Consider the following 144,179-nt stretch of genomic DNA (forward strand, 5'->3'; position numbering starts at 1 on the left):
TAGGGGGGGAAATGGCAAAATAGATCTGTAAATAACAGTGTGGTCAAGTCCCATTTTTAAAATGAATTTTAAGCAGATCTCGCTGAACTTTCTCTCTTGCCTTTGACACACAGGTGCACTAATACACCATTCACTTGGATGCTACAATGAGGAGCAAACTGGACTTGATTATTTCATATAGTTATGTTTCAATATATTTATATTTTCTACTATGCTCAGATTTTTGATCTGGGTGGTTGAAGCGCCCCCTCCCCCTCCGGAATAGTGTGGTTTTGCTTCTTGTTGTTGCTTGTGCCATCTTTTGTTCCTTGTTTTTACAATTGTAATGTTTTCTGTATCTATGGACCACACAGTCGATGAAAGTTGGGTAATGCAAATATTACATACACACGTATATACATACATACATACATACATACGTGTATGTGTGTGCATATATGAAATGTTTTTCCCCTTAAACATATATATATATATATATATATATATATATATATATATATATATATATATATATATATATATATATGTATGTATGTATGTATGTATGTGTATTTTAAGCCCACGCTTGAAGATGGCAGGTGAGATCCTGCCGAAACGTTGCAAAGACAATCTCAACCTTACACGGGAAAAGACCCGAATACAACAACACCAGCATATATATATATGCTGGTGTTGTTGTATTCGGGTCTTTTCCCGTGTAAGGTTGAGATTGTCTTTGCAACATTTCGGCATACATATATATGGTTTAAGAAAAAAAAAACTTTCATTAGCTGGAGACAGATAGACTGTTAATTATTTTAAGCACTACCACATTAATAGTAGTTCTATTTTAGTTACAAGAAATATCCCATGATCCCAGTGAATCATTCCACTATGCACAAAAGGAGCCTGGAATTTCTTATCCTTTGTTTTCTGAGGATTCTCAACAGGGCATGTACCATAATGAAAGAAATGGGATGTCCTTTCCACATACAAACTACAGCTCCTATGTAAAAGATTGACAGTGCAACATGCAAGCTTTTTTACTCTTTATGTGAAGTGATTTTTTTTTTGTCCTATGATGATCACAATGTTCTAGAGATGTTTAAGTAACCAAGACTTTATGTATCATAAAGTGCTTTTAATGGGTAAGATTTAAAGATTTTTCAGACTATAAGACACCCTTCCCCCCTTAAAAGAGGATGAAAATTTGGCATCTTATACACCAAATTTAGCCCCACCTGCCCACCAGCACCCACCCTTTGACCTCTGCCTCCCAGCAATTTACCTCCTTGCAGCAAATGGGAAAATGGGGTTTGCGGAGGTGGCAATATGTTATGGCAATCCCTGCAGCCTGGAACAGCTGATTATCGGGAGGACCATGCTGAAACTGAAATTGAAAGGGACTGTTTGCTGTTTGCTGTAAGGAGGCAAATTGCTGGGAGGCAGAGGCAGACTTCTAATTCTTCTTCTAATCAGGCTCAACCAAAATAGGCTGTTTGCTGTCTGCTGCAAGAAGGTAAGTCAATAATTATAAATGCCTATATAATGTTCAAATTATTAGACTTATTTTTTAAGACAGCTTTATTATTGTTCTACACTACTTAAAATGAAGAAGCTTTTAAAAATAAATGCTTGATCTGAAGAGGCCCAGTGCTATTGTATCGTCTTTTAAATAGTAGAGAACAATGTTCCCTCTAATTTTTTTTTCAATGTGAGCAGAAAAGTATAGTGTTTGAGCGGCACATTTTCATGCCTGAGCACCTGAATTTTTTTCACAGGTGTCATCTAAGACAACAACGAAATCTGTATTATTTGAAACTCAAAGTTATGTTTCTTCAAGGTACCTGCTTAATTAAAAGTGTTATATAATATCAGTATCACTTAACAACGCTCCTGCTTAGCAACCAAAATGTTGGCTCAGAAACTCTGGCATTTGAAGCACGTAAGTCTTAAAAGCTGTCAAGTTACAAGACCCTTGCACCCCTAACCCTTTAGAAAAAAACGCAGAGGTCTTCAAACCTGACAGCTTTAAGACTTGTGGACTTCAACTCCCAGAATTCCTCCTCCAGTCATGTTGGCTCAGGAACTCTGGCATTGAAGCATGCAAGTCTTAAAGCTGTCAAGTTACAAGACTCTTGCACCCCTAACCCTTTAGGGAAAAAAACCCCCAGGGGTCTTCAAACCTGACAGCTTTAAGACTTGTGGACTTCAACTCTCAGAATTCCTCCTCCAGTCATGTTGCCTCAGAAACTCTGGCATTTGAAGCACGCAAGTCTTAAAACCTGTCAAGTTACAAGACCCTTGCACCCCTAACCCTTTAGAAAAAAACGCAGAGGTCTTCAAATCTGACAGCTTTAAGACTTGTGGACTTCAACTCCCAGAATTCCTCCTCCAGTCATGTTGCAGTGATGTCATCTGCGTGGATCTGCTCCATCTTCGGTTTTTTTCACAGGGGGAAGGGCTGCCGCTGAAGATGCTGACGAGCCCCTGCCACCACCAGAATAACAGCTGCCTCCTCCTCCTCCTCCAACAGTACCACCACATTTGCACCTGAGCTCAGCACCGCGTTACCCCTGCCCCCTTCTCCGCCACCATGCTTTTGAGGATCCATGAGGCTTTTTTCCCCCTGCTCCCCCCCGCCTTCCTACTGGTTCCCGCAGCCTCATGGCTCCTCAAAAGCACGGTGGTGGAGGAGGAGGGGGCAGGGGTAATGCGGCGCTGAGCTCAGGTGCTCCGAGCGAAGGGGAGGCGCCGCTGCCACGCACGGGGATGCCGGCAGGAGCTTTGGCAGCTTCACATCAGCTGCAGCGCCGGGCGGCAAATCCGGCAGTGCTGTTAGAGGAGGAGGTGGCAGCAGTTATTCCGGTGGCAGCGGAAGTTCTAGGACATTATTAGAAGGGATTAAAGCTCAAGATTGTTAAAACTAGAAAGAAGAAATATAGAAGTTGGTCAAAATAGACATGCCATTTCTTGTAACCTTTAATTGACTTCTGCTGACCAGGTTTGAATCATGAGGCTTTAAGGATTTTTATAGATAAAAAATAAGACATGAGAACAAGAAATCATTTATCACCCAGAGAGTGATAAATACTTGTTTATTGTCATGATGCTTTTTTGCTTTTTTCTTAACTGTAGTCTTATTTTTTCCTATTTTTTCCTATTTTTTGCTTCTTTTCTGCATTACTTTTTCTTGGAAAAAGTTTTCCTGTTTTCCTGTATTTTTTAGTTTGTTTTAGTTTATTTTTTTCAACTGTAATGTTTAATAAAAATTATTTTAAAAAGACAGGGTTAGGGTAGGAAGGGACAGAAACAGTAAGGTGGATATGGGACAGGGTGGGTTCCTGCCAATTCTAACCTCTTCTATAGAAGAGGTTCCACAAAACTACCGTGCCATTTAGAACCGGTTCCAGCTCCCTCCCCCGCCCATCTGCACCATGCTTGCCCCGCCCACCGCTCACTGATTGGCTGGATCACCAATCGCCCCACCTGCCTCTAAGAGTCCTATCTAAACCTTAAAGTCTTAAAGCTGTCAAGTTTGAACATCCCTGGAGTTTTTTTCTAAATGGTTAGGGGTGCAAGGGTCTTGTAACTTGACAGCTTTAAGACTTGCGTGCTTCAAATGCCAGAGTTTCTGAGCCAACATTTTGGTTGCTAAGCAAGAGCGTTGTTAAGTGAGTTTCACCACATTTTACAAGTTGGCCACACCCACCCAGTCACATGACTGCCAAGCCACTCCCACCCGGTCACATGGCTGGCAAGCCACTGCCACAAACCAGGCCACACCTACAGAAGAGGTTCTAAAATAATTTGAAACCCACCACTGATATGGGAGTAGTTATGGATTTAAAGATTCCAGGACTAACTTAACTCCCAGGTGCCAAATTGGGGATAGTTTAGATTTAGTGTTTAACTTGTTAGTGGAAAGATTTTTTTAAAAAAAAAACCTAACAACATACCTACAGAAGAAAATAGAAATCTGCTTTTAACAATGGAGCACTACAAGAAATGGTCGGAAAATGAATTTTACATAACTTCAATGCTTAGTTTCTATATACATACTACAGTAATAGTATACCAACTGTCACTTTATTTGTTCATGCACCAATGTAGGGTTTTTTCCATTGTTTGTTGAGGACACTTTCCCTGATATTCTTGCTTATCTTATACAGTGCAAGAATACGCACACAAATATTTGAAGTTGATGTTCATTTCCTCAGTAAAATTTACACTGATTATTGGGAAGTGCATGAAGAGACCAGCTAATCAAATAATTTTAATTTGATGGTTATGTTTTACATTTATTTAAACCTATTATTTGAATTTCGTTTGGGGGAGGGAAATGCAAATGTTGCTGTTATACAGTATAGTGCTGAATCTTATGTTCCTGGGTGTCTATAATTTGGCAAAAAAGATGACAGCTAAAGCAAAAGGTGATAAAATAATCATTCTTAGGTGTAATAAAATGAAAATCATGCAGGTGGTGCTATGGGAATTACTTTTGAAGGATAGCATAAAATATTTAATTATGAAGAAAGTATAAGTTAAATGAGGCAGAGATGAAATAAAGCAGAAATAAAACTCTTTGGAATACATAAGCTATGTGTTTTCTAACACAAACCAAGAATGCTAATAAATACAAACTGCATCAGGAACTGTTTATCTATCACCACTTAAAAGATAAAAACTTTCCCTTATTAAATAATCAATTGTTATAGTGTGTAATTCATTAGAAGTCTGGAGCCTAAATTTTGTCTCAAACACACATCATAAAATAAATACATTTTAAACAGGAATTTTGGGAGCCAAAATTTCATTATTCCCTCAGAAAGCCATGGACTATTTTCAATTGATACTGGAGAGATCGGGAATAATAAGCATCAAATTGTTTCATTTAAAACAGAAGCAAAACAGGGGATTAAAATACTATATTATAATTATACACAAAATACAATAATATCTGCACTTAAATATTCATTCAATAAAACTGAATTTCTAATAAACTTCATAGATGCAAACAGCCTTGTTTATATATGTTTTTGTGCCTATTACTATTTTCATTTATAGGGAGCAAACTAAGAATATCTTTTATAGAACAAACATATTATTTCTAATAGTACCTTCCAAATATTTCCTGTACCTCTGGGGAATTTTCTAGCCTGTTCCTCTTAATTTATGAGTTTTGACTTCCTCTTTTTTTCCCATAAGTATCATAATGACTTTTTTAATGAATATTTTGATGACACCGTAAATATTTCATAACACATTTTATATTGGGTGATGTTTCTTGCATGAGTATTAATATATTAAAACACAAATTAACATTTAGAATATTGGTGAGTCTTTCTCATTTACTTTTAGAAAAAGTCTTGACCCTTAATCAACTGAAGAGTACAGGATATTTGTTCTAACAAACCAGAAACTTGTGCAATGTCTAGAATTCCTGTTAGGTTTCTAGTTAAGCTAAAATAACTAAACATTGCTATCTACCATTCCTAATTAGCCTCACATTTGGATAGCTGAATCACCTGCAAATGCATTGTTAAAATGTTTTTGCTTGTTACTTTCTGATAGAAGAGGACACCAGGCAACAGAGCGCATCTCTGAATTTCTTTTTCATAAGTTAAAATTTTTTGGAAGTACATTAGATTTTGGAAGAAGTTAAGAGTTTTGAATTTAAGAGATATCTTTGTGAGAAGAGGCAATTATTTTTTAAAGGATGGGAATAATATTGGCCTTTATCTCTGGATGCATTCATGTGTGAATATTTATAGATAAATTGCTTTTATATAGTACATCTTCAGAGTCTTTCTGAAAAATATCTATTCTGAATCTCTACTGAGAAACTGTTCCACCAATATAAAGCCCTTCCTCCTATGCCTTTACATATCTGGGGAAATTTCTACCTATTCACTTGGGATGATTGTGCAGGATAAGTTAGTTCCATATGAAGAACGTGGTCTTGAAGATACCTGACAGCCAAACCATGGGAATCTTTAAAAATTAAAACCAGCGTATTGAATTGTGCCCAGAAAACTACTATAAATCAATAAAGTACCTATAACTTTTGTATTATGTGGATGCAACTGCTTTGATCTGCCAGTTTGGTAGTAAATCTGATGTAAAGCACATTTCATTTCTGTAGTACAACATGGATTACTGTTGCCGAGTAAGACTATAAATGGGAGAGCAACTGACACTGAGCAAAGACTGCAAACCATGCAGTAGCCACCAGATTAGTCACAGTCACCCAGAGTTAAAATTGGTGCAAATAACCAAGTGCTTTTTGGATTCAATGTCCACCTGTTCCAACCTATATTGATTTCTACAGCTTCCAGAAACTGAGTCAAGACCTCTTAGAACAGGATGGGGATACACAACTGGGTATCATCATCATACTGCTAACAAATTGATGAATAACATCTCCCAGCAGTTTTGCTATTAAAAGGTAAGTGTGAGATGGCTGGACACTTGACCCACAAGAGAATGCCCACTAGCAGACCTCTGTTCCTCTACCAATCATTGGAAGCACTCAGTGGTGTCTCCTAGTTCCAACCCTCTCAGAAAATTGACAAAGTTCCTATAGTTTATTGTATCAAGCACAAATTCCCATGCAATGGTTGATATAATCCACTAGAGGAATTTTTTTCATGCTTGGACTTGAACCCAGACTGGATGAAATCCAGATAATCTGCTTCCTATAAATCATTCTACAGCAGAAAACTTACATCTGAAAAAGATGTAAGCTTTGAACCATGACTTTTCTAGTACTTGTAATAAAACTAGCTTATCAAACAAGCATTTTGGAATCTCTAATTACTAACCTGCAAGTCCAGGTGAATAATAAAACTTGGAGTCTTGTTTTTGTGACCCTAGCATCTCTGGATAAGTAAATACAAAAATCACTGGAGGTGTTACAAAGATCCCTCTTTATGATAGTATGACACCATTGGGCCCCCCAAATTCCCTGATCTCAGGGTAAAAACCAGAACATAATAAAAAAAATTTTTTTTAAAGAAGAGCCATGTTTTGCTTAATAATTATGAACAAATCACTAAATAAATTATTTAAGTTCTATTAATCTATCTGACCAAGTGTATGAAATAAGGAAGCTGTAGAATAGTTTGACAATAAAATCGTATTCATGTATCCTAGAAATTAAGTCTTCTTCTCTTAGTCATGAGTAAGTGTGATGTTGTTGCTGTATGTTTGTTTAGATATCATTATTAGATACCACTAACAATTTCTCAGTATTTTGATTGTATTTTTAACATGTCTCTGTTAAATACGAATTCTGATTATACATAAGCCTTCATTTTCTCACTGAGTATGACCTCTATATACCAAATACAGATGGACACTGATCACACAGGAAGCCTGGAAGAGATTGTTACTTATTGTCTGGGGAACAAAATAATATATTTTTTAAATTGGCAGCAAAAATAATTATATTTCCTGGTGAGAGCTAGTCACCATTTCAGAACGTGATAAATAATAAGGCTCTTGGACAGGATTTTTCTTCTTATTTTTTATTTTGGTACCCTCACAGCTGTAATCATGCTTCTTGTCAGGTACTGCAAAGATAAAGACAAATGACCTCCATAGCTATACTGTCAATGCATTTTGATATAAATTGAAGAATAGCATGCTTTTTTGGAGGGAGTAATACACTGATTGTCCTATTGTAGCCAGAAAAGAAAGTGCATCTTGTTACAACAAGGTCCCCAGGGCAGAAAACTTATATATTGGACACTGTTTGGAGATTGTGCTATTTCTATTCATTTTCATATTCACTGTATATGAAAGTACTGCAAGTAGGACTGTATCAGGAATCAACTTCCAATGTCCATCCATACTGTTTGCTTTAGAATTATAGTATGTATGAATTGGAAGTGACCTATAGGTCATCTGGCTTCATTTCCTTCTCTTAAATAGGCAGTCTTTCATTCCTAGCCTGAAATTCTCTAAGTCAAGGAAGATTTGTTTGTGTTTTAGAGATACCATTCCTCTGCTTAACCATCCTCACCGTCTTGGAATACTTCCAGATATAAATCCTGAATCTGTTTTCTTTTTATTTCAAATATTTGGGCACAGAATGTAACAGTTGGAAATGACCTTAAAATTTGAATTTTCATCCTATTCCAACTGCCACTCAGTATGGAAATACACGAACTGCCCTCTGTTTAACATGTCCTGCAAAGAAGTGTCCACCACCTCATAAGGCAATCCTGTGACACAATGGAATGTCTTCCTACAGGTAGTCCTCTACTTACAACCACAATTAAGCCCAAAATTTATTTTGCTAAGCGAGACAGTTTTTGATTTTCCCCCCATCTTGTCTTTCTTGCCACCATTGTTAAGCAAATCACTGCAATTGTTAAATTAGTAACAAGTTGTTAAGTGAATTTGACTTTCCGATGGACTTTGCTTGTCAGAGGTTTGCAAAAGGTAATCAGTGACCCCAGGACACTGCAACCATCATAAATGTGACTTGGTTGCCAAGTGACTGAATTTTGATTATATGACCATGGGATGGTGCAATGGCCATCAATATGAAAAATGGTCATAAGTCATTTTTAAATGCAATTTTAACTATGAATGGTCATTAAATAAACTGTTGAATGTCATAGATTATCTGTATTAGAATGTTTTCCCGTGTTCCTGACCAAATAGGCCATCTTGTAATTTAAATCCTCTGTTTCTTGTTTTGTACTTTGGACTAACTTGAAACATTACTGCCCATTTTCTGCCCGACAGCTCTTCACATTATTGAAGTCAACCATCATGTTTTCCCATAATGTCAGGCACAAGCAACTAGATTCCCTTTTGAAAGGTCAAAGTCAGCTACTTTATTGTGTTCTACCTATATTACAAGAACCTCTCCAGTCTGCTTGCCTTCCCTTGAGAACCAGCAGAAAAAGTCCCATGGAACTTGAAGGGAGGGGTCAGGCTTATGCCTCTTGCAGCTGTGCAAGGCTCAAAGGTAGTTTTCCATTTGACCATTCTCTTGCCTGGATGGGAGATTCCCAACCCATAATCATGTATTCTTCAGCTACATTTAGCCAGTGCCTTCACTAGTTCCTCACTCAGGTTTTCCTTCCTCGCTCTTTATCATATTGGCTATTCTCCTCTTGGTCTAATTTATTAAGGTCCTTCCTAAATGTTGTGCTGCAACTGCAATATTCTATCAGTTGTCTGACCAATAAAGAATAGGCAGAATGTTTGACTTTTCTTAATCCCAACTGCTTGCTTTTGTTTGTTTGTTTGTTCATCACAATGGTGATTCATATTCAATGGTGACACTCCACTCATATTCCTGGATTCTTCTGACATGCACTTCCAAAGCTGAGTCACTCCATTCAGAACGTAGATATTTGCTACCTAGTTGCTTAATCTTCTGCTTGTCACACTTCAACACCATTCTGTTGGATTTGTTTCATTATTCATTCTGGCAAGTTCATTTTGAATTGTGATGTTTTTCTCTGCTTTATTAGCCAATTCCCTTAACTTCATGCTATCTTCAGCTTGACACTCCCAATTGATACTTCCCTCCAGGTGATGCAGAATAATTTATGAGGATTGACTCAGCATAAATTTGCTGGACTGAAAATGATAATCACGTTATTGTTGCTACTGGAAAATGGAACTAGATTTTTTACCATGTTTAATTAATGGGGTCTGGTGCCAAAAGCATTTGGTGTGGATGTAGGAAGCTCGAGTTTAAATTCCAATACAGCAGCGGCATGACAGAGAAATCCCTGAATGATTTTTGTATAGTTTGGGTATGAAAAGTACCATAGTTTAAATTGCAAAATTATTACTGTTTGAGAATCATAGACAATTGAAAAGTCAATTTTCTGCAGTTAACATGAGGGAAGTATTTTGATCTTTCTTTCCTGTTTGCCCAATTATATTTTTATTACATTGAAATGTACTTTTACCATTTGAAGTTCATGAAGCTATATAGAAACTTTGCCATTTAAGACTTTTTACTTTTCATATTCCATTTTTGAAATGTTAATTGTGAGGTACTGAACAGGTTTGAATAAAGTACTATTTTAACCTGTATTGCATGAATCTTATGAAAATAAGTTGTCACTCTGAGTTTTTCCGCACATAAACAAGTCAGTTAAATCAGCCAGTGGAGAAGATAGCATGCTAAGTCTGTCACTCTCCCAAGTTATTTGGCAGATTTCATTCTTCCAATTTAGCCAAACTCCTGCTTTGGAAGACCAAACAGGAGAAAAATGTCAAGAAAAGAAGCCTTATGTAAAGGCAAAAGAATTACAGACTATCTCAAAGAATCATAAATATGTGAATCTTAGAACTCCACAACAAAGAAGAACAAATCAACAGTGAAGGTATGGAAAGTGAGGCACCTTAGGTTTTTGTGACTCTTGATTCAATCAAGTGTTTAATCAGATAACTCAAGTAAGAATTTAAAATGAAAAGAGAGAAGTCCACAACATTTTAAAGAGAGGACTTAGCAAGCATGTCTGACAAATCTTAAAAAGCAGTTTAAGGAAAATTTAAAGTAAATGTGTGGAAATGTGTTATAGCTCAAAAAGCTATAACAAAACACTTCATCACCAGCAATCCACATCCAGATAAGCAGAGATTAACACCAAGATTAACAGCAAACAAACAATCAAGCAGTAAACAATAGCCTATTCCAAGGAACCACCAACTCAAATAATCAAACGGTAACTAACAGTGTAATCAATGAATTACCAAAAATAAAACAACACTCACACCAACAATGCCAGGGCAAGCCATTGCATATAAACAGAGCAAAGCCCACTTCCTTTTTGCACTGAAGATATTACCTAGTTGGGTAAAAAACTAGAAAACAACCAAGCTCAAGGAGTACCAAGATACATGGAAATTATAATTATAATACAATTTGCAAAAGAGGACAACATTTTGATGCTAAATGGATAAATTGATAATCAAACTGTAATGTTATTGCTTAAAATAAACTGCTTAAAATAATTTAAGTAAAAATTGAATCTATGCTTTCTGTACTTTCTGAGGTCACTGACAGTGCAATGACTGTAAATGCTAAAGTCACAATTCTCTGAATTTGGGATATTATTAACATTTTGCAGAGAGGTTTACTGTACCTCATGATGGCCATCATATTTTTCTTCCATCTAGAAGTAAACAGATCAATTATCATAAACTTTAATGATTTTTCCAATCTTTTTTCTAGAGAAGCAGATGAGAATGATGTCAGTTGTTAAATTAAATTGCCACATGGATATGAAATAACACAAAGCCAATTAGTTAACATTAATTTTAATAGGTTTCATCTTGTTATCACTACAATAGTTGTCTTGATCATCTGCTTGATCATCCTGCTTTCAAGAAAAGTCTAGTCGAGCATACCACTGGTAACATATGGGATAAAAATAGACTTTGCTACCTGATTTTAAAAGCTTCTGCAAAAAACCAAAAACTCCAAAACCTTGTAATATTATCACTTTACTGCTTGAATCCAGTGCTGGGCACTTAACAAGAGGTAGAAATAGGTTTTCTTTCCCTTCCATGAGACATATCAAGAACCTTATTCCTAGCAGAACCAGTAATGGAATAGTGTCCCTACATCCCACCATGTTGATCAGAATAAGGCACCAGAATGACCGTATACCTACTGTGCTAGTTGTGTTTCTATGTATGCACCAATAGGATCTGCAACCATACAATTGTAAAGTCCTGCTTTTAAGTCATTCAGACCTCTTCCTGGAGAAACAGTGAGGGAAGGTATTTAAAAGCTGGGAGTAGGAGAAAAAGAAATCTAAATCCAGTTTTTAGCAAGGCAAATCACAGTATCTCTCCATAACTTTTTTCTTTGTTGTCCATTCTTGCCTTCACAAGCCCCAATGGTAATTTCTTCACACATTTCCCATTTTCAATGAACATTCTACCAAGATACACAGATTCATCTCTTTTCTAATTTTCCACCATTTATGTATAATTTATCATCACTCCTTTTTCCCCTGTCAAAATACAAGGCCTTAATTTCAAAACATTAATTTATATTTTAATAGAGTTCATTGCGTCATACAATCTTAGTCAGTTTATTAATAGACCAGTACAAAAATTGCATCCATGAGTGATCTGTGAATACTTAAAAATCTATCTAAAGAAATCAGAAAATAACATTTGAGACAAAATTAAAGAACATATATAAAACAACTTTATTTGAACTCACGACTAAGGTCCAACATTACATAATCTAATACTTGCAGCACCTCAATAGGAACTGTGCCAATAACACAACATTATCTGCATACAAAAAACCCCCACACGTTTTCATATCTCTGACCAAGATATTTGTGTATCAGTTCATTCATAAATTAAATAAGCAAGGAGATATCATAGATCCTTGACTTACTTCTGCTGAATGTTGAACCATTTTTAAGCATTCAATTTTTTTCCTTATCCCTCTACATATAAGCCCGTATGGCAAAATGAATCATACATACTAATTTTTAAAAATATATTTCTTTGATTGAATGGAATTGCAATAAACTAGAAGACAATCAATTACAGCATTTGTTTCAATTCTATTATCTGACTTCTCAATATAATTCTCATAAAAACATATCTAAAATACCCTATCCATCATTCTCTCACTTTAATTCATCCCAAGTCTTTTCATCACTTTTATTTTTCATTGCATTCACTCTGTTGGAGGCTCCTTGTTTAGCCCCTTTCACTCACTTTGAAAATAGACTTGAGTCAATATAGATCTCATTTCTACCTCTCGTAGGGGAAGGTTCTTTCAGCTGAAATTTGTTGCAATACGTAAACTCTGCTTCTGAGTTCTTTTGTGAGACTTTCATTTGCCGACTCTTAGCCCACATAGTTGTGTAACCTTTTTCCTTTTGATAGAATGTGATATGCTTTGTTTCTTCATCTATTTATCTAGGTGGATAATGTGCAGAACTTCCTATTTGGGTATATATACACCTTGTAGCATGTGGAAAAAGCTCTTGAATATATCAACAGTTATAAAAGAAAGATGTTCACCCTGCAACTTAAATACTTTCACAAAACAAAAACAGAAAAAAATGAAATAAGTAGAGTTTAGAAAAGGAAAACCACAGCAATATATTTCATTAAAAATTGAGATATAAATTTACATGCTTGGAAATGCAAAGGCACAGTTGTCACTTTTGCTGACACTATGGGGTCTGACATAATGTCAGTCTTAACTTTGAATTACTGGCTTTGGTTGGCTCATGTTCTCACCGTGAGGCACAATTTAAATGTACTTTTTGTCTGCAAATATAACCATAGCTCTTATATTGTCAATAATAATAGGCTTCTTTTTGCCCCCCTTAGGGCAAACACTCGAACAAATGGCATGTGAATCAATAAATACCTTAGACGGCTATATTTATTCATGAGATGTGTATCTCTTTGCAAATTCCTTGGGGTGGAAAAAAAATCCTTAATTCTTAATCTCATCATATCGGATTGACTGTTTATCAATTTTAAATGAGACCTGATTTCTTACCTGAAAATGAACCTGGAGAGAAGGGGTATTGTTTAGTCTTTCTGTGTCTCATTTGATTCCTGCTTTCCCCTCTTTTTTGTTTTCTTAACAGCAGCATTACAGGTAAAAGAGCACATGATAAGCATAAGGCATTGGAATACCTATTGAAAAAAAGAAGAAGCTTGCATATATCAATTTGCTTGCATTTGGATATTCTGTAAGCCGAACTGCTATCTGCATAAGAAAGGCTGTTCTGTAAGCCCACCAATGCTTGGCTTCTCATCTGATTGCCTTTGTTTCCTTCCACCTCTCTCTTTTGTTTTATTGCTGGCTCATTGGCAGCTGCTCAGGGTGTAGAACGGGCTGGTTGAACTGAAGACAATTATTTTTCTAGGGCAACAAAGGTACTTATGAACCCTTAAGCATAACCAATGAACCTGATGCCATTGATGCCCTTCTTATAGCTTCCATCCTAGAAAATTCATGAATAATATTTTGCTTGGGGCTCATTTGAATAGTCTCCCCATTCATTAACTACAGCTTGTAAGGCAAGGAATGACAGAGTTCAAAAAGCAAACCAAGGGAATATATTAGTAATAAAATTATCTCACGGCCTTCAGGCATCTTCTCAATCTCTCTTTTCTCTTCACCTAAATTCATAGCATCATTAGTTAAAACAGCAGCCTTTGTCATTTGCAAGTACTAGAGGTTCTGAATAAATATTTCTTCTGTCCAGGAAATGCGTAAGTGCATGCAATATCTGCATCCCACATCTCTTAAAATGAACAAGGAATAAAACTGAAATGTCTTGGATATGTTTCACCGTGAAATGTATTGCTACTGCTGAACGGTCACCCCAGATAGTGTCTGTAAATCTAACAAAGTGTTTGTTTTTCCTGGACGTTTAACACCGATACCTGTATATTTCTGCAGACAACGAACAGTGTGAAAATGAAGCATTCAGTGATGCAAATGAGCCTACCCTTTGCCCACTTCTTCCTATTAAAACCTAACGAAGCACATTTGCATTTGCTATGCAAATGACAATCATTTGCCCATTAAAAATGTATCCTTTGTCACACAGGTGACTTGGTCTGAAAACCCATCTGCTAATATGAATTAAAGCAAGCAGTTAGCATAGGGGTACATTGTTGTGTTTGGGTTGTACAGTGTGAGCCTGCCAAAGTGCTTCAGGGTTAACAAAGTGTTGACATGTTTAGTATAATTTTCATCCCTGTCTTTGCTAAATAAAATAAACTATCTAACAAGGCTCTGGGGATGGAAATACTGGCCACCCTTCTCTACAAATCAAGAGTATTTTTATTCTTTAATATTTATCAGCTACATCCAGAATGAAATATATAATCTTTTTTTCACTGCTACAATATGCATTTTACCCTCAATTCAGAAGACAGCTGATTTCTTGAACAAGCAGTTATTTATTTCCTACATTGATATCTTTACATGGGTAATACAAAGAATTTGGGGATTATGGAAATAAAAAATATTACACAAATTGCAACAATATGAAACTGAAACGTTTTCAACAAAGAGCTGGTCCCAAGCATTTAAGAATGGGCTATTGCTGATGAATATACAATAACTAAGATATGGACCAGGTTATTTATATGAGATCACACTTGGAATACTGCATTCAGTTCTGGTCGCCACGATGTAAAAAAGATGTGGAGACTCTAGAAAGAGTGCAGAGAAGAGCAACAAAGATGATTAGGGGACTGGAGACTAAAACATATGAAGAACGGTTGCAGGAACTGGGTATGTTTAGCTTAAGAGAAAGAAGGACTAGGGGAGACATGATAGCAGTGTTCCAATATCTCAGGGGTTGCCACAAAGAAGAGGGAGTCAAGCTATTCTCCAAGGCACCTGAGGACAGAACAAGAAGCAATGGGTGGAAACTAATCAAGGAGAGAAGCAAATTAGAACTGAGGAGAAACTTCCTGACAGTTAGAACAATTGATCAGTGGAACAGCTTGCCTCCAGAAGTTGTGAATGCCCCAATACTGGAAGTCCTTAAGAAGATGTTGGATAGCCATCTGTCTGAAGTGGTATAGGGTTTCCTGCCTAGGCAGGGGGTTGGACTAGAAGACCTCCAAGGTCCCTTCCAACTCTACTATTGTATTGTATTGTATTGCATATAGCTTATCATCTTTTCCAGCAAACAAAATATGCTAAAAAAATATTCACGCTTCTTTCTTCAGCAGCAGGTACAAAGATTGAACATATCACTTATCACTTTTAACTATAATAAAGTTAGAAAGGAATTTTAAAAATGTAGTCAGTATCATTGATACTAGAGGCCCAATATTTCTGCAAATCATCCTATGTGCATGGTTATCCAACATTTTGACTTGCTGGGGCCACATTTTGTGCAGAGGAATTGTCTTGGGTCACATGTAAAATATATGATATAATATATATAACAAACTTCCTTTTAAATTTTTATTATTATCTTGTGGGTCTGGATTACTAGTTGTTGAGGGTCGTATGTGCCATGCAGGCCACGAGTTAAACACACTTGGAAAAGGGCAATGTGAACTAATATGACTAGGTAAAAAATGGAAATTGTATATTAACATCATTGAATACTATATAATTTTACATTCAGATACACTGTACCATTTGCAATATTGCTTTTGCAGCAGTTGGCTTGGAATCATTCTCCACTGGAATAACCTAACAATATAAAACAAAAAAATTGAGTTGCACAGGTCGAACCGCCTGACATTAAAGTTCCAGGGAAACATTTCACCTTTTGCTTTTATGAGCACCTTCTCAATCCTTATAAATCTCTCATCACGAGGTATAACATTCTGTTCATAGTTCCAGGCCTCACAGTTCTTACTATATATTAGAGTTTGAAAGGGATCTGCATGTTATGCAGCAGCCATATCTAATGAAGGTCTCCCTAAAAGGCAAAATGTTCCCCCTCACACATATGTGCTAGTCGTTCCCGACTCTAGGGGGTGGTGCTCATCTCTATTTCAAAAGCTGATGAGCCAGCACTGTCTGAAGGTGCATGGAATGCTGTTACCTTCTCATCAAACTGGCCCCTATTTTTCTACTTGCATTTTTACATGCTTTCAAACTGCTAGGTTGGCAGAAGGTGGGACAAGTATTGGGAGCTAACTCCGCTACACGGCACTAGGGATTCGAACTGCCAAACTGCTGACCTTTCTGATCGACAAGCTCAGCATCTTAGCCACTGAACCACCGCGTCCCCTTAATTATGTTTTGAAAAGCTACTTGATCCCGGGTAACTTCTTGAATTCATTGTAATTAACTGAGTAGTTGAAGTTAATAGGCTTATTGGGTCCAAATTGGATTATATTAAAATGAACACTAACATACAGAAATTGCATAAATGAGAGTCCATTTGTAGGTACAATTTCCCCTGTTATCACAGTACTTTACATGGCAGAATTGGACAGCTATATGAGGTTACAAATGCAATTTGTCCTGAAAGAAGAGTTGAAGTGTGGTCAAACTTGCACCTGATAAAAAATAAAAGCAACAGAGGTAGTCAATGAATTTTTACAATAATTGTAATAACAGGGATTGTATCTACCCAAACTAGAAGTGGTAGTAGATTGGGATTAGTATTAGTAAATCAATGTCATAATCCTAGTGCTAAGTATATTTCACCTCTAAATGTAATGTAGCATCTATGGCCTACCTAGCACAAAATAGTCTAGCCAGTCTTAACATATTCTAGTAAAATATGTAATTAACTAATGTTTTTAAAGGGGACACAATGGCTCAGTGGTTAAAGAAGCTGAACTTGTTAGAGACTGGGTTTAAGACCTGAACGCCGCATGACACGGTGAGCTCCCATTACTTGCCCCGTTCCTGCCAACCTAGCAGTTCAAAAGCATGCAAATTCAAGTAGATAAATAGATATCACTTCGGTGGAATGTAACAGCATTATATGCACCTTGATATATAGTCATTTTGCCCACATGACAATGATGTCTTCAGTTAACACTGAACTGACTTAATTGAACAGGGTAAACCTTTATCTTTATAATGTTTTAAAGCTGTTGAAAGTCATATAGAATTTCAGTCCATCTTTTGTCCTATTTCCATTTGTCATGGAATTGCTGACATAAATGTTAGGGAAATCTGCTTTGGTGAAAAAGTTATTAAAGCTTATTTGGCTGTAAAATTCTGGAAATGACTGAATGCATGTACAGAATTTGGTTATAATCTTACTTTTCCATTTTATGCTCACAGGTAAATAATTCCCATAATAATTATGTTCTTTCCATTTATCTTGCAAGCTTGTTTGTAGTGGTGCTTTCAGTTCCATGTTTATATCATAGCAAACAAACTACTCATTGAGTTGGAATGGTAAAAGGTTTAATACTGAGGCAATATCCTCTGAGAACTCCATTTGATCGTTTTCCTAAAAATCTGGGAGAAAGAGGATTCTGGAACCAATCCTAAAATCTTTATAGGTAATAGAGTTAGTATATATAGTATATTAGTTTACCACAGCTCTTCCTTGCAGAATTCTCTATATTTTTACTTTTTAGAAGACTGCTGATAATTGAGAATAGATATCTGCCTCTTTGAGGGTTTCAAGAAAATAGAACAATCACATGAATATTATTTCTTGGTTTTTCTTCAGATCCACTAATACATACTATTTTTCCTCATAGCAGCAAACAGATTGTTTAACAAGTATTTGATTAGAGGAGATATAAACATGCTACATATCAGGTACATAACAGCAAAAAGCCAACTGTGCTTGAGATCATGCAAATATAGTTGGTACACACAAAACTATTTTGAGTCCATTAAAAAAGTGACAGATGTGTTAGTGTCTGAGAATGCAGGGAAAGCTATATACAAGTAGTCAAACAAAAACATTCCAAGCAGATTAATATTAATAAATAAAAATATACTGTAATTAATTGATTCTGCTGAAATAAGCACACTGCCACGAACTGTAAGATTAACAAAGTAACCTTTAAAACTTAAAGACACAGAATTCTAATTATAGTGGTGTAATTAATACTCATAAAATTTGGATTAGACTCTCACTGATTTTTAGAAGCTGGTTTTGAAATTGTTAGCTCATGAGATGAATCTCATCTAGGATTTTTTTCTTTCTTTCAATCTTAGTGAATTTCTTTTATATAACTCCAAACAGTTTGTGCTATTACATGTGGGGAAGAAAAGGTAAGAAAAAAAAAAAGATTTGTTTCAGAGGGCATTAAATCCATTGAAAGCCATGACATGATCTCACTACAGTATAGAATTGGGCTATTTTTCAGCATTTTGTATTTAGTCCACCTATTTATATTTAATGTAGCTGCAAATAGAAAGCAAGAATATTGGACTGCTAGAGAAATGATTCATTAGAACTGTCAAAAACATCCCAAGGTTTTGCTAACCTGTCATCTTTAGAGCTCAGATGCTGGGTTCAGAATTCTGCAGTGAAATGAAATCTCTTCACTCTCTATTCCTCATCTATTAAAAATATTTAACTGTTAGGTGGAATGGAATGATAACTACTAAAGAAGGGTTGCAAAAGCATGTTTTTTCCTGTAGCCATTTTAAGCTATATATATAAAATCAATTTCCTATCAGCTTGCTGTAAATTCTAATTTAAGTTTATACTTGGGTTTACGCAGGCTCAACTTTTCCACCAATGTCCAGGTATTGCTTTTGCCTTTTTATCTACCAGCATTCCATGTTGAACTAAGATGAACCTCAAAAATCATGGTTGACAGACTTGCCTACCATACTGCTAGGAAACTCTCCAAGAATCTTTCCTTACACCTTACAGATTAATCAGATTCCCAGGGTGGACTATTCCAGAAGATGTTACAAGTCTGTGTAAGTCCTAGATGGTTTGAGGTGGCAATCAGTTTAATGGGACCAAGACGTGATCTTACTATAGCAAAGGGTTTGATATATGTAGAGGGTTCTCCATTATTTTCTTATCACAGTAGAGGTGCTTGAAGCAAAAAATGAGATCCGGTGTATATCTATTGACATGTGTTGGGCCAAAGTACTTGTTGGCCATGAATTTTATAAACTTTCCTGACCCATACTCCAGAATATTAAAGTCCAAATCTACATAAGCACCAATGATGAGAACATTAGATTAAGGAGCCTGGTGAAAGGAACTCTTTGGAAAGCAGAGCAGGCAGTTGATCAGATGAGCTGAAAATGGGCTTGGTGGAGCTATTGCTGGTGAAGCTAATGCACAGAGCTATTGCTGCTTGCAGAATTTGCCTACAACAATTTAGTACATTTCTTTATTGGCATATCTTTGTTTTGAGGCAACTAATTGCTACTATCCCACATGTTGCCTTTGAAATCCCTGAATCTGCAATTCCCTGTGTGTTTCTGCAGAAGAGAAAATGACTCTGTCTCTATTAAAGAAGCAACTGGTTCTGGCAAAAGCAAGAGCAACAGACACACATAGACTGATCGGTCCTTTTTGTAAAGTTCAGCTCAGCACTTAGTGCCATCATTCCAAAAATTCTTCACTCAAAACTGATTTAGCTCACTGTGCCTCTTTATACTTGTAGGCGGTCATCAACTTTTTGACAAATAGAAAGCAAGAGGTGAAGCTAGGGAAAATTACATCCAGTACCCGGGCAATTACCATTGGCGCCCCTCATGGCTCTGTGCTCTCTCTGTTTCTGTTCTCTCTCAAAATACCAATGACTGCATTTCAAGGGAACTCACCGTTAAAGTACTGAAGTTTGCAGATGATACAATGGTCATTGGCCTCACTCAAGATGGTGATGGGTCTGAATATAGATGACTTTGTGGTGCAGCCAGAACAATCTGGAACTGAAAATACTCAAGACATGTAGAGATGAGAGTGGATTTTAGGAGAAGCCCTTCTATTTGACCACCTCTTGCTATATTTTGATAGCACAGCAGTTGGGTTCTTCAGGTTTTGGGGTTCTATAATCTCCCAGGACTTGAAATGAATACTTAATATTACAACCATCATTAAAAAGGCGAAGAATGTTCTTCCTGCATCAACTCAGGCAGTTCAGAGTGCCCCAGGGGCTGTTGATACAGTTTTACAGAAGAATTATTGAGTCTGTCATTTGTACTTCTATAACTGCCTGGTTACAGCAACCAAGCAGGACAGTTACAGACTCCAATGGGTAGTTAAGACTGCATAAAGAACAATTGCAAGCATCCTGTCTTCCATAGAAGACATGTATGTTACTCAGGTCAGAAGGAGGCCTGAGAAGATATCTGCAGACCGCTCACATCCTGGACATAAATTGTTTCAACTCTTATCTCTCAAGACTGCACTACAGGGCATTGCATGCCAAAAACAGGGGATAGGTTTTTTTCCTTCATACCATCAATCTGCTGAACATCTAATTCTCACAGTGCTGTCTAATTCTATGAATGCTTACCCATGTAGTATCACTGCAGTATTATCATTTATCCTTATTAACTTTTTTACTCCCCCCTCTTACTGAGAGGATGATGGTGATGATGATGATGATTCTGTTGCTTCATATGTATAGTGAGAACTTCTGCACCAGAGATAAATTCTCTTGAGTGAATTTGTCCCTTGAGAATTCTCTTCTCTTCTATTTATCATATTCATTTGCCAACTTTGACAATGACCACATTGATAAATTTTATCTATGACAATCTGTCCCTAATCTGGTCCTTCAGTTCTTTTGATAGCACCCTCATCACCACTGTGAGTTTACCCACCATGCTGTTGATCATCCTCTTCTCTTTCCTTCACTTTTCCTAACATTAAGGCTTTCTCCATAGAGTTAGGTCTCGAAAGGTAAAGCAGATTACAGGTCACATTTCAGTAGTTATTCCATCAGTTCCTATAGCTCTTCAGCTAGGTAATGAGTGGAATGCTGATCTAAATTCATCTCTTAATTTTTTTTATCTCAGCTTCCTCTATGGATTGACAACATCACTCAAGATTCAGCATCAATGAAGATTCATCCTCTTTTCCATTGGTCATTGCTTATGTGAAAGTGTCCCCACCACTCACAACTATACCAACCAAAACCCTCTCTCTGCATGTTAATCCATCCCAAATTGAAACTATTTAGTGTTTAGTTACTTTTGTTGTTGTTGTTTTTCTATAATGTGTTCGCTGATGGATTTTGAAGGTTTAATGAAATTGCAAACAGCAAAAGAAGTAAAAGGAAAATTCACTGAATGTATGTTATTTAATTTTTCTAATATTGATTAGTATGACACTGTTCCTTGGAGGAGAGGGTAGTTTTGCCCTAAACAGCCATGGAACTATGTTATGCAAAATACTTTCTTGATCCATTTAGATTTCTCATGTGGAAAGAAGAAGAATAACATGTTACATTTGAGAGAAAACAACAGTAGCTGTCTCTCAGATATATTTGATTGTCCTCTGCAGAGGATTACACCTCACTGAATCTTGTCTTTAGTACCAACTTCATAATCACTTTCGTAGCACCTGATCCAACTTTTCATTATTTAAACACATTATGGTTCTATAGAATATAGAATAGTATAAGAATATCAATTGGATGTGTGAAGAAAGCAACTATAATTCTCCATCAAAAAATCATATTCATAGGTGTGTAAGTAAGAGATGCATATGTGTATTTTAAGAAATCATACAAATAAAACTTAGTATTTAAAATAACATAAAGTCACCAACATTTACTATATCATAGCAGATGAAAAAGCTAATTCAATAAATAGAAATTAATAAACATCGGGAAATTCTTAAAACACTTTTTTCCACTTCTTAGTAGTGCAGCCAATCAAATTATTTCATAAATATGACCTAGTGCTTGAAATCCTGAAGACAAGGAGAAATACTTTTGCAATAAACAATATCATTATCATAAAGTAAACTTGATTAGGCTGGCTCTAGAGAAAATCAAAGCTGGTTAGGAAGGCTTTCAACAAAGGATCCATTTAATGACAACTGTCAGTTTAATAAAAATCTTCTTTTCCAGTTAATGAGCTACAAGGTCAAAAAATAAAATCTGAAATATCAAATAGAGGGATGAAATAAATGCTGATTTATGTATTATATTATTAAAATATATGAATATGAATTCTTATCTACATAAATGCTAGATAAAATAGACAAATGCTATATAAAGTATTCAGGTTTTTTAGCTAAATAATGACACATGCTACTGTATATTGAAGAGCTCTAATGGAAGTCCAAGACCATATAGTCTACACCAGTGTTTCTCAAACTTGGCGACTTTAAGTCCTGTGGACTTCAACTCCCAGAATTCCCAGCCAGCATAGCTTCTGGGATTCTGGGAGTTGAAGTCCACAGGACTTAAAGTCGCCAAGTTTGAGAAACACTGGTCTACACTATAGAATGTGCTTTATGCAGTTGTGAAAGTTATCTAGTACATGTCCCATTATAAACCCATTATTTTAAACCTATTTTTTTTTCAGATAAATTGTCATAATTGGAAATTCTTCAATTAAAGCAAAATGACAACCTTAGTTTAAAATGGTATTCTGATCTGTATCTCATTTACTAAATCTCCCAAGTGTTTTGTAAGCAGCGAGAGGTGGATGGATGAATGTCAAATTTATATTATATCATTTAAAAACTGCCTTTTTATGACCTTGTAATCCCTTAATTCGGGGTAGAGTTGGGGCGACTGAATGTAGATAAGTGTTTGCTGGCCAGCTGCCTTTCTTGAGGCCACATGGAGATCACAGCAGTTATTTTTTCTATGCACTCTAGAAGAACATCTACCATTAGCTAGGATTGAACACTCAACTTTCCAAGTGGGAGGCGCGTCTCAGCACTAGGCCACCCTGGCACTCTAATATACTAATCATAATGGTTTATTGTACCATTAAAAAATACATAAAATCCTATGTTCTAAGCCAGGCACAAGATACACCATGGTCTGCTAAGCAATCTTGTGTAACCCAGCAAGCAGTATTTTTAAAAAATAATTCATTGCTGCCAAGCACCACTGCCACCAGGAAGAATCTGCTGCCACCACCTAGGTTGTTGCCACCAACTCCACCCCAGAAAACACAAGTGTCACAAACACCACCAACTCCATTGCTGTCACTGTGATACCAGCTGTTGAACAGCTGATTGGCATGCCACCTATTTCTTTGTGGCTCATGGTTCTTTAAAAGGTATTAAACTGTCTCTTTCCCATCTATGAGTTGTGCTGGCCTTCTCTAAACTCTTCCTTCTGGATGAATCAGGAAAACAATGAACAAAGTCTGTGTGTGACTGATGGAACCATGTTAAAAATGGGTTACTGTCTCCATACTAGGATAACTTAATAATAAATTACAGAAAGCTAGACCAGAGAAGCAAGCAAATATTGACTATATATTTAGATCCTTCTGGATATTTTCCAGAATCTAAGTACATGTTGTATCAAACACATTACAGAAATAGTGATAGTGATAGACACTATTTGGTACAGATATATTCTTGAAGGCAGAGGCTTTCAATCCTTCTTAGTCTTGGTATTACCTTCAGTACCAGAAAGCATTTACCTCCTATTACTTCTTGCTAGTAAACATAAGCCAGGAGCATTTATTTGCCTGTCTGTCCATTGCTGTTCTTGCTAGAGAAATTGCTATTAAGAAATATCTCAAATCAAAGCACTGAATTAGTCTGCACCAAATTAGCTTCGGTCTAAATCATGCTTGACTTGTATGTTCTGCCAATTTTCCTTTTGCCCCAGTTGCATATATTTGAAGGATTTCTTAAGGGACCAGTGGGGGAGGAGGGTGGATGTTTTGCTTATATAATACCATGGGCTATCAACTGGAAACTGCTAAATCTCTGTGTACACAGTGCATGAAATTCATAAGGGATCCTTGCTTATATAAGTAACACTCTTACGTCACTTGAAATGATAAACAAATACAAATGCACCACCTTAAATTACTAGTGAATGATAAGAGTATGTAAAATGATACAATACATAGAATACACACACAATTGTTAATTTTTAATGGTTATCATTATAATATCCTTAGTAGATTTACCATTTCCTTCAATAGTTTACCATTTGGTATTTTTTTTCCTGCTTGTATCAAGCAAACGATGCTATTTCTCACCTCAACACAGCTAAGTTGTTTTGTCCTGTTAGATGATAAACCAAGAAAGGGCCAGTTCAGAGATACTTCGATATCTTGCTTTTCCTCAGTGAGGTGTCCAGATTGTCAGGCAAGTAATCTATAGTTATATTTCTTTTTAATTGTGTAATAGTAAATAGATACTCACATTTATCAATTTAATATAATGTGAATATGGAAGTTTCTATCAGCAAAAGTTGGTTTTGATCAGAACATAGCAGGAACATCTATCCAAAGCTTCTTTTTCTTTTTTCTGCATCAAAAGGAGTAGTTAGTTGATCACCAGTCATGGAGAACTTATGCCTCTCCAAATTTCCTTCACTGCAATTTCTAGCATCCCTGAGACGGGGCTGCTGGAATATATAAAGGGTTACAGCTTCCCCATAAAGACAGGCAGTTTTGCAAGCACCACGGACCCGATATCTGTTAGAATAGCAATTTAAAGGGGCTATTATCTTATTCAGCAGGAACTCACTGAAAAAGAATTCTCAATCTGATAAGCCAAGCAAAGCCATTTCTACAGCTTTAGAACAACACCACACCTGTGTGTAGAGGTCTGCTACATCCTGCTGTCTCTGAATCTCCAGACCATGGTGACACCACAGTTGAAAAAGGCATTAAAAGAATGGAAGCAACTAAAAGCTGCAGCCAGCTATCATGCAGAGCATAGAGCTTTGTAACAGGAAAAAAAAACGGAGAGAAAGTAATGAAAATAGAAAGAAAATGGAACAATGGGTTATTTATCAAATCCCTTCAGAACTGTGATTAGATGATTCTAAAATCTGAAATTTAAAGAAGAATTCAACAGAGGGGATTTTCTAGTTTTTTTGTCATTAGATCCCATGTGGTTTATGCATCAGATCGTTGATATTATCCCATAGAAATACGTGCAAAACAACATTGTGATAGCAACTGATGCTGCCCTTTAAAAACTTGCATTTAGAGTGAACACTGACCAAGAAGTTCTATACCCAAAGCTTTCTTGATTAAATAAATAACCATTGTCACCGTCTAATCCCCTTTTTTTTTCAGAGAATGGTCAGAGAGATTAGCCAATTCTTTCACTTTTTCCTCTCTTATCATTACCCCCAAGTGAGTGATGGACTTACACACTTTAATGCCTTTTTATTGTAGAACTTTTAAACATATTTGTGGTGCAATGGCTTATTGGTGAAGATGCTGGGCTTATCAGCTAAAAAGCTAACAGCCTAGATTTGAGACAAAGTGTTGTGTAACAGGATAAACACCGAAAGTTCTAAAGCATGAACATGCGAGTAGATAAATAGAGATGCACCACTTCAATAGGGAGGAAACAGTGCGCCATGATGCCATGCTGGCCACATAACCAACCACAGAAACATCTTTAGACAGTGATGGCTCAATGGCTTTGAAATGGAGACGAGTAATTCCTCCTATCATTGGCAATGACTAGCGGAGTAAAATTCACAGGGACTTCTTTCATTTCTGCTTTCTTTTTAACATTTACTATGATTTTCCATGGAAGGGGTACAAGGTACTCCTTTCTTTGATAATGAAACCAAATTGATTTTTGTATCGGCAACATTAACGTGAATGGTTATATTGCAGAAAAGTGTTTAGCTACCTCAGATGATGAGCCAAGAATTATTTATTTATTTAGCATATGGCAAAAATGTTAAGCAAACACATCACAATTACATTCTCAATGAGCAAATATGAAACCATTTGCTCTGTTTACATATTTAAAGGCAGATTATTTATATAGTCAATACATGATGGTATTGCATACAGACAAGAGTTCCCTTGGTAGGCGCTCAGAGGGCATTGCTTCACAGGGTGACATGCTATCTTCTTTGGAACATGTTCCAGAGTTTTTCCCATTTACAAAGGAGGCTAGCACACCAGTGGTGGGATTCAGCCAGTTCGCACCACTTAGGGAGAACCGGTTGTTAACTTTCTGAGCAGTTTAGTGAACTGGTTGTTGGAAGAAATCATTAGGGCAATTTAACCGGTTGTTAAATTATTTGAATCCCACCTCTGTAGCACACCTGCCATGTTGAGTCCTAATCCTATTAAGGATTGACTAGGTCTGATGGAGTAGATTGAATCCTTTGGTTCAGCTGTGAAGCAGGGAATGTTGTACACTCTGAAGGAGCAATAGAGGACCATGCTTGCATCCTGGCTTGAAGCTGATTGAAGTTGCTATTTAGCAAGTTTCTGGCTGTCCTAAAAGGTGGATGTCTGGAATGAAGCCTTTTGTTAATAGCATGAGTAATATCTGCATTGATTGGCAGATACTATACTCGCATAGTAGAGTGGTATTATTAAAATATAGAATAATGTTTAGATTTACATGATTAAGCCAAGAATGAAAATATGGGAAAGAATGCATTGTCCAATTACTTACACATTTCTGTTTCCCAATCAAAACCATACAGAGTGACTGCTGAAAAACTCTAAAACTTTGAGCCCAAGACACTGCTTCAGCAAGTAATAACTTTTGTACTCACTAAATAAAAATGTTTGTTTCACCAATTATTGTTTTGCCTACACTAGTCATGGCTATACTGCTAATGACTTGCAACTTCTGAAACTGAGCTTGATCTAAACTGAAATGTGGCATTTAAACTGTATTTTGAAGCATAGTATTCCTTTTGGAACCTGGAAAGTTTCAGGAAAAAAACCAAAAAATTGATGGAGACTTAATCCTTTATACCCATGATACTTACAAAAAAGCTATTAAAAAGCAAGAAAACAATACATTATACCAATCTCAAAACAGCAATATAGCATTTTGTACAATAATAACTTCTATAACGCATGCACTCTCAATTTAACTTATATCTTTTTCAGAACATGAGAAAACTAGAACATGAATTATATTACAGAGATTTTATTTCTAGCCTTTTATTATTTTACATTTTAGTACAATGAAATCCCAGTAACTTTTTAAATTGGAGAAACAGTACATACTCTCTGGAAATCAGTAGCAAAACTTCAATTATTATCATATTATTCATTGGGATAGTTTAGTATACAAATACAAATACACACACTCAGACACAGATACAGACATATGCACACACACACACACACACACACACACAAAAATATAATTCTTTAAAATATTTGTCCGCAACTTCATTCAAGTTATGAATATTCAATTAATGTTGAAAACCATAATGGTTATTTTCTCTTAAAATAAAATTACTACATTTTAATAATTTTAACAACCTACAATTTGCTAACATTTCATTCAAAATTAATATTTGACTTGAATTATTTTCTCTTGATAGTCAACAACCAAAAAGATGAAATAATACAACTGCTTACTATCCCACAAAAAGTCCTACAAAATATTTTTATACATTATCCACATGCTGTAGAGATCACTTGTCCAAGAAATGGGTCATAAAACTCAGAAAATTGCTTTCTTCTCAGTACCATCGTTTTTCTTTGGCTAAAGAACTACACGAACTTTAAAGCAGATCCCAAAATATGGAGGATTAAAGGATTCATTGGATTTCAAAGAAAATATGTGTGGTTGACGTAAGTTAGCTACATGTCTTTTCAGTTGTTGTTCTATAAACACACCCGACTTTTTTTGACCTGATGGACATCATGTTGCCAGGACTGAGACTATCAATAAATGCTTTCTTATTATAAGCTCATGCTATATCATCAAGGATCATATCTGACTGCCTTCTGTCAGTCTCTTTTTGAAGTGTCTTTTATTTTTCTCCAGGGTCTTTACAAATGACTCATTCTTTCACATGAATGCGACCAATGTATTTAAGCTACACTTTATTTCCACTGAGATCGGTGGGAAAATTAATTATAACTAACTTGGAGGTGGTTAATTTACTCCAGTGTTTGATGGTCAGGATTGAGAAAAATGCCAACAGTGAATTTATCAGGAATCTCCACAGAGTGGGCATCAGTCAATCAATATGATGACCACAACATGTGACCAAAGAGCTGCTCTTTTTACTCAAGTTGTCTTGGGTATGGATTCACATAGTTGTGTTTGCCACCCCGACTTTTTTCTTTTTAATTCCTGCCTGGTGCAAACCTTGCAAATTAACTCTGCCTAATGAAAGCAATATGCACCTGAATCCAGCATTTGCAGTTGTTTCCATTTCTTAAGAGTTGGTTGTATATCTAGTTAAGAGGTACAGAGACTATACTTGCAACATAATAGGTAGCTATGATAATACGAGGCAGAATTACCTGGGCAATTAGGCTCTTCTGGTATCCAACTTGGAGATGAATGCACATTTTCAATCTTCCTTGCCTCACTCGCACACAGTTCTTTGTGCCAGTTCAGCAGGCTGCTAGAACATAAATTGCAAGCTATAAATCATTCACAGCCAGAGATAAGCATGCTCAGGTTGTTTCATGGTTAGTATAAAACATGCAGCCTTGGAACATATCCTTTCAGAGTATCTTGAGGCTAGAATATGTTCAGGTTCAACAGGTCAGGCATGGATCAAGACTGGTAAACCAACTATCAGATGATGAATCTGGAGGAAAAGCAAGAGACATGGTGACGCAAAGATGTGGTAAATCAATGTACATGGAGGCCACCGCTGAAGTTTGAAAAGGGAGATAACAGATAAGCCACAGTAAATCTCTGCTTAGCGCATAGGTGAACTGCAGTAATTATGAATTGCCAAATCTGCTGTCCTTTTAATTAGACTCTCTGTCTATGCCTAGGATTGAAGAGTTGAACCTCTGAATCTGAGAGACTGTCAATTGGGAACAGTGACGTGCGGTGAGGTTTATGGCTGGTGAGGCTGGTGACGTCATCAGGAAGGCAGGGAATTCTTAACAAGGCGCAGGCCACGACTCGGTTTCCAGGGTCCTTTTGCAAGCAAGCTGGCAGGGAAACGGTAGCCAATGGTCCGAAAAGTCCATCACACTTTCTGCTTTCGCGAGCAACTTCCCGTAAACCTGCCGTTGCTCAGTGCGAGGAAGGGAGCCTCTCGTGCATGCGCATTCACCCTGGAGCATGAGCTCCGGTGTCAGAACCCGACAGAAGGTGGGGAATGGGACCACGTGTGCAGGAGGGAGGCTGAGGCTAGAGGAGCCTCCTGCACCTCCCTCTGTCCTGTACACGTGGTCCCACTCCCCGCCTTCCTGAGTCAACATGAGGGGAACCGCGGCTCGCGCAGTCCCATTCCCCAAGGCTCCTAAGCACCTTTTCCCTTTCCCCTTTTTTTTTCATGATGAGAGCGGTGAGGCTCTGCCTCCCCTGACTCCCCTGACCGCACGTCCCTGGTTGGGAACTATCTGGATCTGCCAAAGATGGAGTGGGGACAATTGGCTCTAGTACTGCTGCATGTCCAACAACAGGACTGTTACTCTAAGATACTTGGGTTCCAGCCCAACCTTCTGTCTTCCAATAATGATTATGCTAACCCATTGGTAGAGTAGATCACACTCTGAGAACATCTTTCTGCTTTAATTGTGTGATAACCTGTCAGAAGGCCATACTGTTTCATATTTACTAGTGATTTTAATCAATGGTCCACGCTCTGAGATCACTCCAATTAGATACTCATATTTAGCAGCTGAAATTGTTAGTTAGTCCTTCACCCCAAAAAACTCATCTGTGAATTTATTTTTGTGTTATTTCAATCATCCATTCAATTTTCTGATTTGTAACCATATTATAAATATGTAAAATATTCCACTTTTCTTTTTATCTTCATCTGAGTGTAATGTTTAAGAGTCAGACCAAGTGAAATTGTTTTGCTTTTTAAAAACTTAGTTAAATAAGAGGTTTCAATTAAGTGTGGGAACTTGATACACATTACAAAAGTCATTATCTTAATCTAAAGCTGAAGAATGGGAAGATAAGTAGGAAGGAAAAAGGAAGACAGGAATAAGGAAAGGTTGTTGGAAATCTTCCAAAGAGACTTTAGGTACAACAGTGTTTTTCTTGATTTTTGATATATATATTTTTAGGACAAAACTGGATCAAGAAATTATGCTGGTAGAACAGGAACCAATAGACTAACCAAGTTTCAGAGATTATTGCTTTTTTCTGGTATAGCTCTCTTTAAAATGTTTAGAATATGTTGTCATCTTTCTAGATCAGGGATCCACAATCCCCAGACTGTGGCCTGTTCAGAAGTGGGTCGTGCGAATAGCTGGCCAGCACACATGCACAAGTGCCCAGCTTGACTTGAGGGAGTGGCAATCCGGCACACCTGCATGCAACTTGACATGCAAGAGCAGTGGGCCTGCGTGTATGTGTGCATGTATGCTGGCCTGCCACATGCACAGACCAGTTCTTCTCTCCCTGCCTGGCCAGTAAGCCGTAAAGGTTGGTGACCACTGTTCTAGATAACTTGCTCTACTTTATCTTTCACCATTTCTTATACAGATCATTCTGATAATTTTCCTTTGCTCTCTTCAGCTGTTCCATGAATGTGTGACTGCCACTGGCTGTCTTTATTAGCATCTTAGTTTTGCATCTTTCCCCTGCTGGCAGTTAATGGTTGATTGCAATTTTCTGCTTGCCTAGCTTCTGAGTTTTATGCTAACTTTCTACACATATTATTGTATGTGATTAGCTATCAAATTCTTGCAGAACATTATTTCTCCTGCTAAGTCTAAGGAAAGAAATAGGGGAGTACAAGAAAGACAAAATAGGAAGTTCTGCTACCTAAAAATAAAGGACAAAAAAGCTTCATGTTTAATATATGAGAATAAGCAAGAGTTCTAGTACATTGTATCATTCTCCAAACAATGGAAATTTTTAAATCTTGGAACATTATTATTTATGACCTAGAGAAGATTTTCTCAACTTGATATCCTATAGATAGGTTGGATTCTAGACTGGAGAATCTTGATCCTGGAGAAGTTTCACTCACGTAAGACATTCATATCCACAAGAGTTATTTCATCAGAACTTCGTTTTGAGAGTTGACAAGATTGCTCCTTGTTGATAACTCTTAAAAGTCAGTCATTAGTAATATTGCATATTTTACAAGTTGTTACCTCAAGGTAACTTAATAATTTCATTTCAACTGAAACCATAATATGTGAAGTGAATATTAAGTTAAAATACTAATTTTTAACGTGTGAATATGGAGATTCATTGTATTTTTTATCCTTATCCATATTTTAGCTAAATGATTCAACCTTCCTTCCTTCCTTCCTTCCTTCCTTCCTTCCTTCCTTCCTTCCTTCCTTCCTTCCTTCCTTCCTTCGATAGGGCTGTAAAAGCACTATAAAGCGGTATTTAAGTGTAAGTGCTATTGCTATTCCTTCCTTCCTTTATGCCTGTTATTTTTATAAATAATTCAAGGTGGCAAACATACCTACTATTCCTTCCTCCATTTATTTTCCTGTCTATTGCCACACACTCAGCCCTGTCCTGCTCTTGAAGGCTACAATGATCCATATTCGTGTAGCTCACATACGGATATGGGCATATCTTAACTACCTATTGATACTAATTTTGAGAAGTATAATTTGAGTGGAATTTAAGGTGTTGTTGTCATCTTTAAAACCTTTCATGAGTATCTGTAAAACAGCCTAATGCTATTAGTATCTGCCTATCCATTTGGCAGAATCTCCTTTCATATCTTTAGAGCCTGCCATCTTCAGGGTTCTCAATTGCTGTTTCCCTTTTGTAGACCAACATTTCCTCTAATACCTTCTCTACTAGACTATGTGGTCATCCTAGCAGGTCTTGGAAATTGCAATGTTTTGGTATTGTTCCTTCTGAGAGTAGAACATTATATATATGCCAGGTGACAGATTATCTCCATGTTATACTATTGTTGTATTTGATGCTGGTAGTTTGATTTGTATTTTATTTTTTTTATACTGGTTGTACTCAGTCATGGTAAGATTGGAGTGGCCTATAAGCCCAGGAAATATGAAAGTAAGTAAATATTAAGCCAAAAATGAAATACTTGTATTCTATTTCTCCAGACACTTCCTTTCAGAATGCTTGAAAGAGCTAACTGAAAATGTCTTCTCCTATCTAAATGCAAGTGCATCTCAGTCCTTTCCACTTGTAAACATGTTTGATGTTCTATTATTAATTATTGAAACAGAAAAGAACAAACTATGTATTTTTCTATATCATATTCTGATTGCAATTCAGGATTTTTCCTGGGACTTTTAAAAAAAAATCTGGAATTAAAAACTCAGCGCTTTTATTCCATGAAAGCAATTCATATAAACAGGCAATATAACATAATATGTGAATATAACAATGCATGTAGAAACTAATCCAAGAATGCAATGGTTTTCATCAGTTATTCCCTCTGCTTCTCCCTGCCACCCACCATACAACAGCATGTGTTCTGCCAGAGCACAAATTAATTTTATGGCTTTTGTGAAGTGATTTATTCTAGCTGAAAGAAATAGCAGTAATTTATCATGAAATTCAACAGTGTAGCTTATAGAGAGAAGAATACCCTTAATGTTTTTATTTCTATTGTTTTTATGCTATCTATTACCAGAGTGTGCAGCAAAACTATATTAATGTTACTACATATTTTTTTCTAACCTGATTATATCAGAAGTTAGACTTATCTTGAAATAGACAAATAAAGAAGCCTTTTAAATTTAGAATTCATCCATATTGGCAAATTGACCAAGGAAGTTACACCCAAGATATTCAAATAATGGATATTCTGGGCAAGCTATGGCAAACTGAAGACAACTCAGTAGAGAACAGAGTTAATGACTGTAGCAGAATGAGATACTGGCAAATGGGTTACTCCTCAGAATCCATCTCTGGATAAAGGAGAGGCTCTGGGATCAACCATAAGCATACCATGTAATGGCTCCCCAAGAAGAAATAATAAGACAGTGGGTTTCAGTGGCTTTTACAGCTTCATAGCCAAGGCCACAGTTTGCAGCCTTCAAAAGGAACTGGAATTGCATACGTCCTTTCTTAATCACGTCTGGAAATTTCCTAACAGCTTTTTTGATATTAAGAACTTTAGGAAAGTCATCCCAATGGTGCTTTTTGAAGAAGCAACTGGATTTTCTTCGTTTTTCCTTGAAGACATTTTGCTTCTCATCCAAGAAGCTTCTTCAGAAAAACAAAGAAAGTCCAGCTGCCTCTTGAAAAAGCACCATTGGGACAACCATGATCGGGATGACTGAGAATCTCCATAGACACTTAGTGAAGTCAAGTTTCAGTTCACTGAATGAGACTCCTTCAATCCTTAATGGAAGATTTATTGTGCAAATTTAAGGATTTAAGGACTTATTTGGGAACAAACAACAGAAAGATGCTTAGAAATTTGATTTTGAAACATTAGAAAAGAACTAAGATGAATTTGAAATAAGAATTTGAAATTAATTATAAGAATCCTTCTTTGCTTAAAAGGATTATTTAACAATATATTAATATTTTGAAGTGTACGTTTTCATAGAAAACTGTTGTGCATTAGAGAAAACTATAAGATAAAACTTTGAATAATGGATACTAGAGAGAACAAAAAAGCTAAAGATTATAGTTAAATGAGAAGAGACCCACTAATATAAAATAAAGCAAAAATATTTTAACTTTGGAAGAATTGCAAGATATTTGGAAACAATGCACTCAGAAATTTCTCTGGAGATTGTCTACTACTATAATAATGGTTTTAGAAGTGGAGATAGGAGATAATAAGACTGAGCTAAGACTCTTTTGACTATGAGTATAGAAATCACAAGTTACAAGAATTATATGGAAAGAGTTGTTGCACTGGATTTACAAATGAAACTGATTAATATCTTGATAACTAAAAGGGATACACAAATAGTAAACCATAAGAGTGATTTGGACAACTTGCTTATCTTAGATATATAAAAGAGATAATTTTTTGTTAAGGAGTTCCTGAGAAAAGACAAAGAGAAAATGAAACCAAGTTTTCAAAGCAAATATAAAGTTAGTTTTTTTTTCCTGAAAGCTCTTAATAGATATTTTATAACCAGGACCAAATGACGACTTTGAATACTTGTTTATAGATAAGAGCAAGATATGGGAATATTTTTAGTTGTATTTCTAGAGAAAGTGATAAATTGTGGTATTGAAAGTAAAGAAATATAAAGTTGGTTTATTTGATTAATAGGCAATGTTATTTCTAGTAATTTATAGTAAATTTTTACTGATGTGATGGATTATAGCAGGTGTCAAACTGGCGGCCCGCAGGCCAGATGTATCACATGCAGGCATGTTCACCCCAGCTCCACAAAGGCAAAAAACATCACGATAGGTCACGTGACATCACATGATGCAATCGAGTTTGACACCTATGGATTATAGTAATGCTGTAGGTTCCCAGGGAGGAAGGAGCACATTCCAAAGAAATGAGTGAGAGAAGAGGTAGCACAGATAGGAATTTAATAATGAAAAGAGGAAGAAATTTAGTATAGTTTCTCCCTAAAAACTCCCAAGGTTTATGCATTAGGTTAGGGTAGAGGCATTTAATTTGGCAAGATTCTGTCTATAAGGCATGAGCACATAAATAACTGAATTTTGGCTGGATTGTTTTAGTTGTTCTTGGGCTAGGTCTGACAGCTAATTAGGATAAAATGATGAAGCTTTAAAATGTGGAGAGAGGAGATACAGGAAGAAAAAAAGACCTTAAAATATCTGAAAAGGTGATCAATTCTGAAATTGTACTTGTCTTTCAGAAGAAAAAAGTCATTCTTATATTTCTTTTTTTACTATTTTATATTTTTATTCTATATTTCATTAGTTTGTACTAGTTTTTTATCTTTTAATAAAAATATTGCTTAACAAGAAACTCAAATACAATTATCTCAGTGGGCACATTCACATGTATAAACAATGAAGAATAATTAGCTTAGACAGGTGTTGTCATTCAAATAGATGAAAAGATAATTTTATACACACAGGAAAACAGGAAAGCATGGAGAATGATCTTTCAATTATAAAGAAAAAATGACTTCCTAGCCTGAGAACTTGCATAACAATTCTGTGCATCCTAAACTGAAACAAGTAAATATGCCAAATATGGTCATTATCAAACTCTGCATGGCAATATAGACTAGAGATAGGGGAAATCATTGAAGGAATAGGGGAAAATATTCCAAGAAACAAAATAGATGAAACAGAGTGAACATAGGTTTGAAATTATCTTTGCTGGAGAAGACGGAAAGTAAAAGGATGAAAGAATAATTTTGAAAGAATTATTGCAATCAAGCTACATATCAGAATTTTAAATCAAGCAATTTAATGAAATGCAAAGATACTAGCCCTAGAAACATAAACTAACTCTCAGAATAAAAGGAGATGATGCTAGGTAAGAATAATAAAGACCTTAATGAGCCATTGATCCATTTCTTCAGCTCACGTTCTGGACATGAAATGAGTCTGAAAAGGAAAGGAGTAGTATTCCAGGATGACTATACTTTCTGGATAAAGAATTCAAATGTAATAATTATTATGGATATTTCTTATATCTGCAAGAAACAGGAACAGAATAAAGAATCTGACAAGATTAATCCTTGGAGACCCACGGTCCAGTTTAGAAGTCTAGTTGAATCCATTTCTACTGTCTCTCATTGTGCAAGTTTACATTTAGACTCAGAAACATGTACAGTCACAAGGTGTGTGAGAAGATTACTTTCACCATGTTGAGCTCCTATGAATAGAGTTGAGGAACTACCAGATTGCTGGGAAGAGTGCTTTTAGTAGCAGACTATTCAGAAATATACAATTATCCCTAAGTAGCTCAGCTACTTCATTTCAGTCCAAGCAGCAAAAGCAGTACTTGGATCAAGTCAAGGAATCCCCCCCCCCGACTAATTCAAATCCCAAAACAAGAGTTATGATAGCTTGGCTTATCTTATTTTATTCCTTGTGACGCTTCTTCTAGCTGTAAAACATGGTCAAAAGTTTGCAAGAATTCTTCAATGCTTCCTAGGTAAACCTCTGAATAAACACATAGTGGAACCTTTGGCTCTAAACTAGATCCTCATTTTATCCCAACCTTCTTCTTCTTCTTTTTTCTTCTTTTTTTGCTTTTAAATATATATTTTATTCTATAATGAAAAAAGAAGTTCATAGTCAGAAAGATACATGTCAGTGATGATGCTTCTGCTTAAACTGAAGTCCACAGTAACCACATGTTCCTGTTTTTGTATCTTTGTCCAAATTTATATACACTTTAGGATGGCCAAAAGCTCCTCTACCACCATCACACCATACAACGCTAGTTTCAACTTCACTCACAGGTTGTTCAGCAATTAAATCAATTGCAAAGTTTCATTCACCTCTTTTTGTCGCCCAACAAATCGAACCCTCCTGTAGTCTTTTAAAAATATGGAACGCTTCACGAATTTGCGTGTCATCCTTGCGCAGGGGCCATGCTAATCTTCTCTGTATCGTTCCAATTTTAGTATATGTGCTGCTGAAGCAAGCACATCCCAACCTTCATCTTTGTGGTAAGGTGAAGCATGAGGTATGTAGACTTTCCAACACTAAAATCAGAATTTGATACGATGCATATGACAATCTTAAGTAGATCAAATTCTTAAGCATTTGATTGTAATAACTTAAAATGGGTCCCACAATCCATTGAGTTATTTGGTACTGGAAGGTCCATCAGTTTAAGAAACTTTGACTAGAAGCTCAAGTCTAGAAAAGATTACTGATGGAAAGTAGAGGCTGTGCTGCTGAACAAGTCTGTGCCATAGAACTCATTAATTTCTTCATAAATGTTTTATAAGTCCCCCCCTCCAAGTTTCGTACCTCTTTGCATGTGAATAGTTAAAGAATGGCTTTCAAACCTGACTAGCCAAGTTTCACACCCATTTAGGTTGGCACCAAAAGCCAGATTTCGCTTGGTCCTACAAAGAACTAAACATAAAAGAAAGAAGATAGAAACTCATTAATGCCTATAAAACATTCCAAGTAATTACAGGAAGGTACAAAAAAGATCCCTGGGTGGATAAAGCAATATTCTACACCCCCCTCCCAAATTAATCTAGCTGAATTTCCAATGATGCAAATCCTCAATCATCATCTCCACTGCAGAAGAATTGGACTAGGAGCGATCTTTCAGTTGCGATTTGGGAATCATTTTTCAGTAAACAAATCTGAAGTAAACAAATGGTCTCTTGCCTGCCCAACATTTATGACCATCTGTTTGGAAATCATCACATATTTTCAAAGAAAGACCAGAATCTTTCCACCCAAAATTCATTCCATGACATGAAGATTTGCTGTGGCATTTAGCCAAATGCAGAATTGTCCCTCATCCAACAAGGAGAATCTTCTTGTTATGAAGAACTAAAAGTCAATTCTCCTTTAAAAAAAAATTGCAGTTTAACCCTCAACAAACACAAAAATAGTGTGATAAAGAAAGATGTATCCTTAGGTACTGTTAGATACATGCTCTAACTACAGTGGTTTCCACCAAGGTCCTCTGTTCCGGCTGTAACAGAGGTTTAATCCTATTGGTCAAAGGGTCTGACAGCTCCCTATAAATGGGTTGCTGTCAGACTCAACCTTTTCTGGATTGTTCTTTATTATCAGACGCTGAGGACCCACTTTGCACCCAAGCCGTCCAAACACGTTCGCCGGCATGAATTTAACATCAGAAACCAGAAGGAGGGCAAGTCAATTAACGAATACCTTGTGGTACTCCACAAGACCGCAGCATACTGTAATTTCTGAGACCTGGACGAGCTGATTCTGGACCACATAATTTGCGGCATACGGGACATTAACCTACAGAGAAGGTTACTTGCTAAATCTAACCTCACTCTGCAGATCACCTTGGATGAAGCCAGGGCGTCCAAATCAGCCGTCAAATCTACTGAGACTCTGCACCGCCAAAGCGCTCCACAAGATGCGCAAAAGAGTACATGCGTACATCGCAAGGCTGCAGAGCCCGAGAGCTCAGAAGGCGAAGAAGATGACAGCTGCCGCATGCGCAGTAGCCGCTCCCAGCCGACGCGCAAATTCAAACTGTGTCTCCCACCTTGCACTAGCTGTGGAGAATACCATGCCAGATCGGCTTGCCGTTTCCACAACGCAACCTGCCAGCACAAAGGGGCACATTGCCAAGGTGTGCCGGAGTGAATTCCCTGCCACTGCCTGGCAGCCTAGAAGCACACCAAACCACCAACAGAGGCCCAGGCAAGGGGCCTGGCAGAAGCCACCATGGCGCTCAGAGGACGACAATAGAGTCACCTACCACACATCAATTGGCCAAGTCCGCACCAGGCAGCCAAAAAAAGCTGAAGGTCACAGTCCTCATCGAGGACTCTCCATGTGAGATGGAGATCAACACTGGGTCATCACTGACCATCATACCATGGTCTATCATTAAGCAGGCTATCCCTAGCCTAAAGAAGCAGCATCTTCGCACCCCTAACATCTGCCTATGCGATTACCAGGAAAACCGGATCCACATCATGGGCCAAGGCACCTTCCAGGTGAAGTTCAAGCAGTTCAGCGGGAAACTCCCAGTGACAGTGGTCAGCGGTAACCTGCAGAGCCTCCTAGGGCTAGATTGGTTCCAAGAACTGGGCCTAGAGGAGACCGGTATCGATGCCTTGAAAGACGACGGTGCTGAAGCCACCTTTAAGGAATTCGAGGACGTCTTCAGTACCGGTCTGGGTAAGTATGTGGGCACTCCAATTTCCTTTAGTTTGGACCCCAACATAGCCCCAATAAGGCTAAAACCCAGGAGAGTACCTTTTGCACTCCACCCCAAAATTGACAGGGAAATTGACAAGCTGCGGAGAATACCATGCCAGATCGGCTTGCCGTTTCCACAACGCAACCTGCCAGCGCTGCCAGGCAGTTTCCACAACGCAACCTGCCAGACCCAAAGGGGCACATTGCCAAGGTGTGCCGGAGCGAATTCCCTGCCACTGCCTGGCAGCCTAGAAGCACACCAAACCACCAACAGAGGCCCAGGCAAGGGGCCTGGCAGAAGCCACCATGGCGCTCAGAGGACGACAATAGAGTCACCTACCACACATCAATTGGCCAAGTCCGCACCAGGCAGCCAAAAAAAGCTGAAGGTCACAGTCCTCATCGAGGACTCTCCATGTGAGATGGAGATCGACACTGGGTCATCACTGACCATCATACCATGGTCTATCATTAAGCAGGCTATCCCTAGCCTAAAGAAGCAGCATCTTCGCACCCCTAACATCTGCCTATGCGATTACCAGGAAAACCGGGTCCCCATCATGGGCCAAGGCACCTTCCAGGTGAAGTTCAAGCAGTTCAGCGGGAAACTCCCAGTGACAGTGGTCAGCGGTAACCTGCAGAGCCTCCTAGGACTAGATTGGTTCCAAGTCCTGGCCCTAGAGGAGACCGGTATCAATGCCTTGAAAGACGACGGTGCTGAAGCCATCTTTAAGGAATTCGAGGACGTCTTCAGCACCGGTCTGGGTAAGTATGTGGGCACTCCAATTTCCTTTAGTTTGGACCCCAACATAGCCCCAATAAGGCTAAAACCCAGGAGAGTACCTTTTGCTCTCCACCCCAAAATTGACAGGGAAATTGACAAGCTCGTAGGCCAGGGAATCCTAGAGCCGGTCGATCACGCACACTGGGAGACCCCTATAGTGACACCTGTCAAATCTGACGGGTCTGTCCGCATCTGTGCAGACTACAAGTGCACAATAAATAAAGTGCTACAACAAAGTGCCTATCCCAGCGATGGCGAACCTTTTTTGGCTCGTGTACCACAAGTGGGGGGAGCGCAGGGGGGTTGTGTGCAGGCATGCCACACCCATAATGCAATGCGCGACCCCAGTGACTTCCAGTTTGCTCGGAGGGTCATTTTAAGCATTCCAAAGGCTTCAGGAAAGCCTCCAGACAGTCCCTGAAGCCTCCGGAGGGCCTCCGGGGTGGCGGGGAGGCTCTTTTCGCCCTCCCCAGGCTCCTATAAAGCCTCTGGAGCCTGGGGAGGGAGAAAAATGGTTTTTAAAAAGGGTGAACTCAGCTGGCCAACACACGCATGCGCACTGGCCAACTGACAGGGCAGCGCCTCGCGTGCCCTGACAAATGGCTCTGCGTGCCACCTGTGGCACGCGTGCCATAGGTTCGCCATCACTGGCCTATCCTATATCTATTGTACAGCACCTTCTTCATTCATTAGGTCAATTTGGAAACCACCAACGTCCTCTGTTCCGGCGGGAACAGAGATTTAATCCTATTGGTCAAAGGGTCTGACAGTTCCCTATAAAAGGGCTGCTGTCAGACTCAACCTTCGCTGGATTGTTCTCACTTGTTGTACTTAATAAAGAGCTATTGTTACCGTTAAGCTTGTGTGTCCCTATCCATTACCCAATCGAAAAGGTACTTTATATTGTTCAATTAATAAATGTTGAGATCGCTAGTGAAGATGTAAGTTTTTAATAATCTGGGTTATGATTCTTTTCTGTGAGCAAAATGTGATTAAAAATGGCAATGGTGGATCAAAATAATATCAAGTCTATCACCATCAAGCAGTTTAGAGATTTTAAAAATACGATGCAGTAGCAATATACTTTTTTCTTGAAGATAGTTCACAGCATCTATGACCCAATTATAAACTCTCCCTGAAAATGGACATATACATATTTGTTTTGATGGATAGCAGTTACAAAGACTTCTACTGTATGGCTTTGATTTAACTATATCTAAATGCAATAGTTGGAATAGGGATCCTGTTTGTTTCCAGGATGTATCACTTGGTAAATGTCAGAAGATCTACTTCTCTCAAGTGTAATTCTCTGAAATTATCTTCTCATTTAAAATATCTTTACATTCTCTTTAATCATACTCAGAACTATGGACATTTGTGTTTTCATGTCATCATTTAACAGGTTTAGTTTTGTTCAGCAGAATTAAAAAGGGCAAGGTTATCCCCTTCTCTTTGGAAGGGCAATAACCAGGAAGCTAAGATTTTTGAAAGTTATTGTCTTGGTTGTGGAATTTTCCTTTTGGGTGGAATTGGGATGGAGAGATTTTTGTTGTTCCAAACCCATCTCACTACCACCCTCACTATTCTTCAGTGTCCTGTTCAGGGAGCTGTTTGATTGCTTAACTTTTGTCCTGACCTTATGAAAAGGAAATAATTTGTGGGAAATGAAACTGGAATAACAAAATAGAGATAAGTTACATATCATTGGGGATTTTTGTTCCAAACTTCACTGAACCATTATTTCTTGCAGTCCCCATTACTTTCAGTAGGGCTTATTCAGGAGACACTGCCAATGAATAAAAACTTTAGGTTTCTTTATTTAGAGCTTCCTTTAATCCTTCATCTACAATTAATAAGAATTACTATTTTAAAAAGTTAGCAAGAATCCTTAGTTGTTACTGAAACAAAAGAAAACATCTGGCCTTTCATCATCTGAAACATGTATATAAGACTTTGGAAATCAAAGTTTCTTTTTCTTCAAATCAAAGGAGACAGCTTTGGAAGAAAAAAACCTAGCTGTAGCTATTTGCCTATGGTGAAAAAAGAAAGAGGAAAAGTAAAGCTGACACCCAGCATTGTTTGAGACAAGACAAGAAGTTCAGGGCTGCCGGTTTGTGAACACTCCACTAGACTGTGCAAAATGAACAGAGATATGTTCTTTTCCCTATCTTTGTGAAGGGTTGAGAAATTCTTTGTGTCTCTTAAAATGTAATTTTAGAATATTTTAACACTAAGCCTTAGGATTTGAACACTTATCCATCTTGCTGTTGCTCTACCTAAGCCAGGGGTGTCCAAACCTGGGAACTTTTAAGACTTGTGGACTTCAACTCCCAGAATTGCTGGCTGGGGAATTCTGGGAGTTGAAGTCCACAAGTCTTAAAGTTCCCAAGTTTGGACACCCCTGACCTAAGCCGATAAGTTGGCTTCTTCTATGAAGACTTTCCTCTTAGTCTGCTGGTTTTTGATGGTCAAAAGTGAATGCTGTTGCTTTGAGCTACTATATTCAGTTGCAAGAGATGCCATTTGCTTGTTCAACATAACAATCACCATAAATGTTTCATTGGGGTTCATATTCGAGTAGACCCTGTTTATTATCATGATCCTTCATTTTGGGATGATATACATTTTTCTCTCATTTCACCAACAGCTTTCTCCAAACCAAATCTTTTTCTTTTTTTCTTAATGTAAGCAGCAATAACATGTATAGTTCTGAGGAATAAATGAAGGCCTAAAAGAGTGGCTGCAGGTTTTGAAAACTGAAATCATTAATATATTTTTTAAAACTGTATTTATTGAAACGATACAATGAGTGATCTCATGATGAAATGTAATATGAGAAGTCTTGGCTTCTATTGGATTTCATACCTAAATCAAATGTATTCATTTATCCACTGCCCATATAATACTACTATTTCAAAAGGTTTACCAATTTTCAGATATGAAAAGAATGATTTTAGAACATGGGATTCCTTTCCTGACAGGTCATCTAAATTAATGTGAGCTGGTGTATGGCGCTAGAAAATATCCAATTTGATTTTTTTAAAAAATAGGAACCTTACTGGAGAAAAGTTACATACATTCTTTTGAATCTAGCATCACAAATATCATTATAAAACAGTAGCTAATCTTCAATGAAGAAGAATTCCTTGAAATTATTTAAATATTCTGTCAAAGTCAATAAAAGCAAAATTAATGGGGGGGGGTACCTTTTAGGGACAAAACTATATCACTGGTGTCAAACTCAATTGCATCATGTGACGTATCATGACATTTTTTGCCTTTGTGGAGCCAGGGCGGGCGTGGCCTGTGCGTGATACATCTGGCCCATGGGCCACCTCTTTGACAAGACTGGTCTCTATTGAGCATTGTAAATAAAAGTTAGTCATAGGTGGATTTTAAAGAGGCAGTTAGGAAGTATAAATTAATAGCTATCCAAAAACTCTTTTCTGTCTATCTCTTACTAGGACAGGTTGAAAGCCAGTCATTTCCCACACTCAGTTTTCTTTCTTTCCTTCCTTTAACCATAAAAAATGTTAAAATATTTTAATCCCTTATCAATTATTTCGAAAGGGATTATTATAACAGTTCATACACACAACTGTATATTAATCCCATTGGAGGCTTTATAATTTATTTTGGGCTGATAATTTTTGTCTCTTATAGAAATGGGAATCTAATACTCTTTTATTAGTATTATTAAATCCTCTGTTCTAAGGGTCATCTTCAATTCTATACAAAATACCAAATGAATACAACTGTAACTAACCAAACTATTTGCTTACACATTGGTTACCACAATGTGGTACAATCCAATGTTGTATTCTCACTGTATCCTTCTTTCATTTTTCATTTTATTGTTCTATTATTTTACTTCTGTTCAATTCACACTCCTTTTATTTTCTTCCTTTTTATTATTGTAAGCTGCCTAGAGTAACCCACAGCGAAATAGGCAGCAAATAAATTTAACAAATAACTAAAGGGGGAAAAAAGAAAATACACATTAAAAAAGCCCCTATAGGTGTAATGGACGCCTAAAAGAATCATGTTGCAAAGTCAAATTTAAAAAAATTTATTTTAAAAGATTTCTGATCCAAGAACTTTAAAACATTTCAACATATGTTTAAGTTGTAATTTCTCATGCTGTCTTTTGTACACCATGTCAATAAACAGAGAGTACTATAATTGTCTCAGGAAAGAGGCAATCTTCCCTGGTTTTACAATCAAGTAAAGTGCAGCATATTCTTAATTCCTTTCAGTCAGTTGTGCACTATACCTACTTAATAAAAAAAGACACCAAAGAATTTAAAACATAGAAAAGAATACCAGCTAAAGAGTTGGAAATTAGAAATGTCTATTTAGAGAAGAATAGCTGAGCTTTAGGGCTAATTATAATGCTCTAGTATGCAGGCTAGATGCCATATTTCATTTAAATGTATTATAGGATGCATTGTTCTGAAAGATATAAGCTTTATTTTCTGGACTGTTCAACCGAAATGCTTGCAAAGAACCAAAGGTACTTACAGAACTTATATTTTTATATTCACTTCATTGTTAATGTTTTTCTCACTCAATTAAGACTATTGCCTCCAAAAGGGCTTTCTCGGTAGAAGAGAACCAGAACATCAGCTTACCATTAAGAAGTCTAGGATAGTTACACATAGGAAAAAATGTTCCACTGGAGCACTTTTTCTTCCAAAATAAATTATATTGGATCATGGAGTTTCAATGGCCCGTTGAGATCTTTGACTTGAACATTCTGCTTAGTGCAGGAATCCAAATTAAGGCATTCTGGATAGTTATCTGCATAGTATCTACTAAAACCATTAGATGAAGGGAAAGACATTACTTCTCTGCTCAGCTGCTCTAAATGTTAAAAAGTTTCTTCAAACATTTAATTGGAATCTGCCTTCTTGTAGCTTAAATCCATTCTTCCATGACCTGCACTGTGAAATGACAGGGAATAGCACTTAACCTTCTTCTATTTGATCTTGTTTTGCTTATCTGAAGAGTGCTATCATATCCCCATTCAGCTGCCTCTTCTCAAGGCTAAACATACTGGTTTCCTTTAATCATTCTTCATAAGGTTGAATTTCTAATCTTCTGATTAACTTCATTGTCCTTCACAGAACCTGTTCCATTTTCTATGCATAATTCTTAAAATGCATCTTAAGTGGGATTGCACCAATCATGGAATGATTACTAATTGTGACTTGGAAATTATATCAATTGTAGCAAAATGCTGCATTTGCCATTTTTGTAGGCACAACACACTGCTGACTTCAGTTTTACTTAATTACTATTCTTTCTCAAATATCATTACCAACCCAGATAGTGCTCCATCTTATAAATTTGTTTTTGATTTCTGATTGAAAACCTTTTCATTTGTCTCTGTTAAATTTCATGTCAATTATAATCCATTTCTAATTTTAAATTTCTCTTCTATTTTCTAGAGAATAAGGTATCGCAACCAATTATGTTTCATCTGTATCTTTAATATGCATTTTCTGTCACTTTATCAAAGACATTAATAAAAATATCCAATAGTTTAGGCCAGGGCTAAACTTTGCAGAACTCAGCAAAGGGTTAATATTTCTTCCTAACCTGATGTGGTATTCAAATATGATGTTTCTGATTATCTATCACACTATTCAGAAACATTTAATTAGCTTAATAGCATGTTATGAAGCATTGTCAAATAGCTTAAGTTCACATACATTATGTCTACAGCATTTCTACATTAGATTCTACATAATCTACACTACTAGATTAAAGAAAAACTGGAAAGATTTGTTCTTCAGAAATCCCATCTAGTAATATCTGCATTGTTTGCAAGGGGCTCATGATCTATTTCAGCATCTTCCCATCTATTGATGTTAAATTCTTTGTAACTTATTAAATCCCTCTATCCTTTATTTGAAGATAGGAACATCTGCTCTTCTCCAATTTCATAACACTTCATTAATTCTCCAAAATTTCTTAGGGATAATGCTTACACCAATTTGGCTAGACCTTCATTCCCCCCCCCCCCCCAGTATAGAATTCCTGTGATTTTAGAGATTTAAACGTATTCAAAGTAAGGAAAAATTACCTGACCATATTTCTTTCAGTGTGAAACCTCTGTACAACCTCTATACCCTGCGCTTGATCATCTATTACAACATGTATTTTTATGTTGAAGAAAGTTGAAGCAAATTAAGAATTGCACAGTTCTGCCTTTTCTTTGTCACCAGGTAATATTTTATAGCAAAAATAAAGTTGTTGTTTTAGTTCCTTTTATTTTGAACATGAGAAAGTTATACATATATAGCAGTGGGATAACTTTGCAGAATTCATGTCTCATTCAAATATAAAAAAAGAACAGCTGGCCGGTGCACATGCATGTGCCGGAAGCCAGAAAATCATATTCCCAGTGCGTGAATACATACCGGGCAACTGCTCGCCCGGTTTCGCGCATGTGCGCATGTGCTCCCGTTTCAGCACTTGGTGCCAAAAAGGTTCACCAACACTGGTATAGGGGTTTCAGCCTGAGCAGGGGGTTGTACTAGAAGAACTCCAGGGTCCCTTCCAGCTCTGTTATTCTGTTATAATTAGTTTGAAAACAGTAGTTAGTATTCTCTACTCATTTGGAACTTGGGGAAAGCTGCCCTTGGATTTGTTTAAAATGAGGTTTTATGATCTTTGAAATATTGAGACTAAGCACCGACTATATACAATATATCAATTTGAATTGTTCTGACAATGCTCTGTGCATTGTAACGGGAATGTACACTCTTAGTTTAGAATAATTATCAGATTGATTTGCTAATGAACTGGATGGTTAAGATACTTTAAAAATTAGTTTTTCTATGGTTTTGTATTATTATGATAATCTGAACATTGTCATATCCAGTTATAAATGTCATATAATGCCAGCAATGTTATTTTGTATCAACCTTGATATTTACAGTTTTCATACTCTTTGTTTTTCTCTTTATAATATGGTTTATTACTTTACCTTTTTCTTATGTGGTTGTTCCTGATTAATGTGATACTTGAACTAGCAATTAATGATGTTTTAAACTAATGCAAGTCTTATTAAAAAAAGAAATGTGTGGATATTTCAGAAGAACTTCTTTCTCTCTTTATGACTTTTTTATTTGATTTTCTATCTTTTTTAATGCTGTTCAATTGCTTTTGATTCTTCAGTAACTCCTTCTGTGAAGTTTTGTAAACTCATTCTTGTGTTATCAGTAATAATACTTTGTCTTTGGTAACTCTTTTTTTCAAATGTCTTTGATATTTCTAAGCATGGCAGTCTTATCTAATGTCTCTTGGCTTTGTAATATATGTTCAAAATTTAACTTTGTTATTAGTGTTTGTTATTAGTGCTTCACTTCCATTTAATACTGGTTGGCTTGTTGTTCTTATACTCCAAAGTGTACTAATGTTAAATAAATAAGATAATACTACACAAGCTTGTCATGATTTCCCCCAAATTTTCAATCTTTTAGTCAGTCCATATTCTACTGCAACAGTTGCTTCTTTATCATTATATAAATGCTTTATAGGCAAACACTGTTTTTTAAAGTGCTAGTCACAATTTGTTGGGATCACACAATCAAAAGCCTTTATAAAGAATAAAGCAGACAATTTATTTTATGAAACATTCTCGCCTATTCCATTATTAATTGTATATCAACAATGAAATATTACAGGTAGTCCTCGACTTATGACTACAATTGAGCCCAAAATGTATGTTGCTAAGTGAAACATTTAAAGGGGATTTTACCCCCTTCTACAACCTTTCTTGCCACAGTTGTTAAGTGAATCACTGCAATTGTTAAGTTAGTAACACAGTTGTTAAGTGAATCTGATTTTCCCGTTGACTTTGCTTGTCAGAAGATCATAGAAGCTGATCACATGACCCAAAGGCACTATAACCATCATACATACGAGTCAGTTGCCAAGCATCTGAATTTTGATCAAAGGACTTTAGATTTACTGGTCGTAAGTGTGAAAGTCACTTTTTTTCAGTGCAATTGTAACTTTGAACAGCCACTAAATGAACTGTTGTAATTCAAGGACTACTGATATATGTGCCTACTATTTTTAAATTTATATGTATAATTTAAATCATCTACACATATGCCACAGACACATAGACATATATATGGTATACTCTCGGGTGCAGTGCAATAGCACGGTAACAGCATAATCATCAACAGCAGAAATGAAACAATACTGGAAAGACATTAGTAGGCAAAAGAAGGCACATAATACTAGTGTAAAGTGCTGTAGGACCTGAGAGCAGACCACAGTAATTTCCCAGAAGAGGAACCAGTCACCATCAAAGTAGTCGACATCCAAAGGTAAGTTAAGAAAACGAAGACTATACAATATCTGATCCAGACATGATCCAAACCTACTGGCTAAATAAACTAATAGCAGTGCATGAACCCCTAGCAGCACAGATGACCCTGCTGCTATCAGCGGGCTCACATCCAGACTGGCTAACCCAAGGAAGGACAATCCTCGACCTTATGGGCAGCTCATAAGCACAGCTCAAAACCGCAGTTGTTCATAGATAGAGCAGTTGTCCAAGATCTAGACAGATCAATTTGAGCACAGCCTTGATTCACTTCAGGGAAAACTATGACTCAATGCCACACACATGGCAATGCAACACACATGTGATTTTCTGACACTATACAAAATCAACGGGACATTAAGAACTTTCCTCAAGAACCCAATGGGACTGTGGAATACAACACTAGAAATCTGTTTGTTTCGGATCATGGTTCCGAAATCTTATTTACTAAGGGCATAGATATCTTTATAGCACTGAACCTTCCTTTTGCTTCTGATAACATCTGCAAGTACCATCCATTCAACTTTAGTACAATTTATCATAACATCATAAGTACCAATATTATTGTAGTTGCCTTTCTGATCTTCTCAAAATAGTTTCTTGGATACCTGAAGACTTAAGGAACTCCTCTCCCACAATGCATGTATCATGTTGACTTTGCTCTGAATATCTGCTTTTCTTGGCAGATTATTGGATTGGGCTGCAATTTACTTTTCCACTGTATTTATCTTATTGTATTTACATCTGACCTTTCATTACCCCTAATTGTTGAGATGAGGCAGTGGTGGGATTCAGCCAGTTCGCACCACTTTGGGAGAACCGAACATATTTACTCCACTTGTGCTGGGTATGTGTGTGGACTGGGATAGGACCTACCGTATATACAATAAGGTTACTGTCAGAAGTAAGTTGCTGTCAAGGTCTAGACTGTTAAAGTTAACTTTCTAAGCAGTTTGGTGAACTGGTTGTTGGAAGAAATCATTAGGGTGGAGAACCGGTTGTTAAATTATTTGAATCCCACCACTGAAGTGAAGTTTGTTTGTTTGTTTTTGTTTTATTGGATTTATATGCCGCCCTTCTCCCAAAGGACTCAGGGTGGCATATAGCATTAAAAAACACATATTACAAAACTAAAAGAAAATTAGAAACAATCCAAGAAACAAACCACATTAATATAACACTAACATTTTAAAAATTAGATAAAATTAACAGGCCAGGCCGGCTTGCTGGAAAAGCCAACTTTTTAGGGCGCGTCGGAAGGACAGGAGGTCGGGGATTATGCAAAGCTCCGGGGGCAGCTCATTCCAAAGGAAAGGCGCTCCCACAGAGAAGGCTCTCCCCCTGGGGGTCACTAGCCGACACTGTCTGGCCGACAGCACCCTGAGGAGGCCAACTCTGTGGGATCACACTGGATGGTGGGAGGCTACTGGTGGCAGTAGGTGGTCTCGCCCAAGCCATGGAGCGCTTTAAAGATCATAATTAGTACCTTGAATCACACCTGGAAAACAACCGGCAACCAGTGCAGGCCGCCTAAAAGGGGTGTAACATGGGAGCACTTAGGTACCCCCATGATAACCCGTGCGGCCGCATTCTGGACCAGCTGAAGCCTCCAGGTGCTCTTCAAGGGCAGCCCCATGTAGAGAGCGTTGCAGTAGTCCAGGTGAGAAAGGATGAGGGCATGAGTGACTGTGCATAGAGCATCCCGATCCAGGAAGGGGCGCAACTGATGTACCAGGCGAACCTGATAAAAGGCCCCCCTGGTCACGGCCATCAGGTGTTCTTCTAAACTAAGCCATGTGTCCAGGAGGACTCCCAGATTGCGGGCCCTCTCTGAGGGGGATAAAATTTCTTCAAAGATGGAACAAGATGCACAAATCAGGATGACGGAAACCACAGCCACTCAGTCTTGGAGGGATTGAGCCTGAGCCTGTTCCTCCCCATCCAGATCCGCACAGCCTCCAGGCATCAGGACATCACATCGAGGGCATTGTTTGGGTGTTTGGGGTAGAGATGAAAAGTTGGGTAACATATTGATGATACCGTACCCCAAAACCACAGATGATCTCGCCCAGCTGTTACATATATATGTTGAACAGGAGGGGTGAGAGAATCGACCCCTGGGGCACCCCACAAGTGACACGCCTCGAGGTCGATCCCTGCCCTCCAGTCAACACAAACTGCAACCGATCCAACAGGTAGGAGGAGAACCACCGTAAAACGGTGCCTCCCACTCCCAACCCCCCGAGTCGTCGCAGTAGGATACCATGGTCGATGGTATCGAAAGCCGCCGAGAGATCTAATAGGACCAGGACAGAGGAACAGCCCCTGTCCCGGGCCAGCAGAGATCATCGACGAATGTGACCAATGCCGTCTCCATGCTGTACCCAGGCCTGAAACCCGAGTGAAACTGATCCAGGTAGACAGCTTCATCCAGGTACTGGAGAAGCTGACGTGCTACCACACTCTCAACAACCTTTGCTACAAAGCGAAGGTTGGAGATCGGACGATAGTTAGCTAAAGAAACTGGGTCCAGGGAAGGCTTCTTAAGGAGGGGCCTCACTACCGCCTCCTTCAAGGCGGTGGGAAAGAACCCCTCTCTCAATGAAGCGTTGGTAATCACCTGGAGCCAGCCTCGTGTCACCTCCCGGGAAGCCAAAACTAACCAAGAGGGACACGGGTCCAGCACACAAGTGGCAGCACTGAGTCTCTCCATAATCCTGTCCATGCCCTCGGGGGTCACAGGGTCAAACTCATCCCAGATTGTCTCCACAAGATTCATCCCCATCGACTTGCCCAAATCTACCCAGTCAGAGTCCAAGCCTGTCCGGATCTGAGCGATTTTATCCTGCAGATACTGAACAAATTCTTCAGCCCTACCCTGCAAGGGGTCTTTCCCAGTTCCTTGGTTAAGTAAGGAATGGGTCACTCTAAACAGGGAGGCTGGGCAGTTATCTGCGGACGTGTTAAGAGCCTAAAAATGTTGCCATTTTGCCGCTTTTATCGCCACTAAGTAGGATTTCATATGAATTCTTACTAGTGTTCGATCAGATTCGGATCGGCTGGCCCTCCAACCACTCTCTAGGCTTCTTTTCCAGCATTTCATCTCCTGGAGCTCCTCGGTAAACCAGGGAGCCACCCGGGATCGACACTGGGTCAGAGGCCACAAAGGCACAACGCAATCCAAGGCCCCAGTGGCCGCCCTATCCCAGGCTTCCACTAGGGCTTCGGTCGAGTTGTAAGTAAGGGATTCAGGAAAAGTCCCAAGCTCCATCAGGAACCTTTCAGGGTCCATCAGGTGCCTGGGGCGGAACCATCTAGTTAGTTCCACCTCCCTGCAGCAAGGGGTAGCAGTATGGAAGTCAAGCCTGATGAGGAAATGATCAGACCATGACAAGGGTTGAATAGAAATATCCTCTAAACCTAGATCATTCATCCACTGCCCAGAAACAAAAATCAGGTTTAGCGTGTGTCCCCTATTATGGGTGGGGTCTTGAATTAACTGATTTAGGTCCATAACCCTCATGGAAGCCATGAACTCCCGAGTTGACTCGGATGTCTCGCCAATGGAAGGCAGACTGAAATCCCCCAGGATCATAAGCCTGGGGAAATCAACCGTCAATCCAACTAACACATTCAGCAGCCCCGGCAGGGCCGATGAAACGTAGCAGGGAGACAGGTATGTAACAAAAAGGCCCACCTGAACTCCAAGGCCCCATTTCACAAAAAGGGACTCACACCTGCCTATCTGAGGCACAGTGACCTCCTGAGGTCTGAGACTTTCCCTAATAACCACCGCCACCTCCCCCACCCCTGCCATGGGCTCTCGGCTGGTGAAACGCCCGGAAGCCTGGTGGGCATAGTTCACTAAGGGAAACACCCCCCTCATGGCCAACCAGATCTCCTTAATGCACGGCAGGTCACGCCAAGTATATTTAACACAAGTAAAATGCTACACAAATTCTGCTTTATGTTTAGCTTACTACTAAGACTTTATATTTTAGTTTCAGTTCATTGTAGCTGATTTTAAAACACATTTTACTTTTAGTGGAAAACCAAAATGTTGCCGCTTTTAAAATTATATCTCTATTGTGCCTTCAACAAAGCAGGCATTAAATCAGGATCTATAATATTTCTAGTTTGATGGCCCTAGAGCTACCAATAAAAATACATTTCTGCGCCTTTCCCCGCCTTTCTGGTTTAAACATTTTTATTGTAGAGGGGAAAAAAAGATGGAAAGAGCAGTAAAAAAAGACATGAGGCATATAAACAGAAGACTATAACATCTGAGTATTTCACAAAACAGGTAGTCCTTGATTTATGACCACAATTGAGCCCTGAATTTATGTTGCTAAGTGAGAAATTTGTCTGGGAATTGTTGGAGGCACCATTCATAATCTTTTAATTTGCTACCTTGAACTCATTGAGATAGTGTTGCTATCATTGTGCCTTGAACCCATTGTTGCCAAGTTAATTTCCTTGGGCCTTGAACCTGTGCAGTCATATTGCCATGAGTGTGTCTTGAACCATTAAAGTCAAACAGTCTTCATTGTGCCTTTAATTCATTAAGACCATGTTGCTTTTGTTGTGCATTGAACCCATTGATGCCAAGCTGCCTTACTTCTGCCTGCAACCTGGCTTTCATTGTGCCTTCAACCCAAAGGCTGGGTTGACATCTGTGAGGCTGTCATCCTGCTGGCACTATTCACATGTCTTAGGTGCAAAAGAGACTTTGGCCAGACTTGCACCCATTGCCTTTATTACATCCAGTTCATTTGGAATGGACTTTAAACACTGTCACATGCAGTTGGGACCTGGTGAATTATTACAGAGTTGGTTATGTGAAATAAACATATTTACTCCACTTGTGCTGTGTATGTATGTGGACTGGGATAGGACCTACCATATATACAATAAGGTTACTGTCAGAAGTAAGTTGCTGTCAAGGTCTAGATGGGACAAGAAAAGCAGTTAAGAGAAGCAGTTGTTTAGCTGTAGTTCTTAAAAATCCAGTTTTGTTTCCATTGTGCAAAGCAAAATGATCCTAGGAAACAGGATCAGAGATCATAGAGAAGAGAAAGCCTGCAGCAGCTTCAGATAGCCAATAGGATCTGGGAGACCCAACAATGTTTATTTATTCTCATTGTAGAAGTATTGGGCTAGACCTGTTTCAGAAGAACAGGTAAAACTAGAGCAGTTGAAGTTGAATGTATCTATGTGAGGGTTGGATGGAATGAAGGTAATATGAAGACATGCCTTACAAAATCAGTAAGTGTGGTATTTTCATGCTGTCCTTAGCAAAATGAATACAAGAGTTGAAATGAATGTAATCAGTATGCCATCAGCTCTCAAACTGCAAACTTGAATTGACTCATACCATCTTCAAATTTCAGATCTCTAATACTAATTGAATCAGGGCTGACTGACATAGGCATATAAAAGAGAATTACCGTATATGCAGTATGACATGGGCTTCTGCCACAGAATACGAAGAGAAAATTGCTGTTTTGTAAAAAAGATATTAAATAAATTGACATTTTAAAACTGAGAACTTCATATTTTTATCAAGTATATAATACCATAGGAACTAACTATACACGTTGATCACTTTTGCAAAGCATCTAGACCATATTGGGATAAAGTTATGCCCTTGGGCATTCTTTCTTCGCTAGAGAAAGAAAGGTTCTCTTAAACTTGGTGATAGGGAGTTTTTATCAACTTCAGTTTTGATCATATCTGCAAAATTTAATAATGAACTTTAAACCATAGCCTGTCTCTATGCATGTCTCTGTCTGGGTACATTTATGTGTAAGAAAATTAAAATTATTTGTATTTGTAAGACTATTATAATGAATATGTAACAATCCATAATGAATTAATGGTCTCAATTAAGACAGAAAATAATTTATAATAATGATAATGCTAAATATTATTTAATAATAATCTAAGATTATTTAATATATCAAAAGTCCTTATTTAATTTTACCATTCATGATCACAATGTCTTCTTCCTCCTAAATATTGCAACTGGTAATAGTTTACTAATCAGGATTAATCCTGAACAAAAAAACAACTGTATGTATCTAGTTGATCTCATTACCTCCAACAGTTTCCAGAATCCAGTGGAAAGTACAAATGAGATGGTGATGAAGTTCCCTTTGGATCTCAGACAAAAAGAATGGCAGCATTTGGCAAATTTTGTGCTGATTTTAAAAACACCATTTCTCATTAGTCTGTTGAATCTTCTCAGATATGGATTTTATGCTGTGAATAGATTCTAGGGTGGTGACTGAGACTTGTCTACATTTGATATATGATCTTTAATTTTTCAGAATGAGGATACAGACAAATTGAATGTGGGAAGCCTACAGTTGATGTGTTGAGCCAAATCCATCCTGTCTTGTAAAAGCTGTCAGAAGGGAATAGAGTCTGAGTGGTGGAAATTGTAAATACTTCAGGTGGCCAATGCGTATAAAGGAAGCTGTAGTAAGACCTGTGTTAAAAAAATCGTCTTTAGATTTCATCATCATCAATCATTATTGGCAAGTCTCTAACTTCTGGTTATTAAAGTCCCAAAGCTGATGATGTCAGCAAAACTCCAGGCTGTTTTTGTAGTTAGAGACCATAGGCAGATGCCCAATGCTGATAGCTAGTGAATTGTGTCCTCTGAATGGTATTCAACAGTATCAATAACAATATTGTTTTTTAGGATTTTTGACTGTATGGAACTCAAGGGTATCATATCATTGTGGTTCCATTCCCAGAAAATGGGGGACAGGGACATTACTGCTTTTGATATTGATTTGCGATTTCTCCAGGATTTAATACCTTTTGTTTCCCATTTCAGATGTAGATATTGAAGGGACCAAAACTGAAAACTGATTCAAATTTCCTATTGATTGTTTAGATGCAAAATTGAATAAAGGGTCTTTCTATAGAGAATACATTTGGGGTTTTTTTTCTAAATGTATTTTAAACATGAAGGAGATAACAAGGGCAGAGGCAAAGGCAAGTAAAGCTGTTTTTTATTGATTTACTTGTGAGTAAGTTTATGGACAATTGAATAGGATTTTTAAACCAAATATTTATAGTTAATCACTGTAGCAGAACTTCAGTAAGTTTCTTCACTGTACAAAAATGCAGTCTTCTTCAATGATACTTGTGTTGCTGTGGAAAGAAAATTACTCAAGGTCTGTGTCATTTTGCATTTTTTTCATCGTTAAATAACAAATTGGGTTAAGGGATATGGGAGCATTAGAAGTATCAACACGCCCAGCTTACCATTACATCTTAATACAATAGTTGCAAAACTCTGAGTAGGGCTCGGGTGATGATAAATAATACAATGGAAAATATATAGAAATATGCAGAAGTATTCACTATTTTTTCTTTTAGAATGCTTTTTTTTAAAAAAAAACAAGAGTCACTTTTCAAGTATATTCAAGTAAACAAGAAAATATTAATAGCAGCTCCTGACACAACATCCATTTTACCTCATATATTGGGTTCAATTAGAGCTTAGAATAATTTTATTGTCATTTTGAATGTACATTAATTGGCATACATTAAAATGAAATTTTGTTGCATACAGCTCTCAGAGGGTCACCATCTCAAATATACACTACATAAACATGACAAAAATAAACAAATAAATACAAAAACCCCACATATATTATACGACACAGAGAAACAACAGTCTAGCATGGAGGTATACATGTACATGGTGAGAAAAACGAATCTTGTGAGTTTACCAAATGGATGCCACAGGCAGGGCCGGATTTAGATGAGAAGAGGCCCTAGGCTATTCCACTTATGGGGCCCTTTCACCTCCCATTTTTAAGTTTGTAAATTACATGAGAGATAATAAAATACATCATTACTGTGATATATATCAATATATTAAGTGAAACATGTTGTAATTGGTACTAACCTTTATAAAAAATGTGGCACGGATAATAAATAAAAATAAAAGGCCCCTCTTGATCTTGAGGCCCTAGGCTGAAGCCTAGTTAGCCTATAGGAAAATCCGGCCCTGGCCACAGGAAACAAAGCTGTTACAGAAACTGGTAGGTGTGCTAGAAATACTTTGAAACCCTCTCTCAGAGGAGAGCAACAGATCATAAAGTGGGTGTCTCTAACAATGCTTTGAGCTCTAAGCACATATCACTTATAAGCAGTATCATGAATGACTGGAAGCGAGCTTCCTATAATCTTCTTGGCTATCCTTACTACTCTCTGAATGGACTTTCTTTCTGAGGCATTGCAGTCGCCAAACCAAACTGAGATGCAATTTGTTAAAACGCTTTCAATCGTGCCTCTGTAAAAAGTGGCCAGGACAAAAGGAGAAAGATGTGATCTCCTCACCCAATGCAGAAAATGCAGACGCTGGTTTGCATCTTCACTAAGGATGACATGTGGAGAGACAATTCAGGTTGTTAGTCATCTGTGCCTGCACTTCATCTGCAACTGAAGTGGAATGTGCATTTCCCCCACCCCATCTCTCATCCTACCCTGGAAAAAGGGATGACTGTCTACTACTATTTCTACCAGAACCTCCCAATATTTAGTTCTAGGCACAGGTGGGGTGTGGACTAGGGTCTATTGTCAGATGAAATGAGTATAACCATGAGATGCATGGTGGAGAGTTAGCTTTCTGAGAAGTCAAAGTTCATCCATGACTTTGTGAATACAGAAAGCAGTGGCAACATGCAACTGTCAGACAAAATGATTTACTTCACATTATTCCAGAACTCTCTTCCTATATTTCTGGTTGCTTGCTGAAGTGACACACAGCACTCCAGTGAAACAAATATTATTATTGCTGCTCCTCAATGACAGCCACTGCGTTACGGCCATGGTATGAAGCATACTGTCAAGTATTGTTTGATGCATGGATCTTTTGGACAGACTAAAGTTACTACTGTAAAACTCACATTTTGATATCAGGTAAATATTCACAAACTACATGATCTAAATTATAAAAATTTATAAAAAATATATAAAAATAAGCATCATATAACATATCATAAATTATGCCATGAGATTAAACAAAAATAAAATCATAGATTAAAATACAGTAGAGCAGGGGCGAAATCATCTTGTTTAAAAGAATTCTTCCTTAGAGTTCTGTCAAAAAAATTTCAAATATTGATAAACAGTGACTTTAAACAATTTAAACAATCCATTACAGTGCTACTAATGAGATCTAGATTTAGCCTTTAAATGTTGAATTATATTCCTTTTTTTCAATAATTATTGAGGCTTTGATGAATTCCAAATAATGGGGATACAACCAAGAAAAACATATGCACCTAACACACAGTAAGTACTGTAATGTCGAGTTAACAATCCTATAATAACAATACTATACATTTCAGACTAAAAGTATGGCAACACCAGTTGTAGTGATATTAAACTACTATTTTAATAGAGTACTAGAGTACAGTGGTATCTTGGTTTTGATGTGAAAATTTTGTCCTGGTACTCATATTTTGTTTGGTACTCAATGCACAAGCTAGAGCTTGTCAATATTGACTGCCTTGTGACTCACTACATTATTCCTTATGGGGAAAAATAGTTTGGTACTCATCATTTTTTGGTACTCATTGCACCAAGTACTGAGGAACCACTGCACTTATTTTGTCTGATATGATTTTTTAAAATATATATCCCACATTTTCACTGTTAAAAGATATCCTGAAAGTGGAACAATGCAATTTATTGTTAAATAAGTGTAAATTAAATAAATAATTTAAAATGATTATTATTATTATTCAATACTATTATACTACTATTATAGTAGTTCTGTCTCTAAAACTAACAGAAAATGAGCAAATTATCTAAATAACAAAGTAACACATAAGGCAGAAAGTTTCTGGAACACTTCTTTCCTCTCAGATCTACGTTAATGTGGAATCATGCAAATGATCAGCTGAAAGAGTAGATGAATATTTGAGTGCAGGTTTGGTGAGAAATAATGAAAAATAGATGCACCTCAAGGTGAGGTTGATTTCCAAAAATGGGTATCATGGAAATAGAAGAAAAATTCTTAATATTAGATTAGGCCTTTGGCCATATAGACCAGCATTCTAAGTCCGAAGTGGTCAACCAAATCCAGGAAGCTCACAATCAGGGACAAGCAGGAGATAAATCTTGTAATGACTCATTTTCACCCCAGGATGCCAAGAATAGCAAACAACTATAAATTCCAGTAGACTTTGATAATTCAGTGTTTCATAAATTTGCCCAGTGCCTTTTCAAATCAATTCCACTGGTGCTGTCGCCAATTTGGTACCACAAAATCCCATAGATTAATTATGCATTGTGTAAAAAAGTATTGTTTATGTTGGTCCTGAATATTCTGATTTTTCGTTTTAATAGATATTTCTAAATTCCAGTATTGGAAGATAGATAGAAAGGCTACTTGCATAATCTTGTATTTCTAGCATATCTTCCCTTATTTGCCGTCGCTGGAAGCTGAAAAGTCTCAGCTGTGTAATCATTCCTCATCAAAGAGGTGATCTATTCCCTAATAATTTTGGTGGTGGTTATTTTTTGTTCTTTTTTTTCAAGTTCTTTTCCAGTTCTCCTATTTCAGATATGGTGAACTAGAACTTTCCATAGTAGTTACTATATTGCCTGCTTTATTTTCAATACTTCCAAATTATTCTAAGCTTGAAAAGCCTTTTTAATAGCAGCCACATGCTGTGTTGACATCTTCATGTCCAATCCTCCATTTTCTTAAACAATTACTTCCAACTCAGAACTCATTAATGTATTAATAAAGTTGGGATGTTATGTGCCAAGATGTATCTTTTGGGCCTAATTACAGATTTGCCTTTATTTATTTATTTATTTATTTATTTATTTATTTATTTATTTATTTATTTATTTATTTATTTATTTATTTATTTATTTATTTATTTATTTATTTCTTAGATTTTTAGACCGCCCCCCTCCCAGAAAGGGACTCGGGGCGGTTTATCACTTTGATGCCCACACACTCAATTTTAGAGCTTTTTCCAATTCTTTTTTTTAAAAATTTTCTATCTCAAATAATTCAGTACAATTAGAAAATGTTGCCACTTCATTGCTCACTACAATTCTAGATGATTTGCAAATGAATTAAAAAGCACTGTAGCATGATTTATTCCTAGGGGACCCAGCACAGAATAGCTTCCCCAGATAAAAAATGCCCATGCTTTCCTATCTTCTGCATACTGTTCTTTGCCAGTTACTACTCCATAACAGCTTTATTCACTTTATCATATGTATTTGATCTGGAGCCTTTGGTCAAGGTCTTTGTCAAAGACTTTGGAATTCCAAATATATAACATCAACTGCGTGATCCTATTCCACATGCTTGTTGACAATGAGAAAAACTATAGAAGGTTAATTAAAAAAACAAAAATTCCTTGTAGAAATCCTGGCAGACATCAAAGGGGAAAGCAGCAAATATTAAAGTATTCTATAATTATCATTCAGTTGATCACTAAGACTGAGGAGGCACATGAGCAGCCTTACATAAGGCCAGCCAGTTTCATAAAGACTCCCAGTATTACCTATTCCATCAAATGGTGATCTGCAGTATTGCCCTGTGACTACTGTACAAAGATTACTGTAATAGCAGTAGTAAGTCTTTTAGTAGCAGTAGTCTCTTAGCAACAAAATCAAAATATTTAAGCATCTAAGAAAATACATATATGAGCTATTTATCTCCACAAAGTAGGATTGTGAGTTTGCAATTCTATACTTGCTTGTCTAAAAGTAAAGTCGATGGAGTGGAATTTTAAGTTTAAACACATATAAATCGTTTTGTAAGCAACTCTTAAAAAGGTCTAAGATTGAATTCAGACACAGGCATGTTTAGGGTTGATCAGATGTAAGCCCTAGTATTAATTTGTTCCATTGAGTTTGGTTAAACTGGTCCGTGATTAGGTCTGGATCTAATATCTTCATGGAAAAATCAAAAGAAGATATTTTATCATTCAAATTTAGTTTGTTTTAGTTTTTTTGCTGTTGCTTTCTTACAAAACCTAAACACAGTTAACCTGCAAACAACTTGACATCTGTGTTTCTAAGGAACAAGACATATTTTCAGTTAATTAATTCAAACCATTTCACACTTACAAAACATAGAGACAAAAATAACAAAAATACAAATTAAGTAGGTAAACAACAAACATCTCATGATACTGGAACTTAATTTTTTTCTCAAGGAAGGACTTCAAAATGCATATTCTATCAGAAACAATTACTTCAGATAAGTGCTTTTTTTGTTTTGCAAAGGAGAAAAGGAGGGAGGGAGGGAGGGAGGGAGGGAGGGAATGTGGAAGGAAGGTCAATGAAAAAAGGACATAGCAGTAAATAACCTGAAACAGAACCAGCTCTGGCTGTGGCAATAGGACAATTACCTGACTTTTTCACTGTCCTCTATGTACTGCACATAGTTAAAAAAACAGCAAGACCAATCTGCATAATTCATGACTGGGGACCAAGAAGGTTAGCATCATGTATTGAATCAGCCTCAAAATAATGAAAATTGTGCATATTATATAACATTCTTCTCCCAGACTTGGTAGATGAAGGTTTTAGATAAAATTCTTCGTGATCTGTACTGAAAATGTGAGTCAAAAGAGCCATATATTTAGCAGATGCTGGTTTCCCATCTCTGACTCTGATCCAGGGATTGTACACAGACCAGAAACTCTGACACTCTTGGGACAAAAGAGGCATACATGTTTCAGAACTAAATAAACACAAATACCTAATTGCAAATAGAATGCTGTACATGCATGCCACAATTGACAATCCTTATATTTGATGGTGTTTTGCCGTAGAAAACAATGGGGATACCCATAAATACAGGAGGCACGGATGTATCTACCTGTGATTACACAGAAACACAATTCATATTGTACTCATAATATATCAACTGTGCCCCTTATTTATAGTCCATCCCACCAATTCTAAATGAGCTTATTCTTTTTATATAGAAATAATACATGAAATTATATGTGAGTAATGTGCTAATATATGAGCAGTGTGCATAAATGTATAGTTGAATAAGGGAATGTCAGAGACAGTAAAGTTTGGTTGGTTGTAAATAAGTTAATTCACTTAATAATACCAGTAACTGGGATCTTTGCTTTTGAGAATTTATGAGACAGAAATTACACGTTAGAAACAATTTGACTCAGTGCCCGTTAATGTCTCCATTTATCTTCTACTGCCAAAGATTTTCTACAGGCAAAGACTACCAAGTTCCATGTATCTGGACAAGAACTACACAGGTTTCTCATAAAAGTTAGGGTTGCTTTCATGCTAGTCCTGGGTAAATATAAAATATTTGAAAACAAGAGGGATTTCTCATCCTCATTTTTGTGAATTATTTAAGACAGAGTTTAATTATTGAGTTGAATTATTTCAACATTTCTTCCCAGGTTTCTTATTATCTGGCTGAAGTCCACACATCTTAAAATTGACAAGTTTGAAGAACACTGAGATAGATAGGGACTTTTTCATCTCTGCTTTGGAGAATGATCGTTGATGGATTTTTGTAAACATTGTTGAATTTTTTCCCTAAATAAACACGCAAATGTTTCTATGTCTACAAGCTACTATTTGGAAGCAAGTCTTGAAAAAGCATACTGAGACTCTGCTAGCCACTCCTGCTACATCATTCTTTTTTCATTTTGAAATTCCTATTCTACCAGTAAAGGAGAACATTTGTAGTTCAGGATTGAAATGAGGTGTCTTTGTTGTTCTTTGAGCTTGGTTGTTTTCTGCAGATGTTTCATTATCCCAAATTAGGTAACATCATTAATGCTAGTAAGGAGTGGGCTTTGCTGTCATTTCATATTCCAGTGGCTTGCCTTCTCAGTCTTGTGAGGGTGGTCTTGTCTATGTTATATTGTTTGCATTCCTTGATTGAGGTATTCTTTACTTCTTGTTGTTCTGATGTTAATCTTGAAGTGAATCTATGCTCATCTGGGTGCTGATTAATGTAGGGAGGTATTTTGGTCTTTTTTTGTTCCCTTTTTGACTTGTCAATAGTCTCTTTTACATAGTATGTAGATATTGTTTATCTCTGTGTGTCTATGGATGACTAATTTATCAGAGTGCCAGGCTTCTAGAAATTTCCTAGCATTTTTGTACTTGGCTTAGTCTCAGGTGGTCTCAGTTTCCCAAATGAAATTATGGTTAAATCTGTCCCTATGTTGTGAAATTAAAGAGTTTTCATCATGTTTTCTGACTGCTAGTTGATGTTCATGGATGCCAGTCTTCTTCCTGTTTGTCTTCTGAAGTGGCTGTTGCAGTCATCACACTGTCATAGATGGTTTCTTTTTTTCTTCTTCTTCTGAGTTGCTGGGTCTTTTGGTTTACTTAGGTTGTTTTGGAGGGCTTTAGTTGGCTTGTGTGCTTTGCTGATTCCATGTGATTGTAATAGTCTGATAGTGGTTTCTGAGATGTTAGCAGTGTTATTATTTGTTCAGCTTGTGTTGGTTCTGCTATATTGGGCTGTGGTCAGGCATTTTTTGATAAAGTTGCATAGGTATCCATTTTGTTGGAAGATGTTGTATAGAAGCTTGGTTTCCTTTTTCTGCTATTCAGGTTTGCTGCAGTGAGTTTGTGCTCATTCCAAATAAAGTTCTTCAGAGTCTCACACTTCCATGCTAACCCATTCAATATTACCTTCTTCATCTGAGAATATTGAAGGCATTGCTCCATTGCCACCAAACACTGGAAAAAATTATTAATAAACTTCAAGGATTCATAATCAGAGAGTGCAGCTTCAGATTAATAGTTACCTGAAGCCCTACAACTACCAGTGTCACAATTACCACACTCAAGATTTAAATTTATGTTCACAACTGAACCCCTTTAAATCTGAGACTCTTATTTCAGATGAGGAAATTCTAGATCCATCACTTACAAGAACTCACCCTCTAGTGAGCCATTGTTTATTTTGAGACAATTAACAGCAGAGTCTCCTTTTTTTATCCCAGTATCATTTGGTCTGAAGTGAATTGTCTTAAGATCATTCTGTCTTTAGGAAATATATGTCCCCAACTTAACTTCTACTTCTTCACATCTGCCTTTTGTGGCTTCTTCAACTAACCATTTGATTATTGGGATAAAATTCAAATTCATAATTTTTATTATCTCATGTAGTGCCCTAAATCACATTCATCTGCTTAGTTATAGCTTTCCTACTTTAACTGGCAATATCCCATGCTGACACTTTCACATAACCCAAATTACTGTTTCATTGCAATTACATGATATTATTTTGGTAGAGTCTTAACATTAAGGTCCATTACCAGATGGCCACTGGTCTGAGGTTGCCAATATTGAGTGTTCCTCAGGTACACGATTGTCTGATAATGTCTGAGCACAAGTCTCCCTCCTGTACCTCTTACTCAGGGATGTGCAGTCAGGGGAGGCAGGGGAGGCAGAGCCTCACCACTCTCATCATGAAAAGAAAAAAAAGGTGGAAAGGGAAAAGGCACACTTGGTCCGATTCCCTGCCTTCCTGAGTCAACATGAAGGGGACCGCAGAGCGTGCTCCTCCGGCTCGCGCTCTGTGGTCCCCTTCATGTTGACTCAGGAAGGCGGGGAATGGGACCATGTGTGCAGGAGGCTGAGGCAGCCTCAGCCTCCTGCACACGTGGTCCCATTCCCCACCTTCCTGATGACGTCAATAGCCTCACCAGCCATAAACCTCACCACACGTCACTGCTCTTACTGTATCTAAAGTAATATATCAAAAGGGAGAACCATTGTTCTAAGGCTTCTTGGTTCCCATTAGCTTATCAACCAATGTTCAGCTTATAGATCACGCAGCAAGATTTCCTTCAAAAGTGCTATGACCAATTTGACCAATTTTATTTATCACATATAGCACAACTATATGGTAGCTTTAGAATCTCTGGACATTAAAACAAAATAGAGCATATTATAGTCCAGAGTGGTCCCATAACATATGTTGGGTCTCACATTCACTGTGTATTGAAAGTATATCCCATAACTTGCTTAATGTTCTTCTATGACTAAAGGATGAGAATGTTTTTCAGGTATTCTTTCAATTAAGAAATATATGACAAGCCGTCAAAGAAACTAAGGTGCTTTTAAAATATCAACAGCAATGGTATTTGCTAGTTGAAAATCTTGACAAAAAATTACAGGAGGCAAATTAAATTGAAATAAGAATGTATCTTTGAGAAGTATATAAAAGGGCACATATTAAAGATCCGTGCATTAAACATATGGATAATGTAAAGGTATATTAAAGGATTTGTTTTAAAAAGCATACCTGAGAGAAAAATCATATTTAGAACTTTCTATTTTACAGAAATATATAAAATGAATATGGCAGATTTCCCTCTTAGAGAAATCAGTAAACAACAAATGGAAGTGGATTTTCCAGCTGATAAAATCCAGTTGGCGGACCATATGAATAGCTAAAAATCTACAGCTCTTACACAGACTGAATTTATACTTATTCACACATTCCTAATAAAAGCTAGAGTTCCCAGCTGTCTACCAATTATATCTGTATTCTGATCAATGCTTGTGGTGCTTGCCACTGTTTAGCAAAAAAATATTTTGCTAAACTTCACTGGCTGACTTTCATGTAGCTGATCTGCATATACAGTGAAAAATTATTTTCTTGCTGCATTTATTTATTACAGGTTATAAAATGCAGGGGATATTCTTAACTCAGATTGTGCATAGGAAAGAGCTTTTGGGCTTATGAGAAAGAGAATCCAATTAGAATAACAATAAAAATGCAAATGCAAATACATATAACTTTTTAGTCACTAAAAAGAATAAGAGGATCTGGTAAACTTCTTGCCAAACTTAATGCAGAGCTCTCACTACCCAGCACAAGAAAAACATACGAATGGGGACAGCTACATGAAATTCTTTAGTGTAGGTTTAGATGGACGACTCCTAGCTTTGATCTAGACCAGGGGTGTCCAAACCTTAAGACTTGTGGACTTCAACTCCCAGAATTCCCCAGCCAGAAGTCCACAAATCTTAAAGTTCTCAAGTTTGGACAACCCTGATCTACACCTTATTCTAAAATATAATCAACAACATCTGGACAAGGTAATAACAGGCTAGCTTGCTATATGCAGATTCAAATCTATTTATAGAATATATGTGTAGTGTAGAAAGGGATGTGCGGTCAGGGGAGGCAGGGGAGGCAGAGCCTCACCTCTCATCATGAAATAATAATATATAATAATAATATCCACAACGGAGTTTCATATATATAAGAGGAATAGGAGGGAGGAGGAGGAGCGCGCGTGGGGCGGTGCCAGCTGGTCAACTGGCGGAGGCAGGAGGATTCTCGGAAGCGCCAATAACCTTCCTGCCTCCGCTGTACTTTGTGCGCTCCTCACGACTGCAATAGACGTCCAGAAGTGGCAGGGACTTGATGACGTTGCCTCAGCTGCCATGTGCGGACGGACGGAAGTAGCCAGAGTGGCGCCGAGGCAGTCCGGCGGACGAGCGACTGAGGATCAGGCTGCCTGATCCTCCATCGCTCACTCGCTCGCTCTTTCATCCGCCCGGCCCCCTCGGCGCCACTCTGGCTACTTCCGTCCATCTGCGCATGGCAGCTGCGGCAACATCATCAAGACAAAGTGGCTTGGAGGCGAAGTGCTTTTCAGTGCTTTTCTGTGCGTCTGGTGTTTAGGTAGATAGCTGGATGTCCTAAACGCCAGACGCACAGAAAAGCACTGAAAAGCAGCTGCTGTTGGGGATTGCGGAGCGCGAGCCGGCAGAGCGTGCTCAGGAAGGCGGGAAATGGGATCACGTGTGCTGGAGGCTGAGGCAGCCTCAGCCTCTAGCACACGTGGTCCCATTCCCCGCCTTCCTGATGACATCACCAGCCTCACCAGCCATAAACCTCACTGCACGTCACTGGTGTAGAAACTGTGAGTTCAAACATAGCTGTAAAACAACAAAAATATAAAGAACCTTAGCTTCATTTAGAGTTCTGGTGTATCTTTTGTTTAATGCTACATTAAAAAAGACCATTTAAGGGGGGGAAACCCCATATTGTATATAGAAGAAAATTGGTATCTGCTTAATTTAAAACATTAGTGTATTTATCTTAGATATTCATGGGCCATAGATGGAATAGCTAGGCATTCTTTGTGGTTTGAAAAATCACTATCACTATATTATTTGATTCCCAGTTGGGTTTTCTTGTTATCCAACCGTATGATGACCTATATCATTTTCTTGCTTTTAGGGTCACTTTCTTTCCTATAATTACAACTCTATCAAAGATTGGCCTTTCTTTGAACACAGGGGAAAAAAGCATAGTCATCTTATTATTTGGCAGCAAGTGTGAAGTGAGTTTTGTTCTGTCACTAGCTAAAATGTGAAGACAGATCAGCTTTAGAGTTTTTGACACAAGAGATATTCCTCTCCAATTATAAAATCTAGAGGCACAGTATTGGTCAGGAAAATCCTTTACAGAACACATGAACAAAAACTGGATGGAAAAGGTTATACTTTTATATTTTAAAAAAAGAATAAAGGAATTACAATGGAAAAATAACATAAAATAAATCTATAAAATGATGAAGAAGTATACAACAGTTCTCAGGATTAAATTCTACTCTATTTGTTTACTAGGTATGAAATAACAATCAAGTAAATATCAGATAATGTTTTTAAAGATAGCATGTCACAATTGAGATGCCATCACTGATGAGCAATGAAAAGGGCATAGTCAACTAGTTCAATACAAATGGCATGAACATCACATAAGATGGTTGAGATAGGATTTCTTGCAACTCCATACTGTATTCCTCCACTGAAAGAAAATCTCCACTTCAAACCTACTTCAAAATAGAGCACAATAGATTTTGAAGTAAGATATTCACAATCAGATCCTCACTGAACCTACATTGTAATTTATCATTTCCCCAGCCACTATACCTGGAGCTTTCGACAGGCTCTGATGTGCTGTATGAAAGGAGAATTTCATTACACACTGGAGTGCTGATGTTGTAGAACACATTTCTGGAAATAAACACCATTAAATGCCCATGACCTATAAGCATGCATAGATGTGTACATCAATATTACTAACCCCTTGAAAATTGTAAATGCATGATCCAAATGTTCTGATTTGTTCAGTATTGATATATCTGGGCTTGAATAACCTAAGTAATCACTAAATGGTATCTGTGCTTCTGTCTGTGGGGACATTTGGATTTTTGCAATGTAGTTCTAGTTGCTCTGTTCTTGATATGCTGTTCTGTAGTTTATTTGTTTCAGTGGGAAAAGTTGAAGTGTATATTCATAGCTTTGAATATTGGAACTTGATGTTCAAAGTAATATGACTTTTTCCATAACTTAAGATTTTTAAACATTTGGATGGGGGTGAACCTGATAGAGAAAAATATCAGGTTGGTAGTATACAGTATAGCATTCTTTTCATTCTGTATATATCCTTAAATAAACATTTCCAGCTCTTGAGCTAAAGTAAATCAGTTCTTACTGGAGTTTTTCTGAGTTTTTCTTTAAAACTCAGAAAACATTCTTAATATCTTCAGATATCCTCTTTTTGTGTGTATGGTTTTATATATAAACAGCAACACTCTTAGTTAATATCCTATAATATAGGGAATCATTTTATGGCATTAGTAATCATTAGGAGACATGCATATGTATGACATTCTGAGAAAATGTTTACAGTGCAATATGGAGCATTAAAAATGGCAGAAATAATTGTTACTACAATGTGCATCATTAACTGAATATTGTAACCTTTCTAGATGCTCTTACGTTTACAGTTTCATTGATAAATGAATTCTTCTCAGATAAAATGATGCAAGATAATTTGGAATCTAGATGTCCAATATGGTGCTTAAGAGGGAAAGCACGTCTACTGTGAAACAATTATTAATAACTTGGTCCAGAGCGTTTCTATAAGATTTGCTGGGTCTCACTAGTCCTTGTTATATTTTTAATCTTTTTTAAATTAAAAAGTGGTCCAGAATGCATGGGCCACAGGCAGTGTTGGGAGTAGCATGCTATGCTTAAATGATCACTGCTTTGTGAACTGGTTTACCAGCCAGCTTTTGGGTGCATTTTTTTTAAAAAAAATATTTTATTAAACAATAAAAAAGAAAGGTAAACATTAATACACGGAAATATAAAGTAAGGGTGAAAAGAAAAAAAGAAAGAAATCAAAATGCTTCTATGTGCAATTCAAAGTCCTAGTTATCATCTTTAAAGCCGTTCATGGCATAGAGATCAGATACAATACAATACAATACAATAGTAGAGTTGGAAGGGACCTTGGAGGCCTTCTAGTCCAACCCCCTGCCTAGGCAGGAAACCCTATACAGTTTCAGACAGATGGCTATCCAACATCTTCTTAAAGACTTCCAGTGTTGGGGCATTCACAACTTCTGGAGGCAAGCTGTTCCACTGATTAATTGTTCTAACTGTCAGGAAATTTCTCCTCAGTTCTAAGTTGCTTCTCTCCTTGATTAGTTTCCACCCATTGCTTCTTGTTCTACACTCAGGTGCCTTGGAGAATAGTTTGACTCCCTCTTCTTTGTGGCAACCCCTGAGATATTGGAACACTGCTATCATGTCTCCCCTAGTCCTTCTTTCTCTTAAGCTAGACACACCCAGTTCCTGCAACCATTCTTCATATGTTTTAGTCTCCAGTCCCCTAATCATCTTTGTTGCTCTTCTCTGCACTCTTTCTAGAGTCTCCACATCTTTTTTACATCGTGGTGACCAGAACTGAATGCAGTATTCCAAGTGTGGCCTTACCAAGGCATTATAAAGTGGTATTAACATTTCACGTGATCTTGATTCTATCCCTCAGTTGATGCAGCCTAGAACTGTGTTGGCTTTTTTGGCAGCTGCTGCACACTGCTGGCTCATATTTAAATGGTTGTCCACTAGAACTCCAAGATCACTCTCACAGTTACTACTATTGAGCACGGTACCACCTATACTGTACCTGTGCATTCCATTTTTGTTGCCTAAATGTAGAACCTTACTCTTTTCACCATTGAATTTCATTTTATTAGATAGTGCCCAATGTTCAAGTTTGTCAAGATCCTTCTGTATCTTAAGCCTATCTTCTGGAGTGTTGGCTATTCCTGCCAGCTTGGTGTCATCTGCAAATTTGAAGAGTTCCCCATTTATTCCCTCATCCAAATCATTGATGAAGATGTTGAAGAGTACTGGGCCTAAAACAGAGCCTTGGGGTACTCCACTGCATACTTCCCTCCATGTAGATGCAGTTCCATTGAGGACTACACGTTGAGTGCGGTTGGTCAGCCAGTTACGAATCCATCTAGTGGTGATGCTGTCTAACCCACATTCTTCTACTTTATCTAGTAGTAGGTTATGGTCTACCTTATCAAAAGCCTTACTGAAATCCAAGTAAACTATATCAATGGCATGTTTTTAGTTTCTTGCTCATCTTATAAAATCAACCAGGATAACTATGATCTGGATTCTATCAATCACATGCAAGCAAATTCATAAAGAAATAGCTATTACTGATATTCTAGTTATTCTGCTAAGTATACTTCCTTCTTTATTCTGTAGAGCTTCTCAGTCATCCAGGTCATGGTTGTCCCAAAGGTGCTTTTTCAAGAGGCAACTGGACTTTCTTGGTTTTTTTCTTTTGAAGATGTTTCACTTCTCATCCAAGAAGCTTCTTCAGCTCTGACAGGACAATGGGGCATGGAAGGAGTTATATTCCTTGCATACAGCTGGTAATCTGCATCCTTTTAGAGGGTTGGTGAAGTTGGTAAATGTCATCAAAATAAAAAACAAGTTGCCTCCTGAAAAAACACCTTTGAGAGTTCCTTCTTTAGTTAAGAAAGTAAATGACATTCTTTGGCAGCCTTTGAAAAATAAGAAATAACACTTGTTGACCTACGTGAAGCAATTTCATAGAACTAGTTTCTCTATTAGTGCTGGCAAAATTAGTAATATATTCTTTAAAATGGTCAAATATCTTTATGACAGATCAATATTCTTTCATTATTCATTATTGAGATATATTTCAGAGCTGAATTTTCACTTTTGCATATATGTGGTTTGATTTTCAGGTTAACAGTGTTTCAAATATTGTGGTATATGCCTATATTTTGATTATGTTGGAACTGACACTATGTTTATTCATATCTCCTCTTAATTGCAGTCTTAATCCCATTTCAAATCTATCTGTGGGAGAAATTTATCCAATTTTCTGCCCTTTCTTACTTACTTACAATTTTCTATAGTGGAAACCTATTCACATAAGAGTAAGCACCAGTGACGTGCAGTCAGGGGAGGCAGGGGAGGCAGAGCCTCACCTCTCTCATCATGAAAATAAAAAAAATTACTCTGGGAAGCCGCGAAAGTGGCTGAGAGAGGCGCACGGCTTGGTTTAGCTTCCCTGGACATCACAGCAGCAGCCCCAAGTGTGCCGATCTCGCCATTTTTTGCATCGGGCGAGCCTGGGATCCTTGCAAGGGGAATGGGACCATGTGTGCAGGAGGCTCCTCAGTGCCAGCCTCAGATCAGTGAGAGCTGCGGTCCCCTTCATGTTGGCTCAGGAAGGAGGGGAATGGGACCATGTGTGCAGGGGAAGGGGACCGCGGCTGGTGCTGATCTGAGGCTGGCCCTGAGGAGCCTCCTGCACACGTGATCCCATTCCCCTTGCAAGGATCCCGGGCTCGCCCGATGCAAAAAATGCCTAGGTAACATCATCAGTGCTAGAAGGGAGTGGGGGGGAGGAGAAAGGAGAAGTTTCTCTTCTCTGAAATGTCTTCTCAGTGGAGTTGTGGCAGCCTGCCTGTCCCTTTCTGACATTTCTGAGAAGAGAAACTTCTCCAGTCGGGCTGTGCCCGTGCAATCGGAGCAACCACGCAGTTTGATGACGTCACCAGCCTCACCAGCCATAAACCTCACCACACGTCACTGGTAATCACTAGGGTTAGGATATGAAAAACTATCTATCCCAGGGTTCTAGACCATTGACAGAAGAATTGCTGATATCCTGGTTCTAGTTCTATGCTAATGTTTCATCACTTTAAAAAAGAATCCCACAGTCATTTCACCAGCACATTTCTTGTATCAGTTAATGAGTTTCTAATTCATTACACACCATTTCAGTTTATTTTTAAGGGAGATAAGCCATACTTAACGCTCCAGTTATTTATTGATTCATGGAGTCATGGAGTCATTGTTTCATTGATTGATTGATTGATTGATTCAATCATGCATTCATGCATTTAATTAAAACATAGATATTATCTCTGATCATATAACCAGATCTGAATGTCTCCCAATCAAAAGTAAAGATAACATAAAAACATTAAAAAAAACCTATGAAACTATAAACATAGAAAACAACAAAAACCTACTAGGACCAAGTCAATAGTCTCTTATCTCAATGCTTCAGGAAAGGCCAAGTCTTCAAAGTTTTACAGAAGGCTAGGAAGATAGAGGCTACCAAACTTCAGGGAGCAGAGTATCCCATAGGGCAGGGGCTGCCACAGAAAAGGCACTGCATCAGATGCCAATATTTAAGGGAAGGGACTACGAGCGTGCCCATCCTAACTGACATTTTAGGACAGATAGATGTCCTTAGGCAAAGATAATCTGGCCAGTATGTTGATGACCAGCACCTTGAATTGCATTTGGAAAGAAACTAGAAGCCAGTAGAGTTCACAAAACAGAGGTATTACATGGACAAATCTAGTGGCCTCCATCCATTCTCTGAATATCTGTTTTGACAACAATTTGCTTCTCTGTATTTTGCATTGAAATTAATACATGATCTTATTCATCTAAATTATGCAGAAAATAAGCTAGTTGATGAAAACAGATTTACATCAGACAGTTGTTATTTATTTAACAGGCAAGAGCTTATCGAATAGTGCTACTATGAGCTACCACTTTTTTTTCTCAATTGCTTAAAAAACTAATTAAAATATACAAAGGTTGCTTTCATTTTGTGATGACGACTGTATATGCATCATAAACGGATTTCAGAGTTCAAAAACTCATATTGCGAAATGGACCAGGTTATACTATTCTTGTGTGAATATTTAATGATACGTGCAATTTAAGAATATAGGAAATTAGTTTGAATACCCAAATCAAGCCAAAAATAAATAAAAACAATCTTATTTATTGACATATCTGTCTTCAAATTTTAGCTAAGTTTAAAGAAAAGGGTTAAAGCAGAACTCTTCATCTCTCCAGGTTGCTAGAAAATGAAAGTGTACTCTCATTTTCTAAAGACGGTGAGTGGCAGGTTGTATTCCAGAAAATAAGAGATCGTGCCATTAATCTATCATGAACAAAATGTTACATCTCTTCACTGTCTTCCCTTTGCCATTGTTAGAAGACTGCAAGAGCAATATATCTTCTCTGGATATATAGAAGAAAAGATAGCAACATTTGAACAAAATGCAAAGGTGCAAATTTAACAGGGGATAGCAGTTAAGTGTGATTAAACATTTTTATTTTTCTCCTCACTTAACCATGAGCTTTAGTCAGTTTTGTTTAATGTCAGCACTGTTAATGAAGTTGTCAGGCTTGTAATTTTCACTGAATGCTAGTTTTGCCAAGAAGCTGGTCCTACAATTACCTCCTGCTCTATATGATTAAATTCATCAAAGCACACCAAGACTCCAGATTGTGCCAGACCTTTGAAGGATTTCCCCATGGTTTTGTAGACATTGCTATTCAGAAAAGTTAACATTGCTCCATCAGATACAAAAGGAAGGGAGGAGAGATAAAAAAAGAAAATTGCTTCTAAATATGTTTCCCCAGATTCAAAATGCACAAGAACTCTGTAGTGTAATTGCTTGTGTGATAAAACCCTTAATAATAGCCCTAAATAATTGTTATGATTCCAATCAGACATTAAAAAATGAAATAGTGTAGCAAGTATATCTATAATAATTTAACAGTTCTTCAGTGCAGGCCCCTGGACCTCAGCTGACAGTTTGGAGACTAAGATTCTACTGTGTAATTGGCATGTATGACTTCAATCTCCTAACCTGGTATGTCCTCATAGCAGTCCTCAAAAATATTCCATGGAGCCACTTGGTAGTTGTAGCCAATAGATGTAATGAGACCAACAGTGTCCCTTCCACAGTGTCCCATGTCACTCATCTCTGACAAATCAGCAACCTTCATCTTGAATACTTGCCAGAGTAGTAAGATTTTGCTTATCTCTCTCGGTGATTACACTGAGGACCTGGCAGCTGTGCCAAATAAATAATTCACCAAATCAATCAATTTTCTCCTAAAAGTCTTATGTCTGACATAAATTCCCAGTTATTAAAAGCATCCCAACATCCTTACTTAGACCCTAAAAACTGCCCATTTTGGGCAAGGAGAAACAGGGCAAGAAGAAACATTCTGGAAAAGAAAGAAAAAATGGGACCAGCCATGTATATTGTGCTCACATTGCCCTTTTTCCAATCTAAAAATTATTTAAATCCAGAGTTACGTGAACTGATCATATGATTAAGACAAGTGGCTAATCAGTTCATTCCTACACTTAAATTATGTTGCTTAATCAGGATAATGTTTACTTATTGTCTAGGCTATGATCTAATCCATTCATGTGCCAGGCCCAATAATGTAAGAAATTACTATATGTTAAAATCTTAAATTACACCATAACTAAGCAGTAGAAGTAGAAAGAAATGGACAGACTTACATTATGATGGAGCATAAAGGAATATCTTCATTCAGAACTCATCCTGCCTCAGGGCTAAAAAAAAAATGGTCAGCACTAAAGTGGTTGTTTCTCTTGGTAGAACAAAAACTCCAGTTCCTTTGAGTTGCCTTCAGACTGACTTCATCATCAATGCTATTCAGCAAAAGTGTTCTCTTCCATTGAACACAAACAGTTATAGATCTCTTTTTTGCCTTTTTTCTAAAGGCATAAAGACATATAAGTACCTAAAAGTAATAATACAGTAGAAACTTTAGTATTAAGGATTAAGATAAAAACCTTTATAATTGAGTAAATAATATAAGCATTTTGGGCATGTTTATTATTGCTGCAGTCAGCTCTAGATGTGATATTTAAGCAAATATATGCCTACTAACATCCACATTTTAGAAAGTATAGCTAATATTTATATAACCCTTTTTTATTTTTAAAGATTTAAGTTAACTAGAGTATTAATAATCTGTAGACAACACTGTATAATGCCACTATATATATAGTAACATAACATAACATAACATTCTGTGTTTATAGTAATGCAATAAAACCATATTAAAAAGTAGCAGCACTAGCAGCATCAGTTCTAGATCATTTCCTAATCTCCTTATCCATTCTTTGTCCAGTTATCTTTAGGTTGAGTCAGACAATGAAGAAGAATCATGGACTTCCTCACTGCCACATTCCTACAATATCAATATTGAATCTGTCAAATTATTCCAAGAAACTAGTTAGAATTGTTTTACCTTGGACATTTTGAAAGGGTATTAGCTTCTTCTCCTACTTTTCTGAAGTTCTGGTCATGTTCGACCAAAGCTGCTTTCAATGAGCAAGCATATGATTGACCTCAAAGAGACTTGGGATGTACCCATCCTGACCTTTTTTTGATTTCTCAGCAGCTCTGAATGCCACCAAACCTGGTATCCTTCTGAGTTGGCTAAGGGGGCTGGGAAGGAAAGGGAGATTTCTCCAGTGGTTGTCTTCCTTTTTCCAATACCAGTTCCAGTCGTGTTGATATGAAGTTAAAGTACTAACCCCAAGCCTCTGTGAATGCCATAGGGTTCATCCCTCTCTCAAAGCGCCTGGGTAGAACTGAAGCAAGCATGCTCAGAAACTGTCTGCTTTTATTTAACATCTACATGAAATTCTGCCCTGTCCAAGGGATGTTGTAAGATGCTCTCCCACTTCCTGGAGGCTGTATGGATCTGGATGAAAAATAACTGACTTTAGCTCACACCTGAGAAGACAGAGGGACTATGGATTTTATGTACCTAATAATTTGTCATCTTTAGCATCTTTTGCCAACACTTTGACTGTGTTACCAGTCAGAGATTCTGTGTAATCTAGGCTTTCAGGTGTTGCATGAAGAACATTTCACAGCTGTGGCTATCTACAAATCCATTATGCCGTTTCTTAGTTCCTAGTAGGAGGTACTATTTAAAGTCGCTCGTGTCTTAATCACCTCCTGATTGAACTATTGCAACATGTTCTGCATGGGTCTGGCCTTGAAGAACATTTGGAAGCTTCATCTGATCCAGAAAGCATTGGTGTGAGCAGTAGTGGGATCCGGTAGGGCAGACATGATATGGGTCTCATCAATGAAACAGCACACCTGGTGCACCTTTGGATGTGTGTTCCTTCAGTCATGGCACTCAACTTATGGAACAATGAAGCTGGCTTTCAGAAAAGCATCACGGCCTTGACTTTTTCTCTGGCACTGGAGCCAGAATGTTAATGGAGTTGGTATGGTATGAATGATTTATGATATGAGTTATACTAGGCCCTCAAAATTGTCTTTTTTGCTTTAGTGGCATTATATTTTTATTTTAGGTTTATTGCCTAGATAAACATCCATGCAAATGTATTGTCACTGTTTCTCAACAAATCCCATTTTATGGGGTTGCTGCCATAGAAAAATAGGAGGAGGGAAGAGTAGTATATAGGTTTGCTGCCTTGAGTTACTTAAAAGTAATGAAGGCCAGATAAAAATCTAATACATACGTACGTACGTACGTACGTAAAGGTAAAGCTTTCCCTCGCACATAGGTGCTAGTCGTTCCTGATTCTAGGGGGTGGTGCTCATCTCTGTTTCAAAGCCGAAGAGCCAGCGCTGTCCAAACACATCTCTGTGGTCATGTGGCCAGCATGACTAAACACCAAAGGCACACGGAATGCTGTTACCTTCCCACCAAAGGTGGTTCCTATTTTTCTACTTGCAGTTTTTGAACTGCTACGTTGGCAGAAGCTGGGACAACTAACAAGAGCTCACTCTGTTAGGCGGTGCTAGGGATTCAAACCACCAAACTGTCAACCTTTCTGATCGACAAGCTCAGTGTCTTAACCAGTAAGCCACCACGTCCCTTACATACACACACATGCACACACACATGCATGCACGGACAAACACATACACAGAGTAGTCATTAGTTGTAGCAAATGAGATTTTCACCTACAACGGTTGAGATGCAGAATTATGGATCTGCAATAGATACACTATTTCAGATCTTATAAAACAGTTCAAATTGCTATATTATTTTTGGAATGTAGCTTAGTTAACTTTGGGTATGCAATAGGCCAGATGACATTTTTGATATTGGTGTGTGAAAAACATTTCATATTTGAACAGTTTTGAATTTAAAACATTGTGATTCGAATGCTGAACAGGTGCATTTTAATCATTCTGGAAGTGGCTCAGTAATATATTACAACTGAATAACAATTTGTAATCCTATGGTCTCTAGTGATTGTCCTGGGGGGTTTAGGTTTTATTTTGGAACTCAGCCTTTGAAGCCGACTGAGAGGTTTAATTCAATAATAATTTTTAATGAATTCATAATTCTAGTCTGTAGATGTCTATTTTTATTTCTGCAAACTCCCAAGATCTCAAAGATTGCAGTAATTTAAACATCTAATACCCAATAAATGAAGCCATTCTTTTGCTCTGTCCAAACACCAATTACTTTGAACATCTGATATTAAGATATTGGTTCTTAAGTTCACTACATGTCCTTTCAGGAAGTTCAAGCTTCCATTTGTTCATCTTTAACAACTAAGCAGTAGACACTCTTAGCAGCTAAAGCTGGGACTCTTTAGTTTTGTCTTAACGTCTTTTAGAATAGTATATTCTTCTGGCCAACTAAGCAAGAGTGACCAGGAATTTTTGATTGATTTGTTGTTGTTGACACAAGGAGTAAATGTTCAGCAGGATGAAAATTGCCTGGCAAAAATGATCCAAATATCACCTGTCTTCTTGGGCAAACGAGCATTTATTTACTCCTGTTTCATAATGTACTCACTGACCTTTAAGGGGATGCGAATTGAATGCATGCTACTACTTAAGAAATCAAGTTCGGCTATTTGAAAATTAGACTAAAGAATATAAAAAACTCTGAAGGAAAAAAGATTAGTTTAGTCAACTTATTCATATAAATTATTGCAGTGTGTAAAAGAAATCTATCTAATCTCCTGAAAAGTATATGCCATACATTAAAAGCATAGTTACCTTAAAAGCTTAAATAACTTATTTTATGTCCCATATTAAATATGTGTATATGTATGCATATGTGTGCATGGCTTCTCAGAAAGAAATATGCTTAGAGGCTTAAAACAGATGTCTTGTAGGCAGTAATTCACTTCATACTTAATTGAACACAGTGTTTAGCAACACACTTTCCACCTGTCTGAATATCCTAAGGGTTTCATGTACAAATAATAAATATAAGGTCCATTGTAAGATGTTATTTTCACCTTGAAAAGAGTAGACAAAATAAAACTAGTCTTGCATAACTTCAACAAGCTGTTGTCTATTCACATTGGTATGCACGTAATGCTAATTACTTTGTATAAAATATATCATGCCTTTTATATTCAAAGCAACAAGCAACTGAAAAAAGAAAATAATAAATATAAAATTAAACTAAAAAGATCAGCTGCCTAAGTTAGAAGCCATGTGTAATAGAATATATTCACAACAACCCATCAGAGCTTGTGAACAAGCAGTATACGCTGTTCCTCCCTGCATCTTACACCCTGCCACTATACATTGGACTGTCTCTGAGGGCTCTCTACATAGTTTGCCCTTGGGTCTTCTCTAGTGTGATAGAACCTGCTTCTATGGATCTGGTACATAGTTCTTGTGTTGCTATGATTAGTGCCTCCGTGCTGTCTTTTAATCCAGCCTTTTCCAGCCACTGGTAGGCTTTCCCAGTATCTGCCACTTTAACTATCTGTTCATAGTACATCCCATGTCGTGCCATGGCACTTCCTCTGCCTGATCTTTCTCCCATGTTTGCTTCTACTCAGACATTATCTCCGCAGCTCATCCTTGAGTGTCATCTTTCTGATGTATTCCTGGATGCTCCGGTTTTCATCCAGGACAGTGGCTTTCACACTAACTAGACCTTGACCACCCTCTTTCTGTCTAGTATACAGTCTCTGGGTTTTCAACTTGGGGTGAAAACTTTTGTGAGAAGCTTCTTGGTTTTCACATCAGCAACTTCTATAGCCATCTTTGGTCAACTCACTATACCAGTAAGGTATCTCATGACTGGCAGGGCATACATGTTGTTGGTATAGATCTTGTTCTTCCCAAAGGATCCTGAAGGATTCCCTTCCGGATCCTTTGGTGATACTTGGATGCTGCTGCCTTGCTTTTGCCTCCGCATTGTGGTTCTCATGTGACTGTGGGATATCAAGATACTCATAACTGGTCTGTATGTCTGCCATGTGGCCTGCTGATAATTCCACTACCCAACCACCATCCTGGCCATACTTCCCTAGTCTAAATGACACTACAGTGTGCTCACTATATATTCACACGAGTCACTATCTAATTCACTCGTAACTTGATATCATTTATGTAAAGGAGGTGGCTGATAGTAGTTCCCTTCTTGAATATGTATCCATATCAAGTCCTTTATCTGGCAGAGGTGGTCTAAGCCTATGCAGAACATCAGTGGGAACAGAGTTTCAGCTTATTATGTGCTGCACTTGATGGTCAGTTGTGTGAACTACCTTGAGTTGACTTCCAGTGTTGTCTTCCACAGTTTCATTGAGTTTTTGAAGAAGGTTCTTAATGTCCTATTGGCTTTGAATAGTGCCAGACCAGGCATGAAATGCTCTAATCTTCGGAACCAGGAGCACATAGGCGTGGCACTTCTGTCCATGCACAGAACCTTCTACCACTTTGCCTGAACGAGGGCGAACCAGCAGAATAACACCTCTGTGCCAAACACTCACAGATCCATCTATATGACTATTTGCTTTCCTTTAGTCAATCCGGGCTGTGCTCAGATTAATCTGTCTAGACCTCGAATCTTAGACAACTGCCCTATATAGGAGCAACTGGCATTTTGAGCCTCTGGTATTCTTTTCGGTGCCTTTCTGAGTTTGGTTCATGTTGTCCTGTAGCTTGGTGGCTATGATGCCTGATAGGACTTTCTAGATTGTGGGGAAGCAAGTTATTGGGCGGTATAGTATTTTTAGGGTCTTCTGCCTCCTATCAGCTGTTGAGCTTTGTAACAGAGAGCTTGATAGTGAAGTTTTAATATCAGGGTTTAGCTGCACTTGTTCTTTTAGATTGTCTTGAGTATAGGATGTAAATGAAGTTGGTCTGACTCAAGTTGTGAAACCAGCTTCCTCTTTACTATGTTGAAGCTTTGGATATGCAGTATAGTTGTTTCTTAGTTAGTGTGAATATGTATCTTTTGTCTATCCATAGTTTCTTAATATGTTTCATGTATCCCTTCTATTAGGTCTGCGGATGTAGTAGTAGTTCATCAATTCTAGGTTCTCTTGTCTCATCATGAATTATTTGTTCCAGTAGCTCACTTATCATCAGATTGTCCTGTTTCCTTGACATCTGATGCAGACCTTGTTAATCTGGGCAATTTGAGCCAGCATGATTCTCCTAATTTATGTCACTCTCATATTTTGAGTAGGCAGGTGTAGTATTAAGGGGTATTTGCTCAAGAATCCATACTGGTTAGCTAGATATCAGCTGAGATTTAAACCCTGGTCTCCTGGGATGTGAACCCCAGTATGCCACATCTAACTACTATATTATCCAGCCATACATACATACATACATACATACATACATACATACATACATACATACAATACCTGATGTTCCCCATTATCTGAATATTCACCAGGGTTTGAACTAAACATTCATCATTTAGAGAAGACAATATTTTAAACTAGTTGCACTTCTTATTCATCGTTCAAAAGAAGTCTCATGTGATATTTTAACATCAATACAATTAGTTATTGAGGCACACATAATTGTGTTTTTAGAATACAGGTAGTGCTCCACATACGACACAATTGAGCCAAGAATGTTGCAATCATAAGTTGAGTGACCATGAGACACGAGTCTTTATTGCTGTTTTTATGATGGTTGTGAAGTGAGTCCCCATGATTGTTAGGTGAATCCCAATGTCAAAAGTATGAATCCAGTTTATCCAATGGACATTTTTTTGCTGGAAAAATGGGGGGAAAGTCACAAAATGTGATCCCATGATCTTGGGACATTGCAACTCATCATAAATATGAGATTTACATTTCATCTGAAATGTAACCTGATTACATGATCACAGGAGTGGTGTGGCAATTGTTACTTGGAGGATGGATTATAATTTCTTCAAGCCTATTGCAACTTTGACGTTGCTAAGGGACTAGTTGTGTAAGTCAAGGCTATATGCATACATTATGGTATTCTGTTTTATCCAAGATGTATTTTCTTAGTATTCTATTGAAAGTTGATGGGAGGAACCCCTGGCCAGAGTTTTGTGCTGGAAGGAAAGCCACACCAAGTACACAGAAGGTGCAACCATGTAAAATAATACTATAGTGTACCCCTCCATTTGGATCCTTTCAATTATTTATGGCCTAATTATTACTATTGTATTATTATAATGTGTTCTACATGGAGAGGCCCTCAAAGAGTATCTGGAAGCTTCAGCTGGTGCAGAATGCGACAGCACAGGCATTTATGGGTGTTTCTAAAGAACTCATATTATACCTCTACTCTGCAAACTGTATTTGTTACCAATTTCTTCTGCAGTATAGTGCTTTAAAGGCATGGGAGCAAGTTACCTGATAGACTGCCTCTCCCAATTACATCTGCCTATCCCACCAGATCAAGCAAAGGAGGCATGCTGCAGGTCCTGGTTTGCTGGTTAGGAAACTTTACTTGTGGGTCCTTTTCTGCTATGACCCATGTTTTATGGAACATTCTTCCCTGCAAAGAGAGACTGGCCTCATCCCTTTTAAGGTCCTGAAAGTCCCTAAAGACTTGGTTGTGTCATCAGCTTGGGGCCTCCAGAGGACTGCTGAAATATTGGAGATAGCTCCAATATAATTAATATCTGCTCTTTGCCCCCACCAGCAAGTATTATACCTGCATAGATTTATTTATGTTTTATACAGCTGTCCTACAGGTCATACCCAAAAGTTCCTAGCATGTTATTTGTGTGTTGATTGGAAAAAGGAAGATTTTTAAATGTGAGTAATGCACAGAATTGCTTTCAATCACAATGAAACATTATTTTTCACTAGACTTATAAAAAAATCCCATTTGCTTTAATTTTTTCCCAATGAATCTAATAGAAATGAATTAAACTGTAGAGGTGATGAGAACATAAATTTTATTCCTTTCATTCCATGTAATATTAAGGTTTGTGGTTTTTTTCCCCACTGTAATCACCTCTAGACTTCAGCAAAATTGAAAACCTTTAAATAGCCTTTCACAAGCTTTTGCTAGAGTAATGAAGTTTTAAGTGCTCACTGGGGATATTTTTTTCCAGTTCAGAAATATATAAGCTGGAGCAGGTATTAAAATCGAATGTTTACTTCCATTCCTTTAAAGCCTAATGTTTTCTTCCATGACAGTTTAATTTTTAAAAAGATTGGGTTTCATTTATTAATATACTATCTTTGCCCTAGAATTCTATTTTTCTTTAAGGGTCTGAGGGGAACCTTTCAGCCAAACCTTGGTATGATACCTTAATAATTGGAAAAAGCAGAGAAAAGAAAACACACAAGTTACCACAAGCTACCACAAAGGAAGATGGGAGTGAAGAATCATGATTTACACTCTACAGGAGGTAAAAAACAAATTAAGGGTATGGGTTCCCTGCGTGCACATAATTATAAGTAGTGAGTCATTGGGCTCAGCACAGTTTTTCATCAGTTCAAAAGACTATGTAGGATATCTCTCAGAGCTGGGAATAGTAGATATTTGTTTTCTGTTCCTATTGCAGATGTTAAAAAGAATAACTCTAGGATAGAAAATGCAGGGTGGTTTCACACTTACCACACAACTGCAGTCTAGTCATTCAAAGACAATTTCTGGAACGTAGTGCAGTACATCTCACACCAGGTAAAATAGGCCTCGTGCATTTTAAACTCCCTAGGGTAGTTTTAAATTGGTTGGCTGATTCCTTTTTCCTGGTGTCAGTCAGCTCTGTTCATCAATCCATGATGTGGGATAGTGCATTTGTGCTTGTGCACATACGCCTGCATACACAGAGACACATGGTGTGCTTCTTGGAAGTTATATTTAGTGACGTAAGACTATAAAGGCTACATTATGCCAAGTTAGATTGTTGGTCTCTTTAGCTCACTGATTGCAGTGATTTCCACAGTTTCAGGAAAGTGTCTTCCTAACACAGCGGCTGAACCTGAAACATTTTGCATACAGAGATGGTAGTCTGTTGGTGATCTGCTATTCTTGTATCTTATCCAGCATGTTAGGATCCATCTGGCTAACTGCAAATTTTGCAGTGCTGGCTAGGATTCCAGTGTGATGATGAAAAAGAAGGCAAGACATACTGGTATGTTCAATATCTGGCAGTGGTCCCCTGGAATATTTGGCTGCCCTTTGGAGTATAGAAATGACCATATAATTCACATAGTCACACTTGAGGGTGCAGTACCTTTTCAGTATACACCTTCAACAGAAGACACTTAAGCAATTGCATAACTAGTAGAATGCAGGTAGGGGAAAATTTGCCTCAAATATAAGTTATCACTAATAAGAGCTATGGCAGACAAGGAAGTGAAAAAGCAGTATTTTTCTCTGCCATTGTTTCATCTCAGTGTTACCTTGTGGAACTTTAACATCTTTTTTTTTTAAAACAAAATTTTATTGATTTTTAGGGAATAAAAAGGAAAGGGGTAATGGAAAAGGTTACAAATTTTGGCAGTTGCAGTGTGCAGCAGTTGTTCCCTCCCCCCATACTCATAGTATACATTTAAACAAAATTCAATACAAAATAGCAATATTTAGTCAGCATATAAATTCAGGTAATAATTTCAATCACTTTATATCAAGCAGATTTTCTTGCTCATTTCTGTGATCTGAGTTTTCTTGGTATTGCCCCTTCTCCCCCCACTGGCAGAGCTCCAGCCCCTCCCGTGTCCTGTATGTCTGGTGCAAGATCATCTGGTTTATCTAGGAGTGCTTTATTTTTTTCCATAAAGGCTTGTGCCTCTATGGTTGTGTTAATTCTAATTCTTGTATCCTCCCAGAATATTAGCATACCTTCAGGCATCAGCCATCTGAACCACACCCCCTTCTGGTAAAGTTTCTTCGCTAGTTGCAAATAGTTTTTCCTTTTCTCCCTCACTTTCTTGGGGATCTGTTTCAGAATGGTTATTTCCCTATCTTGGTATTTCAGAACTTGCCCCCTTTGTGCACTCAGGATTTCATCTCTTGTGGTCTTTCTAAGAAATTTAATGTGTACCTCCCTGGGTACATTGTGTGTTCTAGCATATGCAGAATTTACTCTATAAACCAGATCTAGTGTGGAACTTTAACATCTTGTATGAACTGGCCCACATAGGATTGTGAACTGTTGGTATTTTCCTGAAATATGTTGATGTGCAGTTAGAGAATAAAATCAGTCAAATTTGTCATGACCTAGGATCTGCATTCTTCTGGTTGGATCATCTCTAGTACAGAAAACTCACTATTTCTTGAGTTCAGGGACAGATGGCAACATCTTCCCACATTGCTTAAATGCACCAAAGGCCTGTGTATTGCAGCTTCTATTCAAAATTGTTGAGCTGCCTTAAACCCTTCAGAGTGGATGGTCTCTAGTGCTCCATTCAATACAAATGACTGCCCCAGATGTAATTGGCTGCAGTGCCTGGCACAACATGTTCTCTCCAAAGGCTGGTTGTTGCAGTAGTTGTTGCTGTAGAGCACTAGCCCTACCTCCATTGTCAGCCCACTGCAATCTGGACTGGTATTTCTGAAGTTGGCTTAAGTTGGGAGCATCATAGGAGAGAAGCAGCTGACATTGTCTTCAGACTATAATTTTGGTTGTTCAGTTTATAGCAATTCGTCCTTTGTTTTGTCTGGTCAGATTTCATTGGATGAATTTTAGATTTTAAGGTTTGATGAAGTAGATCAAGTCTTTGGTCAGGTTTAGGAACAGCATATTCACTTACCTCCTACCCCTGAAGGTTTACCATCCTAGTAGGAATAGTGTGATCAATTGTGCCCAGGAAGTCATTAATCCCTTTCTAGATGAAGTCAAGCCTTATACCATAGAAGGAAGCTATAGTGAGACTACTCGTGGCATGGGAAAATCACTGGATTTTAAAGATCTAAATAAATATAGTCTGATGGTTAGCTCAGGATTACTTCTGGATCTAGCTTTGGCATTACAGACAAAAGTGGCCATTACAGCTTGAAACACATTTTATTAGCTTAAGCTGGTATATCAGCTATAGCCCTGCTTAAATAAAGATAGTGTCAGGCTTCCAAGTAACACCCCTAATGAAAGAAGACTCCAAGGCTGGAAGTTCCTCAAGGTTCCATTTTATTAGAAATGTCATATTGGCACATCTGGGAAAACCCGAATCTGAAAGCTTCCAGGTTTTCCCCACCCAAAAGAAAGTCCAAGACCCTTCCCCTGCACCCACATGTCCACCACATGGTCCAATCAATGCACTGTCCCAATTGGAGATGCCTCCCAATCACGCCATTTCAAGTGCAGGCTGAATGTCCTTGACTCTTAGAGAAAGGAATATTATTTTGGCTAGATATCCTTGCAACTCCATGCAATCCCCCCTTCCAGTTTCTCACAGCACTAAGTGTGGCAACCCTGAAGATCCAAAGAAAAAGATGGCCTCCAGGACTGACAGATAGCCTTGTTATAGTAAATCCACACTTGTGGCTTTTCATTTAGATTACTTCCATGCATTCATACAGCATACGGGAACGTTGGTAAAGGTTCAGAAGCTTCAACTACACAAAATACTGTTTTTGTACGTAAGATGGGTGGCCATGTAAAGTTTCTAGACAAAAAGATACCAGTTCTTTATAGCTTTAATTGGCTCATAGGTCTTTTTTTTTACCAATTCAGAATGCAAGTATTCATCTCTAAGGACCTTCATGCCACACCATACAGTATGTGCTTGCTCTTATCCTGAGATCACCGTTAAAGTTAGCTCAAGGAACCCTCAAATGCAGGGGTGGTGATTTGCTATGTGAGAGTTAGCCTTGAGCTAATAGCCTCTCCAGTTTTGGAATATTTTTCCTATGTAGGTATTGCATTTATTTATTTATTTATTTATTATTTATTTATTTATTTATTTATTTATTTATTTATTTATTTATTTATTTATTTATTTATTTATTTATTTATTTATTTATTTATTTATTTATTTATTTATTTATTTATTTATTTATTTATTTATTTATTTATTTATTTATTTATTTATTTATTTATTTATTTATTTATTTATTTATTTATTTATTTATTTATTTATTTATTTATTTATTATTTATTTATTATTTATTTATTTATTTATTTATTTATTTATTTATTTATTTATTTATTTATTTATTATTATTTATTTATTTATTTATTTATTTATTTATTTATTTATTTATTTATTTATTTATTTATTATCTATCTATCTATTTATTTGGCACTGAAATGATTTTTTTAATTATTAAAGCTACCCGACTGTTTTTAACTTCTTTACTTTTGCTTTTACTTACCACATTATTGTTTTACTGCTTATTTTATTGGATATAATTTAATGCTTCCATGAATTGCTTTAATTTACTGTTTTAATTATTTGGATTTTACTGTAAACTTCTCTGAGATTTTTTTTTTCATAAGAAGTGTTATATAAATTATTAAATAATAACATATTTAATTACTCTAACAAACTACCTCACTAGTAAAATGAAAAGGGGGAGATAAAAATAATAGGCAAAAACAGTCAGACAACAAAGAACTAAACTGTGTTATGCTGTGTGCAGTAAATCATTCAGCTTACTTTTTAAACAAGTTATTTAACACTGATATTGTTGCATATCAATGTCACCACTGGAGAAGAGCCTAATGCTGGGAAAGATTGAGGGCAAAAGAAGAAGGGAACGACAGAGAATGAGATGCCTGGATGGAGCCACTCAAGCAATAGGCATGAGCTTAAATGGACTCCAGAGGATGGTAGAAGGACAGGAAGGCCTAGAGAACATTGTCCTTGGGGTCGTGATGAGTCAGATACGACTTCGCAACTAAGAACAAAATTGTTACATAATGTCCATCAGTTACTCTGTAATGTCAGAAAAATGCTCAGTCATAAACAGAAAATAAATACCTGAAATCTACTACTTTAGTTCTGGTATCCCATCACCTCTCTAACACGGATCTGTTTTGCTGCCCCTCGTGATACAGTCCAATTCCTTATACCTAAGTTCAAATATATAAATTTTCAAAATGTATTGAACTTTGTAACAATGTATTTACAGAGTTGTGCTTATAAATGCAAAATGGGAAAAAATAATATTAGATATACTACGAGTAAGTGTCCCCTCATCCATTTTACCCTTTCAACATAACGAAGTTAAGCAATCTTTTTTCAATGTTTTCTGGGTGTCCAATAAACATGAAAAATAAACTTTAAACGAATGCAGCTGTCTTCTATTCCCAGCTCCTTATCAGCTGAGTGCAGAGACTTAGCACAAAGCTTGTTTGAATGTCTCTGTGGATGCAAGAGCATATGAAGAGACGACAAGAGGTTTGGCTCTTTTCCTGACAGGCCTACCCTCAGCCTTTAGTTGTTTATCAAACTCAGAGATACACGTATGCACCTATTCAGCAGCTACACCACTTCCAGACGGTTCAGCTGCTCTCTTTTCTGACTCACAGTGGTGTTCTGACTGGATTTGAAATGACTCATACTTTCAAGAAGTAGCAGTTCCAACATTTTTTCATTATTTCAAACTTTAGGCTACAGCATTTGACACAACAAACCTAGGTCTCTCTGATGCAGTGTTTCTCAACCATGGCAATTTTAAGATGCATGGATTTCAACTCCCAGAATTCTCCTGCTAACCTGCTAACTGCTAATGGTTTCTCCAGGCTAAGGGCAGGAAGAAGTTTAATCACATAGTGTTCTTTTGACCATCAAGCCTAGGCCTTTCTTTCCAATCTTGTTTTCAATGCCTTTTTCATCCTCTAAAAGATTAATTTTAATCTGGCCTTGGGCATTGAATTGCATCCCCACAATTCATAGTTTGGGTTAATTTTCCCCTTGGAGCTTCCATACTAGCTGTCTTCATTCCCCTTCAGGAAAAGGCAGACGTGATGGTGGACCCGTGCTTTATTGCTCTGTTTGAAAGACTCCCATCTGCACAGTTTTTGAGCTTTTCCCCCTTTATACATTTAAAAGGATTAAAAAGTGAATTCAGCTAAGCATTTTCTGAACAGTCAAGCACTCCTGACTTCAAATCTCATTGGTACTCATTGTTAGTTGGTTCTGGAAGGTGCAATGAGTACCAAAGATGATGAGTACCAAACAAATTTTTCCACAAGGCATAATGCAGTGAGTCACCGGGCAGCTGACAATGACAAGTTCTAGCTTGTGCATTGAGTACCAAACAAAAGATGAGTACCGGAACAAGATTTTCATATCAAAATGTAATGAGTATCAAATTCAACGGGTTTCAAAGCAATGGAGTACCAAGGTACCACTGTAATTGTTTTGCAGTCTTTTGTGAAGCTTTCACCCCTCCAACTGATATCTTGATGCTGAAGTACAAAACAAACATTTTTCTCCTACTCTTATAGCCTTATTATCTTGTTCAGTTATAAGCTTCATTGAAGTGTATCCATAGCTTATCGGCACCCCTTATGTTACTTAACTACAAGGACAATTCCTTACATGTACTACTCCTATAAGAAAACAGGCTTACTAAGTATAGTGACAAACTTTATATCTCTCTTGGTTAGATGTAGCCCTTGAATTAATGATTAAGCAAAATAAGTACCTGTTTAGAGGACCAAAGGAATGTGGGAATGAGGGAAACAGAGCTTTTTCCCTTGACTATCATTAACTTTTTCACTGTCACATTCAATTTTCATTTTCAGCTCTTTAATGTCTTGTCAGTTAAGCAATGAGATGACAGAGGAATAATATTGTTGGTCTTTCCTTAGGGCATCAGCAATCCAGCTCTGGTCAGATGAGTTAGCAGCTGGCCTGGATTTAGCTGATTGCCTTTGTCAGTAGGCAAAGTAAATCTTTGATATTTCGTAATCGCTCTTATTTTTGGCACTACCCATGTCATCTCTATTGTTCAGTTAGATCCTATGGCACTTATCGTCTTTTACATAAATTTCTTCTGGGTCTCAGGCTCAAGCAGTTTCTAGAACTCAGGAACAAATCAACCTTCCACTGTATAAAAACTGTCCAATTCATTTTAGGACAATTATTCTTTTTTCCAGATTAGGATAAACATCCAGTAGAACCATCTAAATCCATTATAGCAGTTTTAGTTGCCTTCCATCTCCTCCATGACTAACCTGTTTCTTCCCAGAATTTTCTCTATACTTAACCTATTTTGTATTTTAAGACTTCTTCCTTTTCCCCAACTCAGGATCTTTTGCTCCTACCTTCTTACAATACAATACAATAGTAGAGTTGGAAGGGACTTTGGAGGTCTTCTAGTCCAACCCCCTGCCTAGGCAGGAAACCCTATACCGTTCCAGACAAATGGCTATCCAACATCTTCTTAAAGACTTCCAGTGTTGGGGCATTCACAACTTCTGGAGGCAAGCTGTTCCACTGATTAATTGTTCTAACTGTCAGGAAATTTCTCCTCAGTTCTAAGTTGCTTCTCTCCTTGATTAGTTTCCACCCATTGCTTCTTGTTCTACCCTCTGGTGCTTTGGAGAATAGTTTGACTCCCTCTTCTTTGTGGCAACCTCTGAGATATGGGAACACTGCTATCATGTCTCCCCTAGTCCTTCTTTCTCTTAAGCTAAACATACCCAGTTCCTGCAACCGTTCTTCATATGTTTTAGTCTCCAGTCCCCTAATCATCTTTGTTGCTCTTCTCTGCACTCTTTCTAGAGTCTCCACATCTTTTTTACATCGTGGTGACCAGAACTGAATGCAGTATTCCAAGTGTGGCCTTACCAAGGCATTATAAAGTGGTATTAACACTTCACGTGATCTTGATTCTATCCCTCTGTTGATGCAGCCTAGAACTGTGTTGGCTTTTTTGGCAGCTGCTGCACACTGCTGGCTCATATTTAAATGGTTGTCCACTAGGACTCCAAGATCCCTTTCACAGTTACTACTACTGAGCAAGGTATCACCTATACTGTACCTGTGCATTCCATTTTTGTTGCCTAAATGTAGAACCTTACTCTTTTCACCATTGAATTTCATTTTATTAGATAGTGCCCAATGTTCAAGTTTGTCAAGATCCTTCTGTATCTTTAGCCTATCTTCTGGAGTGTTGGCTATTCCTGCCAGCTTGGTATCATCTGCAAATTTGATGGGTTCCCCATTTATTCCCTCATCCAAATCATTGATGAAGATGTTGAAGAGTACTGGGCCTAAAACAGAGCCTTGGGGTACTCCACTGCATACTTCCCTCCATGTAGATGCAGTTCCATTGAGAACTACACATTGAGTGCGGTTGGTCAGCCAGTTACGAATCCATCTGGTGGTGATGCTGTCTAACCCACATTCTTCTACTTTATCTAGTAGTAGGTTATGGTCTACCTTATCAAAAGCCTTACTGAAGTCCAAGTAAACTATATCAATGGCATTCCTCTGGTCCACTAATTTTGTCACATTATCAAAGAATGCAATAAGATTAGTCTGGCATGATCTGTTTTTGACAAATCCATGTTGGCTTTTGGCTATTACTTTGTTTGCTTCTAGGTGTTCACAAATTCGTTGTTTGATTATTTTTTCCAGAATCTTTCCTGGTATTGAGGTTAGGCTGATAGGTCTGTAGTTTCCTGGATCTATTTTTTTCCCTTTTTTGAAGATGGGAACCACATCAGCTCTTTTCCAGTCCTCTGGCAGTTCCCCGGTGTTCCAGGATCTCTGAAAGATATAATTCCGTGGTTCTGAGATCTCGTCTGCTAGTTCCTTCAGAACCCTGGGGTGTAATCCATCCGGTCCTGGTGATTTGAACTCATCTAGGGTAGACAGGTGCTCACTTACCATTTTCTTCCCTATTTCAATTTGTGTTCCTAATCTGATTTTTGTGGTGCTGCTTTTGATAGGTTGGACTGTTTTATCCCTTTGTGTAAAGACAGATGCAAAACATGAGTTAAATAGTTCTGCTTTCTCCCTGTTGCTTTTCACCTTCTTGCCACTTTCTCCAAGCAATGGACCAATTGTTTCCTTAACTTTTTTCTTGTTTTTAACATGTTGGAAGAAGCTTTTTTTGTTAATTTTTACTTTTGTGGCAAGCCTTTCTTCATTGTGAGCCTTAGCTTTCCTCACTTCATCTTTACAGGCTCGGGCTATTTGCTCATATTCTGCCTTAGTTATGTCCCCCTCCTTCCACTTTTTATACTTAACTTTTTTGTCTTTCAGTTTGTCAGATAGTTCTTTATGCAGCCATGCTGGTTTCTTTTGGGAGCTGTTATTTTTCTTCTTCATTGGTATTGTGCTAGATTGTTTTTTTGTAATCTCATTTTTGAGTTGTTTTCCCCTTGAGGATTCTCATCCATGGAATTTTTCCCAAGCTCTCTCTAAGTTTATTGAAATTAGCTTTCTTAAAGTCCAAGACTCTAGTTTGACTTTGTTCTACTACTTGTGTTTGCATAATGTTGAATTCCAATATTGCATGGTCACTTGCCCCCAAGGTTCCTATGGCTTCAACACCTTCTATCATTTCCTCTCTGTTAGTGAGAATTAAGTCCAATATGGCTGATCCCCTTGTTCCCTTCTCTACTTTTTGGAAAACAAAGTTGTCTGCTAGGTTTGTTAGGAACCTGTTGGATCTTCCACTTGGTGCAGAGTTTGTTTCCCAGTTGATGTCAGGGTAGTTAAAATCTCCCATTACTATTGTGGTGTACTATGAAGTACTACATAGTACTTCTAGGAGTACTATGCTCAATATGAAAATATAAATGATTTTCCATGCTAGCTCTTTATCACCCAACTGTAGTACAATGAATTAGAATAGAGCTTGTTCAGATGTCTACAAAAAGAGTCCAGGAAGATGATGCTGTAGAGGTTAAGTTCATCACATATAAATAGCATTCTTAATATTCTTTAAACTCCTGATTTATTAATATGGTGCATTTTAATTTCTACTCCAGTATTCTTATATCTAACTTACTGATACCTTAAATTGTTTATTTTAAAAACATAACTGTAGAATAATCTAAAATACGTACAAATACTTTAGATTTCCTTTTTCCATGTCATCCCAGATTACCGCTACTACTGTTTCAGAGTGGTGTCAGTTTAGATTTTAGTTACCATTTTAAGGCAGAAATGCAAGGTGTGATTTGGCAAAAGATGGAGGTTATAGAGAAACTTATTGAATACTTATTGAATAAGTATTAAGGGCCTTCTTTTTCCTTTCCTTATATTTCAAGCCTGAATTAAAACCAGGCATTCCTTGCTAAACCAATGTTGCAGAATAACACAATTGGAAGGGATCTTGGAGGTCTTCTAATCCAACCCCTGCTCAGCCAGGAAACCCAATGCCATTTTAGACAAATGGTTATGCAATTTCTTCTTAAAAACTTCAAGTATTGGAGCATTCACAACTTATGGAGGCAAGTTGTTCCACTGATTAACTGTTCTAACTGTCAGGAATTTTCTCCTTAGTTCTAGGTTGCTTCTCTCCTAGATTAGTTTCCATCCATTACTTCTTGTCCTACCTTCAGGTGTTTTGTAGAGTAGCTTGACTCCCTCTTCTTTATGGCAGCCCTTTAGATAGTGGAACACTGCTATCCTATCACCCTTAGTCCTTCTTTTCATTGAAGTAGATTATCCAATTCCATCAACTCTTCTTTATATGTTTTACCTCCAGTTCTCTATTCATCTTTGTTGCTCTTCTCTGCATTCTTTCTAGATTCTCAACATCTTTTTTACATTGTGGCAACCAAAACATTGATTGTGTATTTGGCTCTGTCATCAGAAAAAAGCAGCAAATTCTCTTACTTTGAAATCTTAACAACTTTTCCTATTAGACCCCATTTCTTTGACAAAGCAATATAGCAGATGCTACTCAGAGGTTTTCCATTAAACCTTCACTTTCTGTAAACATGCCTTCTGAATATTTTTTCTCCTGAAGCAACTTTGTTATTTCGGAACATATATGCTATCATCTTTGCCATTGCTAACATAAATCAATTGATAGCAAATAACCTAGTGGAATATCTATTAACTTGTCACCAGGAGTAAAATGTATTCAAAACTTAAAACTTGCTTTATTCCATAAAATGCTACCCACTGCAGCAGTAAATAGTATCTATTCATTTAATAAAAACACTTTTCAAGACCCATGGTGAGAAATCCAATCTACTTACTCTTTATAAATGAATTAAGATTAAATACCATAGCTGTGACATGATATTCTGTTTGCATTTGCTTTGTTTCCTTTCATTCTTCAGCAAGGCATGGAGATTAGTTTAGCTTGTGCCTTGCTTCTCCAAGCTACTTGCTATCCCTTCAAGCAAAGAGTAAAGAGAATCCAATTCATCATAATGCTAATTATATGATCAGTTATATATAAATTATGAACCACCTGAGTTGGGGGAATCGTGCTTTGCCACATTTATGTGGGTCTTTCCATATTTGTAGAAATGAAACATTATTACATCATCATCATCATCATCATCATCATCATCATCATCATCATCATCATCATTATTATTATTATTATTATTATTATTATTATTATTGGCAAAAATCAGCAATGTCAAAACAGAATATTGGAGAGATTTTTAAAAGGTCCAGTTTCTTTGGAAGAAAGTGGTGCTGATTCTTTTGGGAAACAACTCCAAACAGAAAACAGAGGTCATATTTTAATGCATTTACAAAGCCGTTCAACTGGAAAGGAGACATGTTGCTCTATTTTTCTACTCTGACTACCCCCTGCTGTTAACTTCTCCTTTGAGATATGTTGATTTGGCCATTTAGCAATTCAGTGTGCATCAGAAAGCTGCTGATTTCCCTTATCAGCCTGTGATTCATTTGGCTAGTAAAATCACTATTGAAACCCATTTGCATCATTAACTGTTATTACTAAATCATTCAAAAGCCTGAGAAAGTGCAGCCACAGGAAAGGTTGTATGCCCAATGTGAAGAACATTTGATAAGCTCTTGGAAATAGAATTCTGGCACCTCAATCTATTGCTTCTGTCAATGGAACTGAGCACAGGAATTCAAAATATATTTGATATTTCCATGTATTTTTCTTTTAAAAACATAACATCCCCTCTTTCTGTAATTTTATTTGTTGGTATATGTGTTTTATCTAGGTTTCCATAACCTTTTAAATAAATTTTATAATGTAAGGCCATATCAGATGTGACCTTCATCTAATGACAATTATGAAAGCAGCATTGTGCTTCAAGCTTTGCCCTTTTGGAGGTGCATGCCATGTGACAACACATGTACAAAGGGAGTTGCATTGGGACAATGATGCTTTCACCAAATTGACATCTTCTGTGGATGTTGCTGCACCCAACCCTCTTTAAGGCAACAGTCTTCAAAAGGAAAATTTGAACCATTTCTCTCTTACACTTTTTGTACATAGAAAGCCTAGAAGGAGGGAAGAAAGATAAGTTGATAACAAATGGTAAAAACAAAATCTCTTTCTAGAACATTACATTACCATATATGTGACATTTTGGAGAATATTAGTGTCCTAGCCCTGAAAAACTCTGTCCTAATGCTTAATTAAGGTTTATAAATCTGAATTGCGGTAGAAATGGAGATGGGGGACTAGTAAGGACTTAGTAAGAAACAAGATTTAGGAATAGTTGGCTTGAGTAAACTGGAGTTGAAGTCTACATATCTTCAAGGCTACATTTGGGCAATAGGTTCTGCCTATCTTTACTGGTAATAACAACAACAAACTTTGTATTGAAGAAAGGAGATAGCAAGGTGTGTGAAGAGAAGATAATCACCTGGAAAGAGGTAAAAAAAAAGGGAAACCTGGAAGAGAAGATTTTGAAAGGTACAAACAAAGTGGAGAATGGAAACATGATTTGGTTAGTTGAATTCCAGAAGAAACAGATAACCTAAGCAATGTGGAAGGAAACTGTGTTATGAATGAAGGTAATCTTCTCTGGGATTGGAGGTAAGAAAGGCGCTTGAACAGGAGCTAAAAAAAATTTCAGGGAGCAGAGAATAATAAATGTTTTGAAGGGAAGGTTTCAAGATGTTTAGATGGGCAGCATGAGCTGTCTGGGGCCTGTAACAAGAACAGTAGAGGTGGGTTGCTCCCGGTTCGGCCTAGTTTGGCTGAAGCGGTAGTGGAATTCAGATCTGGGTCCCAGAACCGGCAGTGACCCTGGCCTACCATGCCCCTGGTCCTTTCCCCGCCGCTGGGCTGCCGCCATTTTGTTTTTTAGTGACTCCGTGTGCGCAGTTCACTACAAATTGTTCTGCGCATGCACGAACAACAATTTACATTGCAGAGTGCCCACATGCACAGCATGCATCTGACACACGCACAGGTTGCGAACCAGTAGTAAAACCGGCAGCAACCCACCCCTGAAAAGCAGAGATAAGTATCTCTGGCTAGAGATAAGAGAAGGTATCAAACTGTGACACACAATGCTCTAGAGAGTCAATAGGAACTAAGGAAAGTGCTCTTGAACTTTAGATTCAAGGTTGTAATCTATGGAGTCACTGTCCAGCTAACTGGAGAAGAAAATTCAGGAGGATTATCTCGTCTTAGTGGTAAAATAAAATTTTATGTTGAGATTTCCACTCAGACGCCTTCTTTAGGAGCTCTAGTATGCTTTATAGAATTTGTTTTTGATATTTTTGTCAAAAGTTTACTGTCATTGTACAAATACTATTCTTAAGTATTTTGTTCCAGCTAAGCTACTTATGTCCATTTTCCCTGGAGCATTGTATGCAAGGCTGAGCATTTGAAGCATTGTTAGTGATCTTATCAATGCTAAATGGATATTTCAGCCAAGTGAGACTGTTTGAGCTTTTTGATTATCTTAGGGTAAAAGAAAAAAAATACTTTTTTATGTTTATTAATAAGAAAATAAAGAAAAATAAAAGTTTTCAAACCTTGAGATTAATGATTTTGCTTTTCTCTCTTCAGAAAGAGTTAGTGCATAGTTCAAAGCTCCTGGAGCCAGGAGGTGACACTAAAGAGTTTAATTTTCCTTATTATTGTCAATTTATGAACAATTAAGTATCTACTCTGTCTCACAAACTGGCATTGCTCTCTACATGGGGCTTCCCTTGAGATGCACTCGAAGACTGCAGCTGGTCCAGAACGCAGCCGCGCGGGTGATTATGGGGAGTACGAGATACTCCCATATAACACCTCTCCTGCGCGAGCTGCACTGGTTCCCTGTGGTCTATCGGGTGCGTTTCAAGGTATTGATTACCATTTTCAAAGCGCTCCATGGCACAGGACCTAGCTACATGCGGGATCGCATCCTGCCCCATACATCCCTACGACCAATCCACTCTCACAGAGAGGGACTTCTTTGGGTGCCGTCCACTAAGCAGTGCCAGAGGGCGGCGCCCAGGAGTAGGGCCTTCTCTGTGATGGGCCCAGCCCTCTGGAATGACCTCCCCCCGGATATTAGGATTACGATTACCACCGACCTCCGCTCCTTCCGTTCAAAACTCAAGACCCACCTTTTTCAACTAGCAGGCCTGGCTCAACCATAGCTCCATTTTATTCCTCCTGGCAATTTTTAAACTTGTAATTTCTATTGGGGTTTTAATTTAACTTATTTTAATATTTCTGTTATTATAATATTGCATTGTGTTTTATACCTCCTCCGTACAATGTGTAATTTTATAATATGTGTTTTTATTTATTGTACACCGCCCCGAGTCCCTTTGTGGAGAGGGAGCGGCTAACAAATTTAATAAAATAAATAAATAAATAAATAAATTGTTAAGGAGGAGGAGCCTTCACACTTCCTGCATCTAAGACAATGCTTCTCAACATCAGCAGTTTTAAGATGTGGACACTTCTGTGGACTCCCACAGAATTCTGGGAGTTGAAATCCACACCTTAAAATTGCTGAAATTAAAAAAAAATACTGATTTAGAAAGATGGATGGTGCCAGTTAGAAAAGTTCTATAATAATGCACATAAACAAGATAAGCCAGGGATGGCTAACCTTTTTCTAAAGGTGTGCCAAAATTGTGTGCGTGTGCGCTATAGTGCGCACATGCGCACCCCAACCTGTGCATGTGCATGCGACCCCCGTGCATGCACGTGTGCCCCCACACCTGCGCATACATCCCCAGCTGACTGGCGCGCACATGTGCACCAGAGCTGAGGGATGCCGTGCCGGCAAATATGACTCCGCGTGCCACCTATGGCATGTGTGCCATAGGTTCGCAATCACAGAGATAAGCCATACTCCTGGAGGTATGTGTGGTTTCAGGGCACATGCAGAGCAGTCAAGACTACTACATACCCCTTGTTATCCATCTTTAATAATAATCTATTTATGTGATGTTTACCAGTTTCTTCACCTTAAATTCTGCTGCTTTTATACTACCGCATACTTCCCTGCGACCAATTCGCTCTCACAGGGAGGGACTCCTCCTGGTGCCGTCCACTAAGCAATGCCAACGGGCGGCGCCTAGGAGTAGAGCCTTCTCTGTGATGGGCCCAACCCTCTGGAATGACCTCCCCCCCGATATCAGAATCACCACCGACTTCCGCTCCTTCCGACAAAAACTGAAGACTCACATGTTTCGTTTAGCCGGCTTGGCCCATTCATAGTCTTATCCTACCTCCTGGCAGATATTTTTAATTGGATATTTTTAGGGGTTATTTTAAACATTGTTTTAATTGCTTTACTTTAAGTACAGTTTTTACAGCCTCCTCTTTTAAGTATTTAGTATTTATTTATGTTTGTATTTATTCCCATGTATTTATGTGTTTTAATCTGACTGTACACCGCCCCGAGTCCCTTTTGGGAGAGGGGGCGGTATAAAAGTTTGAAATAAAGTAAAGTAAAGTACTCATGAAATAATTCTGGTGTAGCAAGTTTCAGTTATTATTACTCTCCACTAAATACACAAGACAGCTTCTCAAAATCACTTGACCAAGGCACTGTAGAGCTCAAATATTGACCTGAATAATTTACATCAGATATTGAACATCTGAGCATGACTTCTTCAAAATATTTTTTCCAATTGCCTTTTCTACTTGAAAGGAAAACAATGTCCTGGAATAAAAAGTAGTTGTTGCATTAAAATACAGCAGCCCCTGCCTAAATTTTGATCTTAATATTAAATATCTTCAGTAAACTCCAATCCAGAGAGAAATTAAATGCTACCTAAATATCAGACCTTAAATGTAGTTAATTCTCTTGATCAAATGAGGCATACTATGCAATGTACATAAAATTGTATTTTAATTGTACAGTTCAAATTAATTCATAATATTTATTCCCTATTTCATATACATAGCAATTCCCAATCTGCATTCTTCAGATTGCAAAACTCCCTTGTAGTATCAACTCACAAACAATTGCAAACAACTCACATGTTTATGTCAGAGTTGGCAGTGTGACTATTATTATAAGATAAACCCAGGAGCAAAACAGAGCACACAGCATACAGAGCTTTTAAACAATTAACACTGGTTTATATATACATATATACAGACAAGCACATGGAGATAATTTCCTTACCACTCAGCTCCGGCACAAGGAGATAAAATGAGATACATGTCTGGAAAGAGACACCCTCTAATGGCCACCTATAGACATTGAATTGCTGAATCATCCTTATTGCATCAGCTTCAGTTCACAGCTTATAACCTTACATCAGCTGGCAGCTATTAAATTCTCAGTACCTGACAATTTATATTCCTCATCCTTTTATTTTTACATCTCCCTACCTTTCAGTGCACTGACCCATTTGATTTAGACTCTTTGTTTAGACAATTGTTTTGCCATTCAATTTTCCAACTTTCTTTTGCCATGCCTATCCAGAACTTGCCCCTTATTTATCTTATTAGGTTGCCAAGATATGAGAGTTATTAGTGGAGTATAATAATTGCTACAATACTCTTACTTTTTCTTTCTCTGTGTTTTCCTACATTTTTCTTTCCTATTTTTTCTTTAACTATTTTTGTTGTATTTTTTATTCACATATCCAATCTGTATGTAGGCTCTCCATCACTTTATATTCTTCTGACTCGCCTTATAATTCCAGAATTAATCACTATAGTGTACACTTCACAGGTATATATGATCTTTTCTGTATGAAGAGAAGACAAGAAAAAGTAGGGATTTTATTTCCATCTTTTCTCTTATCATCTTTCAAAATTGGAACCAAATATTTGCCGTTAAAATACTTCTCAGATTTCCCAGATTACAAAACAATTGGGAAACATATCTATATAGGAAAGTTTCTGTTTAAAATATTATACTTTCATATAGAGGAGGATAAGTTGTCCAATGGAAGAGGTGGCCATGGGCTTTCACTAGATGTTAAGCAACTCTATTGTAAGCTGTGAGCATGGTCTTTTCCATAAAGAAACACAGGAAATTGTTTTATATTGAAATCGTTTATTAGCCCTTCCAATCCATGGTAACCAGCACTGACAAGAAATGAGTTTCTAAGGACATGTTAAAGGATTGAATGTGAAACCTTATACTGTACACACAAAACTTGCTTCCTATCACTCCCTCTTATGTGTGATGTCTTTTGGATTAGAAGATTGGAAGTAAGAAGAGTTTTATTATGAGCCCGTTTTGCAAAAGAGCCAGGTGAAAAAACTCAAGTAAACATTTAGTATATTCAATCTTAATACATCCATCAAAATGTTTAATATTAATTACGGTGAATACTGGTTAATTCTAATATTTATCATCAATGAACTAGTTGTTCTTCCTGGAAAGTAGTATTGCCCTGTACTAATCATCCCTCTTCTGATCAGTGGCAAAATTAAAGTGATGCTATTTTCACGACAAGCATTCTATATATTTGGCATTGTGTATACAGTATATTATTTTGTTTATGTATTCAATATTAATGCCTAGTCAAGCCAACTGCATTTGAAAACAATTAGAGATAAACTAATTGTTCAATTTGTTTTCCTAAAATATTATATTTAATTTATGATGAACTTTTAATTTAATCAATAAGGCATGACAGGACATACATTATAATAAATGCAATATTAGGTATTTAGCAAAGCTAAAGCTCTCCAATAAATCAAGAAGTGTCATTTCTTTTCTTCCCTAACACTTACGTTCTCAAGGGTCTTATTGAAATAATATGTTCTGGCATCCATGATATACTGTCCTTTTCTATTCTTTTGATAGATTCTCATTAGACTTTAATGATTACAAAATGAGTATTAAGAAGGAATAATTTATTATCGTACTGTTATTGAAACTTTTGTTATCTTCACTTTTGAACAAACATTTGGCTAGAAGTAATATGAACATTTATTCCTATTTATGTCTATTTATTGTACTAACCAATAAACAAAATGCTAAATTTTTACTTTTAATAACCAAGTTTTGAAATTATCTTATTTCTTATTGCTGAAATAGAAATTGATGGGAACATCGATTAACTGAATTATCTGTTCACCTAAGGCAATGCTGGTGAAATGTGCTGAATATATTGTAGTGCAGCCTATTTGTCAAATATTCTCCATTGACATAGCATTGGAGTGGAAAGGGCAGAGTAGTAAAGTAAAGGGTAAAGTAGTTAGGAACATAGGATGTTTGAACTGCTGCTGAATTAGAGATTACATTTATGTTATCCTTTAAAGCTGCAACAAAGACAATTTACAATAAGTTTAAAATACAGGAAAAAAAACTTTCTGTTGGGACATATCTAGTTTTATATATTTCTTCTGTTATACATTATTTTAAGCTAAATAATTTTTTATTTTTTATGGCAAGAATCTAAGGCACTTCAAACATCTGTTACACATTTTTGTTTACTTCCAAAGTTAAAATATAGAATAAAAAAATATGAAACAAAAACAAAGAAAACACAGTATATAAAAGCAAAATATTAAACATACGTATAAAATCCCCCCAGTTGAATACTTCAAGAATATTCAAGAATATTTCAAGAATAATAATTGTTCCACCCCCCTTGAAAAACAGGTCCACAGTTTATGAACTTCTATATTTGCAAAACTGCAATACAATATTAAAACATGTTACAAATATAGCAGTCTATTATCAGTCACCAATTTGACCTACCATCTATCTACAATAAGATAACAGGCAATCCCAACCACAAAGATAAACTTTAAAGCCCTTTGTTAACAATCTGTTATTGTATTTAACTCACAGAAAGTCCACAAAGTGACTTCTAATCTCTTATAAACCCAACCATTGTCTCCAATTCACCCAGGACCATATAGCACAGGGGTGTCAAACTCGCAACCCATGGGCCAGATGCATCATGCGCTGCCACATCCATGTCCAGTTTAGCAAAGGGGGGAAAAAGTTGTGATATGTCACGTGACAACACGAGTTTGACACCCCTGATATAGCATCAATTGATGTTTAATAATAAAAAGAACACCCTTTCAAATGTAGGACTCCATAGAGAATATCTCCATAGCACTTGTTCAGTAAATTTTCCTACAAATTGGGACACAATCTCTCTTGAGAGCTGTCTTCTAGTTGCACATCGTAGTTCTATTACACAAATTCCATCAGCTTAGAAGATCCAGTTTGTTAATGCCCCCTTCAGCCTCCTCTAGCAAGTCTCCAGTTTTCAAGCAAAACTCATTCTCTTTCAAATCTGTTAACAGCACATCAGTTTCCTATCCGTCCAATTGAATGGCTGAGTTAAATACTGTTTCCTGTATCTGGATGTCTTCTTTAGGAGAATTTGAAAGTTTTGCGAATTCATCAAACCTTTTATCCAATTTTTCATTTAAAACTTGTAAGTTGGCAAACATTTTTTTCAAAAGCCTTCAGGAAGGTTTTAACATTAAAAACACCTGAGTCCCATCTCTCTCTTATGTATCTTTTTTGAGACATTGCAGAGAATGTATAATTTATAATATTCAAACTCAATTTATTGTTGCTTTGTTTTTAATATAGTCCAAATTTCTTATGCAGCCAAGCTTTTGCATCAGAGCGAAAACAGTTCTTTTCAAGGACAAAGAGAATAAATGTTCCATAACAGAGTAACAACAGAAGAAGCTGAGATAATAATTTTCGCAGCTGAGAGAAAAGAATTTAAAAGGGGGAAAATTCTTGTCTTTTTTAAAATGAGAAAGCAAGAATATGCACAAAAATAAAACAAAGCAATGGAGTTCTTTTAGAAAAACAAGTAAAATACAAAATCATTAGAGTAAAAATCTGGAATGAATCAGATCAAGTCCTTTTTCACTGGAGAAAAAAAGCCCCTCATACCATTAATTTCTTTGTAGCAAAAAAGAAAGTACTTTAAAACTATGGAATAAAATGATGAACATTTACATTTATAATCAAGCAAAATGGTATTAAGCAAGTTGCATTTGTCCTGGCTATTAACTGATTTCAAAACATGATATTAAAAACAGAGGCACACCTAAAAATACAAGCAGCAATTGGAGAGCCAACAACTCCAGCCACTCTTACTGAGAATCAAAATCCTCTGGATTCTCTTCCCAGGCAACTTCTTGGTCATCTAAGGATCATGATGGATCATTCCCACTTACTCATTTCCTGGGGATCCCTCCAGCTTTATATATTGCTATTGCATTGAAAAACTAGATAGCCTTGCCTTGGTTTTAGTTTTAGAACCAGGCTTATAAGAACTTTTTAGTTTTATGACAATATGATAAATTTGTCCTGTTTGAAAATTTAATTAACATAGAGTAAGATCTTGATCCCAAATACAATTATTAATCATGTTTTGATCAATCAGTAATAGAATTCTTTATTGGCCAAGTGTGATTGGACACACAAGGAATTTGTCTTTGGTGCATATGCTCTCAGTGTACATAAAGAAAAATAAAATAGAATACATTCATCAAGAATCATAAGAGACAACACTTAATGATCGTCATATGTTGCTCTTGTAAAAATATCATTCAACACAATGGAGCTATAAAACAAAATCAGGTAAAATGCATAATATAGTATTTTCAAATTTGTCTTTAAAACTGGTCGAATCTACTAAGTATATAATAACAGTAGACAAAGACAATGGTCTTCATTCGTCTTTACTATTTTGTTTCTATGTAATGGGTCAGTAGATGCCATACTAAGAAGATTAACATTTTGCATCAAATGTTATCATATAATGTTTATAGCATTGGCTTTATCTGCCAGCAATCATTGGTTAATTTCAGTCACTAAATTCACTGGATGACTTTTTACAACTCTTCTTTTATATTTTATGTTTCATTTTTTGAAATAAGATGCCTCACTAGAAAAACCACCTTAACATTTTCTTAAAAGATGAGATATACTTTCTGAATTAAATAAGATTTTCTCTTTGATTTATTTTAACAGAATTATTGTGAGGATTAGGTAAAGCAATGCTATATTCATTAAACTACTAAGTCTTTGGAGTGCTGCAGTAAAAAAAAAACCAAATAATAATAATATTAAAACAATGAAATATCAGATCAATCAAGCATTGTCAGATAACATTAGTAATTACAAATGAAAAATTCATTTAAAGCTTTCATCAAGCACTAAATAGAATGATACTGTCAAACAGTCTTTTCATCTCTTAGGGACAGCAACCATTGCAGGATAAAGAGACTTTTCCATATTTAATATTATCATCAGGCAGATTAATGTTTCATATGAAATAGAAGAAAGGCGAGCTATACCGATGCTCTAAAGATACCATCAAGATGTCTATCATCTTTGAGGCAATAATCCTTGTAAGGACATACACACTAGAACTCAACATCCCTTTTGGGTCTACTGAAAATGATCCTCAGAAACAGTACAAAGTTTCAGTACAGATGGAGATGCCCATCTCATGAAGAAGTATCAAATAGCTAAATGAGTTAGCTATCCAGGATGGCATATTTTCAGAACATCTTTCGTATTAACTATATTCCTGAACCAAAACTCCTTTTGATGAATTGTATCCTAAGCTTTATCTCTATTATGTTGCTATTGCCTTTTGCCCATGACTGTGAGGACATGGTACTCATTATCATCATGAAAAATGCTGCCTATCTTTTTTTCCACTACCACATTGGGGAGATAACTGATGGACACAACTGATCTAATAATATTGTCCAGTGTATCAATTTCTGGGATTTCTAGCTGTTTTTGCCCATCCAAAAATTAGAAAACCCATGGTGAATTTATGTCTATTTGGTATATTTCCAAGGGAGACATGAAAAATGAAAAAGCAGTAAAAATGTTAAAAATACAATTTATGCTATTTAAATATTTCATGAAAGTACGATATTTCTACAAGTACATTTTAGATTATCTTTATATTTGCATTTGACTTCTGTTAATAGGCACTGAGAGTGGGTAAAAAATATAAGTAACTGTGGCGTTTATGTAAAAGGAAAACAAAAAGGAAGGAAAGTCATTGCATCTGAGGAATCTAAAGCATGATTACACAGTTTTTTATACATAACTTCAGAAGTGTAACAGTCAGGTTGTGTGATAATTTTAGGCCTGGAGAATAATGAAAATTCTGAAGACAGTTCTAAATGTTCATGCAGCTAACTCACCTTACGAACGCAAACACAAAATGTTTTATCAAATAGAATCTTTAAATGCCAAATTTATTCATACTTTATAATTTTAAGCTATAGAAAAGGGATAAATTGAATGTATATTAATCCTTTGAAATCCATAGAGCATTCTCAGTGAAATATGTCACTCCCTTTGTTTCCTCATTATGTAGTTAGCTACGCTTTTCCTTAAGTCATCAGAGGAGGTCATCATACAATTGCCCTTGTGGAATACTCATTAATCTAATAATTAATTTGAAATGGATCTTCAAAACATTATTCCTTTCCCATCATTCTGTATAGATTAATTTAAATGCCTTATGTGTATAATGATTAACTTGATGGTTAATTAATTGTAAAAATCTGAATTAAAGCTTACTTAGAAGATGAATTATTACCTGACAGAGATAAATGTTTCATTCCCTTTGCTTACTTGAACAGCTTAACAATTTTGCAAAAGTGCAAAATCTGTGCACAAGACAATGAGTCATAGATTTCTTTGGAAGGAAAATAGAGGAATTTCTGTTTTTTATTTTTAATGTGATTGATTGGTTGATATAATTCACAGTTCAAAAGCCACCAACTTCTTGATGACTCTACGGAAAAATACACATTGAAAACAAAAATAAAAAAGAACAACACACAACAATAAAAAAGATGGTTAACCCACTGAAACTTTCCACGTAAATATGTGGAATGAAACTTTTTACCTAAAAGGTTTACCTAAACTTTCCGCATAAAGTATACATCTCATCCTAGAGCAGAGCTTCTCAATTATTTTCTGTCATGCCCCCCTCTAGGAAGAAGAAAACATTTCGCGCCCCCCGCGCGACTGTAAATAGTATCATTTGTCTATAAAATTGTTATAAGTACACCTCTGCATAACACTGTATCCTTATTAACGTATAAGAGAATAAAAAAAGAAATGTGGATCAATTTACAACAAAGAATAGCTTTATTAACTGTAGCAGAAAAGATATAAAGGAGCACAGCTAGAACATTTACATACATATATTTATATATAGAGTATCACAGAAGTGAGTACACCCCTTAACATTTTGTAAATATTTAAGTATACTTAAATATTTACAAAATGTTAAGGGGTGTACTCACTTCTGTGATAACACTGAAGAAATGACACATGTATACACACACAAACACACACATATATTTCCTGCACGCAGTGATTTCTAGAAACAACACCTGCTTATCTCAGTGGGAAAGACCCATGCATCCCAGATGCGAAGACAGTCCAAGTGGTCTCTCCCTCTGTCTCTCTCCCTCCCTCGTCTCTCTCCCTCTCTCTCTCTCTCTCTGCCTTTCTCTTTCTGTCTCTCCTTCTATTTCTGTCTGTCTTTCTGTCTCCCTCTCTCTTTCTCTCTCTCTCTCTCTTTCTCTGTCTCTCTCTCACTCTCTCTGTCTCTTTCTGTCTCTCTCTCTTTGTCTCCTCTCTCTCTGTCTCTTTCTGTCTCTCTGTGTCTCACTCTCTCTTTCTGTCTCTCTCTTCTCTCTCTCTGTCTTTCTCTGTCTCTCTCTGTCTTTCTCGGTCTCTCTCTCCTCTCTCTCTCTTTCTGTCCCTCTTTCTCCTTCTGTCTCTCTCTGTCTCTCTCTCTGTCTATCTCTTTCTGTCTCACTTCTCCCTCCCTCCCTCTCACTAGCTCTCTCTTTCTCTATCATCTTCTGAAGGTGGGGGGGTGAAAAGGGGCCCATTTTTTGTGCCTCCTGGGGCATCTGTGCACCCCATTTTTCACCTCCCCCACCCCCAGAAGAATTCTACTGGCAACTAATGGGCAAAAATGGCCCGTTTTTTGGCCAAAACCTGCCATTTTCACCCATTTTTTGTGCTTCCTGGAGATTTTCAAAAGACTTGATAGCAAAAGCTTTTGCTTCCGCTTCCCCTCGCGGCCAATTGCAGGGCGTGGATCCCGCTTGGAGAAGGCAGAGCGGCAGCTCCTCCCTCAGCCAGGAGCCAGCGGGGGCTGGTCGGGCAGGCAACCTTGGCGGGAAACTCCAGTCCGCCGCCTTCACCGCTGCCGCCGCCGTTGCCGCCGCCGCCTTCGCCTTCGCTGCCGCCGTTGCCGCCTTTGCTGCCGCCATTGCCGCCTTCGCCGCCGCCGTTGCACCCAGATGGAAAGGGAGCCTTCGCGCCCCCCTTTATGGAGCCTCGCGCCCCCCCTGGGGGGCGCGCCCCACTATTTGAGAACCACTGTCCTAGAGAAACAACAGCTTTTTCTGTCTCAACTAAAGATCTTTCTTTTCCCCTAGTCTTTTAATCTTAAATCATCCCTGCTGTTTTTAAAAAGTCTTTGCTCTCTATTTTCTTCTACCAATTTTTTATTTTATTTGCTAACTTTAAAAGTTGAAATATTTTCTTTAAATGAATTTTCATTTTTATTTCATTGTGTGTGTATGAGAGAGAAAGAGCTGGATTATATATATATATATATATATATATATATATATATATATATATATATATATATGTGTGTGTGTGTGTGTGTGTGTGTGTGTGTGTGTGTGTGTGTGTGTGTGTGTGTTTGTGTTTGTGTGTGTGTGTGTGTGTTACATGGCTAGCTGATGAGAGCTAATTAGCTCGAAATAGATCTGTCCTAGTCTCCCTTTATTTATTTATCAGTACAATTAGACCTCTTGGCAGCTTTTGATACCATCGACCATGGTATCCTGCTGCGCCGAATTAACAACCCCCTTTCTAAGATGTGTAAGTTTCTTGAGAGTAGGGGCTGCTCCAGCTTGTTCTTTACATGAGATGAAAAAATCCCAAATGTAGAATGGGAATCTATCATCTGAGGAGGAGGAGGAGCTTCCGAGGCAGATGGCGGCTGCCGTGTGAGCTCCGCAAAATTGCGGAAGGGTTTTTTATCTGGGAGAAGTGCTGCCGACCCCTAATGCCACTCTGAGGGTCGTGCTTTGTCGATGTCCACCCCCCGACTCTGCCCTGGCCAGGAGGGGTCGGGCAGGGCGTTTGGGGCGGTCAGCTGGCTAGCGGGAAGCTGGAAACACCGAAGACGCCGAGGACGCCGAGCGCGGATTAAGCATGACAGCGCTGAACGCTGAACGCCGAATACTGTTTACCTCTTGCTGGGTGCTTGGGCGGAGAATGGAGTGGAGAAGGAGCTGTGGAATGTTTGTCTGGTTGTGGCTTCCCATCTGGCTAGTGAGAGCGCCAGATGTGGAGCGTGGAGCATGGAGCTGAGCTGAGCTGAGCGCCAGGCGCTGAGCAGAGAAACGAGGCTAGGAGAGGCGGCAAGAGAAGAACGGAGGCATGAAATGGGTGCTCGTTTGGCTGTGGGTGCCCATCTGGCTGGTGAGAGCGTCAGACATAGAGCGAGCCCGTCAGGCTGGTGAGAGCGCCAGACGTGGAGCGTGGAGCGGATCATCAAGCACTGAACAGAGAAACGAGTGTGAGAGGCGTGAGAGGCGAGAGGCGAGAGGCACGGAGAGGTTGGAGAGACAGAAAGATGACAAGAAAGATTGCAAGCATGTTGGTTTGTTGGCGTGTTGGCGTGCTGGTGTGCTAGCTGGGGCGTTGGTCAGAAACCTGGAGGACTGCCTCGTTGTGTGAGAAGTGAGAAGTGGGAAGATCTGAACGAAGCAGCTAGAGGAGGGGTGAGCCGGGCAAAGCATCTCAGAGCAGAGACAATTGAATGGCAAACCTGGAAACTAGGTTTGAACTTTTGATGCTACCATCGCGTCTTTTGACTTTGACTTTGTCGTTTGCTTTTAAACATCTTTTTAACATCTGCTTTGCCGGCTCCTACACCATTTTGAAACCTCCTGAGTGAAACCCGGTTAGGTGACTAGCCCACTAACTCACCCTTTCATCTTGGGTAAGGAAAACTTCCTCGACAAACAATGATTTTACGATACATCTACATCTCCAGCACCTGTTACCAATTAATTTTACCCCCATGATTCCATTTTTATGTACACGAAGCCGGAATTACTGCGGCTGCGGGAATCCCCTTTCTCGCAGGTTTGGCCTCTAGCCCTTTCAAGGGCCCACCTTGAGGACGGGTTTATTAACCCTGAGAGGTGGAGGAAGCGTAAATTAAGGGGTTTTTTAGTAAAATATTTTTTAAGAATCTGTAGGGATTCTGGGGTTGGGGGTGGGAGGAGGTCAGGAGTGATGACAGAGCCAGGTCACTAGGTGTGGTTGCGAGCGGAAGGAGTGGAAGGGAGGAGGGGGGGAGGATACCGTTCCTAAACAGGGCTCTTTGATTCCAACGGTCGTAGGGAGGGGCAGATGCGAAGACAGAAGAACACGTAGTCGGTTGGGAGACCGTGGGTGCTGGTTACACCCAGTCGCTTGTACCAACCCCCGCGTTCTAGGTGGTCAGGAGTTGCAGACCCAGGGCCTGAGGCTGTTGTTATGCAATGCGAGGTCCATTGTTAATAAGGCCCCCCTCATTCACGACCTAATTGCGGAGGGGGAGCCGGACCTCGCGGGAATAACGGAGACCTGGTTGGGCTACAAGGGAGGTTTACCCCTTGTGGAAATGTGCCCACCAGGCTACCGAGCATTTCACCAGCCTAGGGCCCAGGGAAGGGGCGGTGGGGTGGCAGCAATTATTCGGGAGGATTTAGAGCCGAGGGAGTCTACTGTGCCACAGACGTCCGGATGTGAATCCCTTGTTGTGAAATGGGGCCCTGGGAGACAGTTGGGCCTGCTGATAGTATACCTGGCTCCTTGCTATACATCAGTGGCCCTGCCTGAACTCCTCGAGCTGATCGCATCGGTGGCGGTTGAGACCCCCAAACTTTTAGTGATGGGGGATTTTAACCTACCATCGATGGGAGAAGCATCAGAGGGGGTTCGGGAGTTCATGGCTTCCATGACAGCCATGGACCTGACTCAATTGATTCAGGGCCTGACACACGAGGGAGGTCACACCCTGGACCTTGTTTTTGTCTCTGGCCAGTGGTTGAGTGATCTGGGAGGAGGGGATTTAACCATCACTCCCCTGTCATGGTCAGATCACTCACTCCTTCGTCTTGACTTCCCTGGTGCTACCTCCCGCTGCGGGGAGGCGGAACCGGAAAGCATTAGATGGTTCCGCCCCAGGCGCCTGATGGAACCGGATAGGTTCCAGATGGAGCTTGGGCCACCACCTGTAACCCTGACCCGCCCCCGGGTAGAGGACCTGGTGGTCGCATGGAATAATGCAACTACCGGGGCCTTGAACCGGGTGGCGCCTTTGCGGCCTCTCCGGCGGCAACGATCCACCCTGGCCCCTTGGTTTACCGAGGAGCTAAGGGTGATGAAATGCCGCAAGAGACGCCTAGAGAGTCGTTGGAGATCCTCCCGTTCCGAATTTGATCGAACACAGGCACGAGCCCATTTAAGGACGTACCTCGTGGCATTGAGAGTGGCCAAACGCCAATATTGTGCCACTCTCATTGCATCCGCAGAGAACCGCCCTGCCGCCCTGTTTCCCGCTCCCTCTTGTTTCAGAGGCCACGGGAGGCCCCTCTACAGGGCAGAGCAGAGGAATTTGGGAAATATCTGCAGGATAAAATCGCTCAAATCCGGAAGGATTGGGTCCCTGTCAGTGGTTCAATGGAGATGTCCGTGGCGAGTCTTGAGGAATCGACCTGGGAGGAGTTTGACTTGGTTGCCATCGAGGATTTGGACAGAATGCGTGGACGACTGCGACCCACCACATGTTTATTGGACCCGTGCCCCTCCTGGCTTGTACTGGCATCCTGGGAGGTTACACGAGACTGGCTCCTGGGCCTAGTGAACGCTTCGTTGAGCGAGGGGTCTCTCCCGGCCGCCTTGAAAGAGGCGGTGGTGAGACCCTTGCTCAAGAAGCCTTCCCTGGACCCTCTGGAGCTGGCCAATTATCGTCCTGTCTCCAACCTTCCCTTTTTGGCGAAGGTTGTAGAGAGTGTGGTGGCTTACCAGTTTCCACGACATCTGGAGGAAAATGATTATCTAGACCCGCGCCAGTCCGGCTTCCGCGCCGGTCACAGCACGGAGACGGCCTTGGTCGCGTTGGTGGATGATCTCTGGAGGGCCAGAGATAGAGGTTGCTCCTCTATCCTGGTCCTATTAGACCTCTCGGCGGCTTTTGATACCATCGACCATGGTATCCTGCTGCGCCGGCTGGAGGGGTTGGGGGTCCGGGGCACCGTTTTGCGGTGGTTCGGCTCCTACCTTTCTGGCCGGACGCAGCGTGTGTTGGCAGGGGAGCAGAGATCGACCCTAAGCCCCCTCAATTGCGGGGTACCACAGGGGTCGGTCCTCTCGCCACTCCTGTTCAACACATATATGAAGACGCTGGGTGAGATCATCCGTGGTTTCGGGGTGGGATATCATCTGTACGCTGATGATACTCAGCTGTACTTTTCCATCCCGAACCACCCCAACGAGGCAGTCGAAGTGATGTCCCGGTGTGTGGAAGCCGTACGGGTCTGGATGGATGACAACCGACTCAAACTCAACCCCTCCAAGACTGAGTGGCTGTGGGTACCAGCTCCCCGGTTCAGCCAATTAATTCCATCATTTGCCATCGGGGGCATCCAACTCGCCCCCGTGGAGCGGGCGCGCAATTTGGGCGTCCTCCTGGATGCCCGGCTGTCCATGGATGACCATGTGACAGCCGTGGCAAGGGGGGTGTTCCACCAGGTTCACCTGGTGCGCCAATTGCGCCCCCTACTGGACCGGGACGCCTTGCGCACGGTCACTCATGCACTGGTGACGTCTCGCTTGGACTACTGTAACGCTCTCTACATGGGGCTTCCCTTGAAATGCACCCGGAGGCTACAGTTGGTCCAGAACGCAGCCGCGCGGGTAATTATGGGGAGTACTAGGTACTCCCATGTGACACCGTTCCTGCGCGAGCTGCACTGGCTTCCTGTGGTCTATCGGGTGCGTTTCAAGGTTTTGATAACGATCTTCAAAGCGCTCCATGGCTCAGGACCTAGTTACTTACGGGATCGTATTCTGCCCCATACATCCCTGCGACCAATTCGCTCACACAGAGAGGGTCTCCTCCAGGTGCCGTCCACCAGGCAGTGCCAGGGGGTGGTGCCTAGGAGTAGAGCCTTCTCTGTGGTGGGCACAGCCCTGTGGAATGACCTCCCCCCGGATATTAGGAATACCTCTGACCTCCGCTCCTTTCGTGTAAAGCTCAAGACCCACCTATTTCAAGTAGCTGGCCTGGCTCAACTTTGGCTCAACTTTGATCCAACTATATCGCTCCTGACGGGTTTTTTATTTGGGGTATTTTAATTGTATTCTATTAGTTAGGGGTTTTTAAACATTGTGTTTTTAATTGTTTTTATTCATCAGCTTACCTCCTCCTTGTATATGTCTTGGTATACGTTTTTGTTATATGTATGTTTGTCTATATATTTATTTCCTATGTTTTATTGTACGCCGCCCCGAGTCCTTCGGGAGAGGGTGCGGCTAAGAAATAAATATTTATTATTTATTATTATTAATTACAACACACACACACACACACATACACACACACACACACACACACACACACACACACACACATATATATATATATATATATATATATATATATATATATATATATATATATATATATGTATGTATTTATGTTACAACCCCTGGTATGACTAAATATGGGAGGAAGGTCACTACTCCCTCTTTCTGCCCTTCGGCTTATCACAAAGACCATGCAGGCAGAAAACCATATTTTTATTTTTACTGTTGCCTTTTTATATTTGTGTTGTAATTGTACTGATAAATAAATAAAGGGAGACTAGGATAGATCTATTTTGAGCTAATTAGCTCTCATCAGCTAGCCATAAATAAATATTTATTTATTTATCAGTACAATTGCAACATATATATATATATATATATATATATATATATATATATATATATATATATATATATATATATATATATATATATATATATATATATATATATATATTCATTATAGTATATTATATAAAAGGTACAATTTTAAACATAATTGAATTTTGTGGATTTTTTTCAATGTAAGTATTTATGCATAGGGTCGTTTAGCATACTTCTACTAGGGGCCACATATGCTCTTTTGTTTGCCTTTCAGAGTAATGGTGGGGTTACATTTTACAATACCTGACATTTAAACAATTAAGCTCAGGATATTTTAAAGTTGCAATTTCTTTGTAGAATGTCCTAGGATATAACCTTTTATGAATCAGTATTTGCATTCTGTTGCACTTTTAACCATTATGCTGGAAAATGTTAATTGGATTACAACCATTTGAATTTTGAAATCTATAGCTAACTGTTCACTTCTACTAGCAATGGGAAAATGATTTTTACTACAATTGCAAGAGATGACTGCTGAGTTGCCTTTCTAATCCACTTTATGGAAACTTTGGACATTTTGCTCCCTGGTCCCCTGTGAAGGCAGAGCCAAGATGGCCAACTTCCTCCTTCTTCTTTGATCTTATGAATGAAGTTTCCCCTTTGAAAGAATTTCTGGCTTTATATCATTCTACACCCCGGAGATCTACTGGAGCCTCTCTTGTTATGTGGTCCCTTTGGATTTGGAGTATTTGATTCTTATATCCTGGCTTGGAACTGTGTATGAGGACTAACTTTTACTTCTGGGCTTGTTTGCCTCCACGAACTCTCCCAGCTGTGCATTCCACAGATGCCATTTCTTTTGTACAAGATTTATAGCTATCTCTGAACTTAATATGGGACCTAAAAAGCCACCGCCTGGGAAGGCATCTTCGGCCCTGACATCCTCTACGTCTAGCCCGATTATACAACAGACACAAATTGCCTCATTTCTACAACCTAAAACAACTGAAGAGAGTTCAAATGACTTATCTGTTGCCCAAATATTTCAAACTATTATGAAGGGACAAAACGAACTGAAAAAACAACTGGCAGACCTAAATGAACAGCTCAGAGAAATGCAACAACAAGCAACACAAAATAAACAGAGAATTGGTGTGTTGGAGGAAGACATGACTGGGTTGAGGGAGGAGGTCAAGGTAGTCCAGAAGGGGAATAGAGAACTTGAAAATTTTATGATAAAGATGGACCTTGAAAGAATGTCTTTTTTTCTTAGATTTCAAAACTTACCAGAGACAGAAAATGAAGATATCAAGGAGATCATGGCTACAATTTTAGCAGAATATATCAAAAGAGATAAAGAACAGCTGTGGTGGGATATTGTTTTGATTTATAGGATCAATTCAGCATATGCTAGAACACACAATGTTCCAAGGGAAGTACATGTTAAATTTCTTAGAAAAACTACAAGAGATGAGATTTTAGGAGCTCAAAGGGTGGGACCATTAAAATATAAAGATAAAGAAATAAACATTCTTAAGCAAATTCCGAAGAAAATAAGAGATAAGAGGAAGAAATATTCCTCTTTATCAAAGAAACTATATAACAAGGGAGTTTGGTTTGGATGGTTATTGCCAGAAGGAATGTTGATTTTCTGGGAGGGCAGTAGAATTAGAATTAACATAGTTGCGGAGGCGGAGACCTTCATTAAAAAAACACAGTGCTCTTTTAGATGGAACAGGGGAAAGTACACAAGATATGAAGGAGGGAGGGGCCGTGGCTCTGCCAGAAGACAGGGGGGAGGAAGCAATATTGAAAAGACTCAGGTCACAAAAATAAGTATATTTGAAACATTATTGCAATTGTTGATATAATGTAATTGTTGGAAGTGACATATGAGATGATTGAATATATGGTTGATACAATGTAAAACAAAAAGCTGCCAATGTTTATCTCTTACTTTTTGGGGGTTTTTTTCCTGTAAAAGTTGTGAGATTTGGGGGGATTTCTACCTTTCGCACGATGTAGCTGTCAAAAAATTTTTGTATACCTATTTACCCCTTCCCATAAATGTTTGTAAAAACTAATAAAATTATTTTTAAAAAAGAATTTTGAAATCTATAATCCTCAGTGTAGGATTTGTTTTATCTCCCAGACATTAGTCACTGCCTAGCAATATCATTATCACACTTTCAAACTCCATGTCATATTTACCCCAAACATCTGCTTGACATCCTTTCTCGAATAACTTTCATTTGTTTAGAAATGTTGTTATTTTTAAAACAGCTGTGATTGAGTGGATGAAAATATGTGTCTTTGTTATGATGTCATAAATTGCGGCAATATTTAAAAAGCAATAAAGTGGATATAATCATATAGTATTAAACATAATGACTCAGTTTCTTTGTTACTGCTAAAGTGGTTGCTATCGAATGTAACATTTGATAAATACCTGCATAGTTTCCATTATAGGGCATTATAAGCACAAATCATGTTTAGATCTTAATGTAACTTAAATATCAGGATTGATCCATAGTAAATAAAATAGTTTCATGCACTAAAATAAAACCTGTCATGGCATTGATGGGCATGGAATTCATGAATATACTTGCATCCATTTAAAAATATTTTCTCAATCCCAGTATGCAAAAATACACATTAGGGTGGATGGGAAATGAAATGGATATCATTGTGAAAAGATAGCTACAAATTATTATACATTTGGACAACAGGCATCCAAAATGGCATAATATTAAGGAAAGCTGACTATGTACTTGTGGGGTTTTTTTGCATTTTTTTGATATCAATGACTGAGCAAGTATAGTGAAAAATTGTGACTGAATGTGATATAGACCCATCTGTATCTAGCCCATTTTGCCATTTTATATGATCACTGATCTGGAAGAAAGTTTAAGGTAGGCAAGATAAGTGTACAATCAACTCTTCAAAATTCATGGTTTCATAGATGCTTGTGGTTGCATTGTTTTATCACACTTTATTCTTTAAAAATTATTTGTTCCCCAATTTTTTAGGCACAAGGAACCAAGAACAACACAACAAATTATTCAGATAGGTTTCTTTATTGCTGTTCACCTATAGGCAGGAATCACATCAGACTAAAACACACACTGCAAAACTATCAGAAAAATCTTATGACGTTTTAGGGAGTATCCCTTCTGGATCTCTTTCGGTGTATCAAGGACTCAGTGCTGATTTAACTCTTGGCTCCTTGGGAAAATGCCCCTCTCAGCACCAGATTTCATTCCATGAGCTCTGTTTACGCCTTTCAACACCAGTCCTTGGTAGCTATCTCTACATATATGGCCAACTTTAAAAGCAACCATTCCTCCATTATATATTGCAAAAACTTTGTATCTTTGTGCATACAATAATCTTACAGATTATCAAAACAAAGTTCCATAACATTTTCCCCCCAACTGTTCATCAGTCCCAAAAGAAAACATCTTCTATATTAATTTTTAAAATCTCCTGTATCAGTGCATATATTTCTATCCAAATCTTTTTAGCTGTCTTACAGGCCTACCAAGCATAAAATGTCACATTTCTAACATGAAATACATGCCTTTATATGTATCTAGACTTTGGCAACTTGAAGTCATGCTGACTGGGGAATTCTGGGATGTCTGAAGTTCATATATCTTCAGGTTGCCAAGTTTGAGAAACACTGTTCTAGACAAATTTCTCTCTCTCTCTCTCTCTCTCTCTCTCTCTCTCTCTCTCTCTCTCTCTCTCTCTCTCTCTCTCTCTGTATGTGTGTGTGTGTGTGTGTGTATGCATATGAAATAAAATACTACATTGCTCATGGGTCTGACAGCAGCCCTTTCATAGGGAGCTGTCAGACTCTCAGCCAATAGAATCAAACCTCTGTTCCCAACAGAAGACCTTGGTGGAAACCATACTTACTGTTGTAGATATCTAACAGTTCATTTGATAAAGATGTGTTTTGCCAAACAAGGGTGAACAAGAAAGAAATATGGGTCAACTAAACATTTATTACTGAAACAACATGCTATTCCAGTTAATCTAGTATACTTTAAATTTTTAAAAGTACAATTTACCTGAGATTAAGTTTCACAAAAAATTCCAAGTAAATATACTTAGAGTTACAGTGTAAAGTCTGCATGCTAAAATCTTTCTGGCTTCTATATTTAACAACAGAATATGTGTGTGAGTGAAGTGAGGCACATTATTATCTGTATACAGTTGTAAAATGTATATCCAGCACATCAGAATTAATTTGAGGCTTTATAGCCAAAGATTCCAATGTTAAGACAAATAACAATGGTGACAAACAACACCATTATTTCCTGCCTCTACATATAGGAAATGATAAGACTTAGATGAATTGATTGAAAGCTAAATGAAAGATGATTGATAACAAAAATTTAATGATCAAATAACATTGTCCCTTTAATTAAAATTGTGATAATGCAGTTTATACACAGGGCCATCACACTCAAAATCTTTATATGCAGCCAAGATAATAAAGGCCAATGAATAGTTAGTTTTTTCTGTTGGGTACGAAGACATTAAAAAGAATTTTAATAGAGTCTAAATTTTATAGCTAAGATGGCTAATCTTTTTGTATCCACATTTAACAGATAATTACTCATTGCTTAAATAGAGAAGAGCATCTTCACCAACTTTCAAAATCATTTTTCTTGGTCTCATTAATCAAGCTGGGAGAATATTATTTTAAATAACTTCATTATATATTTCCAATAATTTTTCTAAGTCTTTCTACAGCTTCAGAGTTTCTTAACTAATAGTATTGTGAATGGAATTTGTGACTTATATTATTTAACATGAGAACTTGTCTTTGTATCACAGAGCACCAGCAGTCTTACATATATAAATTTAAAACTTGAAGTTCTTCATGCTTTCATGACAGAGCACGGTTTCTCAATCTCAACAACTTTAAGATGCATGTATGCCAATTATGAGAATTTCCCAGCCAGTATTATGGGAATCAGAGTACACACATCTTAAAGTTAAGAAACACAGCCATAGAACATGTTCTACTGATGCATACCTAGTTTGACCACTTGGGAAAATTTATACTCAGACAGTTATCAATAAACATGAAAGTCCTTTGCTTTGCTTATAATTTTGTTTACAGAAAAGTAAATCTTTTATTGTCCCTTCATTATTACTTTAATGAACAACTTTAGTACTATTTGCCTGATATATTTATATGGAATGAAGTTTAGTACGTAACTTAAATAATCCAGAAGTTGTGAATGCCCCAACACTGGAAGTCTTTAAGAAGTTGTTGGATAACCATTTGACTGAAATGGTATAGGGTTTCCTGCCTAGGCAAAGGGTTGGACTAGAAGACCTCCAAGGTCCCTTCCAACTCTGCTATTGTATAACTGAAGTCTTCCATTATATTTGTCATTTGACAATAGTAAGTTTAAAGGTTAGTTAGAACTAGACTTCACACAAACATCAGTAACTATATTATGATGATAGAAATTATTTTTCTCTAAATATATGGGGCTTTTTGCATTGTATAATTCGGCAACCTGTTAGGAAGCAAGCAGCTATTTAGATAAGATACTGATATATGTAACTAGCCTTAATTTCTGCTGCTTAAGTTTACCAAGCTTTTTAATGAACAAGTCAGAAGATTATTGGATAGCTCATTATGAGTTCTTTGTAAATGCTGCTTTAATTTATTAAGTTTCATAGTCTCTGTTCAATCAATTATCTAACAAATAACAGAAGTAAGTAAGTAAATCTTTATTATGGTCAAAGACCAGCAATACACATTAGTTTTTACAATATGTTAAAAAGTACTGACATTAAGATATAATTAAAAAGTATTGACATTAAAAGTGGAAAATAACATACATGTTCTCAGATTGTTCGGGTCACTCCCTGGTTTACCTGGGTGCAACGCTGTTAAGTATAGGAGTAAATACAATGATCCAAAGATTGTTAGAGATATGTCCAAACAATTGGTACAAGATGACAACTATATTTCTGTAGCCAATTTTTTTCTTATGGACATTGCAGCAGCATAGAACTTTGACACAAATAATGGACAAAAATCATTTCTCATCATTCTTAAGAATACTTGTGGGAAGGGAGGATCTGACGTTGTGATGATATGATGTGCGATCTCGGGGCTCCAAGATTGCAGTCGATACTTTTGCCGCTGGACAATCCATCTGGACCTAAACCATCCTGAAGAGATGGTGACAGGGAAGAGTATGTCTTGCTGATCTCAGGGACATTGCAAAGTCCCTGATTGGTCCAAGAGAATCTCTTCTAGCCGGCAACAAAAAGCACAGCCTCAAGCTGCTGAAGTCGGGACAACTCCGCAATGGAAAGAAAAGCGGAAAGAGAAAGTGTGTCCATCTGGTGAGGAAATTTTATTTTTATAAAAGACTGCCCAAAAAAGATTGAAGTTAAATTAAATTGGTAAAGAAAAGGGGAAAAGCAGCAGAATTAAGCATTCTTGGACAGTATGTTATCTTATTTTATTTTTTCTATCGATGGAAGTTTTGTGAATATTTTTTACTTTTTAAAGTGAAAGTTTCGGATTTTCTTCTTCTGTTTCTTTTTTTATCTATGGATTAAATTTTTTCCTTTACTTGTACAATATTTTTGTACATGGATTTTTTCTTTTTATTTGGTTTCATTTAAGAACTTTCTTCCAAAGCCTGAAACATAAATAAGATTTAAAAGGGATATAAAGAGGGTAGCAACCTTAGAGGGAAAAGAAGTTACACTGTCACTTGGAGGTTGGAGGTCGAGACTTGGAAACATTGCTTTTTCTTTGTTCCCTTTGATCATTTTGACCTTGCACTTCAAAGGCTTCAGCTTGTTTATAAAGAAGGGCATGGATTGTTTACGCAGGTGCTCTCTGGATGCTAGTTGCTAGCTGGAAAGAAGTGAAAACAAAGATTTGTTTTTAAACTAGAGTGGCAGTGTTTATTAATTGCAAGGATGACACGACTTCAAAAATAAACCATAAAACTACAACAGATTATGTTGGGAATTCAAAAATTATTAGAAACAACAGAGAGAATTGAGAAGAGATTGGAAAATTTTGAAAATATAAACTTTAATGTGGCAAAAACTGATGGAAAAATGGAAGATACTCAGCAAATAGAAGATATTCAGCAAATGGAAAAAGTGGAGGCTGGAGGGGGAAAAATGAACAAAGAGGCAACATAACCGTGGATTTGACAGTGAACGGAGTGTGGTTGGAGATGGAAAGAGTGGAACAAGGAAAGGGAAAATAGATGGAAAGGTGCTTTACTACAGATTTCATGGTATAGAAGAAGGAAAAAGAGAAGAATGGATGGACTTAAGGGGAGAAATTTTGACCAAAACACTACTGATAACCAAAGATAAACTGATTAAGGAAGCTGATGGAGGGTTTCGAGATTTTATAAGTTATGTAATAAGCAACAAATTGTGAAGAGAAGTCCAAACAAATTTGATTGATTGTTTGTTTGTTTGTTTGTTTGTTTGTTTGGATTTATATGCCGCCCTTCTCCAAAAGGACTCAGGGCGGCGTACAACATTTAAAAAACACACATCCCAAAAGTTAAAAAAAAATTAAATACATATCCCAAAAAACAAACCGAATTTAAAAGACAATACATTTAAAATAAGTTAAAATTAACAGGCCAGGCCGGCTTGCTGGAAAAGCCAACTTTTTAGGGCGCGTCGGAAGGACCAGAGGTCAGGGATTATGCGAAGCTCCGGGGGCAGCTCATTCCAGAGGGAAGGCGCTCCCACAGAGAAGGCTCTCCCCTTAAGGAAATAACCAGAAGATCAATTCTACAAATGGCAAAAGAAATAGGACTACACTATTACTGGAAAGACACAGGTTAAGATATGAAAACTAATAATAAAATACTAGTCAAATTTAGTTAAAATTTGAGCATTATGTTAAAAATATAGTGATAATGATAAAGTTAGGTCAATAATTGATAATGATAGCAATGTATACATATTTGTTGGTTTGATAAGAGGAAATTTGGTATAAATTTTTAAATGGTGAAAAAAGGAGGAAAAGTAAGTTAAACATAGTTAAACTAAATGACTGATAATGATAATGTAATAATTTGTATTGACATGATAAAAGGGAAAATTGGATATAAATTGTAAACAATGATTAAGAAAAGAGGTTTAAATTTTTTGTTAAAATTAGAGCATTATGTTAAAAATGTATTGTTAATGGATAAAGTTAGATAAATAATTGATAAGGATAACAATGTATATATATGTATTGGTTTGATAAGAGGAAATTTGGTAAAAAATTTAAATGATGAAAAAAGGGGAAAAGTTAGTTAAAAGTCCAACTATTGCTAAATAAATGACTGATAATGATAATAATGTAATAATTTGCATTAACAGGATAAAAGGGAATTGGATAAAAGTTGTAAACAATGATTAAGAAAAGAGGTTTTAAAACTTTGTTATTAAATATAATTAATTTTTTATTTTGAATATATTATAAAGGAATAATGTGATTGGATGATATTGAAAATAGATAAGGGAATGCCACTATGTGGTTTTGTTTTAAATTTTGGAATGTTTGTTATAAAGGGACGTTAAAACAACTATAGTCATATGAAGGATTAGGTATGATGATAACAATTATATATAAATATATGTGATGTAAAGTAGATAATTTGATATGAATTAGAGGTCATGACGGTGGAAGGGATGCACGAAAACTCTGTGTAACCAGTTGACACACTTTCTACAATTTTGTAATGGAGGATGATTTTATTTGTTTTTATTTAAAAAATAAAAAAATTTGGGGGGAAAAAAAGAATACTTGTGAAGCTAAATGTTAGGTAACTGTCAACATACTTTCTTGTCTTGTATGTACATTGAAAAACAGCTCTACATATAGCTATGGCATCTTCAGCTTTTCTTTTGACAGCTGTCAAAAACCACCCATTTTAGCCAACAGGACAGTTTCTGTGATATTGTTGCACAGATTTTGTAGACTCCAAGACTGAATACCTGCAGAATTCCAACTGGAGAGTATGTAAAATAATGAGCGAAAAAATACAAACCTGAAACTTAGCTGTCTAAGGCTTATACATAACTCAGGAGCCAGATGACAAAACAATGTTTCTGAAGGTATAATTATCACATTTTCAAATTGAAAGAATATGAGAATGCTATTGACACATTCTTTTAGTTGTTCTAATTAGCTTTTTAAAGCATGATAAAAACAAACAAACACAAGCAACAGTTGACTCCACAGTCAATATTTTAATGGGATGAGGATTTGACTGATTTTATGACTTCTTTACTCTTGATTGCATGCAATTATTTTCATGAAAGAAATTTGCTTTGGTTGAGCTACTATATGTCCCAGACATAAATCTTTGCCTTAGTTCAGCTTTTCCTAACTGGCCATAAAATGCTGCAGCTGACAAAACACAAGTAGAATTAAGTTGCTTTTGGCTCTCACTTCCACTACAGCATCTCAGAGACAACATCACAAATGCATCTCTTCTCTCTAACCCTAACCCTTCCTATTTTGTGCATGCTGCTTGCTTAGTAAAATGAGGCTGAAAAAATATTTAAAAATAGATCTCTGAAACCACTAGGAGCTTAAACTGTACAAATTCTGTTAGCTGTATAAGTAACTAATTGCTCTTGCTGCAGCTATTGGCCATTTAAAGGTTTATTCAGTCTTCTAAAGCCCTACTAGCTGCAGGCCTGGATTCCTGGAAAGTGGAACTGAAACAGGATATTACTCTACTTGAAACTCATGACCAAGTTCTGTCAAGGACTGTGCTGGATGCTGGATGAAAAAACCTTACTTATCCCATTGCACATAAGTTTTTCTTACCTTTTTTGGTTTACTCCACCTCCTTTACAATCCGTTGACCAGTCAGGACTTGGCTTGGTGTTTGTCTTATCCAGGTATTTTCCGTTCTTCAAAGACTTGCTGCTGGGGGTTCACAGAGAATGTGTGAGTTAAAATTAATGTGAAGATTTAATCTGTTTCAGATATCTTATCCTGCCCAAACCCTACATTAATAATATGCCCTATTGCTCCCTCTCAAACCTAAACGGAATATTTTCACCGCTGACATTCCATCTTCCTTGCTCTTTGAGGTTGTTCATCCCAAAGTGACATGTCAGAGCTTTGTAAAAGAGCTTCTTTCCAGTGTTCACTTTTGAAATGAAAACATAATGTTCTTCTTTTCTTTTTTTAAGAAAAAGAACACCTCCGAAAGAACACCCAGGCTTCATAGCAAGTTGAACTTAAATTCTGTTTTGAGAGGAGTTTCTGAAAGTTTGTCATATCCAACCCCCATCTGCTCTCCTGTAACTGAGGTAATATATTCCAACATCAATCTTGTTAGGTGAGTAGGCAGAGAGTCTTTGGGATGAAATGTTCCAACTCCTAAATCCTTTACCCTAGGTAGGTTGTTAAGTGTGGCTTATCTGATGAACCTGCGAAGGGATCTTAATCTTCCTGGGGACTGATGAAAGAGCAGCATAAAAAATAGGGGACTGGTTGTGTCCGAGGTATCCATCTCCACTGAGCAAAGGATTTTCCACTCTGGCAATGGAGAAATTCATTTATTGTATGCCAAGCTATTCAACTTAGACTGTTCTGTCTCATCCAAACCCTAACAGACTTCAGGCACCAGAGCAGGAATCATAAGGAGTTAGTCAAGTTGCAGATCAAGGTTTTGTCTTTTGGTTGTTGTTGTTTTTTGTAATATCTTTATTAAGCTTCAACATCAAACATTAAAATACAAACTAACATAAAGGAAAAAGGGAATAACAAAACAATTAAAAGTGACAAAAATATAGATCAAAAATTTACAGTATCAACTTTATTTAATACAGAGATAACAGCAAAACAACCACTTCTCTTTAACTTTAAGCAAACCATCCAGCTACAAGGTATCTTAAAAATACTAATAATCAGTATGCAAAAAGAGGTATTCATAAATACCCGTATTTATCGGCGTATAACACGCACAGGCGTATAACACGCACCTTCATTTTAAGAGGGAAATTTCAGGAAAAAAATTTAAATTTCAAATAAAGAACTTTGAAGCAAAATAAGGGTAGCTCAGAACTTTTTTTAATTAACTTTTAGTTGGGAGTCCGGGGAGAGGAGAGATGGCTCATCCATTCTCTCCTCCTCTCACCCACACCCCGCTGTCTAAAGCGCTTTCTTTCGCCCGCCCGAGCTCTTCCAGGGGCGAAAGAAAGCGTTTTAGTCGGGTGTCGGGGAGAGGAGAGACGGCTCATCCATTCTCTCCTTCTCTCGCCCACACCCCGCTGAGTAGCGCTCCATGATCCTTTTCTGTGCGCCTGGCGTTTAGGACATCCAGCTATCTATCTAAACGCCAGGCACACAGAAAAGGATCACGGAGCGCTTCGCCCCAACAGCAGCTGCTTTTCTGTGTGCCTGGCGTTTAGATAGATAGCCGGATGTTTTAAACGCCAGGCACACAGAAAAGGATCGCGGAGCGCTTCGCCCCAACAGCAGCTGCTTTTCTGTGTGCCTGGCGTTTAGATAGATAGCCGGATGTTTTAAACGCCAGGCACACAGAAAAGGATCGCGGAGCGCTTCGCCCCAACAGCAGCTGCTTTTCTGTGTGCCTGGTGTTTAGATAGATAGCCGGATGTTTTAAACGCCAGGCACACAGAAAAGGATCGCGGAGCGCTTCGCCCCAAAAGCAGCTGCTTTTCTGTGCGCCTGGCGTTTAAAACATCCAGCTATCTATCTAAACGTCAGGCACACAGAAAAGCAGCTGCTGTTGGGGCGAAGCGCTCCGCGATCCTTTTCTGTGTGCCTGGCGTTTAGATAGATAGCCGGATGTTTCAAACGCCAGGCACACAGAAAAGCAGCTGCTGTTGGGGATCGCAGAACGCGAACCGGCGAAGCGCGCTCAGGAAGGCGGGGTAATGGGGTCACGTGTGCTTGAGGCTGAGGCAGCCTCAGGCTACTGTAAAAACAGTATCGGCGTATAACACGCATACATCATTTGCCCCCTATTTTTCGGGGGGGAAAGTGCGTGTTATACGCCAATAAATACGGTACTTGTTTATGTATTCTTCTTTTAACTTCATATAAAACATAGTAAATTATAAAATGTGAATAATCTTATATTTAAAAAGCTACAACATTTCTCTAGTCAAATTTGGTCTAATTTTCAAATCCCAAAGTCAAAAGTTGTTTCTTTTCTTTATCTTGTAAGAAATGCAACAATGGTTTCCAGGTCGCCTGAAATTTAATCAAATTACTGTCTCTAAGCAAAGTGTTGATTTTGTCATCTCACCTAGCTCCATTAATTTCAAAATCCATTCCTCTGTTGTGGAGATATAATTTTCTTTTCATACTTATAACAACCTTGTCATATATAAAAACAAAAAAAACATGTTTCAGATCCAAGATGTTTATATATGAGCTAAAACAGAGGCCAGGAGGTGACACTACCTAGTCAACCTTGGTTGATATCAAAAGGCTAAGGAGGATGGGATCTGGTAAATTTCTGGATGGAAATGCATGGGAAAATCCTACGACTATAGGATTGAATGCGAAGTTAAAGGGGGAAAAAAGGAAGAAACTCCAGAAGAACAAAATCACAACAACTTTTGTATTGATGGTAAGGAAACCACTAGATGTGTAGAAATGATCTCAATTGAAAGTAGATTTTATATTTACTTTTACATAAATGAAAATTAATGTAAGAGGAAGAAGAAAGGAAGAAGAATATTTAAAAACAGAACTTAATATTGAAGATTGAAACAAGGACTATAAATGTCTTTTATCACCTTTCCTACTTGAAATACGGTCTTAAATAAAGGCTTGGATGTGTCCTAAACATTATCTCCCAAATGAATAGAAGGTATATCAAAAGAAGGCAGAGAACATTGCAAATGCAGGACGTTAAGTATACATGGCGCCATAAATGCATAGTTTAGCTTCAGAGCAGTGTGGTTGTTAATACTAATTCCAATTATGTGTGAGTTTTGCATATATCCATTTTGCAGTCCTTTCTATCTTGCTCATGCACCAAAAGATTATTGTCTGTAAATCAATAATATAAAATCCTAAATGAAAATAGTGCTAGTGCCATAGCATATGAATTCATACCCTCAACTCTTATCTTGGCTTTAGGTCTCTAAGGTCAGATTCTTAGGCCAAGTTGTATTCAGGCCATTATTTTTAGGGTTTAAAACATTTGTATTAATCATTCTTATTTTATATAATTTATATTTTATAAAATGCTTATTTTATTCTATGGCCACAAACATTTCATTTTCAAATGATTAAGTCTTTAGTTTTAATACATAATATATTTACACTGATGCCAATTAGAGTGTCATTCCATTCATATGGCATGTGACAATATAAAACAGAAATCTGTTCTAATGAATATCATTTATTTACTTGCATGCTTTACTAATAGCTCTAACACTGACAGATCTAATGAAGTCAAAAAGAAAAGTGCATGATGCAGAAAAAGTGAATACAGTTCCTTAATGTCATTTGTAAAAATAGTAAACCTTGCTCAAAACAAAGCTTGCTCAGAGCTGACATTTGGGTGCTGGTTGCCGAAGCAAAACCACTTATAAAAAATAAAGAGTAAATGCCATTTCAAGTGAAATAATGGATGAAATTTTTTTGGAACTGGTGATGCTTTGTAATTGGCAGCTCTTCTGGTGTTGCCTGGTGCAGAGACCTTCCTGTTTAATGAACAAATGCCACATTTGCATTTCTGATCAGCGTTAACATGCCTACCTTTCTTGAACACTCTTTGTTTAAGAAGAATAGTCATGGCATGCTGTCCAAATTAATTTATTAAGCAACTTTAATCACATAATGACAAAAGTGCAGAATTTTTAATAAGATTCTTGACTAAGCGTAAAGAGTCATCTGGAGTCTTAAATAACTAAGCTATCAAAAACATAGGCAGCTGAGGTGAAAATGTTGTCTTCCTTTAAAACAATTACTGTGTAAAAAAAATCTACAACATAATTTGTGCCAACAAGTAGAGTGTATTATACAAAGCCTAATACTGGGAATGTATCAGAGGTGGGTTGCTCCCAGTTTGGCTTGGATCAGGCAAATCGGTAGTGTGGTGGCAGGAGGCTCCGCCCACCTGCCTGGACATGCGCAGAAGCGTCATGTGTACACACGAGCAAGCGCAGGAGTGGGCCCAAACCAGTAGTAAAAAAATTGGCAACCCACCACTGAAATGTATGTACAATGGGGAAACCAGTTTTAAATACATTTCAGACCTATCTGTAGGGAACATAAGTACTATCTGTCATAATATACACATTTTATTTAATTAATAAACAAAACCAAATATTTATTTATTTATGAAAATTTATATGGTGCCCATCTCACTCTCAGTGACTGTGGACAGCTTACAAAGATAAAACCCAATCTACAAACAATACAAAGTAATAACCCTCCCCCATGGGAACAACAATTAAAGAACCATTTGATAGGTGCCATCCCACTCTCAGCTCCCTAGGTCTGTTGGTAAAATCAGGTCTTCAGGATGTTGAAAAGAGTGTCAGAATAGGAGGACAATCTTATCTCTACAGGGATGATGTTCCATGGGGGGGACCTACCAGAAAGAAGGTCCTCTTGGTCCAGCTAGATCAAGCTAGTATTCTATGCCTCTCCAGTCTCATGGGTTAGGAGGTTGTGAATGGGAAAAGACAGACAACAAATAACCTGGTCACAAATCATGTAGGGTTTTGAAGGTGACAATCAGCACTTTGAATTGGACCTGAAAGCAAATCAGCAGCTAATGCAGCTCTTGCGGGAGACATGACACATGTAAACATCTAGACCTGCACAAAAGCATATAGACCATCATGTTTTGAACCAATTGAAGCTTCTGGAAACTTTTCAAGGCAGCCCCACATAGACCTCATTGCAAAAGTCAAGACAGGAAGTGATTAGAATATGGATGGCTGACTGTGGGCAGGCATTATGATCCATAAGCTTTCTAAGCAGGAGTCATGAATCCAGGAGAACTCTCAGATTGTTCACCAGTTTGTCTGGGGCACCACATCCAAGTCCAAATGTAGCAATTCTCTATAAGCCAAAGAGCCCCAAACCCAGATCCATTTCATTTTGCCAAAATTCAGTTTCAGGCCCGTTGCTCCCCATCCACTCTTAATAGTCTTCAAGAAGAAGGTCACAGCATCACTTAACTCACCAAGTAAAACAGCGGGGTGCATTGCAAAGGATAAACCTGTTTGTCCCTGGGCAGTGTTAAGAGACAGCAAATCATGAGGAACAGAAGCTTTTGGTAGGATTATCTGTAGCACTTTCTAAAAGGCCCTTGTTCCTTTTTCGCCTATTGGTGTCCTTCGGTGATGCTTGTAAACATAACTAATATTTTAGAATGCATTCTGCAGGATACATTTGTGCAATGTTCTTGTAAATGAAGTATTGGTTAATAAAAGTTTGTTGAAATTGCCTATGCAAATTTATCTATCAATCGGTAAAAAATATTGGGATATGAGATTTTAATACTACTGGTGGGCAAACATGGAATAAAACCCCAAATTTAACCAGAAATAGTAATCATCTATCAATTTATTTATAATAAGACCAAACCCAATAAAAACACCAGCATAAATATAACAAATAAAAAAATAAAAATAAATGTTAAGGTTGCAAGAAAATCCTAAAACAATTCACAGCTAACAATTTAGCAGAATAAGGGAAGAATTATATGGTTTTTAACTGGTATAACTTTAACTTGGCCTGATGGCCAACCTATGGCACGTGTATCACAGGTAGCATGTGGAACCATAGTTGCTGGCATGCGAGCTGTCAGCTCCAGCACACATGCGCGTGCCAACCAGCTGATTTTCGGCCTTCCAGAGGGCAGGGGGAGGAAGTTTTCACCCGCCCCAGGCTTCAGGAAAGCCTCCGGAACCTGGGGAGGGCAAAAACGGCCTCCCTCGGCCCCCCGGAGGCCCTCCTGAAGCCGGAAATGGATCATTTCCAAACTTCTGGTAGGCCTCTTGCGCCTTCTTTTCACCCACCCTAGGCTCCAGAGGCTTTCCTGGAGCCTGGGGATGGCGAAAATGGTTTCCCCTGGCCCCCCAGAGGAAATACCAAGCTCAGCTTGGAGGTGAGCAGTGTGGTGCACGTCGGAGGGGGGAAACCCGGGTGTGTGTGTGCATGCATGGGGGGTGCACTTTGCATTTTTGGCACCCAACAACAAAAAAGGTTAGCCATCACTGTGCTATAGCTATTTATAAGAATTTTATAGCCTTAAAGATTTCTGAAGAGTGAAAACCCAGAAGAAGTCTTCAGTCTAACATTCTTCTAGCTGCAAAGGCAATTAGAGTTATTAACAATTGGAAGTATTGAACTTGATTGTCCCTGAATGTACAATGGATATTGTAATCATATGCATGAGACAGATCCCACTTCCAAATGTGAAGAGAAAGCAAGTATGGCTTTCATATGCAATGCTTACATATCAAACTACTGGATTAATAGGTAGTGCCCCAATTCGAGCCAAAGTAAATAGTCTCTATGTGGCACATGAAAGATGTTAAAAGAAATATCTATGGAAGATCAGGTAGGATGAGTGATTGTGCTACAAAGGTAATTGGAACTTTGACATTCTCATTCTGGATATCGAGATCCCAAACCTTCTGCATTAGTTCAGCCAGGATTTTTTCTCAAAGTCTCAAAGCAGATAGTGCTGACAGGATAATACAATAACATGCCAAATCATCATTAATTTGTCTTAGGTTGCTGAACCTGTCCAGCAAAGTGACTTGCTTCTCAACTGGAAGATTTCTTATAAATACGTAAGTTGGAAAGTTTTAAAAAGTGTAAGGGTGGTACTACTAATACTTATTATTTATGGTCAATATCTAGATACCCAGAATCCTGATCAATCAGATAAAAAAGAAGAAAGTCTAATATAAAATTATTTGAACAATTAATGAAGTAACATATTTCTCATCCAGACAGCATACTTTAAATGAATCAAAACTAAACTGATAATCACCTTGTAAAACTACAAATCAAGCAAAATTCAGCAATCCCTTTGGAAATTTGTAGAGAGAAGTCAGCTAATATGAAGGGTTTATCATCCTCATCCACTCTGGTTAACATAGAACACGTCAAAGAGGTAGTCCTCAACTTACAACAGTTCATTTAGTGACCGTTCAAAATTACAATACACTGAAAAAGTGGCTTAGGACCATTTTTCACACTTATGACCGTTGCAGCAACTCCATCATCATGTGATCAACATTCGGATGCTTAGCAACTGATTCATATTTAAGACGATTGCTATGTCCCAAAGTCATGTGATCACCTTTTGAACTTTCTTATTAGCAAAATCAATGGAGAAGCCAGATTCACTTAACAACCATTTTACTAACTTAACAACTGCAGTGATTCACCTGTTAAAGGTTGTTAAATGTGGCAAAATTCAGTTAGCAGATGTTTCACTTAGCAACAGAAATTCTAGGACTACCTATATTGCCATGTTTGAAAAAAAGGGCAATAGCAATAGCACTTTGACTTATATACCACTTGACAGTGCTTTACAGCCTTCTCTAAGCAGTTTACAGAGTCAGCACACTGACCTCAACAATCTGGGTCCTCATTTTACTGACCTTGGAAGGATGGAAGGCTGAGTCAACCTTGAGCCTGGTGAGATTTCAACTGCCAAATTTCAGGCAGCTGGCAGGCAGCAGAAGTAGTCTGCAGTACTGCACTCTAACTACTGTGCCACCACAGCTCAAAATGAATAACATAGTAAAATAAGGGGAATGTATTGCCCTCTTACAGATGGACACATCATTATAACCCTTTCTGAAAGTGGAAAGACATTAAGTGTGACCAGGAAAAAAGGTCTCCTTCACAGTATGGAGAAGGTATTATATAAGGTAATTTACTTATACTGTATTATGATAAAATGCAATTTTAAGAAGTGATTACTGTGCATATTTTCTTTGCAAATTGCATGTTGAAAAGTTGTAGTTGCAATGTGTAGAATCCTGCTGGGAAAAAACCCCTCACTTTATTTGTCCATCTTCGTTTAATCTGGTACCCTTCAACTGATGTGGATTTCAGCTCTTCAAATTCTCAGACTACAAGGCTAATGGATAACACCAAATTGTTTGAACTTTTTGGTAGCTAACTGGGCTCTGCGCCACCATTCTTTCATCAGTGTTCTTGGCATTTGAACAGAGTAGAATATTTTTCCATTTCAGGAATTAGATTTACATGAGTGATTTGGACCAACAACAGCAGCACCAAGTGCCAATGCAATGTAATGTAATGAGAAAGTATGTTCAGTGAGGCAAGAGTTCAATCACAGATGTTTTGTTGATGGTCTTTGCACAATATAGCTCAGAAAGTAGGTAGATTGTAAACCTAGCCTTTGGAATTCTGGATTGCTTGATTGTTTACCCTAGAAATGAGTAGAATTAAATAACGGCCGATCAAACACTTCTGCCCTAATAATGGCTGAAAAAAAGATATTCAGGCTAATTTCACACAATTAACATTTTTCAAGACCAGATATTGTTACTTTAAATGGTGAATTACTTGTTTAAATGTTTCAGTTGAGAGAAATTTTCTAGGCTAGTTTATATGACAAAACTAGAGAAATTTGCACATCCTTTATCATTACTGTAACAAGCGAAATGACCTTTCAATGCACTCCCATAAATTCAAAATAATTTGTTCTTAAAAGTTCAGATTTGTCATGCAGTTAATGTTGAATGAAGATAAGGGCAATTGAAACCCCTTTTTTAATATTTAAGTTCAGTAATATTTGCTGGAAACTGTTAGAAACTATGAATTTTTATTACATATTTTATTTGTAAAACTTTTATACCATTTCAATTATTTTATACATAATCTACAAAAAATATAATACAATAGTATTTATAAAACAATACTATGCATAATCCCAGACTTTACTCAGATATTCCTTCCCCCCTACCCCCCAAAAACATCTTCTAAAGTAAAAAGGATATAACAAGTTTTGGGGAAATCAGGATAGAAAGGACCACTTTGGGTACGTGGTGTCAACAGGAAAGAGAGTTCCTACAGAGAACAGGTAATTCTAGATTCTATGTCGCTTTTCTGTGAAATATCTCCAAAAAAAGAAACTTCAAGAAGACACACTTTGCTCGCATGGATTGGATGGACAGAATCTATCTTCCAGATCAAAGTGCTTGCATGTATTGAATGACTTAGAATAGGAGGAAGCATAATAACAATATATACAAAGATATTTTGATTGTCAATATGTGAATTTTGATAAAATTCAAGTGATGACTATGGAAAGGATACAGAAAGATCTTCTAACCAATCGACACACTGTATGTAGTTGAAGAGGCTTTTATGTTATATGTGTTGTGTGTTTGTGTTTGTCTGAAAATAAAAAAAAATTATTAAAAAAAAAGAAATGAGTTGCTCATGTGCAGATTTCATTACTGCAAGATGGTACTAAAATAGCAATCTTTTAATGAGCACCAGGCAATTTGGACAGAATCTATCTTCCAGATCAAAGTGAATATGTTTCCTAGGATAATGCTACAGGATCCAATCTGGGTTGGTCATCAGGACCAGAGGTTTTGTCTTCTGAGCTTTCAGATTTATGCTGGATCCCATCTTAAGGAACTTCTTCTAGCAGAGTATGTGCTATTCTCTCTGTGTTATTTATATAGTGCCTGTTGTATGTGGTTTTTTAGATGCTGTTTGGGTTGTGTTGATGGCTGGTTCTCAAGTCGCTGGCTGTCATTTTCTTGGGCTGCCCAACCCTCACCTTCTAAGTACTTGATATGCTGGTAGTAAATCAGCACTCCTATTGACTGACAAGGGGCCTGTTTCCCAGGCTTCAAACACTTCCCTGGCTGTTTTTGTGCCTGCTCATCCAACAATAGTAGTAGCTGAAATGTTGACTGTGTGTCTTTGTTCATTACAGTGTGAAGCTACCAATGAGTTTGGGTTTCCTTGTCTGACTGCTTACTTGTGTTCTTGAAATCTGGTGGTTAGCTTCCTCCCCGTCTGTCCTGTATAGGGACAATCCATGCAGAGGATTTGGTAGATTACATTGGAAATATCCCCCACCTCCAAGCAATCTTTACAATGCATAATTTGTCCTTGTATGGTAGCCTCTGGGTGCTGTATGATGTCCAGTTGCAGATCTCGGAAGCTGCATTCTACAGCTTCCAAAATGTTTTTGATATATGACAGAGTGTGCCATGTGATTGGTCTTGTACCTTGTTTCTTCTTTTCTCTCTCCACTGTGTTGCACAAATATCCTGTGATGAATGATTGTGGGTACTCATTCTGCTTGAATTGCTCAGGCAGGTACCTGTTCTCCAGCTGTTTGGCTTACTGGGTACTACAGTGGGTACTCACCCTACCATATAGTGTTCTGATGCAACTCATTTTGTTTGACAGTGGATAGTTGCTGTTGAAATTCAGAATGGTTGGAGTGTTGGTGACCTGTGATAAACTATGGTTTCTAAGCTTCTATCCTCTTGTCTGTTGACAAGTACATCTAAAAAAGGCTTGCTGTTTCTTCCTCCATTGTGAACTGTATATCCAGAAAGATGGAGTTCAGTACAGTATGAAAGTCTTTAAGTGCATTTCTCTTAATGATGACAAATGTGTCATCCACATAGCAGCAACAGAATTTAAATGTGTAGTTCTGAAATGCATCCTGTTTAGTTCTTTAATTCAAGAATCTATCTTGAACAACATGCTCAAATGAAATATGGATAGGCAATAACCACGATCTTGAACTGCACACAGAAGTTTACCAATAGCCAGTGGAGCTTCTCATGGGAAACACGGGGGAATTGTGATGATGATTTAATTTATAATACTACTAGAACTTACATTTCCATTTCTCTAAGAGTTTGCCTTTGAGATAGTTCTATAAGTGCCATACAGTCAAAGCATATATACAGATTTTTCAGATCCTGTTCTTCCTTCTCCATTAACAACTGATCTAAAATGATTGGAATATGGTAAAAATAGTGAATCATTGTATGACTTTAATTATTGTACTGTTCAATGATTCACTATTTCTCTGATTACGCTAATGAAGCTTATTTCAATGTCATAATTTGTGTGTCTATTTTAGGATTTAGCTTTATGTGTAACTTCACAATTCCACATTGATTTAATCAAGTTCTTTAGATAATATTTAGCTGACAATAGCTGACAAAACCTTGATCTTCTTGGATGCTTTTCTGCCCCTCTCTTCACTGGGAAGATGGAATCTTTCCAAGCATGGTCTTCCTGTTGGAAAATTAATTGATTGATTGATTGATTATGTGACATCAATTTAGTGTCAACTCTGAGTAACCAAATAGATTATTAATAGTTTTGGTTGCACCCAAAGTATTCCCCGTCAATCCCTATATCAGAACAAGCATTTAGGCTACTCATTTAGGCTAACAAAAATATAGTTTAATTTTTATTTAAGCAGCATCAGGAAACATCAAAAACATTTAACTGCCAAAAAAGGCAGAGATAAATGGCCATTTTGTCTCTGCAACATTTTATCTTGGAAGGGAAAAAATACAACAACTGGCAGGGTTATGGTTTCACTCATCTTGCCATACTGGAGTTAAAATCTGTTCCTCATTGTATGTGGTTTGTATTAAATTTAACATTCTATCAACACATGTATCTCAAATTATGTAAGAAAATTGCAAATTGTGAAAACAGTGGTCTCTCTGTTTCCTTTTTTAGAAGACATATTTGTCAATGAGAAGATCACTATCACTTCTCCCTCTTTCAATTGTTGTTTCTTTCCTTAGGTACAGTTGGGTAAATTCTATGAAGCATTTTTAGCTCGCATGGAACAAAGGACTTTGATTTCATGGACTCCATAGTATGACGTAGGCTATTCATTGGCAAACTGATTTATATATAAATGTTCCTGTGAAGTGAGTTGTGTGAATGCTTCAGAACAACTATTAGCTAAAAAACAAGTGGCCCTATGAAATACAATATCAAGTCATAGAATTCTTAGGGAACATATCTCTTATACTAAGAATTCAGTTACATCATTCAGTGTTATTAAAACACCATGAAACAAAGAGTGTTACAGTGAGAATCAACAGAAAGAGATAAATTGTTTTGTTTATTCTCCTTAACCACATATTTTAACTTTTCTCTGATGGCCAAATCTAAAGCTCATCCATACTAAAGTTATTTTGGTGTTCTCAGTCAAATGGAAGCTTGGGGAAAGTTTCATTACAATTTCCAGAAACTTCCTGCCAGCACAATTCAGAAAATTTTGTATAGCGTATATATTTTAAAGGATTCCTGGCACTACTTCAACTGAATTATAGGTTGTGTAATGTACTCTGAAAGCTCGGCTGAGCCGATTGTGTCTCTTACTGCTTGTATCACAAACACGGTACCTGTAAATCTGCTAAAATTATAGCTTCAGGCAGTAGGCACTTTCCATGAATAGTTTGTTTAAAAATAAAAAAATATTATAATCAAAGATCAGCATACAATGTGAGACATAACAGCATAACAATGAAATAACAGCAACATATTCAATGCCATATAAACAAAGTGCCAATTTCCATAATGTTCTAAGGACTCACTAATTTAAGCAATAAAATATGTTTATGTTTGCAGGTAATATTTTATAATATTTAATATAATACCGTGTTCTGTGCATTCATAGCCTGTAGACTGCCTAGGCCTCTGCCACACCATTGGAGGTTCCAAAATGTATCTGAATAAACAAACCAGTACTTTATAGTGGAATAAAGTTGCAATAAGTCAATAATTTTGTTATGCACATAACTGTTGGATTTAGTAATAAGCTCAGTTTTAGATTTGAAGTATCAATTCCTATAGTTCTTTTAAAAATAGTATGTAAGCAATATCTTACAAATAATTGGTATATAGCCTAAGACTGAATGGCATTGTATCTGCCTACTTTAAATATCAGTATTTTACAAGAGCTAAATATATTATTTTTAATAACTGTTTAGTTAGCATTTTACAAAAGCAAATTAAGATGGAATTCTATTAATTAATAGGACACAATTACTATTGGATGACCAACTTAAAAAAAGAATAAAAAAATTTAATAATAATTACAAAAGTAACAACCACTAATTACCAAACATCAAATCGAACTACATCAAATAGTAAAAACTGAGGAGCATATGTTCTGGTGTATGAGAGCTCAAGCTGATGTACTTATATGACCTTTCTCTATGTTTCATGTAAGGGACTGAGTATTTATAATCCTCCAGATGTTATGGAAGTATCTCTTCCAGTCTGTTACTGCTACTAATTCTAGTTACCACTGCTTACAGTTGTAAAAACAATAGCAAGGTCACAGCATCCATCCCTGCTATGTGCCCTAAATTATTCTGTTTCCATACATTTTATGTTTAATTACAATGCAAAATTGAAGACACAGTTTTTCAAGAAAAAGTTTAGTAAGACTTACTCCTGAATAAATACAAAGAGGTTTTTCTGTATATGTTCGGATATTAATACAATTGAGAGAGTCCAGAGGTATTTCACGAGAAGAGTACTCCACTTCTCTACTCACAACAGATGCCACCAGGCTTGAAATTTTGGGCATAGAGAACCTACACCGCCTATGGTCTGACCTAAGCGTAGTACACAAAATTATCCACTACAACATCTTACCTGTCAATGACTGCTTCAGCTTCAACCACAATAATACATGAGCAAACAATAGATATGAACTCAAGGTAAACTGCTCCAAACTTGATTGCAGAAAATACGACTTCAGCAACAGAGTGGTCAATGCCTGGAATGCACTACCTGACTTTATTGTTACATCCCCAAACCCCCATAATTTTAACCTAAAACTGTCTACTGTTGACCTCACCCCATTCCTAAGATGTCTGTAAAGGGTGTGCATAAGCATACCAGCATGCCTACCATCCCTCTCCTACTGTCTCCATTTATTTGTAGTCATTTACTGTGTTCATATTTACGTTTATACTTATACCTGTTATTTTTTTACATGTTTGACAAACTAAATAAATAAAATAAATAAATAAATTATACCTTGAAAAAGAAAAGAAATGCCCAATTCAAATATGAGTACCCAAGACATGTGGTTTTAACTTCAGATATTAAGATATTCAAGGGGATATCACCTTTCTCCTAATTGTTAGCAGCTATTAATATTAAGAAATAAGTATTAGGAATTGCCCTATGTAGTAAATCTTATCTTTACAGCTTTTCGGTGAACTGTCTTTGGTTCACATTGGTTCTTGGCTCTTTCCAGCAGGAAAGAGTATAAAAAGTCTTCCTGATAAAGTGGAATTTTACTGGGATAAACAAGTTCCAGTTTCTCTTATGTTTCTGGTCTTCGATTCTGTCTTCTAGTTTGACCTCAGATCCTGATTTCTATTTCCAGCTGCTGATGACTGGATAACTGCAATCCAACTTTGACATTTAGATAGTCATGTAATCATTAAATCTAATCCTTAGAGAGTTGTTCTGAATGGCTCAAAGGCTACACACACACACATGCACATTTTACTTTAATTTGATGGGCCCATTTTCTATACTTCAGGGACTACTGCAGCCTTTAGCCACTACTGGTTAGCAGTGTTAGGGAAAGTTAATTTCAGAGTGTTGAACTATTGTGCCACCTTTACAGATATCAATAGGATTTTTAAATATTGGTGGAATATCAGATTTCTGTAAACAACTCTCTTTTCCCCCAAAAAAACGTGGTTGGTAAAGGGCCCTAGTGTTATTAAATGTTTGTGAAATGAAGATGTATTTTCTGACCTCATAAACTTTATTTATTTGTTGATATACTCCTTTGGAAGAACACTGATTTGCTCATGCAGTTTTCAGAGGATTTCTAGTATTCTGAAAATTACATGAGTCAGTTAAACTATTTTAGAGGAATACGAGAGAGAGAAAATATTCTACGGAAGCAACTTATTGCTGCATTTCACAAACTTCACAAATGAAAATGCAAAAAATATTCAAAGGATGATTTAGGTCAAATATGTAATTCACAATATAGTCTATAGATACTTTTAAACTTAACTGTCATTTTAAATATGAAGTTTTTATAGAAAAGGAATAAGAAATAGACAAGAATAGTCATTACGAGTGGGGAGTGAGATGGCCGTGGGCTATATTGAGGTGACCCCCAATGGCAACAAGAGAATTAGTTGATTTTCTTTGTTGCCATCTAGCAGTTGTCTGGGTTTTTGAAGGCCAAACTTTATGACCTTAGCTGATTCCAATTTACTACTGGTTTTGTTGTCAATACCCATCACTGTTGCATTAGAAGGAAAAATGTATATATACTTGTTCCCTGCAAACAGTAAATAGAACAGCCTTCTGCCTCATATTTGAATGCTTGAGTGATGAGACAGGATGTGGGGGAAAGCAGAAACCCAAAAAACTGAGACAAGGACACAGAGAACTGTCTCACTTCCTCCATTTGACAATACTAATGTAAGCTACAAACCTCAAAAGGGATAGTGAGTTGCAAGAGTGTTTAATAGAATTACATCCAGGTTGTGTGGTAAGCAATTAAATAGTATAAGGACTGTGCATCACACATAGTTAAATTAGATTTGCATTTTGAATCATTGTCGGTATTCTGTTTCAGTGACCAATATGAGTTTTATGAATATGTATTGATTCTTATCATTTCTATTCTGTTTCATTATTCTTTCCTTTAGGACAAGTGTGTATTTTTCATTGCACATCATAGTGATAAGATTGCTGTTTGCTGTATATATTTTATTACTGTGCACAACCAGGATTTAATAGTGCATAGTTACACCATTATACTTAAGCAAAATATGAAAGTGCAGTGTAATGGCAACAAAATATATTGCTTGGGACAATAAAGGAAAGGGTGTAGCTCCTTTGCGCTGCCCAGCTGAACCTTCTGTCCTGCCTACTACAATGTGCTTGTACAATAGTTTAAACACAGCTCTGAAGCCACCATTACAGACAGAAGCAAACTTCCACTGTTAGCAGAGTGCTTTTGCACATTGGCAACAGGATTCCTGAGTTCTGTCAGTCACAGCTGTAGAAGCAGGAAAAGACAGGATACACAACTTCATTTTCTGAGGGAGATAGGCGGTTAAGAAATATGAAGTACAAATAAATAAATTTTAGATATTGAATGACACATCAATATCCAATTGTTGCTTTTGAATGCAGTTAGTGATTCATCCTGTTGTAATACGATTGAACATTGATCTAAAACGTGCAGGGCACTATTCTACAACACTGATTGATGTTAATGCTAAATGATCCATTGAGTTTCTAAATATAGAAGTGCCAATTGGGAGCCCTTTTTCAATTGCTATGTGCACAATTCACCCTCCCTTCCCCATCTCTTATGTTCCCTGGCTCTTTCACTATTGCTGCATTGCAAGCTATATTTACAATCTTTTGTCATCCTCAACTGCTGACTGCATTTTTCTTTTAGTATTTAATAGTGTTGGTCAAATAAAGAAATATCTCCTAACCATTGATGTGCATTTCTTTGTTTATGAGATGACATAAATAAATAAATGGAAAAGATACCCTGCTTTTCTCTTACTGAAATATTAGCAGATTGTGTGTCTTCTGCTGCAGAAATTCGATTTTAAAAATGGTTTCATTGTTACCCTCTTCACCTCCTTTTTATTAGGGTTTAGTGTCATATTTTGCCATTGATTTGTTTCTTCTGACCCCAGAAACATTGAACGGACACTTAGATCCTGCTAGGATTTTCACTAAACCTCAAATTTATATTCCAACTTTTCTCTGAATCAATAGAAAAGGCAATAAACTCAGTAAGATGTAAAAGTAAACAGATACTAAGTAATAGATGAAGAAAGCTATATAATTTCAAGCATTCTCCTTTTATCAAATGTATCGTAAATGCTTAATAATTTAAATATTGGGGTTCTCAAACTTAAGCATGCTCTGACTGTCTAAAAATAGTTAATGGCTATTTTTTACTTACCATGTATGATGATGACCACAACAACGATGATGGTATCCACACCCCCTATATGCATTAAACATTCTCACTATTGTGGGGTTTTCAGTGGGAAATTCTATGTTGAAACTAAAAAGGATCCAATCTGAGTCGGTCCCTGGGATCAGATATTTAGTCTTCCATCTTTTGGACTTGTACTGGTGCCCATCCTCAGGGAACTTCTGTCTCTATGCGTGCCCTGGGTTGTTTGGTGCATAGTATTTTTATAATGATTATTTGTGTGTGTATTTTAGTTGTTAATTGGAATGCTGATGGCCAGCGATCAAGTCGTTGGTTGTTGTTTCCTTGTGCTGCTGCACCCTTAGCTCCTAAGTACCTGGTAAACTGGTGGTAAACAGCACTCCTGTTGATTGACAAGGGGTCCATTTCCCAGTCTTCAATTGTTTCCTGGCTATTTTTGTCCCTGCTTGGCCAACAATCATTGCAACAAACAAGGACACACATTCAGTTTCACAGCTACTAAGATTGCCCCTTTTCAGCCCCTTCCCACCAGCATACTTAGGAGCTGAGGATGCGGCAGCATAAGCAAACAACAACCAACAACTTAATAATGACAAAGTGAAAACAGAATTTTAGAAATGTCTGTAAATGTATTAAAAAGAAAAAAAACCTGGAATATTACCTTGGCATGAGTATTTAGAGCCTTCCCTCAGTATTTCTTGAAGAACCTTTGACAGCAATTACAGCCTCAAGTCTTTTGGATTGTACTCCTGGATTGGGGGATTTTCTGCCATTTTTCCTTGCAAATCCTCTCAAGCTCGGTTAGGTTGGATGACAATCATCAGTGGAGAGCCATTTTCAGGTCCCTCCAGAGATGTTCAGATGTTCAAGGCAAGGCTATGACTAGGACACTCTAAGACAGAGGTCTGTAACTTTAAACACTCAAAGAGCCATTTGGACCCATTTCCTACAGAAAAGAAAATACCGGGAGCCACAAAACCTGGGTGGGCATGGCCAACTTGACATAGCTCATTCACATCCAGCCACATGACGCCCCCTCCCCAGCCATGCCTACCCAGGGTTTGTGGCTCCTGGTATTTTCTTTTAAACAGGTACCTGTGTGTGTGTGTGTGTGTGTGTGTGTGTGTGTGTGTGTGTGTGTGTGACTCTGTCTCTTTCTCTCTCTCTCTGTCCTCTTTCTCTTTCTCCCTCTCTTGGGCTTTCATGTGTTTTGTACTGAGGAAAGGCATCTGTCTAGCCACTCTACCATAAAGCCCAGATCAGTGGAGGGCTGCAGTGATGATTGTCCTTCCGGAACTCTGTCCATTTTCACACAGGATCTCTGAAACTCAGTCAGAATGACTATTGGGTTCTTGGTCACCTCTCTTTCTAAGCCCCCCCCCCCCGGATTGCTCAGTTTGACTGGAAAACCAGATCTTGGAAGAGTCCATGTTGTGACAAACTTCATCTATTTAAGAATTATGCCACTGTGCTCTTAGGGACCTTCAGTGCAGCAGAAATTTTATTGTAGCCTTCCCCAGATCTGTGCCTTGCAATAATTCTGTCTCTGAGCTCTGCAGGCAGTTCCTTTGACCTCTTGGTGGTTGCTCTGCTACAGTCTGCATTGTCAGCTATGAGGTCTTCTAGAAAGAGATGTAAGTTCCAAATCATGTCCAATCAATTTAATTTACAAGAGATCAGCTCCGATCAAGGTGTAGAAACATGTCAGCAATGATCAAGAGAAATAGAAGACACCAGAGCTAAATTTTAAGTATTCTTGCAGAGAGTCTGAATACATATGCCAATATGATACTTCAGGTTTTTAAAATAAATTTAAAGACATTTCTAAAATTCTGTTTTCACTTTCTCGATTATGGGGTACTGAGTGTACATTAATGAGAAAAAGAATGAATTTCAACAACTGTAGAATCAGGCTGCAGCATAACAAAATTGACAAAAGTGAAGGAAGTCTGAATATTTTCTGAATGATTTTATACATACATACATACATACATACATACATACATACATACACATACACACACACAATAGGTAGATAGATAGATAGATAGATAGATAGATAGATAGATAGATAGATAGATAGATAGATAGATAGATAGATAGATGATAATGATAAATAGATAGTAGATAGATAGATAGATAGATAGATAGATAGATAGATAGATAGATAGATAGATAGATAGATAGATAGATAGATAGATAGATAGATAGATAGATAGATAGATAGATAGATATGAGAGGGCGGGGGGGGAGAGAGAGATTGTTCATTTGTGTGATATACCGGTATATGCATATGTAACTAGATTGGAGAAAACTTGCAAAGTTTAATTTCCTTTTTCCTTTCTTTTTTTGGTGCTTGGGTTGTAGCATGAAACTTCTCAGGAGATGGAGTCTCTTCATACATTGGTAAAATAATTAGAATAAAGGAACCTGTTGTGAAGCTGCCTCGCCCTGCAGTGTGTTGGTTGGAGAGCAGAACTTGGAGACAGACTCCATGCAGAGCAGGTAAGGTCACCCCTGCATGTACCAGGCCTAAGGACTATTTCATCTTGAACATACCCAGCAAGCTAATTTACTTCTTTGAAGAACAGTCTTTTTACTCTTCAAATCTAATTAAAGCAATCTGTATTTAAGACTATTGATTTGAAATTATAGCTTCCTATTTCATTACATTAGACAATATATCCTTTTAACCTTGGTGACAAATATGTCAGCAACAAGGCTTATTTTACAAACAGCACGATTAAAGCATCTTCAACGGTGAAAGAGATTACTTTAATTGCTCTTAATTGCTTTTTTGAATAAATAAATATAAGAATTAATCTAATGAATCAATTTTGTAAAAGGAAGAAATGCATGTTTCTGTTGTCTAAATTAGTTTCTATTGCTGTGATGCCCTTTTTTTCTTAGCAATTAGTGCTACTAATGCTTCATTTGCTTACTTTACACATTTAGAATGATGTTTATTTTAAGATTTGAATCCTGCAATGTTTAATGGTCGGTTTTCTTTGTGTAACACTGTTTTTACATCACTCTTCTAAAGGGATTTTCTCTGGATGCTCATTTTAAAAATAAAACATTTCTTGTCACAGAATAGCAAACCACTTTTCTCTTGATTACTGTTTATTTTTCTTCAGTTCAAAATTATAATTTTTGATATAGCCTGGTAGTTATGTAAACTTTCTGATTTAAATCAAGCATATGTGTTCAGTTGTGAAGTTCACCCAAATGTCTCTGGACATTGGTTTGTGATAGTTTATTCACTTACTTATATGCTTATTTAATTGGAGACTAGTTCCATATAATAGTCTCATGCCTTATAATTATATAATTACATCATAGACTAGTTATAGTATTTGTAAGGCATGATCTACAATTCATTTTGAGGATTAAATATGACTCATTTTTTTTCCTTCCCAAAAATTTCAAGATGGAACACTAGAGAGAGAAAGTGATATTTGAGAATTAAATAATAATTTCCCAATCTTTGACAAGTTTCATTACCCAGTTGTAGTTTATGTAATTCTGATTTGTCAAAGTCTTTAGAGTTACATAACTATATCATCACTGGCAAATGGCCAGCAAAGCATTTTCTGAGATAAAATAATCCTGATCTCTACTATTAGAAGCTTATGTGAGATCCTTACATTGACTAGAAACTAAATCCACTGACCTCTGTACAGTTTATTTCTAAGTAAACATAAATATGATTGTGGTGAAAGTCATACAAAAGCCCTAAACACATTCTTGGTAGAGCTTGTGTAAGGACATCCACACTTATCATTTAAGCTGTTCCTCTTTGTCTTCATGACAGCTAAGGTTTAAACCACTTTAAGAAAAACATATTGAAGTGGAGATATTTTAACAATTAGAGTAAGTATTTAAGAAGCTGTTACATTTTATTTTATTCTTCTAAACTGTTGTGCGTGTCTTTTTCCCATTATAAATATTTTCAGTAACTTTTCATAGCACAAATGAGCATTTTGGTCTCAAATGTTAAATAAAAATATTTCAGATATACAGGTGAAACTCGAAAATTAGAATATTGTGCAAAAGTTCATTTATTTCAGTAATGCAACTTAAAAGGTGAAACTAATATATGAGATAGACTCATTACACGCAAAACAAGAGAGTTCAATGTGTGATTTGTCATAATGGTGATGATTATGGCTTACAGCTCATGAAAACCCCAAATCCACAATCTCAGAAAATTAGAATATTGTGAAAAGGTGCAATATTCTAGGGTCAAAGTGTACCACTCTTATCAGCTAATTAAGCCATAACATCTGCAAAGAGTTCCTGACCCTTTAAGTGGTCTCTCAGTCTGGTTCAGTAGGAATCACAATCATGGGAAAGACTGCTGACCTGACAGTTGTGCAGAAAACCATCATTGACACCCTCCATAAGGAGGGAAAGTCTCAAAAAGTAATTGCAAGAGAAGTTGGATGTTCCCAAAGTGCTGTATCAAAGTACATTAATAAAAAGTTATGTGGAAGGGAAACGTGTGGAAGAAAAAGGTGCACAAGCAGCAGGGATGACCGCAACCTGGAGAGAATTGTCAGGAAAAAGCCATTCAAAAGTGTTGGGGACTTTCACAAGGAGTGGACTGAGGCTGGAATCAGTGCATCAAGAACTATCACACACAGACGGAGCCTGGACATGGGCTTCAAATGTCGTATTCCTCTTGTCAAGCCGCTCCTGAACATCAAACAGCATCAGAAGCATCTTACCTGGACTAAAGAAAAATAGACCTGGTCTGTTGCTCAGTGGTCCAAAGTCCTCTTTTCTGATGAGAGCAACTTTTACATCTCATTTGGAAACCAAGGACCCAGAGTATGAAGGAAGAATAGAGAGGCACATACTGCAAGCTGCTTGAAGTCCAGTGTGAAGTTTCCACAGTCTGTGTTGATTTGGGGAGCCATGTCATCTGCTGGTGTTGGTCCACTGTGCTTCATTAAGTCCAGGGTCAATGCAGCTGTCTACCAGGAGATTTTGGAGCACTTCATGCTTCCTTCTGCAGACGAGCTTAATAGGGATGCTGACTTCATTTTCCAGCAGGACTTGGCACCTGCCCACACTGCCAAAAGCACCAAAACCTGGTTCAGTAATCTGTGGGATTACTGTGCTTA

The 144,179-nt window shown here is 37.6% G+C and overlaps 1 long non-coding RNA gene across 3 annotated transcripts; it reads right to left on the minus strand.

Annotated features, from left to right (window-relative positions):
• Positions 1 to 11,953: 11,953 nt before the first annotated feature.
• Positions 11,954 to 98,318, minus strand: LOC309395064. Of its 3 annotated transcripts, none has more exons than XR_014175842.1 (6): positions 98,231 to 98,318; positions 74,064 to 74,308; positions 28,802 to 28,902; positions 24,741 to 24,845; positions 13,505 to 13,644; positions 11,954 to 13,029 (listed from the first exon to the last, which is right to left on the minus strand). It is a non-coding gene; the product is annotated as an uncharacterized lncRNA (long non-coding RNA). The 3 variants fall into 3 exon arrangements; XR_014175844.1 differs by having other exon boundaries at positions 28,802 to 28,905; XR_014175843.1 differs by lacking the exon at positions 24,741 to 24,845 and having other exon boundaries at positions 28,802 to 28,905.
• Positions 98,319 to 144,179: the final 45,861 nt, after the last annotated feature.

This window comes from Natrix helvetica (assembly GCF_964273705.1).
Source record: "Natrix helvetica genome assembly, chromosome: 6".
NCBI classification, from domain to species: Eukaryota; Metazoa; Chordata; class Lepidosauria; order Squamata; family Natricidae; genus Natrix; species Natrix helvetica.